This window comes from Spodoptera frugiperda, chromosome 29, assembly GCF_023101765.2.
Source record: "Spodoptera frugiperda isolate SF20-4 chromosome 29, AGI-APGP_CSIRO_Sfru_2.0, whole genome shotgun sequence".
In the NCBI taxonomy this organism is placed as follows: Eukaryota; Metazoa; Arthropoda; class Insecta; order Lepidoptera; family Noctuidae; genus Spodoptera; species Spodoptera frugiperda.
This window is the reverse complement of record NC_064240.1, coordinates 5,601,812-5,745,990: the sequence shown is the minus strand read 5'-3', so window position 1 is coordinate 5,745,990 and position 144,179 is coordinate 5,601,812. Positions and strand designations below refer to the sequence as shown.

The following is a 144,179-nucleotide window of genomic DNA, read 5'->3' as shown; positions in this document are numbered from 1 at the left end:
GATATAATTATAGATGATTTCGTGGAATTATTGAAGAAAAAATTAAGTAACGACCCTTTGATTAAAAACTTATTAATTACAACCACATCACCAGCTTTAAGTACTTATTCAGAAAGTACGTTTACTGATATTGGCATGGCAGTATTTGTTAATAAAGTATACAGCAAAAAAACATCTCCAAGTACAAGAAAAATTACTACTAGTGATTGCGTAAATTCCACATTTTTAGTTGATTTAATTGAAGCTGTAATCTTCAGAAATAGTGGTAAAGTGTTTGAAAATGTTAGTGAATATGCTCTAAAAGTATCCATGTTATTCATCATAAGTAATTTGGTTTCTTTCAGAAAGAGTTTCAACGTCTGATGAGTACAATACAAATTCGCAAACTGTGCCTTCAGTTAAAGCAGTTAAGGTCCAAGCTGAATTAGCGGAGGCCAAGCAAAATGCTGATTTTACTGGACATTACTTTTTTCCCGAAGAAGACGAAGATAGTGACATAGAAACTACAGAACCATACTATGATGACGTTAATTTGCCTGTGTCAGACTTGGTATTGGAGGATTTAAAAATGAGTACAATAACGAATGACTTTTTGGACGATATTCTTGAATCCGATATCTCAGTTGAAAGTACGACTACGCTTGTTACATTATCACCGGATAACATAAATCTTTATAAAAGTGGATATGGTGTGATGAAAAAGTTTTTACAAAACATTGTTGATAAGCCTCACACGTCCCGAAATAATGAATAGATCTTTATAAATGGATAAATATTTATTAATACTTCAGTTACAGACGTGAACTTTTGTGACATTTCAGTAAATGAAATCAAAATTGTAAATAATAACAAAATGCACAGAAAAATTATGGCGAAAGGATAGGAACACTAATTTGAGAGATTTGACTTTCGTGAGTGTAGTAAATACACTTGTGAATCTCATGAGCAATATAAAAATCCTAAAAATGTATTATGTTGTTCACTTTAGAAAACTAAGACTTGCTAACGAATTAAATTGTTTGCATGACAACTCAATTGCACTTCTTTCCAAGTGTTTATTACTGATCATTTCAATCATAATTATGTACATTATTTAAGATTTTTTACAAACATTTTGTACATTGTCAATCTACATATTTATGTTATAATTTTGAATACAATTTGGTCTAAAACTAACTGGAAAATAATTATTTTGTAGAACATAGTTGGGGTAGATTTTTTTGCTTCGTTGCACAGACATTCATCACGTAATTTATTTATTTGGTTTGATCTGAAAATCCTATTTAATATTGAATGGTAAATATCGCTGTAAGATACGGACATTCCTGTATTTTTTTCGTCATAGCCTCTTAAATATTGAGCCCCCTCTCTCTTTCTTCTACCGTAATTGTTATTACAATCGCATTCATGTCTTTCCAAAATACTTTCTGTTGTATCACTACCTTTCAAAGATAAGTTGATTTCTGTGTTAATATTCACAAAGGGGATGTTCGTATAAGGAAAGTATCTAACTACATTCGGAATTTGTTTTTTTGTATCAGAATTTCTTCTTTGAACATTTAATGATCGACGCTCACAATAATCTCCATCATCAGGTCTGGCCGCATTTGAATCATCAGTAGTCTCATAAGCATCAGTTATTGGTGATGTTCTTCCTTTGTTACGATCCCAGAATTCACGAGTGCATGTAAAGGTTTGCGTACATCCCTCGACATATCCAGGAAGCGTCCGTTTACCGACATCTACTTGTCCAAAGTTTGTTTCTCCATCAGCTGCAGTTCCAGTAAATGCTGTCCATGTACATGTCAATTTTCGAGTGCAATGTTTTACCTTAACAAACTTAGTGTTCGAAGTAAATACAGTTGGCGTACTCGAGTCAGGCTCGTCGCCTTCACGCCTAAAGTTATTCTGGCTTAATTTTAGGTTAGAGTTATTCCGGCCTAATTTTGGGTTAAGTTTTCTGAGATGCATTAGTTCATCAAAGGATAAATATTTTTCTGTTTTGTTGTGCGTAAGTTGATGAGAAGCGTCATGCTTAAATGAAACTGTTATTGGTTCTGTAGTAGTCATTAGTCTCGCTGGTTTAGTACTTTTTTTTGTCTTAAGATTACTCGGTAATGTTGTAAATCGTAAAAGTTTCGATCCAGGGTTTTCAATTTGCCAAAAAGGTTTCACAGATACATGTTTGTTCAATTGACGTCGTTTTCGCAAACCAAACGAGTGGTAAATGTAGTCGTCACCTTGTAAATTATATTTTGGGAATTCAGTGAAAGTCTTATGTATGAGATCAGAATCTTTGTGTTTCGGTATTTTCTTATTTTTTTCTACCTCATGCGTCTTGGTCTTTGGAGATAAAACTTCTAACGGCATTTTGTGATTTCCGCTCCGCATTACAACATTAGGAATCAAGTCATAATATTGGTATGTACTAGGTGTTTTGATAGCATCAAATTCATCGTTTTGTTTACGTATACCTGGACATATGCTCGTAAGACAGCACGATCTTGCAGTTGTAGAACAGGGAGTACTGCATGGACAATTTGTATGGTAGTTGCAATTAGTAATTGCTGGCGTGGGGCATGTCTGTTGCATCAACGGGCATGGCTCAGGAGATAGAGGAAAATATGGATGTGGACATGGTGGCTCTTCCATGAATTGAGAACACGATACTTCGGTACAGCTCGATGGACACATGGTTTGACAGCATTCATTTGGTGCTTTTGTGCATTGGTGGGATCCACAATTATCCGGATTCAATCTCATTCTGCGGGTACATTGACCGAATTGATTAAATTTTCTATAATTTGTGCTAGAGTATGAGTTTGTAGGTTCAGTTGTATAATCATATCTTCTATAATTTGGGTTGGTATTCATTGGTGTTGTACTCTCATAGTTATGTTGTGGTGCTTCGTGTCCGTGATAAATATGAGAGTGTCCACGATCGTACTGGTAATGATATTCGTTGTTATTTTCTGATATATTCATTAAATTATTATTTCTGAATAGTTGTTTGCGCATGTGTGGTACGCGTTTCATGCCACCTGAAACTAATTTACAACCAGTTTTATATAGTTGATCTGTAGTTTTAAAATATTCTATAAGCTTATGTGTTTAATAAGATTAAATAAATACGCCTACCATTCGTTTTGTTAGCCACGATGTGCCTTGTTTTCTGATTTCTCTGCATGTTGCTAGAATTACTATTTACAATGTTTTGTTTTAGGATATTGCGGATAGGATCTATTTCTTGCTTCACAGAGTCGTTTGATAAGTTGAGGATCCTGAGTAAACTGTTCATCGGGTGATGATTTTGGCTCATTAATTTGGTAACTGTAACCAGGTAAAACGTAGTACAATTAATTAGTTAAGTGTCAATATTCTTGAGGATTAATCAATGATATTGTTTATTTCAGAGACAAAACTTAGTAATAAATGAATATAAATATGTAGGTTTTTTTAAGGGGCAGAAATCATTCAATGACTTTTCCCGCCTTGGATTAGGCGAGAGGGCGTGTCAGACTCTTCGTGACTAAAAAGCCCCCTCGTTCCTACGGTTGCCTATAGTTTAGGTAGTTTATAAATAACACAACTAAACCATAGGAATAAGAAAAAGTAAATATTCATTATAAATAGCACGATATAACATACAATCATTTTTGTGAGCACACAGTCCGTGATAGTTGTCATCGGGTTTCATATTATTTCTGCATTGAGTTCCAGGGTACCCTATAGAATATACCGGCCTTCCATGCGCGTTCCCCTTTGGTGCGAAGTTGCAAACTAACCTTTCTACTATGGTATTTCTTTCATGTACCTGAAACCATTTTAATTGAGGCTTTTAGCGTTCCTACATACTGTGCTGTTGCCGCGCCGCCACCGCGCCGCCTCCGCATTTGTTTCCTCTATTTGATTAATTCCATTACCCGACTGTGCGCACGTTTGTACGCGGCCAGTAATGGAATGGAAACAAGCGCGGTGACAGCGCGGCGACAGCGCGGTGGCAGCGCGCGCGGTGTCGGCATAGCAGCGGTGCGTATACTGTACCGCGCCGGGCGCGGTGGCGGCATCGTGTGCTAAATTAGCCCGCTTATCTGTTGGTTCTTTTATATTTTTTAAATATCTGTTAATGTAGATGATTTAATATTTACATAGAATTTCGATTTTCCACATCCGACATATTCTGTATTAGCCCATAATAGTTGTGTTAAATAATTTGTTTTGTAGTCCTGAGATCTGAAATTGTAAAAAGATTATATTAAAGACAAAAGTACCTAGGTTAAACAAAATAAGTAAATACCATGGTACAGGAGAAAATCTTAGTGTCCACCAGTATCTACAGTAGACACAACACCGGAACACCGGAACAACCATGAAAGCACCGGAACACTGAAGTCCGGTGCGTCTCAGGGACATGAATAACTGTCTTGGACCCCGTAACGTAATAAATCAGAAGATATTATTAGAAAAGAAGCACAAAATGATAGTCTTTACTTCTCTCAGTGAAATTTAATGCAGGAGACAGAATGACCGAAGCGTAAAGGCACAAAAATAACTGCACAACTAGGAGAAACCCAGTCAAGCACCACGGAAATTTGATTTAAAACTAAATGTGATCTATCTGTGAGCTGTTATATTTGCTTCCAGTAATAGGTATGGCAAAAACACCTAAACGCACGGTAATTTATTCTAGATTCCACAAGGTACGTATAATAACTAACCAACTTACTCATTATAAAATGCAACACTTCCAATATACTCTAAGACTTGCATGAACCACATCTCGACGAAACTCTTAACACTGAGTCCTGGAGAGGGACCCAAGATACTGGCAATGTTCTGACCGACTTTCACATTATCTGAAACATTATTAAATTGGTATATTATTATCAATCCAATTGATGTAAACAATTTTTCGCAATTGTATGTTTTTACGGGTTCCCTCTATCTGGCAGAATTTTAATGCTCCGAAATTTGTTTGGCATAACACACTTGGCAGAATCTTCTTTAAACGAATATACATATGGCATAAAAATCATTTAATATAATTATTGTTTTGTCGAATGTTTATATGTCCGAATTTACATAGGCATACTTTTAAGATGGTAGAATTTTATTGCTGCTTGCTTGCTTGCTTGCTTGCTTGCTTGTTTGCATGCTTGCTTGCATGCTGCATGCTTGCATGCTTGTTTGCTTGCTTGCATGCTGCATGCTTGCTTGTATGCTGCATGCTTGCGTGATAGATGAGTCATTCAATTATTATGGATATTAAAAGTATGCCAAAAGACGATTCTAACTGTGAACATTCTGAGATATGATGGTTCTACTTTTTAATTATTATGGTTATGAAATTTATGCCAAAAGACGATTCTGACAGTGAACATTCTGCAATATGATGGTTCTACCTTTCAATTATTATGCGTATCAATTTATGCCTAAAGATGATTCTGACTTACAAAATTATGCGTTTTTAATGTATTACAAATGATGGTATACCAAATGATTTTCTGCGAAATGAAGTTTCTGCCATGCGTTGTTATGCAAAATATGTAAAATTATGACCAAAAAAATTCTACTAATAAAGGTAGACCCATGTTTTTACACCCTAAGGTGGGTAGGCAGCGGTGTATAAATTCAATGTTAGGATCCTTTATTAATTAATACGATTGACTAAGTGGTGTGCCAAACGTTTCTTCCAAAACACAAATGAGCACTTTCGGTTTTCTAAAATTCTTAGCATTACCTAACATTGACTCTGGAACTGGAAAACTGGAAATTCATAATTCTATAAGGGATCACATAACACTTTGTGAAAAATAGGAGAACCGTCTTCAGAAGTTAAAATGCGATCATCCAGTTTTTAAGTCGGGTTATACATTTAATACCTTCTCCTAAGTTTTAAAACTACTATACTGAAAATTGCATGAAAAGCACTCGCGCGTATTGTTCCAAAATATCTACTAGTATTTCATTAACGTGGGCGGGGGTGCCTTGCTGCTAACATCTGATCATGCGAAATTTTGTTGTTTTGTTATTGTGATAAAAGTAAAACTAATGAGTATACAAAAAAAAAAATCTTTGAGAAAGTTGTTTGTAATCATGAGTACAATCACATGTTTAAATATCGTTCACTAATTACCAGTCACCCTATATAGGGTACTTAGATGGTATGGTATGTCGCCATTGTTTACCTAAATCTCGACACTGATCTTCTTTGTCCGGGTACAGAGATGGATCGCATTGGTCAGCCCAGCGTTGGGCTGCAGTCGCCAGTTCATTTGACCAGTACTGCGAATATTAGAACAATATTTATTTGATGCCCGCGAGGTTGCCATCAAGATGCAATTTTATACCTTCACTGTTGCAAGCGCCGTGATCACGGATGAATCATGGCGCTTGCAAGAGTGCGTACAAAATACAATGCGTAACTTACGATCGACATAAATAAACATGGTAAATATCCCGTCTCAAGCGTTCTTACGGCGCGTCGCCCGCGAGGTACAAGCTTGCATACGACAAAAGATTTAAAGTTCAATTTTAAATGACAAATTAATTGCTGGGTTATGTGCTTTATGCTTTAATTTTAATGTCATGTGATTTTTACTTACAATTTTCTTCATATTGGCAGCGAGTGGAAGTATTTTTGAGTGTCCCATAGCAACGAAGTTTCTCTTTTCATTTATATTGTTAATTAATTCAAATTTATCTTGATTTGTTAGTAGTGCCGACTGGTCGTAAGCCGTACACGACGGACCAGGTCCAGGTGTCTGTAAAGCAATAAATAATCCAATTAAATACGCCTGTTAATATAAAACATGTCACAAACAAATCGTACCTTGAATTTGCAAAGCGTATGATTGAGACATATTTCACAGTAGTCGGTAGGAATCGCACTAAAACCATTGAAACAACAAACGAATACAATTAATTTAACAATTATCATAATAAATTAAAATAACGACAATACATAAATATATTTTTCCAACGTTTAAACATGGCTGTCGTGGCCATATAGATGTCGAGAGCTGTTAAAACAATCCTGTCAGACGTCATTAATTAAGATGGTCTATTTTGTAATAACTGGTTATGTTTTTTGTGTTTCAAATTTTATTGCTAACTATTTATTTTTCAGAAACAAATAATTACGTCCTAAAAAGGGACAGCTTGGGTGGTTCCTATAATGTTTACCATAGAAAAAATCGAAATTTCCAAGGTAATAAATTGATCTATTTTCTTAATACTTAGGGTTCCTTTTAATAGTCGTGAAGTGGCTGTGTACAGATAAATAAATTTAACGTACTTCATATTGCAGATGATAGAAACATTCTATCGAGTTTACCAACACCGAAATTAATAATTCCCAAAACACGTGAGTTTATAAATAGAATAAAATCAAAGCCTGCACTGAACAAGTTTGTCAAAAAGGAACCTGAAGAAGTTATAAGAAAGCGACATATTAAAGATGTATATACGTTTCCCCTTTTCAAAAGCACCAAAAGCATTTCAACTTCTACACCAGGAAGAAAAGAACTGAAAAGGAAATTGCCAGAAGAATTTACTTCAGATTCAGACAATCTAAATGAATATTTACATTATTTTGACGAAATAGAAAAAAAACCGTTTCCATTTTTCAATGATATTGAGAATGCTCCTAAAAGCTCAACAACTCAAAATTTGGATAAATGGTATTTATACCAACAAAATAACCAATCAAAGCATTCAAAGGATAAGATTTTTGATTTGAGAAGCTTACCATCTAAAAATTGTCAAAATTGTGATAAATGTGTTTGCCCGAGTATGAAGAAGGCGGGAAAGGTTCCGCAAGTAGACAACGTCCATGATTGTACAAGAAGGCCTGATTCGATCACTACGATGAACTTCTTTCCACCTTATGATATATTTAATATCCGAACGAATACTCCTCCAAGCCAACTACCGACAATCAGACAAGATGGAAGTATGAATTTTCCGATGGGAATTGGCGTCCCAATGGGAATTCCGTTCGGTATGCCAGCTGGTTTCGGAGGCATGCCGGTAGGTGTTCCAGCAAATGTTCCCGTTGCTTATGCGCCAGGTGTACTGCCAACCTGTTGCCAAGAAAACCATTTTAAAGAAGTAACAGCACACAATAAGCCTTGTCGACACCGCAGCGATCATTTATATTACAACGATGACGATGATACTGGGAAAATTTATAGAGACAACACTGAAGACTATCACAAGAAGAAATGCAGAAATAACGGAGAAGTTTTTGTTAATATAGATTACGATGTCGAGGAAAATAAAAAACCAAATAATCCGAACTTATTAACGACGAACACGTTTAAAGACTTCAACCAATCATATGGCGATACAGTTATCAAAAGATGTTTCTGTTGCTCATCGTCTATTTCTATTATCAATAACTCTCCCTTGTCATTATCGGTTATTATTTTGTTGTCAAATACACTAATGCTACATTGATTAAATATATGATTAAGAATGAGATTTTCTTTTGAAACTGGCTTCGTTTTAATTTTAGTACAGGCTTATATGTATACTTAGATATTATGTCGCTGCTATAATTAAATAATTGTTAGGTACTTTTTAAAGTTTTAATTTAATCCCGTAATTTGTCAAGTAACTTTCAATATTTTTTGATTTTGTGGCTAAGTTTTTGATGTTTTTTACAAAATGATTTATCATATTAGTAAGAAGGTAATATGACCAAGTAGGCATAAGCATCTACTTCTAGTCTAACTTCATAGAATATACCTTTATAAATCTGGCAGGTTTATTTTAACTATAACATTTTTAAATAAATGAGATTTTGATGACTTTACAGATTTTTTTATTTATTTTATGTAATATTATTCCATTTATTTAGGGAATGGTTCCATCAAATGAAATTATATTATGAAAAGCGCTTAGTCGAACGAAGCACTCCTCAACAGAAGCATCGTAGCGTGTAATGGAATGGGTTGTTCTGAACAAAATGTTTTGTATCTGACCTATTTCATTAAATAATACATACCTACATTACCTACGAATGATTTCTTGTAAAGTGCTACTCACTTAGTAGAAATGGTTGATAATCCCGATTAAGCTCTTCGTTAAATATAGTTTTTTTAGGACAATGTTCCTTACTACGATACGGTTATAGGTTTATTTATAATTCAATGAAATGCTGGTTTATTCTTGTTATTACTTGCAATAATATATTCCATAGAATAAATGATACGGATGAAGAGAATGTTATTGTATTATTAGCTTATGCCAGCGGCTTCGCTCGCGGGCCCCTGGGATAAAAAGCATTATATGTCATTCCAATCATTTTCCACTGTTCCAAATTTCATCCCCATCTCTTCAGCCAATTTGACGTGTTTGAGTAACAAACGTACACACAAACACAAACTTAGTATGATCCCCAGAGTAATAATTACTTATCTAGCAATTAACAATCCAAATACGTGCATCGTACCTATCTTTTAAACTATTTGATATGAAATGTTTATTCTAAAGTACATATTTACATAGACTTGTAAATATTTTTCAAAGAAAATTCACATACCTAAAGGTACTATTACATTAATATTTAAAGTTCGTTCACCTGCGCAAAAACTCTACGTTCAGATAAAATTAGGGATGTGTTTTTCTAAAATGCCATTTATGAAAAAATGTGGTATACATACTCGTAGGTATAATGTTGCTAGAAGTTATTCGAATTTTGTATACATATAGCCTATTGTGAATGTCTTAGTAGGAAATACAAATCACTGACATTCATTGTTATTTATGCGCTTGACAGCAGAAACGAGCTTTTACACCAGCTGCGATCGCGCATTTCTTGGAAAAAGTATCATCGAGACTTGTTTTTTTAAATGGAATAAGCCGGTAAACGAGCATACGGGTCACCTGACGGTAAGCAATCGCCGCCGCCCATGGACACTTATCGGATATTGGGTAATTGGCCCTCCAGTAACCTTACTCACAGAACGCAACCGTTGTTTCACGACGGTTTTCTGTAAGGCTGTGGTATCACTCTGGTTGAGCTGGCCCATTCGTGGCGAAACATAGCTCACCCACACTTACATAGACTCTACTTGGTGTTCAATATAAAATTAAGTCATCACAAGGACACAGCTAGTGCAATCAAGAAGCTCGTTTAGCCATCAAACCGAAATCGATACATATGACCTGTGTTGACCTTTTTGAAGTAAGTTTGTACGGTATACCTATCATTTGCTTATCATTCGAAGCAGAGAATCGACGACCAAAACAAATGACACTAGACAGCATAAGGACCCTAAAAATAGAAATTCATTAGTCATTTCGATGATGATTAATGGACATTGAAGTGATGTGATGTAGATTTTTGATGCTTTTTATTTTTGTCTGATCCGAGCTAGACAGTTCAACAGATTAAACAATTTGTCGGATTCAAACAACGGATTCGCTCATTCATTTATTCTTTAGGGTATTTATAGAAAACTCCAGTTCATTCATGTATAAATTGTATACGATTGTTTTCTAGCTGATTCCAATTTTGAATTTTAAGATATGTGGTATATGACAGTCCTTAATAAGACTAATATTTTCGTTCCCTATCTCCAGCCTGCCTTAATTAATCTTAGTAAAAGATATACCATTATAATTTATAGAGAAAAGTGTAAGAGATATCTATTGAATTTGGAAAAGTATCTATAAATCGAAGGAAAAGGAATGTAGAAATCGCGAAAAAATGTTAAACCATAATCATTACACTAACATTGTTGGTAGACAGTCGGCGTGTCAGTAGACACAAGTTAACCGGTACATTAAACAAACCGTTCAATGACTTCAAGAATTACTTTGAAAATGATGCAGCAACAATGCCATTGATTTTCTAATTCAGATGACGTCATTAAATCGTGAGTAGCAGATTCATAAACGTTTTTGATTTACGTAGTATGTCTAGTTTGACGGTTTGTTTGCGAACACTGGAGGTCGACGGCGTCAGTCGTCGCGCCCCAAGCCGACGCTCTCTCTGGTCGTTACATCCATTTATGATAGAGCACCACTCACCTCACCTTTGCTTCTTTTCATATTTTTTAAATAACGAATGTTTATTCAAAATTTTTATGTATTCAAATCAAACAATTTTGTTTAAAGTTTCTATTGTACTTCATCAAATTCTATTTTACGTAGGTAAATCTCGAGACGCTTAGAGAATTTATTGAACTTTTGATATTGGCTGAAAGTAATAAAATAATGTTTTTTTTTCTTGAAAAGACTTTTACTGATAGCCTTTTGTCTCAATAAAAATCTGGTCATTCACAAAATCTTTGGTATATTCGGAATGTCTTAATAGATTTACTAGATTATTTCGCTGAGTAACTGAAGCTCATTCTATGAGTATATATTGGTTTCATATTAAATAACTAATGTATTTTATTTGTTTAAGTTATTGAATTTAGTGCAATTTATATGATAAGTAGTGTAGACACTATTTTATTCCATTCTGGAACTGATCTACTACGTATTTGGTCTACTCAATATCACATATTTAAGTTATTTGCAGACCATAGATTGCGAAAACTAATGACTAAGAGTACCGACATGTTCAATAGTTGCCGTTGCGATCAAAAAGTCGAGGAAGCATCCAAATTGTGAACGCCTTTCGATTGTAGGTACCTATAATATAGTGTAACCATACATACAGTAATGTAGGCGAAAGGTCTGTTACGCCATAACTGTCGTTGAGATAAAGGTAATAAAGCAGCTAGTCCTGTAGCTGAGCTGAGAGTTTAGAGGTACTAAAAAACCCTCATGATATCATACCTCTCTTTTGTATTTATGATAAGGCACCTTGCGGTATTAAAAGTCCTAGTGTATCGTTTCACAATTGCGTAGTTCACGACTAGTTAATGTTTCTACTACCCATGAGAGAGCTTTGCTTCAAACTTCATTAAAAGTTTTACTGTTATATTCTAACATGGAGGATGTCAGCGATTGCAAATTTAATAGTTTTAGTGTCGTTTCAGTTATCTACTGTTATTAATAATAAATCATTGCCTGTGCTATGGACTTTAAGCAAGTTTTTCTATTAATACTGTCATCCATTCAATATGTATTTGAATTCTCATATTATCGAAAGAGACATGTTTTTGGAAAACTTCCTGCACTATGTGCTATAAGTGTGTGGTCAACCTTTGTAGGGTGTGTCAAAATCTGCCTTAAGTTTCTATTCTACGCAGACGAAGTCACGGGTAGAAACAAGTAAGTTAGATAATAAAATACCTGGCGAAAACGAGGTAACGTAACGTAAATATCTGACTACTAACAGGTGGTATTGTATTCGGAAAATCTCTGAACGTGTGCGGAAAAGTGAGCCATTCAAGTCGTTTCTATTTATATAACGTATCATAATAATAAATTGTCGATTCGTCCTCGCAAAGGGCAGATATACACATATTTGTATAGACTACATGCAGCCCGTTCCGACTTGACATGGGTTCTTTTTCCAATATACTCGACGAATTTGCCAATATTTCTTTTATTCAAACCTTGCCAAAATCAGTGCTGATATCGATTACAAATTATGGGCGTTCACTAAGTTCATTAATTGTAGTTTTGTTATTAGATTTATGCAAACCAATGGCAGCGAACTCAATCTCGTTGATTACATGTATTTCTAGAGCTACCACAGATGGGGCGTAGTAAGGCTGATGCCTGATCTGGAGCTGTGGATTACCTAGCGGGTTTACCGGGGCTCCACCTCGAAAAGCAGGAGTAGGAACGGGGTGGTTTTTAGTCAGTAAAAGTCTGACAGTCCCCCTCGCCTTGCCTAAGGTGGGAGAAGTCATTGGTTGATTTCCCCCCTTAAAAAGCAAGCTAATTAGCAATTGTGCAATCGAATATCGAATGCCTCTGCTATCGTACATCAAGGAAGGCGTGATTTTACGTTACGTAATAATCTTCGTTGAGTTCAGAACCTGATATTTCAGTAATAAGCCGCAGTGATTTGGTAATGAATAGGAGCTCCATGCTAACAGCTGTCTTCTATGATGTAGATTAATGAGTTGTGAGTACCGGGATGGAGACTAAAGTATATATTTACAGTAATCTGATTCCGAGATTAAACCAAGCGTTGTAATGTTACGTGACGCGTGAGTAACGTTTTTGCGAAAGGTAATTTAAATTGAAAATGTTTGTGACATTTTATTTCTTTACATGAATCCCGATTATTATCGATCACGTATTCGTATTTTCGGCTTCAAGGAATTTTGTCCAAATATTATATGTACATATGAAACGCTAAACGGACACATTCGAAGAAGTATTTTTGTGTACGTCGATTATAATATTTTATTTTAATTTTGTGTTGAATATTTTTCTCGTACGTCGTATTTTTTTTCTATTTATTCATTTTGGGGTTTTTATCCTCATGGATACGCCAACTCTATAGTACGCTCTTAGTTTTAATTATACTAACTTAGGTAATAACCAAACTAATCTAAATGAGAGAAAATCATCAATTAGATATTTATGATAACATACTTAATCTTACGGCTAACTGAGATTTAGGATTTACCAAAATTGTGTGTATTAACGCAACATCTAGAAGATTCAGTTTAAATTCTTCGAATACTTTGGAATTAATAACAAGAAATAAAAATAAATACACGTGGGTGTAAACAGGCCTACTTTGCAATTTACTTTGAAGTAAGTATGTTAAGAATTCTCCTTAAATTATTCACAGCAACAAATATCGAAATATAAGTTCGGAAGAGTGCGAAATATAACAAATCAATTGACATTTTGTTGCTATAAAAATAAATCCTGACTTATATATTATGTATATACGTGTCGCGGTGTGAATAAAGTTTTGATTAGTCGGCCGTCGCATCGTGTTTATGACACATCATATCAGCAACCTTGTCAACATAATAGTGAGTCCACTATCCCTTCAGTGACCTAACCGAATTATTCACTCAAGGATATTATATCATAGTCATCATTACTTATGAAAACTAAACACAGGTTTTGTATCTAACACGCTTTACTTTCATATTTAATTTTAAAATTATTTAAAACAATTATGTATTTGCAACTATTTGTAACGAGATACTGGAATTTGTCCAACGCTGTGCTCAATATTTCGCGCCACGCCACAGTGTTACCAACACAATCATAATAAAAAAGTATAAAGAAACATAAACCATAACCCATAGACAATTATTAGTAACTATTTAAATCTCAATTTTAGAAAAAAATAAAAATATCAGTATTAGGGTTGACTATAATTATTATGTGAACATTTTATATGTTTACATAAATATGATTAGCTTACACTCATAACCACAGCCGGAATAAATGGCAGTGCATCGTACTTAGGAACAATAGCAATCCTCCACATACATACGCTTGTTAAATAAAATAGCAAAGCTCAAAATATGCTTTGAAAGATCAGCGGTATATTTTGAGTTGACGACAGACGAAATTATGTATAATTAACAATGTCTGAGAAGCTTAACTAAATACGATTGTAATGAAAAGTCAACGCCACAGAGCGTTTCATAAGCAATGTCACAAAATTGTCGTTGGAATAGGGTGGGGATTACGTTCAGACTTAACTAAGGCGACTCGAACGTAAGAACAAGCTAACAAGATATTTCAAAATATGCGCCATATTTTGTAACGAGATACTGGAATTTGTCCAACGCTGTGCATTTTTTATTTACATATAACGTTGTTGAAAAAAACTAAAATCTTTTAATCATAATGTCTTCGTCATCAGGAGAAATGGCTGTATCTAATGAGCCCAGTCTCGATGTTTAATCAACCACCTTCCGATTGCATCATGAAACCAGATCAACGGTACCGTAATATTGTATAGTCATCTCGTCCTTATTATAATGCTATACCGTACCTATGCATAGCTATGCCATTTACCTTTAACTAAATAAATAAATTAATCAATAATTATAAGTAATTGCTAAGTTTAATGGTTATTTAGATTTTAAGATTTTATTACATACTTCGTTTAGCTACAGCTCGACTTTAGAAGAGTGTTAATAAAAACATAATTATCTTAAGATAGAATTAGACAGTATGTCTTTTATTTTGCTAATAGTTAGACAAGGGTGTAATATTGTAAAGATGTTACAAGTTATACTTTAAAGAATCTAATCCTTATTAACAACTAAGTAGGTCTCTGTTTTACTCAGAAAAAGAAGATACTTATTATTAATGTATATTAAAATATCTTGGTTCTAAAAATGCAAATATTGTAAACCGTAGCCTGCTTAATGCTAGCGTTTAACGTAATATGAGGATTTAATGCGTACATGGGAGGACGCTCCGATGTTTCATGATAATAATCCTTAAGATTAATTATTCCAACCTTCCGAAACATGTCACAAAAATATTTATCGAATAAACTCGGCGTAGGGTTATTTGTAAGACAGAAAATGAGTTCTATTTCATGGCATAGGTCGGTAAATGAGCAGACGGATCACCTGATGAAATTTGCGCCGCCTATTCGAACATTAATGGAGTTACAAGTGTGATACTGGTCTTTTAGAGCTTCTAGGAATGTATTTTACTCGTTCGGTAACGGAGTATTTTCAACTCCAGAAGCCTGTAAACAAAACATCGTCTTTATGAAAATTAAAACAGCCATTAGAATGGAAATTACTGAATAATTATAGTAGGCTGAAGGTCAGGGAATATCGTTACATTTTCAGTAGACTTTTCGAGTAACGTGATATTCTTACCCAAGATTTAATTAGGCACTAAAATGTAGGTACGTTAGGTCTCCAAAATTAGAGATTTTAAGACATGTTTTTACAACGTTGCCGTTGAGTTCGTCTACAGCTAAAACATGCTTTAATCTAGAGTTATGATAATATAGGTGTGGACACATTGACAAGTGACAGATGACAGATGACAGAAGTCGCACATAGACTATCGACGAGCAAATCAATGGATGACGTCACAAATATCCTGCATCGCACATACGAAGTTTACATGCGAATTAACACGGATAGAAAATCCCAACGAACAACAGTAGGGCAGAAAGCCCGCCAGGCACGATCACCTCGCCTGGTCGGAGGATCCTCCTTTTCTTAGGGAACTTTACTCGCTGTTCCCTAAAGTGGTGACCCCGACGTGATTGAAACCAACCTTCACGGAGCAGATCAGCACCGTCATCCTTATCGCCATCTCCCTCACCCATCACTTCTCCGCTGAGCGGTAATCAAGTCGCAGCCAACCAGCATCCTCGGCCTCATCAGGGACCACCACACGCTACATCGAAGATATGCAGCCTGGTTCTTCCCTACGGCCTCATCAGCGTCTAGGCACAGCACTCTGCACACGGTCTGAGGACGTCTTCCTCCCGTCAACGCAGACGCCAGCTACTACGCACCTACCCTCGCAGCATCAATTCCCCGACTCACCGTGGGACACTGCGAGCCTCACTACTCCGACTCACTGGAGTATCACCCTGCACCGCGCACCCGACTCACTGGGCATTCAGCGGCACAGTTCCGACTCACTGGAACTAGGGACATTCTACACTGGCTCTGGCACCGCTCATCTCAAGCATCGACAGCCGTCTCAACAGGATCGACCTCCGGTCTTGGGGGGGAGTGATGTGGCGACATTGACAAGTGACAGATGACAGATGACAGAAGTCGCACATAGACTATCGACGAGCAAATCAACGGATGACGTCACAAATATCCTGCATCGCACATACGAAGTTTACATGCGAATTAAGACGGATAGAAAATCCCAACGAACAACAGTTGGGCAGAAAGCCCGCCAGGCACGATCACCTCGCCTGGTCGGAGGATCCTCCTTTTCTTAGGGAACTTTACTCGCTGTTCCCTAAATAGGAAATAAAGTTACAAAAAAGCAGGCAATTTCAGAAGGAAAAATAGATTTGTTTTTGATAGAATCTTGTTAATGCGAAGGGAAGAAAACACAGTGAAATCAGTAGAGCTATTCTAAAGTGATGCTCAGAGTCATATATGTAGCAATTGATTTTAAGGCCCGTCGCACATGCCCACACTCGCACATGTATAAGATACTGCGCCAATGTCACTTTGACAGTGGACTCGTCGACACGTGAGAGCAAATGCGGAGTTTGGTACTGTGGCATAGGTATTGCCACTAACACTGTCACTCGTTTCACGACTGTGCCAATGTTGCGTTGACATTGCTTGTCACTCGCGTCCATCTTGCTTTGTTTTCTTCTACGAATGGTAGAAACAATACATAGCTGATGTACGACTCGGCGGACACACATGTGCTACCAATTTTAAAGCGACATTGGCGCAGGGTCGTGAACGAGTGCGAGTGTGCGGCGTGCGTTATAGATTGTGTACTTGAGTGGGTTAGCCAATTTGGAATAACTGTATCGAAGTAAAGAAGTGTTTTTTTAAATGCGTTTTGAGTATTTGGATTTTAACAGTAATATCTGTTAAAAGAAGTATTAGTCATTTTGTTATACTTACTATGATGCAAAGTGTTGCACCATAGCGTTTGTATGTATTCTGTACTGCTTGTCTATTGTACACTGTAGTGAAGTGTTTACACTTCTCGTACAAGTCACTATTTTAATGTTATTAAAAAAAATAACTTTCATTTCGGGCGTCATTCAAGTAATTGTTTAGTGCTGGCAACTAAGGATTGCTTCACAAAGTCTGGATAACTGCTAGTTATCAGATAACTTTGAATTAAGAACGAAAGTATGAAGTATCTGTCACATAAGTTTATCAGGTATTTATACATATGAAGGTGGTGAAACAGGCGCTAAGTTGAAGAAAATAGTTTCCTATATTTTCTAGTAAAATGTTGTTAAAATTCATAAAATATTTGTTGTATTGATAAACTGAAAAATAAATCTACAGCTTTAACAAATAAAAAAACATTGTCGCCATTAAGAAACTTTCACACTTTTAAAAGATAAAACATTGCAAACTTTGCCCTTTTAAGATTGAAATAGTTGCTAATGGTTTTTTAAGTTTCTTGTTTTATCACTTATAAACTGGTTGCCTTAATTGCTAACAATTTTCGAATTCAATTAGCGGTGTAGGGGTAAAAGCATTGTGCTGAATAGAGTTAAAAATGTCGTTGATTAAAAACAGTTATGGAAATGAAATGTAAACATTTGTTTTGTGTTGGGATATTTAAAGATTGTAAGAGAGTTCTTCTCTCCGCATGAATATGTACAGTGCAAACATGTTTTCTTTCGCGTCATCTATACATATAATAAAATCGTAGAAAAGTGCTGTCTGTACATTGAAAATAAAAATAAAAAAAATAGCAGGGGTTATTGTTATGTCGATGTCGAACCCAAAAATGTAATTAACTTTTTTTTTGTCTGTTTGTCTGTTTGTCTGTTTGTCTGTTTGTCTGTTTGTCTGTTCGTCTGTGCGCGCTAATCTCAGAAACGGCTGATCCGAGTTGGATGCGGTTTTCACGAATATATTGTGGGATGCTTAAATTTACATTTAGTGTTTGTTTCATGTCAATCGGTTCATAAATAAAAAAGTTATGTCAAATTAAAGAATCACGTCGAACATTCTATGCTTATACCATTAATCTCCGCAACTATTTGACGGATTTGGTTGAAATTTGGTACAGATATAGTTTAGAACCTTAGAAAGGACATAGATATATTTTTATTTCAAAAATCAAAAAATACAATAAAAATAAAATAAAAATAAAATAAAAATAAAATAAAAATAAAATAAAAATAAAAATAAAAATAAAAATAAAAATAAAATAAAAATAAAAATAAAATAAAAATAAAATAAAAATAAAATAAAATAAAATAAAAATAAAAATAAAATAAAATAAAATAAAATAAAAATAAAAATAAAATAAAAATAAAATAAAAATAAAATAAAAATAAAAATAAAATAAAAATAAAATAAAAATAAAATAAAAATAAAATAAAAATAAAATAAAAATAAAATAAAAATAAAATAAAAATAAAATAAAAATAAAATAAAAATAAAATAAAAATAAAATAAAAATAAAATAAAAATAAAATAAAAATAAAATAAAAAATAAATTTATTCCGGACATACAGCGCCATCTATTGTTCAATTTCGTACTTATAGTACGGAATTGAAATGTCGGGCTGTTCCTATACTCCGTAGATAGATGGCGTTGATCGCGCAATGGTGTAATTACAATTGTTCAGTTCATGTTATTGTTTTAATTCATTGGAAATTTGTTTTTACAAAATAGTAAAAAGCAATGAAAAATATAACATAATACAACTTTTAGTACAAAGAAAACGCTCTAACGGAGTATAGATAATTCTATGTCGATCGTTACACGACTTCGGTTCATGTTATTGTTTTAATTCATCGAAAAAAGTTAACAAATAGTAAAAAGGTATGAAAAAAATTATATCAATATAATTAAACTTTTAGTACAAAGAAAATGCCCGAACGGAGTATAAATAAATAATCCAAGTTGTCTTTATCCTCGATAGATGGCGTTGGGATCGAAATAGATTGCGCTATGGTTTTGTTACAATTATTTGGTTGGGTATCGGCCGAGCGCTTCGGTACTATTGTAGAAAATGTGTATTATCAGTCGTATGATTATTTGTCTGTAGTGGTCCTGCTGTTTCGTATATTCTAAATTGGTTTCGTTGTATTTGTCAATTAATAAGTTTATTTGTTGGGTTTTCCTGGTTTTCTGGTTAAACTTTTAAACGTAGGTTTAGTTTGATATCGATTATTAGTAGTTACTGTAGTTAGTTTTTTTAATAAAATTGTAAGTCTAATTTATAAATTAATTAGATTAGATTTAAGTCGTTCCTTTTAAATTATTTAGTTTAAGCTTGGTTATTATAGCATAAAGGATAGGTTCTAATATAATTTCTTTTTTAATTGTTATAAATTCGTAATTCGTAGCTTTCTTTAGTTTTAAGTTAGTTTTCATCTTAAGTTCGGAAAGATTATAATATTTCTTTAGTTAAAGTCCGTTTTTAAACTATTTTTTCAATGCCCTAAGTGAGTATACATCTATTAAAATCAAACGCAGAGCTGATTATGTTGACTTTTGAAGAGTTCCCTGGAATATCTTCCACATCTCATTTTTGAAAAGATCCCGCGAGATCGGGAACTCATCATCATCATCATCATCATCAGCCTATAGCTATGGGAACTATGTGGTTAAAACCAAAAATTTGCCGGAAGTCACTATTCCACGCGAACGAAGTCGCGGGCAAAAGCTAGTATATAATATATCGCATCGCATATTAAAAATAATAGTATCCAGACCTAATATAAAAATGAAATACCTATATATTTTTTAAAAAACGTTGCAACACGTTCGGATTTTCTCCTGTTTTCACATACGCATCACACCCAGACCCAAAACACGTTTTGTGGATCACACAAAGAGTAGTGTCGTGCGGGAATCGAACCCGCTATGCGCGGCAGTCGGGTGTCCAGCCAGTGCGCCAACCGTGCAGTCAATTAATAAATAAAAAAATAAATGATTGAATGGATTTTATATGATTATCAATGTGTGCCCCTAACATGACTTGTTACTAGTTGAGTTTCCTCGTGAAACAGGCGAAATATCGCGTGACGTCACTTATAGGTACATTTTATTCGTAGAAATAACTTGTTTACTCGCACTCCTAAACTTTGATTCGTCGTATCTACGGATGGTTATTTTATGTGACAAAATAAAAAAAATACGTGTCTAATATTTTTTCATTACCTGACGGACTAAATAGATTTTTAATTTTCGTACCCCATCATCATCCCTGTTGCCTTTTTATTGATCTGATGATATTTGAAAGGTTTACGTAGGAGATTCAGGTATACCCTCGGAATGGGCTCATTTATTTGAAAGGGTTTCGTGTCGATGTTAGAGGTTGTGACCGCCGAAGCCACAGTTTCAAATGAAACAGTACTATTTATATCTGAGGACCGATTTCTTCTCACTTGTTTTGGTATTTTTTTTATATTACGTAAACAGCAGACGATCATCTGATAGTTAGCAATTTTATTGCTGCCCCCCTTGGACAAGTTCGCCGGTCTTTTGGGGGTTAGGAATTTAAGGGTTGTTGGGGAATCGGGAATTGGGAAGATTGGGAATTAATTTTGGTGGATTTTGGATTGGTAATTGGGCCTTCGGTAACCTCACTCACACAATGAAACATAACGCAAGCGTTGTTTCACGTCGATTTTCTATAAATACATAACAAAAATACAGGAATAACAAGTATTCCTGTATTTCTGTCAAAGGGTTATTTTAGCTAAAAGCGCAGAAATACACACGACACTATTCTTTCTTGAGTGGCGCTTTTACAAGGTAGGAATGTTGCTTTGCAGTTAAAATGTCAACCTGTCTACAATGGAGAGGAATACTGTCTTCTTCTTCTTTAAAATATTGTTTGCTTGTTTACACATTTAATGTAGTGTATATAACTGTTTATATTATACGTAATATAATATAACATTACGCCTTTTCCATGGCTAACCTCTTAGTCCCACCACATTCCGCATGCGGCGCGTCGCATTCCGCGTGCGCTTCAAAGAGCCATCAGTACACAGATGCAGTCCGCCATTAGGGCTGATGCCAACCCGGAGCTGCGGACTGCCTAACGGGTTACTGGGGCTTAGGCTCAAAAAGCAGGAGTAGGAACGGAGTGGTTTTTAGTCAGTAAGAGTCTGACACTCCCTCTCGCCTCGCCCAAGGCGGGAAAAGTTATTTGATGATTCTCCCTTCTCAGAAAAAAGTTTCCATCACATTAAGAAGTTGATCATTTTTTTATTTACTAGCTTCTGCCCGCGGTTTCGCCCGCGTTCCCGTGAGATAAAAGTAGCCTATGTGTTATTCCAGACCATAATCTACTCCTGTTCCAAATTTTATCCCGATCCCTTCAGCTATTTTGACGTGGTTGAGTGTCAAACATACACATAAACTTACAAACATTCGCATTTATAATATTAATAAGATAATACGAGTAATAAGAAATAAGATAATAAGATGTATTTGCCTAGTAAACAGCCTTTCTCAAATAACGTAGGAAGACTGCTACCGAAGTATTTAATTAGGTAATAGAGACAGACATTTTTAGAATTATTAACTAAAAAGTAAGTATCCCGGATTCTATGGAATATTATACAAACTCTACTGTAAGAGAATGAAAAAGGAATAAGTTGTGAAATATTTCTTCAAGCGACTGTAACAGTTCACAGCACTATGAAATTATTTTATCTAAAACTTTATAAAATTATGCTAAAGCCCAATTATTTTTATCTGTGATATTTTAATTGTGTTTTCATTCTATAAAGCAGAATTACTAGGTATTACATAATTACTCTTACGTATACCTACTTACCTAAAAAATATGTTTTTTTTTTAAGCAAATTATCAATTAAATTTAGCATTTGTACCACCTTCATAAGTCCTTGATAAACTTTTGTGGCAGATAATTGATACTAATTACGTTCTTAATTCTTTATTTTACATAATGGCTATCAAGACATTGTGAAATCCTTTCTTGTTTAAAAGGTAGAAGGAATATCAGGGAATCAGATACTTGGTTTGAATAAAACCAAAAACATTTTAGAGTTGTAATATAAACTGTCAACATTTGTTACCCGACTGGTAACTATTGTTAGCGTTGTTTTTGTTGTTCGTGACCTTTTCCCGAAAAGGTTGAGGTCGACTGAGTTATCCATCGGTTTTCACTGAGTGTCTGGTTAGAATTGTATGCGAACGGACAATCGTTAACTATCTGCCAATAATCAGCTTAAATTTGAATTCAATATTACATTGCGATGTATTTCGTTGTGTGAGTGAGGTTACCGGAGGCCCAATTCCCTCCTTCCCAATTTTCCCGATCCCCGATTCCCCAACAACCCTTAAATTCCTAACCCCCAAAAGGCCGGCAATGCACTTGTAATGCCTCTGGTGTTTCAAGTGTCCATGGGCGGCGGCGATTGCTTACCATCATGTGATACGTCTGCTCGTTTAATTTTCTCGTTTTAAAAAAATTCTTTTCGGAAAATAAACTTTTCAATGTCGAAATATTTTTTTAATCGGTTCAGTAATTTCGCAGAATATCCAATATAAACTAACATGGTTATGTTTCCTCTTTATAATATTAGTACATATACAGTTTTCATAATAAATGGGTTTTATGTTTAGCCGTTCAGCTATATAATACAGAGTAGTATTCGAAAGGGTATCTTGAGATGTATTGTTCAGTATAAAACATGTTTTGGTCGGAAGTTATACTCGACTGCATGAACAAATCTACGAGGTTATGAATAGAACCGTCGACATCGCGAGCGAAAGATAAAATTCAATCCAATTTCATGGTTGGCTATGTAATATTTGGGAGATATTTCTTTGCTATAGTACGCCATTTTGTTATTAAAAATACATATTATACCATCACACTTATATTTTCTTTAAGGGTTAGGTAAGAGTACACGTTTTAAAAATGTTTTTTTTTTGCAACGTAACGCCTTTTAACCCCGGAGGGGTAGGCAGAGGTGGACATTACAGCACGAAATGCTGCTATACAATGTACACCCACTTTTCACCATTTATGTTATAAGTCCCATGTAATAGGGGATGAGCCTATTGCCATATACTGGGCACAATTCCAAACTTCGAGCTACTGCGAAATTTTCGAAAAACCGAAAAAAAAAACATTACTTATTCACCGGTTGTGTTATAAAGGCTTTTGTATTTGTAATAGGGCAAGTCTATGTGTCCATAGATTTGCAGTCAGCTAGTATTATAAGCATAGACAAGCAGTGAATGAGAACGAGGTGCTGGTGATGTAGCATTCCAAATTCAAAACATATTATCTTGTGAAAATTATTAGTTTCTGTTATGTTAAACTAAGAAAAATGTTCTTGAGCATAGTGAATCTTGTGTGGCATGTAAAGTTATAATTATACAAGTAGGTATGTATAATAATGTGGACATACGGTGCGTGGTTATGAATATGCAATCCTCATGTAATCTAATGAGAATACCGTGTAATTGAAGTCTCGAAAATTTTCACGTCGCGTCGAGCATAAAAAATCTTTTTGAGGTTTTCGCACCTTAATCAGATTTTCTTGCAGTAACTAGGAATGATTTAGATATTGTAGGATAATATTATATGATTATTATATGAATAGGAATGATGACAGGGTATGAAAATTAAAAACGTATTTAGTCCTTCAGTTAGGTAATGAAAAAATATTTAGACAACAATACTTAGATAAAAAGAATCAAAGTTTAGGAATCAGAGCATTTACTTATACGTTATTTCTATGTATAACACATAAATAGAAATGACGCCACGCGACATTTCAAATCGATATATCTCCGAAAGTATTTGTTTCCGTAAGAAAATAAAAGATACGTGTGTAATAATGACATTAAAAGAAAATTAGTCATCTACCCTTTTCAACTGAAACATTATTTATATATGTTACCGTTTAATACATTAGTAAGTTACACGTGTTACTACTTCCAGATAGATATCAATTTAACCCTTTTGAAACAATGGAAACAAATCATACAAAATGTCCGCCTACCTGAATTAGAGCTAACGATCTATGAATTGCAGATTGAAGCCATTAACACGGGCCAATAGCCATCGTTCATAATAATGTATTGCGCAAAAAAGTTCGAATTCTTAGAATATGAAGAAAAAGGCAAGTTTACAACTGAAGTTTTTCATGACTCGTGAAAGTCAAGTGATGCCTCGTACCAAGTTTGAAAACAAATTAATATTAATATGTTCTTTAAAGCAAAATAAATGCTACTTTACTTGTTTCTTCTTTGTTAAATTCTATTTTGAATTATTTCTATGCTGTTGGTATCAGTTAGAGTTTAGGTTTTGTATTCAATTTCTTTATTTACATTCAAATAATTGTCGATGATTAAGGACTTGTTTCACAATGTCTGTATCAGATAACTTTGAATTAAGAACGTAATTTGTATGCACTATCTGTCACATAAGTTTATGGGGCACATTTATGAAGGTGGTAAAACAGGGGGCTTACTCCGGTTCTCGAATCCGAAGTTTCGTTTAATCTTCGGCCGTAGGTTTTATTGATTTACTTACTAATAGAATTACTTAAAGTAACGTTTAATTTTTAATTTCATATCAAAACCTAATTATTTATCTTCATTTCATTCGTTCATTTTTGTTCACGAAAGTTCGCAATAAATAGACTTGTAGTATGCAATTTGTGAATTTCGTTCGTTGAATTAGAGTAGGCCCCCAGGCGTTTAATTAGGTTACAGATGTGGTAATATTCTTTGGTTAATACTTTCATTATTTACCGAGGTGGCATAACCATTTAAATGGTTTGGGCACGTTGCCACCTTGTTTCTGCATGTAATATTTTTTTAGTTTTACTTTTATATTATTTTATTTATATTGTGCAGTCTTTTTTGTTTCCCCTGACTTTTATAAAAAAAAATGTAATATTGTTTGTACTGTTTTACTTTTAATATTGGTGCATCGTGTCCGGTGCTAAATAAATATTCTTTTCTTTCTTTCTGATTACTATTATAATTAATATTAAATGACTTAGGTCTACTGCTGATTCTTCGGTACTATTATTCTTTAGGAATACCAATCTCATTTGACTGAATCTCTGCCTGCGGTAATTATTCTGCCGTCTTCAATTTTCTAATCGACTCACTGCTTCGAGATCGAATCTAAATGTCGATAGACAGACTCAATGCCCCAAGGCTCAAGTCAGTCAGGAGTCAGGACCAAAGTTTTTTTAATAATTTTATTTTAGTATTACATGATGTGTGAAACTCAATCTAATTATAAATTCTTAGGTTTATGATTTGTAAGTACTTTGGAAAATTAAATTGGTTACACAGACTAGAAAATTAGGTAAACTTTATTTCATCTGTTTAATGAAAAGGCAAACATTTTTTTTTCGGTTCAACAATCGAATAGTCTGAAGATCACGGAGTTAACGTAACTTGGCTATCATACCAATTAATTTATTTAAATATTTCAGTGATTTGGAAAAAGTTACTGACATTGAAAACTTAAGATATAGAAGGATGTACATAAGAGATTGATTGGAAAATAAATATCGGAAAATGGTTTTTTTTCCAACGACTTTAATTTCTTTGAGTGTCCAAAACTAATATTCTGATTCTCTCTTCTACTATTATCTGATTACAATAACTAAATCAAAGATAGAAAATTATTTATTAAATAGTAATGACGAAACTGACTTTTTCGAGTTATATATATTTACTTATCTATATGAACTTAACAGTGCATATATGTACTTTCTAAGGTTATTTAGACACCACAGACAAACGGTGAAGGAAAAACCTTGTGTAGAAGAGGCCTAGAGTTGTGATCTATAGGCTATTGTGTGATGTAATCATGAGAGAGCAAGATGTTTCTTGTTCGCTCTCTTTCATACGAATTTACACCGCAGAGTAGTTTCACAAAGTGACTGATTGATACGTCTGTCAATTCAGTTCTATTTGCACTATTCAAAGGAAAGTGTATAAGGTTTATTTGTGACAAATGCTTTGACTTTAAGTGGGTCATGGTGTTTTGGAAGGTTGTAGGGGTTATTGTAAGTAAGGGTATTTTGAAATGGGGTCATTAAGAATTAACAATACGAAGCCCTTCTGGTTCTTACTGGAATACAAAGAGAAACCCTTTTGTGTTATTTTACGACAATCGTGACTTATTGGGGCAGACATACTTAAACAGTATGTTCATGTTTATTAAATTTTAATTCATTAATTTGTTTGAAACCTTTTAAAGAATGTCGTACCTTAGTTTAACTTATTTACTTCCTAGTCTGACTTACATAAAGTATCTAATAAATAATAGTTACAGTGAAATGTAATTCTGATAACCTTAAACTACTCAAATTCCTTTATAACAGACTGCCTTCTGCCAGCAGTTTCGATCGTGTTCCCGTGGGATAAAAAGTAACCTATATATAATTCCAGACCCATAATCTTACCGTGTTTAAAATTTCATCTCGTTCCTTTCAGCCGTTTTGACGTAAAAAAGTAACAAACAAACATACAAACTTTTTATAATATCAGCATTTATAATATAAGTAGGATTAAAACAACCAAATCAATGGCGTGTAAGCATTTTTTGTCTATAAATAATACTTTTTGACGTTTTAATTGCCATAAAACAATTTAACGTTGTAAAAGTTTGTTGTAATAAAAATGATTATGTACCAACATACAACATGTTTCGCGTTCATAAAAATGATTTAAACTTACTAAATATGTTTTTGGAACATTTATGTGAGGGATTGAATGAAATATTGTTTCAAGGTAAACAAAGTTTCCTGTATTTATATGTGTAACTACGTAGTAAGTAGTGCTTCCTCTATTCTGATATAATTTAATTTTACTTATCATTTGAAGAACTATTGGCTACAAGCTAGAAGGGATTCTATCGATACATTGCATACTCGAGATGCGCACACTTACTTTGCGGCGGCGCATCTTCATAGCACATCTTACTCGCACAGCTACTAAGCTTAGTATCAGTGGAAACGGTCACATAGTTTCACAGCTTAGCTATTACATCTTCATAGCATAGCGACATAGCACATATCGGGTGGAAAAGTACTCTTAGATCGACTGTAGGTACATATTTAGGCACGTGTTAACATAGGTTGGGTAAAAGTCATCGACTATACTTAGTTTCCTCATTCCCCTACATCTCAAACTTTCTACAATTTCCTAAGTGACGTTATCGACGAGTAGTGAGAGGTATCGACTTTCTAAGGATTCCAAGCTCCCTTGACAATACTTCCACATAATACTAAACTATTTGATAGAATTGGTTACGGGTGACTTCGAGAGACTTCGCATTCCACGAAATTGTACTAAACGCATATCTACAATACGAAAATAGAGCTATGGAAATCGTGGAGCGGTTTCACTCAACAAGATTTATTGTTATTGCAGATTTATTATTGAAATTTTTGCTATAAATATATTTTGGTAACATCAATCTTTATTCTCGGTGTAAAGTGGTAGTGCCATATGATTTGACTTCTTTAAAAAGAACTGTTGTGAAAATGTGCAAGATATACCATTTGTAAAAATTATATTTAATGTACCTAACTAATGATTAATAAATGCATGTTTGGCGTAGTGGTTGGGTGACTCCCGAATGATAATACCTATGCTTCTGTGCAATGTGTCGCGAGTCCGATTACCGCTCCGGCCAAAAAGTGATAATGGCATTTTCTGAGTAAAATTACCATTATTAGCCCCGAGTCTGGAACTTCGGCAGTGTTTCACCCCACTTATCACCACTTACCTTTGTATCTAATTCCGTAAGTTAGTTTGTAATTTAGTTCCGGAGTTTAGAAAGAAAGAGTAAACGACGTACTATCACTTTATTAAAAGGATATATTACAATAAACATACAAACATGATTACAACGTTATTATTACGTATAAGTAATGATGTCTGCAATGCATTCATGTTTCAAATTAGTTTCAGAGCTGTGGTTATTAGGTATTATGATAGAATTAACCGATTTAAGTGTATCGGGTTAAAACATTTTCGGTGATCAAACTAGATTATTTCGATTAATTGAATATTAAACGAGTAACAGGCTTTTATGGTTTTTAATTGAGTTGGCACTCGAGTGAGTGGGACTCAAATTATTATTCATTATACGGAATAACCTCATCATTTAATTTTCACCAATTTCATTGTTAGTTACTATAAAGATTATGTTCCGTTCCGATTATGTTTAGTTACTTTTTGTGGTTAACCCTATTGCTATACCTATAATAGTACAATTCTAGATCTTTTATAGCTATTATTTTTTTTTAAACTACGAAATATCCGGAAGCCCGTTTACCCCCAACAAACTTTAAATTCCTAACCCCAAAAGGCCGATAACGCACTTGTAGCGTTTCTGGTGTTTTGGGTGTCCATTGGCGGTGGCGATTGCTTACTATCAGGTGATCCGTCTACTTGTTTACCGGCTTATACCATAAAAAATTAGATGATAGGTATTCGAAATTTTAATGGCAACAATATAGAATTTACGTAAACGTTAACGGACAAGTCAAACATTTCAATCGGACCTTAGATGTTGAAAGACATAACTACAAAACCTTTATTTCCTCTTCCTTGTAAAAACGTAATATGTTTTCTTGTAACGGGCCCATTAAAAAACGTATAAACGCTATAAGGAAAAAGCGCATAACCCTTAAATACGGTTGTCTTATCTTCAATGGCACAAATCCTCACTCATGAGGCACATCTGAAGCAGCTTAACACTTGATGTATTGATGCTCGTGTAACGCGACAAATGCTATTCTCCTGTACATTTGGACTTACGTATGTATTTTGCTATTGTAAAACATGTTATATTTTGTTGCTAGTATTTATAAAAGCTGAAGAATTGCTTTGTTTGTTTGAACGCGCTAATCTTCGCAACTACTGGTCCGGCTTGAATAATTGTTTTTGTGTACAATAGTCCATTTATCAAGAAAACTTTAAAAATTTCTCTACAACTACAAGGAGCCGAGCAGAGCGGGTGAAACCACGTGGTGGTTGGTTATTTAGATTTTTAAGAAAAAAGGGTGGTTAAAGAGAGTTACTAGGAAATATCTTGTTTAATTATATCTACATGAACTTTTAGAAAAAAAAACCTGCGATTTTTTGTCTTTTTTTCGAATAAAATACTTGTCCGTGTTACATATTAAGATTTAACGACACGCATTAAGTTTTAACGACACGACATTTCATATTATACTCCAAATTATAACCTTAACCTTTTATACAGAAATAAAATGAAAAGTAAATTGTTAGGGCGAGTATAATTTTAGCCTGGAATTGAGTATAATTATAAATCCTATCTAAATTAACTTCATTATCTGAGATAAGATTAGTCTGCACTCACTGATGTTCGCAATAAGGTAAAATTGTTATAAAAGGCTTCACAAAATACAATTCTGTATGCTAATCTTGATTAGTTTTTGTACTTATAGCTAGTTCTGTTTATAAAGTGAAATTCTCTTCGAAATTGAAAATGTTAGGTATATATACTTATCTAAGTTGTTACTAGTATTGCTTATTGCTGTTACTTATTTGACGATCAGAATTCAAATATATCTGTTAATGTTATACATATTATTATGTTTAACTAGCTTCTGCCAGCTGCTTCGCCCGCGTTTTCGGGGGTTAAAAAAAGTACCTATCCTATTACTCAATTTCTGACTTTGGTGATAGGATACTTTACTGGAGGACAGTCAGGGTGTACCTATAGTTGAATATTCTTCTGTAAAGTTAATAATACATACATATTACTGCTGTAAAATTACGACAGAAGGTATATAGTCTTCATCGTAGACGAAAATATCAGTTTACTTTAATTAATTAAGTTTTGTGTGTCCGGCCTCTTGGCTCTAATGCGAGAGTCAACAGGCAGACTTTCATTATAAGTATGAGTACTGACTTAACTAACTACTAATTATATCCGACTACCTTGAAACTTGACTTGAGTTTGATTTTCGAGTCTAGCAAAATATTGTTGCAATTTAGATCAGTTTAGGATGGTGACACGCAAATGTTCCGTGCTTGACAATTATGGCGATAAAACCACTATTTTGTTGATCCTTGTACCTTTTTTTTTTTGATGGGGAAAACCTTCAAAACGCGCCTAGCTTTTTGCGGAAAAAACTAGGGAGTGTGGGATTTTTACCGCACTTAAACGTCCTATATACCTAATGACTCATTAATTCCCACAACATAAGCGGTGAAGATGACATACATCCCCAAAAATCTTAATAAGATATTTCTTAAAACAAAACAATACAAACTGAGAATGCTTTGAAACTGAGACGATTCCTAATGACTGCTACATATAAATTATTATTATGTCAGAAAAACAAAACACAACGCGAGGGCAAGATCACTTTTCAATATGCTTTATCTTGTTGGGGAGAGAAATCTCGGCGTCATCGAGGCTAGACACGTGTAATTGTATCAGATAACATTGTAGAATACTCGTATAAAATGTTTTCTTCACTCCTCGTGCTGTTCAGAAGATAAGTCGCAAGCAATATTTTATTTTCGATCGCAATTTGAGAGAACTTAGAGCTGGTTCGTTTTGTCGGTGTTTCCTTGAAATAATTGTTTAATTGTTTGTCTGCTATCTGTCTGTTAATTGGGTAGCATCCCCTTCGACTTTTCAATACAATAAAATATTAAAAACTAATCACACTTTCATTCATAGATTTAATGATCTACTTAATTTTCGATTTTTCTAGAAATAAGTCTGATATTTGACATAAAAATCTGATGACATCATAACACACTATTTCATACAAAATTCGTTTCGAAACATTTCGAAAAAAGTATTGAATTTAACTAGTAGTAAACTAGCCTATGATTTATCTAGACGATACCCCTATGCGTTGTGTAAAAGTGATACGTAAACAATGAGTATTATTTCTCATTTACTATGTTTTTTCTCTATTATTCCATGAGACTTATAACTGGTGGAAAGTAGTTTTTATATTCAATTAAATCATATTCGTTACAAGACAATATTTGGTATACAGATAAGGTTCGTTATCAATTTATTATCGAAATACGTACTTTAGAAAATAACTTGATTGAAAATACTGTTTCGCGCTTTCGGTGTAATTGGGCCTACATCATATACATAGTAATGGTATATTATCCGATTCATGACATAGCACTCTGGGTAATTAAGTAGTATATGGTGATAGGTACACGTACAGGCGTATGTATGTATATCTAAGTTATTTACTTCTTGACATAGGTCTCATAAGAACAGTACCAATTTTTTTTATTTCTAAAACATTAACATTTTTATTTACATTACAGTGTAACTACACAATGAAAACCTCTAAGGGTAAGTTCACTTCACTAATTTCTTAACTCTTATTAAATATATCATCGTTGGTGAATTTTTTGTTGTTGCTAACATTTTTGTTATTAACTAATGCCTAAAGTGATTCTTATCCAATTTAAAATGATTATTCTATAGATTGGGCGTGGGAGACATGGGTGTGATAACGCCTACGGTTCCTGAAGGAGTATTTTATAATATGTACTAACATTCCGTACTGGGATTTTTAACATTAGAATACCCAATATTTACCTACTACACATTTATGATATTACACAACTAACGACACAATTCGATCTTTCAGCTGATAATACTTAAGTCAATAAAAAATCCGATTTAATAGCCAATAAAAATATTTATCTTTCTCTCTTTATCTATAGACTTTCATAAATATTTGGATGAGTACTGGGATCGATTGCTAACATGTTCTCTGAAGCATTATCTAAGTAGACTTGAAATGTTTTGAAAGTCAAACTGACCGCATAGTGCATCAACTGTAACCAGGGGCGTAGCTAGCGCCGTATCTGCTGTATCAATTATACGGGCCCCCCAGGCTACGGGGGCCCCCAATGTACGTAAGAGGAAAAAAAATAAAAGCTTCCGATGTTTTTATTTAATTTCATTAATTACAAAAAATGAAATAATCAGTGACATCTTTTCACGCGTAAATTTTGCGTTTAAAACTTGGCAGTAACTTAAGGAAAAACATTAACGCCATCATAAGGGCCCTCAAACATGGACTCGCTTATAAGTGATTTATCTTTGAGGTCTGAAAGAAAGGACAGGAAAAGTCATTGGATGATTTTTACCCCCCTCGAAACACAACCAAAGGGCCCAAAACTAATTTTTATACGGGGCCACCAAGACACGCTATGGCTATAACTGTAACTCAAAGTTATAAACCGTTGAACTGTATAACTGAAATTAAACCTCAAACTTCTTAACGAGTCTACACAAATTTAATATCTCACTTCTTATTCCCTGGAGAGTTACTGCCAAGCTAAACTGTCCTGAAAGGACACTTTTCAATTTGTCACAAATGTTTTTACTTAAGTTCTTATCTAATAAGTTTACTAATCGTTTTAAATTCCATATTTATTGACAAAAGACTGCCTCATTGGTCGAGTGGTTGCAAATGCGACTGTCCCCTGCGGCAAGGGGTCTCGGGTACTGCGCTTATTTCGGTTTTTAAAAAATTTCTCATTCTCTCACACGGAGTCTGGAATATTGGGCTCATCCCTTATTACATGGGACTTATAACACAGATGGTGAAAAGTGGGTGTACATCATATAGCGATATTACGTGCAGTAATGTGTATCTCTGCCTATGCCATTTGGCTCATAACAGTGTTTCTTACAGTAACACACAATACAATGCTTTTATCACAGAGCAAATGTGATTGATATTTCTGCCACCAAAATTGCCACAAATAACAGCTTGTATTTTTGTATCTATTCACTGTATTCACACGTCTTTGACGTGACGACGTGAATGGAATCTGCCATCCATTGCTTTATGGAGTTCGGAAATAGGAGAGCTCGGAATGATACCTTCGGGCAAATTTGTATGGTGAATACCAATGTATCGAGGACCTACCCAAACAACTTGTGTGGGTTAAAATAGGTCAATTTTGAGCCACAATTAACCTGTACGTGAAAAGAAATCTTTAGTACCTTTTCCTTGAAGTTATAAGAATCGTAGGACCACCTAAAACGTGATTTCGGTACCTAAGTAATGTATAATATAAAAATAAGTCGGGTTTTCCTTCCTGACGCTATAACTCATGAACCCACGAACCGATTTCCATAGTTTTGCAATCATTGGAAAGGTCCCAGGCTGCAAAGAAAATTCAGAAAAAAATTCAAGAGAAAAGCAGGAACACAGGGAAAATTATTGGTTGTTATTAAACTGCAAAAATATCGCACAAAGTCTAACACCCGAATACTCAAACGCTACTCAATTTTAAGTTGCACTTAAATATCGTGCTATCTCTGTCATTTTATAAAGAATTGATAGTGACAGAACTACATTTGAGAGCGTCTTAAAATTGAGTAGCGTTTGAGTATTCGGGCATAAGTTTGCCTCTTTTAATTCTTCTTTGTCACATTATTCGAGACAAGAATGTACAATTAGGACAACCAACCAGTATACAGTGGTACTTAAGAGTACCTGCTGCCAAGATTTCCAGGAACTTTTCCAAAAGAAGTAATATAAATACGAGATTTTATTTACAATGTAAGTACACTTACAGTCCGGTGTTCCTAAATGACGCTTTTTGTTACGGTAAAGCGTTTCACTCGTGAAAATGCGACGTTGAAAATTAAAACTACCATCATATTTTATTCTTATGTAAGTATACGGTTTATTTGGAAGTGAACTCGCTTTGTTAACAGAGTAATAATTGTAAGAAATGAATCGTTTTTTAATCAATTAAAATGATTTTTATGTACCCTGTGTTAATAGTAAGTTAATACAGTAAAATACTATCTATGCCTTGCTCCTTGTTTCTTCCGCTTTATTGGAATTTTAAAACGTACACTAGGATTTTCTTCTGTGACATAGTGGTTGCGGTAACAACATAATTTCAGATAGATCATCTGTAGATAAGACGGTATCGAAATAAAAACATTGCGCATTAGCCCGTTGCTCAACCATTGCGCCAACCGTACAATCAATCAAAGAAAAAAAGATTTCAAACAGTTTGTTACAACGAATAACGCTTCAAATATTTTCCAACTCAATCAATCACACCAAACTGTCGAATTCATACGGTCACTTTACATAAAATGCAAATTGCCCACAACTTTTTCACTTTTTCGTGAAAATATAAAACAGTGAGGTCATACTCATAATTTTACTGTTAAGAAGCTTTATTAACCTTTAACTACCGACGTGGTTTTTTTGTCACACTAGTACCGACGTAGGGCCTGAGAGACCGCATAAATAACACTGAGTTTTGTAAAAAATATGTATAAAAATACATCAAATTATAGGTCAAACTGTTAATTTGGGATTTATAAATAAAAGAAATGTCATTTTTAGTAATCATTTTTAATAAACTTTGAAATTATAACACTTTCAATCTTTGGTGCCATTTTTAACTAAAAAATTACACGCCTACAAAAAAAATCTAAAACAACAATATATGAATTCTTAGGAACCGTAAATTATATTTTTCTTAAATTTATGGGTTATTAGATACATAAAAAAAACAAAAAGTATTTGGTATTCCAGAAATAAAAAAAATGTCCAATATCAAAGTTACAATCAGGACGCACTTGTTTGGCGCACTGTAAACAAACATGTTTCTTGCATGAGTAACATTGATATGTGGATTTTTTATTTCGTTTAGGTGAACAAGATGTGCATCTTGTTCACCTAAACGAAATAAAAAATCTAACGAAATAATAAAAGATTTTTTTCGTTTAGGTGATGCATGTGCATGCATCACCTAAACGAAAAAAATCTCAAAAATCGAAATAGAAAAGTATGTTCGCCTCATATTGAACTAAATCTGGCATATCTGAACCGAGTATCTATTTATTTGAATTTATATGAAAACGAGGTCTTTTGGAATAGTGTTGTATATCTGTAGGTAAACTATGTTTACCCCTCGATGTCCCAGGTACATCCATTATTCTTATTAGCAGTTTGATTTCTGAAATTAATCATTATATTTTGATCATAGCTTAAACAAAAAACTAACGTTAGTACCGACGTTGGGCCTGTGAGGCCGCGTCGTTATTTTAAATCGACATAACTTACCAAAACAGTTTTTGGCGGTACTTCTACCACACTTGACGACGTCGGTGCAACTAAACTCGCAGCTACTGATGAGCACGGGTCTCTCCTGCACTAGGAAGGGGTAAAACTAACAACTTGTCTATCCGCCACGGCCTCTCAGGCCCCACGTCGGTACTTAAAGGTTAAAAAATATATATTGTTACGAATTGCGGTTACGAAATAAAACAGCGTGATTAAAATTTAAATCAAAACGATGAATGAAATTACGAATGTATTTATACGATTATTACCTCCATTAAATTAAAGCAATTTATATTTGACCCTGGTAACATCCTTTACGAGTCTGTATTTTATTTAAATTATTTATATTTGGAACTCATTTAGTATGCTCTGGCTTTCTGCTTCTAATATTACAAATGTCACCGATCTGTCGTTGTCAAATTGTTTCCGAAATAAAAGACGTTGCTTTGTGGTCTGATTTCAAAATTCAAGTTTGGAATGTTTGTAGCTGTTCTTCATTAGCAAAGAATTAGGTATCTTGATCGAATTTAGTTCATTATTCGAAGCATTTTAAATTTAAATACATTTCTTGGAACGTGTTAAATATTTAAAGGAGGCAGGCAATTTAGTTATTCTGTTATTTAGGACATTATTGTGAAAGTATTTCAGTTAATGTTGTTTTATTAGACCAAAGTAGCTCAATTGGAATTTTGGTGGAAACGTTACGGCATCAAATATTTGTTATTTACGATGGCAGTAATCACATTACTTCTAACTTTTCATACATACATATGAGCACCAGCCCCATAATATTATTATAGAAAATGTTTAAGGATAAATTCTCTTTATTGTCCCATTAACATTTTCCTTCAGCCTTCTTTTGTGAATAGATAAATGTATTTTTTCTCACACATTACATCTAATTGTGTATACAATGTAATCTTGAAATTGTCATTATAATTTCACATCGTCATCATCAGCCTATAAGTGGTGACAAAAAGCCTCTTCTCGCACGGAGATGGTTTGAGCATTAGTCAACACTTCGTCAATGTGCGTTGGCAATTTGAAACTTATGATTAGCCAGTTTCCTCAAAAAGTTTTCCTTCACTGTGTCTATCTTAGAAAGTCAAAGAAATATCTTAGAAATATACATATAAAACGGAAATGTCACATTGGTACTTGCCGTTAGTAGGTTTCGAAATCGCACTCTCATGCATGAGAAACGATCGTGCGGTCCATGGCCCTCTACGGCGCCCCAGTGTGGGCGCCGAACTTGATGCGGCGGCCAACTCGGACGCTGCTCACGTCCCAGAGGGTCATGGCCATCCGGGTGATCCGTGGATATCGCACGATCTCCGGGGAGGCGGCGAACCTCCTTGCCGGATTACCGCCATGGGATTTGGAGGCGAAAGTGCTCGCGCGCGTCTATAGTCTGCGCGCTGACGCGCGTCGCCGGGGCGAAACTCCGCTGCCGCGCCAGATTAGTGCGTGGCGGGACGAGCTCCGGCGCGATCTCATGGCGGATTGGCAGCAACGACTGTCGCAACCTAGGGCTGGGCTCGCTGTCATTGCAGCGGTAAGTCCCCTCTTTGAGGAGTGGCTAGAGAGGCGCCATGGCGTCCTCACCTACCGCCTGACGCAGGTGCTTACGGGACATGGGAGTTTCGGTAGGTTCCTGTTTTTGATTGGGCGGGAGGAAACGCCCGGGTGTCATCACTGCGAAGACCGCCCGGAGGACACGGTGGAACACACGGTTGCGGTCTGCCCTGCGTGGGCTGAACACCGCCGTGCCCTCAGGGATGTGGTCGGCGACGGCGCCCTCTCGCGTCCGGCACTGATACAAGCCATGGTGCTGAGCGAGGGGGACTGGGATGCCGTCTCCTCCTTCTGCGAAGCAGTTATGCTAGTTAAGGAGGAGGCGGGACGCGTGAGGGAACGAACTTCCTCACGCCCCAGCCGACGCGAAAGACACTCCGGGCGTCGGGGATCGCGTGACGATCTCCGGCCACCGTAAGTGCGGGTCTGCGGACGGCGAGCAAGGGTAGCTCGCCGCCCGACCAGAACCAGACCCATGCGTACGGCGTGTTGCGTTCCGCGCGCGCCTCAAAGAGCCATCAGACCACCACAGATGGGGCCCAGTAGGGCTGATGCTTAATCCGGAGCTGCGGACAACCTAGCGGGTTTACCGGGGCTCCGGCTCGACAAGCAGGAGTAGGAACGGGGTGGTTTTTAGTCAGTAAGAGTCTGACACTCCCTCTCGCTTTGCCCTGGCGAGAGAAGTCATTGGATGATTTTCCCCCTGAAAAAAAAAAAAAAAAAAAATGCATGAGAAGCGGGCGTCTTAAATCCCCGGGTCACCAGGACACATTATAATTTAGAGAAGCGGAATATGTATAGAGACTGTCTAATAGAAATTTCTGTTCATCTAGAATGAATAGTGCATTCATTTTCTCTGAGTCATGTTGTAAGTTTCATTACTCTATATATTTGGAGGCCACTGGGCGAGTCTATTGTTATAGCAAGTATTGTTAAGCTTGTTGTTATACTCCATTTTACTAAGGAAAATGTTTGATACAGATTTAACTGACCAGAAATGTATAATTTTGTGTTAAAATGGTAATGAATTAATAATAAACATAATAGAAAGAGTCTGACACTCCCTCCCGTCTGAAGAAGAAGTCATTAGACGATTTTCCTCCCTCAAAAAAAAATGAATGAAACAATGTGCCGGCTTCGATTTTTACTGAGAAATACGAACCGGGTCTTTTCAAGGTCAGAGTGAATAGGTACTTTCTAAGTCTGTGTGCTCCATCTTCGGCCACATCTTCGCTTCGCCATCCTGACAGTAAGCGGGTTGGTGGCCAAACGCAGACTTATAACGCTAAAAAAAGAAATGAAAATATCTATTGAACTAATAATAGGTGTAGTAACTAACTACATAATTGAGCCAATGCATGGGCGAAAAAGATATTGGACCAAAAGTCTCTGTTAATGATATATTTTCCAGGAAATAAAGGGAGCTGTAACAGGGCCTAGCATGACAAATTTGTCCAATCATTTAGAGAACATTGAGGCCGTAGTATCGCTCAGTATTTTTTCCTCTAAGTGGCTATTTTCCGTAGCCTGACTCCCTCGTTATCTAGAAGTTTATGTTAATACTAGGCTTGCCTCGTGGTCGTATAAAGTTTTTCATTTTAAGTCTTGATATGACCTTCTTAAGGTCGATTCTTCAATCAACAAATAATAAACTTGTTAGAAAAGTGTAGAGTACAATTGACATTTGAGAGTTTTAAGTATGTAAATTTTATCAAAAATTTAAAACATTCAAATTATTTCTCAGATAAAATTATCTGGCTCTGGGAAATCGACCTTAACTGCTTTACTCAGAGTAATTTAATGGCTACTTAAGCCAGTTCTTAGAAATTATTTTCGATACAAAATCGTTAGGAATAGTTTAAATAATCATTATGTACTATAAATGTCTCTAAGTGCGGCACTTAGTTTTATAATAAATACTACGGTACCGTAATGTATTTTCAATAATACAAGAAACGTAAATGACAGTTTTTATCAAATCGAATTGTCAAATAGAAGGTTTGATAACAAACTTTAGCTACGTTTGAAGCCTTCGGTGCATCTATTAACTGCTCACATAAACCATTTTAAAATGACAGTCTTAAAGCAAAATCCTTGTTTCACTAATGCACATTATTATTCGCGAGGTTAAAACACATTTTGATGACGTTTAATGATATATTGCACACGTCACGCGACATGACTCGGTAAACTTTTTAAGAGAGTGTGCTCCTGCATTTATGATATATGCAGGAAGTTTGCTTATACAAATTTAAACAAGGTACCTACACCGTTCTAACTTTAGAAGTTAAGTACGAAAATGTACTAGCAAACTATTAACAACTCTTGTAACTCTGCTAACATTACAAACAGCTCTATGTTTGTCCCGAATACACTGAAGCCCGTTTTTACCAACTCCTCCTAAATTTAAAGGAAGGTTATGAGGTACTGCACGGTTGGCGCGGTGGTTGGGCAACAGGCTGTCGTACAAAGTGTAGCAGGTTCTAGAAAGTTTGTCTTTCGTTTTAAGGTAAGGTTTATTGACGACCTAAATATAGCTTAGAAGATGGGGCCTAGTAGGGCTAATACCTGATTCAGAGCTGCGGACTACCTAACGGGTTTACCGGGGCTCCGGCTCAAAAAGCAGGAGTAGGAACAGGGTGGTTTTTAGTCAGTAAGAGTCTGACACTCCGTCTCGCCATGCCCAAGGCGGGAGAAGCCATGGGAAGATTTTCCCCTCAAAAAAGGGTTGATCTGTGAAAACGGCCGTAAGTCTTCTCTATAGAATCAAACGTCTCGTTAGATTATTTACTGAAACTTTAGACATGGTTGTACGAAAATAGGTAGAAAAGTTATCAGTTCCATCACTAAGGGGAGACAGGTTTATGGCTGTAAATAAACGAGATAGATATCAATCTACATCAAATTACGGGCTTCCACAAAATTCAGAAATAGTTTGTTCAATCCGGAAACCGTTGGGAAAACCTATATACCATATTTTATATTTACCGTGGTGAAGCGAGTAAACATATAGATTCTTTGTAGGTATATTTACATAATATGTGGTGTGATACCTTATTGGTCAATAGGTCACAAGAGTAATTATCGAGTACGGAATCGATTTTTAAAAACTTTGAATTACTTTTTTTTCAGGAGGCAACACCATCCATTCACTTCGATAGCCTTGGGCGAGGCGAGATTCCTCTCGCCTTCTCCCGCCTTGGATTAGGCGTCTCTCGTCTAATCTTCTTGTGTGTCAGATTCTTAGTGACTAAACACCACCCCGTACGTACTACTGCTTTTCGAGCCGGAGCCCCGGTAGCCTGCTAGGCAGTCCGCAACTACGGGAACTCTGAATTACATAACATATTTTTTAAGATTTTAAAAATTTTCAGTACTTGATAGTTTTATAGCATGTTAGAAATGGGCACTGTGTGTAATTTGTAAAATAAGGTATGTCTAACAGTAGACGTCAACACGCTAATGATGATGATGATCTATGAAAAATGGCTTGTACCATATTATATGGGAGTCATAAAGTATACAAATGAATAGTGAATGATATAATAATTAATGTGCCATTTTTTACCACAGAAACTGAAACACATTATGTTTATACGCACTTTTTACATAACAATTTGACCGTTGACAGTGCCGACAGCCATATATCTAAGTGTTATTTATCTTATGAACGTTGTAATAAATATTTCTAAGTCTGATACTATATGTCTTACAACATCTCAGAATCTTCAGGCTCTGAACACGAGATAATATATTGCTTCAGCTGAACAAAATGAGGTGCTTTATATATGAAAGGAGGTAAACGTTGGCAGGTACTTATTTCTTGTTTGTTATTTCACTTTTTTGTATAACCAGTTTAAGCGTATCATTATATTTAAAACTGCGATTAACCAGCCATTATAGTCGAGCAATATTCTCGTAGAGCGAAGACTGATTTTTTTGAATGCGGTCCCCAAATTGTTTGCCGATCGTGGAGATAACGACAAGCCCTTAAGGCATCCTTCTTAAGGGGGCGGATGATGACAATGCAATGGCACAATAACTGCTATTGTGTATGAGTGCTGTACAAGCTTATTATAGAAAAACTCTAGTAGGTATTAGGTACGTGCTACGAATATTTTGTTGGATCCACCAAACGATGTCTTCTGTACAAACATGAGCTTTTATGATATAACAAAGAAAAAAATGCTGATTTTAAAAATTTTCTTTTGACTTTTTAGTTGTGTTGAGTTGGATATTTGGTATTATGTGTATACTACTACTTTTATGTTTCTAAGAAATTGTCTGAATAGAACGGATCAGTAAAATTATATTGTAAAGGTTCATTTAGGTATAATGTCAAGGTACGAGTCTTTGAACTTCACTTCAATTCTAAGCACGTAGCTATCAGTAGCGACCTAAGTTCCTTTACTCGATTACCTAATGGCCGTAGGCTGGGCTTATCGTAGGCTTCTTATGAGGAACTTAACTGACGAAATGTCAGTGTATCTGACCACTCCTTTAGAGATTAATGGCGTCGATATGGGAAATGGACTTCCATGGTGTCATTACTTTTTACTGCTACAATTAAAACAAAATATATTTGACGGCGCGGTACCAACGTGATGGAACCACACCGGGTGACCGGACATTATTCTTGCTACCTCACCGTGAATACAAACGACCAATCTCCTACTTTAAGCCCACTTTTTGTGAGATAGAGATAGAGTTATACGGGAAATATAGTCCCATCCTTTTTCCTTAACGCTCCATTTTCCCTTCATAGCAGTGACGGCTTAAAAACTTTTTAGTCCAAACTGACTAATGTGCAATACTTACGCAGCAATGTTATTCATTGGAAGTACTTACAGAAATAATGGAATATCTTATGTTCTTTAGACTGCAGCTGTGTGGACTAAGTATAGATTGATTAATAGTCCTGTAGTCCGCTCTTGTTATAAAATCAATAAATTTTAATGGTAGTACTAAAGGGCTTAGTATCATCACACTTATTATTCTTTAAAGGCAAAAGGCAGTGTAGAAAAACACCTTTATTTACCTAATGGAACTCTAAGTTTTTGTCAGTTATTATTTCGACGTTCTTGAATTTTATATATGTATATGGGTTTTTGAAGGGACTCATATCTGTTCTTCGGTTAAAGGTTTAGCCTTGGGCTAAAAGTAATGGGATGTTCTGCATTTTCCTTCTGGAAATAATAGGCGTGCACTTAACGATACAAGTGTATCGAAACAAGAAACGGGATATTGTGTTTTCTGTTATAATGACTGCAAGTCGGTGTAGAGGCTGTTGTAGGTTTTTCAGCAAGCCGTGCGATGCGTATCCTTTAAATTTTCGATGATGAAGTCTTCTGCCACTGATGGAGATTATAACAAACTGCTTCTAAAGACGGAGGCCTTTACTCAGCAGTGGATTCCTTCCCAATCCACAACACTTAAATTCCTAACCCCCAAAAGGCCGGCAACGCATTTGTAACGTCACTGGGGTTTCAGATGTCCATGGGCGGTAGCGATTGTTTACCATCAGGTGATCCGTCTGCTCGTTTACCGGCTTATACCATAAAAAATGGACGTATTCTGGCTTGTGATGAAAATACCTATAGGAGAATCCTAGTACACCAGGAAACTGAGATTTAAAATATGCGAGGATGGTCCTTGAATATTCATGACTTATATTTGGTGGACAATAGTTGTCGATGGAACCCTTTATTGTGTTGGAAAGCCAACGAGATTAGGAAGTGAAGGTTTCATTCTTATCAGAATTGACAAGCGTTACTTATGAATATTAATAAGAAAATTTCACTCTTGATCGCGTTATTGTTGTGTAGTGGTAAACAAGTTAGGTTTTGTTATAATTTCCGGGTTTTATCTTTTATTTGAAATAAATCGACTGCATGGTTGGCGCGGTGGCTGGGCAACTAGCTGCCGCGCAACGTGTAGCGGGTTCGATTCCCGCACGGAGCCACTCTTTGTGTGATCCAGAAATTGTTGTTTTGGATCTCTATATCATGTGCATGTGAAATTGTATGTCTGTAAACCCACACACGACACAGGAGATATGTTTATATGTTGTCTATGTTTAAAGCATTTTTTTTGTGCTATGAGTGATAAGGTAATAGACACGTGTGACACATGATTCCTTGTGATTCATGACTTAATAAATACGTAATTGGACCTCTGGTTACCATTCGGGAAAATGAAACGTAATACTCATTATACGCGCGATGACATCTTGTTTTTCTTCAAAGATGTGGGTGGAAGTGTATATTACAATATTTTTTTGCGCGTATTGCTATTAGTCCCACGTAATAGAAGATGTGTTTTTTTGCACATAAATCAGACTGAAAGCTAGTCTCCCGAGGAAAACTACATTAAAATTTCGAAACGAAAATAGAAAAAAGAAACTATGCCTTTGTAATTTTGTAAACGTACAGTAAACTTTATCGGAACTGGCATTTAGTAAACATTTTGTGTTTTTTTTCAAACGTTGTGTAAAATTAATATTTCATCAATCATGTATGTCCTTTTTTTTGGGGGGCAAATCATGGCTTCTCCCGCCTTGGGCGAGGCGAGAGGGAGTGTCAGACTCTTACTGACTAAAAACCACCCCGTTCCTTCTCTTGCTTTTCGAGCCGGAGCCCCGGTAAACCCGCTAGGTAGTCTGCTGCTCGGGATCAAATCATGTATGTTCTAACAAACACAAACCATAGGTACGTATTTGTTGACCACAATTCGTTCACGACTGGGCTTGAGCCTCATCTACATAAGAGGGTCTGCCATTTGTCATAATCTCTACAGTAGAACACAATAATAGTTTCAACTGCGAGAATCAAATCCTGGGCACGTCCTAGCCGCAACGTGTGGTTTGCTTATAATATCACGCATTTGGTGTCGATATATTGCTTGCTTTAGATCCTAGGTGAATTGGTAATTTTATATGTTCTTTTTTTAAGGGAGGAAATCACGTCTTGGGTGATGCAAGAGGGAGTTTCAGACACTTACTGATTAAAAATCACTCCGTTCCTACTGCTGTTTTTCGAGCCGGAGCCCCGGTAAACCCGCTAGGTAGTCCGCAGCTCCGGAAAAAAACATATATACTGATATTTTTAAATTCCACGTTTCCTCACAATGTTTTCCGTCATCAGCGTATTGGAATATAAACAGAAATCGTATTTATAAAATGAAACATGAACAATCGACACTGTTGTACAGGTAACAATTATTTTCGTCATGTATCGGATGAAAAATTTTCAATTAAATCAGATATTACATATTCATGTTAAATATAAAATTTATATTAAGTGAGATAGCAGTTTGTGTTTAATTGCGTCTTTTATTTCAACGAGTTAAATATTTTCTGGTTGTTACTGTACGTAAAATTTTATTGAACACATTATAAATTGATACAACGTTTTATAAATGAGAGATATTTTATTTTAGGTACTGGAATATAAGAAACGTAAGTGAAGACATTGATTGATTTCAAAACTTTTGGTAATTTTATAAACAGGATCGAATCCGAGACTTTCTACTTAAGTAGGGAGAAAGAAATAATATTAACAGAAATCTCGTAAAAAGCATTTCACGTTAGAAAGGTATAGTCAAAATATATGATTTTCTACGATAACACGTAATGATTTGAAACACGAAATCGCATACTTAGTAGCGATTTTACTTAATTATCCTAACTCATCAGCACTTTAGCATAGGTATTTTTGTAGGCATGGAATATAAAAATTAATTTGAATGTTAAATAGAATCCTGTGTAAGCAAAAAGTATGTAAACAATCAGAGCAGAGGGTTTAATAAAGCTGTTTGGTATAGGGAGCTAGTGAGCGAGTCGGGCGAGAGTTTCATTGGGCAGTTTTCCCGCGGTACGAGAGCCGTGCCGCGTTTGTTCGCCCGCCTTAGTATACTTGTTGTAGGGCAGATTGAGACTCGTGGCGTGCCGAACGCTCGTCTCCAACCTATCTCATAACAACCCAGATTAACTTCTACAAAAAGTTACCGTGAATGTGAATTATAATATTTTCTCTTTTTCCGTTACAGTATTTTTCCGTTATCCAGTGGTGTTTACAAGTGCTTCAGATTTTGTTTAGACTGTTTATGATTGCAAAGTTTTAGTTCGAGAGTTAAATACTAGTAAGTGACTGAATCTTCGAATGCATCGGAACTTTGTACGTATATTTTTAGTATTTTTTTTTAGTAAACTAGTTTGAAGTGTAGTTTGATTTGCTGCACAACGATATACTTTTTAAAAATATGGTGACGGTTTTTTATTGTGTAACGTTTTTTTAATGTATCGGTACCTAATCTATTTATTTCTTTCTTTATTATTTTATGTACACACAATCATACATAGACATATAATGGTACTACATATACCTAGGAATTTCTTTCTAAATACCTGTGGGAATCTAGTTTATTTCTAAAAAAGATGTTGACCTAAAAATCTTTCAGTGTCTGAACTCAATGATTTGCTATGTTGTGGAGTTGTAACTAGATTATTTTTCTACTCGCCAGCAAATCGATTGTCCTTTACTACTTCCCATAGACTCTGTTCTGTTCATTACAGTTTGAGTGCAAGCGTAATGATGTTAGCCGAGCTACACAGTGTTGCTAGTTAGTACGTTGCAAATATAGTTTACCAGAGATTTTTGTTCCTTAAATAGGTAAGGTAAGTACTAGAATAACAGTATAGAAAAATATGATTTATGTTCTGACACATAAGTTAAAATTTTCAATACCTCGTAATTATCTGGTATATAAATAAAGTATACTACATTTAATAAAGTATACTATAAGTTTTAGATCGGGCTTCAAAAATAGGCGTCATGTTAATTTCAGTCTAGTAGTTTCTGTCGAATTTAAAGAATTACAGAAACGAAAATAGTTGTAGAGATAATTATGTTGGAAATTAGTTTTGGAACTAAATTAACTAAATTGGTTGTAGTAATTTACGCGATAATTTTAGTCAATTTGTAGGTATATCAATCACTAAGTAATTGCACAGTGGAGCAGTTTCCTTTGTTAAATTCGATATTTGTTTACTAAAAGGAAATTTATTGTGGCAATAAATTATTCTATGAGAATATAGATTCTTGGTATAGTAGTCGCTAGCACGATTTTCTGGCGTTATGGCTTTATTTGATTCAAACATTGCTAGTAGTTTTATTTTATTTGAAACTTGGAAGTGTGAAGCTGACGGCAGTGACAGCGTTTAGTTCAATTTGCATCACAATATACGTACTCGCTGTATCGAACTTGGTTACAATTCTCAAGTGAAATAAATTAGTTATTGAGTTTCATATTTAGTATTACAAAACTATATTCTGTACTAATATTCGTAATATATAAAAAAAAGCTTTTACGACCTTACCAAGAGGTAAATAGAAAAGAAACATGTTCCACTGCAATTTTTTTTTAATATTTCATTCTGACTTTTCTGTATGATTACCTATCTCAATGCTTATCTATATCTATACATATTTATGTAAACACCAAAAAATACGATTAGGTATACATTTTCAACGCTGATATTAATAACAATATCTAGAAGTATAGATTCGCCAAATGAATTAAACTTTCAATTCAAAGGTTTTCCTAACAAATACTAATGAAAGCAATAATCGACTTTGAGAACTTGAATTTAAGACTTGGTTTAACTTTGAACAATGTTAATCCTGTAACAAATTCTTATGTATAGTTTGGTGGTTTCAAGTGCTTCCTTAAATTGATTTCGTGCTAACATTATTAGATGGATTCATTAATCAAAGTCTGTGGTTTCGCTTTGCGCGGGTGCCATTTTATTTCCTCTTGGGTTTTTTCCCCAACTAGGTTGAAATTAAAATTGAATTGTATGGCTGGCTATGCTATTCTTCAGAATTAGAAAATGTATAATATAGCATTGTTGCAGTTGAATTACATACTCGTAGCATACATAATTATAATTATTATTTTTTATTTAACTGTATGTTACGAGTTCTCCAGAATAAAAAAAAGGTATAGTTGCAGTCGTTTGCTGATAGCAAGTTTGATTGTTGAGTATAAAGGCGTGAGTTCGATTCTAGTTTTGGTATAGTAGCCAAGAAATGGAAATTGTGTTACATAAATGGAAAACAAATGCGTGTTTTAGGAATGAATTTTGCTTAAGGTTATAATGACATGTTTTAAAATAATGACCTTTACTCTTAAGAAAGATTGTTACTCAAAATGTTGTATTAACATTGAGAAACGTACTTTCGTATTGTTTTGCAAGTTAATTGTAGAAACCTTTGAATGAAAAGTAATGAAATATTTCCTTAAATAAAGTTTTTGTATTACGGGAACTTTTCCTCAGTCGTTTGAAGTGGTGGGAGAGAGATGAATTTTACTCTTTTATAAAAGTTGACTTAATTCCACTGTAATTTTGACTCGCCATGATTAGTGATTACAAAGTTTTCACCCAAATTTAAATGAATGGAAGGATTTTTACTTTTGGCTGCAATTGTCTAGCAAGGGTTTTAATTTCGTGGTTGGTTAATACATACATTTTTATTTTATAATACAACGGCATTTGAATTCATTGAGGTATAGACGTAGTTTCTTATCAGCTTGAAACCTATTGATATAAGTATATGTACGTACGTATGTGAATTGTAACTAGCCAAAACAGGGTGGGTCTCTGAAAACATCTGCGCAGAATGTAAGTATGATGGTATGTGAGGATCTGTCACATAATCAAAGTATCAATCGTTTTTGATCTCTCTAGTATATTAAATTACTTAGCAATCATAAAACCTTGTATGAAACTAAACATTCTTTCTCGTTATCTCGTCGTTAAAATGCCAAAGTCTAAATGATTTGAAGCGTGGTTTATTGTAACTTTGCTCACATACCTATCTCGCTGATTGATAGACGTACCAAGCAGACATGTTCAAAGGGTATAAAAATACGTTCATTTAAATAAATATATATCTGTTTGAAGTAAGTTCTTGTCCTTGAGTTGGAATTTGCAAACTAAACTTTTGATTTAGCAGAGATATTTGGGGATTTAATATCAATAAGTAACTTTGTCAATAAGGAATTAGTTTAGAAGGAGATCAATTTACATTCTCCAGACCTCGGGTTGGTCTGTGATCATTATGATATTGACGTTTTTCTCTTGTTTCTTTTCTTTTTTTTTATTATCGCCGTAACACATGGTCACTTGAAACACAGAGGCGTTACAAGTGCGTTGCCGGCATTTTGGGTGTTAGAAATTTAAGGGTTGTTGGGGAATCGGGAATTGGGAAGATTGGGACTCTGGGTCCTCACTCACACAACGAAACACAACGCAAGCGTTGTTTCACGTCGGTTTTCTGTGAGGTCGTGGTATCACTCCGGTCGAGCCGGCCCATTCGTGCCGAAACATGGCTCTCCCACACTTCCGTTTCTTTTGTCCTGACTAATACAATGTAGGCACATATATCAACTTATCACTCATTAGGTAAGTATATGCACTTATATATACAAAATACGTGGCGGAACATCCAAATCCCAGCTTTTACAATACACATACATAAGCGTGTAATAAGTGTATATAGAAAAGGAATGAAATGTAAATTATAAACTCGTGTGCTCCTAATGGGAGCGATTTGTAAACATCTTTCAAGATTTCCAAACTTTTATCATTTCGTTCCGAACGTCTATATAAGTCTACATCTACATACATCGTTGTGGTTTTATACATGGCGTGAACTGAACGCTCCCGAAAAATGCTACAGTTTATTTTGTGTTTATAATAGGGTAGATGACTAATTTATATTTTAAGGTCCGTCTTGTAGATTATTTTAAAATATTATACATGTATTTTTTATTTTCTTACGGAAACAAATACTTTCGAAGATATATCGATTTGAAATATCGTGTGACGTCACTTTAGAGTACGTTTTATACTGAAAAGTGCCGTAGTTAGCTCCTAAACTTTGATTCGATTTATCTAAGTGTTGTTACTTTTTTATGACAAAATAAAAAAAAAATACGTGTCTAATATTTTTTCATTACCTAACTGACGGACTAATTAGTTTTTTTTATTTTCATACCTTTTATTTTCATCATCCCTATTGTAATCGTTTTTGTTTTCATGTTGTTCATGCAACATCAGCTGCAAAAATAAACATTAAATACCTTTTTTTTTAAATTAATCTCATGTTTTACATTTACCTGTTTGCAGTGTTTGGGAGCGTTCCGTTTACACCCTGTATTTGTAGTGCTATGCCACATAGGAGTATTTACATACCATCTTTTAAAGAATAGGGATGTAAACAGGGTATGAAAAGGGCAAATCCTTTTAGTCCTTCAATTAATTACGTATGTATATTTTTGAATAATGTAATGCGTACATTAGAAAGTGAATTAAAATTTAGTAGTGGCTGGCTGGCTACGTTACTTTTATAGAGTATAGTCGTTTTTTTTTTTTTTTTTTAGTAAAATCTGAATAAGGCTAATTTATATCGATATATTTCTTATTAATCTAGCACTTGGTCTTAAAAAATAGTCTGTAGCTCTATTTTACTTTGAAGTAGTTAGCCTCATTTACGTTCATTCATGTTTGATGTTTCACTAATACATTTAATACTCTAATAATTTTTGATATTTAAATAAAATGTTCCAATGAAATAAATATTTAATTAATCTTTACATGTTGTATTCGAGCGGCCTTTTGAATTTTATCCATTTTGCTTTTAAAGAACAATACAATGAAACGAGCTCAATAGAATCGGATACTATGTTAACTGATTCTGTGGGTACAGTGAAAGTAATTAAAATATGCGAAAAAAGGCTTCAATGGCCGCTCGATTTTTTTTTTGGAATATAATTAATAACGATTGTGAGTGCGGTTTTGTTCACTTAAATACGGGTTAAGAAGAACGTTTCTAATTCCCGAGTGAGGCGAAGTATTATTGAGATTTTCGAAATTACTAGAGGTTTGATTTGTGTCTACATAGCACTCAAACTCAAATCATTTATTGCATTAATGTGTACATAGACATGCAACATAGTTGGCTATATGTTGGTACTAAGTAAGGATAATTAAATTTGTATTAGAGAAACTAAAAGCCAAATATCACGTCGAAAGAAATGATAAAACAAAAACATAAATCAGTTCTTTCAAACAGAGGACCTTAAATATTTTAGATGATGGCGCTCGATGTGTGGTAGTCAGAACGCGTCTGGTATTATGGTCGGGCGGTGAGCCACCCTTGCTCGCCGCACTCTTTGGCTCGGACCGCTAGGTCGTATCGCAAGATTTTCAAGCACTATTTTAAGGTAACCTAACCTGTCTACGATCACGACGAGTAGGTCGGCAAGATATTGTGTCTGAGATTTTATAAATAGGTCCATCCCAGACCAAAGTCACTCCAACTTTGCCATTGAACCAGCAAAAATACCCATTCTTTATGGGGGCTTAGGCTTATAAAGAATATTCGATGTGTCCGAAACTGGTCGGTTTGACCAAAAAGCCAAAAATAACATCAATTATTATACCCAAACCGGCGTTGTAGGCGTAATATCAATTTCGAGCAATTTCCCCCATTTCTAGCGTCTTACTCTCGACCTAATTTAGATTATGGGCCAATAATATCGCAGTTCTCTCGGACGATTAAGGAAAGTGATTACAATGAAACACTGTTATATTTTACTCAAATACTTTTATTATTGACAATATAGTTTGTAATTTAAGATTTTAGTTCTGTATAGCTTTTGCCCGCGACTTCGTTCGCGTGGAATAGTGACTTCCGGCAAATTTTTGGTTTTAACCACATAGTTCCCGATCTCGCGGGATCTCTTCAAAAATGAGATGTGGAAGATATTCCAGGGAACTCTTCAAAAATCAACATAATGAGCTCTGCGTTTGAATTTAATAGATGTATACTCACTTAGGGCATTGAAAAAATAGTTTAAAAACGGACTTAAACTAACTTAAAACTAAAGAAAGCTACGAATTACGAATTTATAACAATTAAAAAAGAAACTATATTACAACCTATCCTCTATGCTATAATAACCAAGCTTAAACTAAATAATTTAAAAGAAACGACTTAAATCTAATCTAATTAAAAAAAAAATTAGACTTACAATTTTATTAAAAAAACTAACTACAGTAACTACTAATAATCGATATCAAACTAAACCTACGTTAAATAGTTTAACCAAAAAACCAGGAAAACCCAACAAATAAACTTATTAATTGACAAATACAACGAAACCAATTTAGAATATACGAAACAGCAGGACCACTACAGACAAATAATCATACGACTGATAATACACTTTTTCTACGATAGTACCGAAGCGCTCGGCCGATACCCAACCAAATGAATGTAACGAAACCATAGCGCGATCTATTTCGATCCCAACGCCATCTATCGAGGATAAAGACAACTTGGATTATTTATTTATACTCCGTTCGGGCATTTTCTTTGTACTAAAAGTTTAATTATATTGATATTATTTTTTTCATACCTTTTTACTATTTATTTACTTTTTTTCGATGAATTAAAACAATAACATGAACCGAAGTCGTGTAACGATCGACATAGAATTATCTATACTCCGTTAGAGCATTTTCTTTGTACTAAATGTTTTATTATATTGATATTATTTTTTTCATTTTTCATACCTTTTTACTATTTATTTACTTTTTTTCGATGAATTAAAACAATAACATGAACCGAAGTCGTGTAACGATCGACATAGAATTATTTATAAATAATTTATTTCTTATTTTTTGATTTTTGAAATAAAAATATATCTATGTCCTTTCTAAGGTTCTAAACTATATCTGTACCAAATTTCAACCAAATCCGTCAAATAGTTGCGGAGATTAATGGTATAAGCATAGAATGTTCGACGTGATTCTTTAATTTGACATAACTTTTTTATTTATGAACCGATTGACATGAAACAAACACTAAATGTAAATTTAAGCATCCCACAATATATTCGTGAAAACCGCATCCAACTCGGATCAGCCGTTTCTGAGATTAGCGCGCACAGACGAACAGACAAACAGACAAACAGACAAACAGACAAACAGACAAACAGACAAAAAAAAAGTTAATTACATTTTTGGGTTCGACATCGACATAACAATAACCCCTGCTATTTTTTTTATTTTTATTTTCAATGTACAGACAGCACTTTTCTACGATTTTATTATATGTATAGATTATGTATGCATTATTGTTGATACTTCCTACATTGTATGTTCCCGTGAAACCTTTGAGAGTAATCTACGTTCTCATTTTATTTGATCATGATCGATGTGCCTCACCTTGCTCAAGCCTTCTTCAGACCCTATTGTTACTCTATCATTGTGAATAAATTATTTACCGACATACGTGCGTCTTGACTTTGATTGAATTCCTTTATTTTCAAAATGTATTGTATTTGTTGTCTGATCGAGTGGGTCTTTTTATAAATGGCTTCAAAAAAAGGAGGTTCTCAATTTGACTTATGTGTAGGTATGTTTGTGCGCGATTATCTTGCTTTTTACTGAACCGATTTCGATGCGGTTTTCAGAATAATATTTTTCAGACTTAGGAGAATGTTTCAGGTATACTAACCGACTTAAAAAAAATGAGGTTCGCACTTTAACATGTGTGTCACGAATTGTCCGCGATTAAGTTGTCGGTATTTTAACGTAGTTTTAGAATCTATTTGTGTACAACTTCACTTTCTTACTTAATATACATTCGTGTGTGATTTTCTACAGAATTTATTAACGTTATGCAAAATAGTGTTTGCTTTTGTTCCATATTATTCAAATGAGCGCATATTAAACATATACAAATAAACTCACCCCTTATTACATGGGACTTTTAACGCAAATGGTGAAAAGTTGGTGTACATTGTATAGCGACATTACGTACCGTAATGTGCATCTCTGTCTACATAAATGGCGTGACGTTGCATACAAATAAGGTGTGGGTAAAATATTTACTTTGAATTTATCGGAATGCAACGCGGATAAATGCTGTTCCCTTTAAAAGAAAAATATTTTGCTTAAAAAATACTATCCACAACTTCACACTATTACGTTCACTCACACTCTAGAGTATGAATAATCGTTTACTAATCTACTTGTGGCAGATATCAAAATCTTGCTTAGAATTGTGTGACAGACTGAGACTGAACTAAAAGCATATGTTCTTTCTTGGCACGAGGCACTGAAGTGACACTACCACTAGACGATACACACTCTTGTTGGATTTTCTCGTTGCCGAATTGAAAATATGATACTTTTAATACATTGTTTACATGTACCAACAATTTACACATACCTATTTACTCTTCTATTACTAAGTGATTGACTGACAGACAGCACACAGCCGAAACAACTGGACCTAGGAAACTGATACTTATCATGTTTCTTGGGGAGTGTAGGGGAGCACTAAAAGAGAATTTCCCTAAATTCCTACACGATCGGTAAAACGGGAATCCACTATTTGTGCGTAGTGTTATGTACAGTAATTATTACTGTATGTTATGAACCAATATAATTGCTGTAAATTAATGACATTAGCAATAACCCCCGTCGTATCCGCGCTTAGGCTAATGTTATAAAAGGGCAATTACATGTCGCCCGAACTGTTCAAGCTCATTATTAATTTCATATCACTTTTAATTCAATTATTGTCACACGTGTCATAGTCTGTCTCAGTTTGTCTGTGTAAAAACTTTAATTAAATAAATTAGTCGTAGCAGTAATTAAAGTGTTTTTTAAGGATCAACGGAACGTCATCCTATCTGTAGAAGCTATATCTTTATAATTTTAATAGATAAAATAAGACTGTTATGAAGTGTAAATCGACTAAATACTCGGTCGAAGACCCAGTTCATTTGGCGTGGTAACACGGTTTCTGAGCTTTACAACGAGATCAACCCTTGTGCTAATTCTTAAGGAGTAATCCTTTTAAGTTCTGGATCAGACCTAGCTGTCATATTTTGTTCATTAGGTCAAGGGTTGTTGTATGAATGAAATCATCCCTCTAACTCCCATCAGATAAGTTTGAGGGTCGCGTCGCATTGAAACAGCGAAACGGGGGCACGATATTAGTTGTAAAGAAAGTAAATTAATGTAGACTGTATTTCAAAGTGAAGCTTATAATCTTGTCCTTAAAATCTAGAATTCATTAACTCGGTGAGAGTTCTAGGGTATTAAGTTTTACAAAATTTTATACACATGTTGCTACGCGGTTGAGATAAAAATAGTTATAACTTTGCGTAGTTGCTTTACCAAAAGATCTTGAAATAAGTAGATAAAATATTTCCGTGAATTAAAAGCTTATTTTAATTAATTTTGAATTTGAATTTCTTATCAGTTGATAATAATTTATGCCAGGCTTCACCCTTCAAAGGATGCTTTAGGAATATTTACTTGCGGTTGCCTAGAAGTGTCGTGGTGGCCCGGAGGTTTAAGTCCCGCTTCTCATGCACAAGGGTGCGACTTCGAAACTTACCAACCGCAAATACCAATGTGACGTTTTCCGAGTTATATGTACTTTCTAAGATTATTTAGACACCACTGACAGACGGTGAAGGAAAACATTGTTAGTGTGTGATTTCTAATTATAAGTTTGGAATTGCCAACCCGCATTGTGTAAACGCGGTGATTAATGCTCAAACCTTCTTCGTGCAAGAAGAGTCCTTTGGGCAGCAGTGGTCACTTATAGGCGTTTGTTGTGCCTGGAAGATACACGTGTAATAAACACTGTTGTCTATTTGCGTGTTAATATAATTCAAATATCTCTACAAACAGTATAGGTATTATATGTTACGGTTTGATAGTAATTAGTTCGTAGATAGTTTCAGTAGTAGGCGTAGAACACCACGGAACGGTTCTGTAGACTACATAATTACGTAGAAACAATAATAATAGGTCTCAAAGGTACAATGTCAAATTTTCATGCAAATATTTGTAAACAACACTGACTCATGTTGATTACAGGGTGAAAAATGCCAAAAGAAAATTGTATATTTTGATACAGTCATTAAGTCGTTACATTCATAGCCAAACAGTACTAAAAATATAAAAGAATATCAAAACGTCGCGGTACGTTAAACACAAGTTGAAAGGAATTTTTCGTCGTCCGATAAAACGATAAAGAATGCTCGTAAAATAGGGTAGTTATTAAACTTATTAATACGACGCCCAAACGGTCAGTAGCTAGCACGCTTTTCTTAGTGAAACTGCCAATAAGAGACGCTATTAAAACAATTCTATCAAAAAGTATATTGGTCATAAAATTATACCGGTCGTAAACTGAACATCAGTAAGTTGTGTTTATTGACAAATTGTATTTTGAAAGGACCTATCTCCACAATGAATAATTCTTCGATACATCTACTACGACAGCTTACTTGACGTCCTTGTCACTTAAAACCTTCGGCATAAAGAAATAAGATTGCTTATCCATTTCGACAGCAGTAGAGTGTTGTTTCAGAAAATTTCGAATGTTTATGTGCCATCCTTTGGCAAAATAATCTCGACTATAGAACTGTGATTTTTAGTTTGAGGAAATCAAGGGAAAACGGGAAAGATTTACGTCAAAAGCTTATAGATCTTTTTACACAGAGCAAATTCCGACGGACGGCGCTACGTCAAAAGCTTATAGATCTTTTTACACAGAGCAAATCTCTTTATAAGAAACATTTTCAGTTGAAAAGCATTTTTATACGAGTCCGGGGTTATTTACACGTGTTTGTACGGTTGCTGTACGAAACCACATTGCGAAATACGAAATAACTGAGAATTACGAGGAAAGTAGCGCAGTATGGGTCTTGTAAACGTACGTCCGAATATTTTTACGATGCTGTCGTTGGGAATACATAGAGCAGTTTCTGTTTTCATTTTAAATAACAATGGTACAAAAAGTACTCCGCAGAAATGAGATTGGGGGCTGAACAAAGTTTTGGACAGATTAACTAATTGACAGAGTGCGTCCTTACGCGAACACGACAACTTTGTATTAACAGATTAGATTCTGGGGTTTAATCTGTGTTTGCAGGAAAATCCTTAATGGAACTTCGACGCTACTCGATACTTATTTTATCAAAGTGAGAGGTGCATGAGTACGTTACTTTGGGCATTGTATTAAGTGCACAGAAATGTATGTCATGTAAGCTCAATGAAACAAGCCGATTTACTTTATACAAGTATATGAATATTACAATTTCTCAGTAGTAGTAGCACAAAGTCTGGAATTATGTACATTGTATAGCGGCATTGCCGTAATGTGAACCTCTGCCTACCGCACCAGGAATAAAAGGTGTGACGTTGCATTGAGTGTATGAAAATTACATAACACCGAGACGGATGATTGCTTTTTGTATATTTTTAGTTTTGTGTATTTGCATTTTTTCAATGTGCCAGGCATGTGTCAAATAAATAATAAAAAAGAGGAATGGTTAAATACAATAACACAGTGTATAGGAAGCGTATTGGTAAACAGCTTCACATGTGTATTTGCAATCGCTTTTAATTAAACTACTAGCAAAAATGACGTCGGAATTATTCACATGTACTATATGTACATAGATTATTTATTTAACACTGCTATTTAAAATAGCATTTTATTTTAACAAGAGCACAGCAAATATAGCTCTTATTATTATTTCTTTATGATTGCTTTTCCCAGATTGCCACTGCCATAATTTATCTTCACAAGGCCCTCTTTTGAAATACCCTTTTTAGGAAATCACAAAGACCCTTACAAGTTTTATTGTGGATGTGTAATTACTGGAAAATAACTACTATTTACGCTTGTACCACAAGAGCTATTAAAACCTACGTACCTTTTCTTGGCAGGGCAGGAATGTTCATATAATATTTTTTACATGGAAGCCGATATGCATAATTAACAATAATAACTTTATTATGGCATAAGTAGGGGGCAAACTTACGTACCATTTATATTAATACAATTATTTTGAATACAGGTTTCTCTAATATAAAATTAATAAACTAAAATTAATGTTTAATAATAGAAGCTTCTATTATAAGTAATGGACATTTGGGTCTCGATTTCAAGTTTAAAGTACTTTAAGCCTCAGGCACTAAACAGTGAAACCTCGATATGACCAAGTTGGAAGGACTAAGGAGACACCATGCATTGTTATATCAAGGAAAAAAAGCAAGCGCAGACATTTTAGAGCTAGCATTTGCCAGGTGCTAATAGTGCATGAACATCGTTATTACACTGTATTTATTATACTAAGTTTGTTTCGTATGTCAAAACCATATTTACCATTTGAACATGCATTTCGAATATCAACAGCGACTTTCCATTTGGTCAATCAATTTAATTAAAATATCGTATTACGTACAATTACATATCTACAATCAAATTAATTTCGAATCTATTTTTGTTAAAATTCAATTGTGTAGTTGACGTTCGTAGATCACGTTGTTTGTTCCCGGATATTTATTAAATTGTTACTCGTACAAGTTAAATAAGATCGACGACCCACGCATTCTCTACGCAAATATCCGTTTTACATAATCCGACATTTAGTAACTTCTTCGTTGAAGTAAATATGAACGGTGAAGTGGAAACAAACTTGTTAAGGAAAGTTCCAGGGCAGTATTAACTTCTCTTTTGGGGAAATTGAAAACGTATGACCAAACTGGACATTGAGTATTGTTAATAGGGTAGATGACTATTTTTTTATTTAAATGTCCGTCTTGTAGATTTTTTTTTAATATTAGACATGTATTTTTTATTTTCTTAAGAAAACAAATACTTTCAACTACTTATCAATTTGAAATATCGCGATGTCACTTCTAGGAACAATTTATACGTGGAAATACGTCATGTTTTGCTCCCACTCCTAAATTTTAATTTCTTTTATTTAAGTATTGTTATCTGTTATGACAAAATAAAAAAGTGACCAAAATTTTTCGTTACCTAACAAACGGACTAAATAGATTTTTATTTTTTATACCCCATCAGCCCATCCCTATTGTTATTGTTTTGAACGAAACCGTCATTTTTTATTATATGCAAACAACCGTTTGTCCTAACGACTTCGCAGTAAGAAACGCTTAAAATTAGGCCTAAGGGCGCCATTATAATCGAAACCGGTCGAGTAAAACCGAAGTGGAGAGCAATAGAAACAATTATAAACACGAGTGCCCCTCCAGAGTTGGATCTAAACAAATTTAACATTGTATAAAAACATTTTTGAATATGATTCAAAGAATAATCTCCGTCAATGAAGGATTCTCTGAGAAATTTAGAACATCTCTTTATTTATAGAAATACGTAAACATTCTTGATAGATGTTCGACGTTTGTGTTTGCGAATGAAATTGTTCTAATTGCGCGTGCGTACTGTAACGCGGAAAATTCATGAATTTTACGGAATAATAAATTGTGTAACAGTTATTAATACATACATCTCTCTAAGAGAATATTCTGAGAGTATGTGATTGGGTTACGTACGTACATTACCTTAATTCACGTAGCAAGAAGGCTCATCATCTCAATCATAACTGCTTGTCTTATTAAATTCATTAATGTTTATTAATTGAGTTAATTTATAACATTTTACCTCTCGTCTTTACATTATCTGCCTCTGTAGGTACGTTTTTGTTCATGTAAGTTTATTTATGGAACGCATACATACATTACATATAGGTAACTGTAATGAAAAATTATATAAATAATCTTTTTCAAGATAAAAAGGTGTGAATGGAAATAAATCGCGCGCTGACTGCACGGGTTCGATTCTCGCACGGAACAACTCTTAATCTGATCCACAAATCGTTATTTCTGGTCTGGATGTCATGTGTATGTGAACTTGTATGTTAGTAAAAGTACCTACAAACGACAGAGGAGGAAATCCCAGTATGGGGCAAATTAAAAAAAAAAATTGTAAGGTAAAAAAAAAATATAATCCGATCAAAATTAGAGTAGGCAGAGGTGTATAAATAGAAACTTGAAAAGCCTAAAAATAGTTTATCTGAGACAGAAATAGAACTGAAAGAGGTACTTACCTCATTGCAGTATTAGAGATCACTCAACCACGGACGAATAGTAAAATTTCTCAGAATGATTGAATCAAATTAAGATACTTAATTTGAATTGACATATAATACCCTATTGACATAATATATAACGCTTTTATGTACTTGCGGTTGGAAGGGGGAACTCAAGTTTGAGGTTCAGGGATACAATCACAAGTTGGGCAAAGTTCTCAAATTTGAGATTCTCTAAGCAGCATGGAGTCTTGAAACATGGTCGGTGTAACTCGTAACGGGTTAGTCTTACACATGGGACTAATAACCTGCAGGATCCCATGAATGAGGATATATTAGAGTATATTATGTAAAGCTAAACAGATATACATGAGGCATATACATACAACGCGTAGACAATTATTCATTTCTGACGTAGACAAATAGTATAGCTGGTCGAATAGAATAGAAGGACAAAGTAACTAAAAATCACGGTTTACTCACTTAAATTAATGGAAAAAAATTCTTCTAGTTTCGAGTCACGGAGGGACTCTTCATCATAAGCAGCGTGCGCAGACGCGGCGACGTCGCGCAGCCTAATACACGTCGCCGCGTGATTTTAGTTAATTTAGTATGTAGCACGAAAGTTATTATAGAAAGAAGGACCAATGTATGAGATTAACGTAAGTTTGTAAGTTGTCATAAGCTTATTAGCCGATCTTAAGCCCAACTTACTGACTACACAACTTAAAGGAAAGTCTTGAAAACATAATTATTAGGAATCATTATATTAAAGTTTATTTGGTTTGTTATGTGAAAGTCAAAAATGTTGAAGTAAAGAAATTTTGGTAAAGAGAAGGAGGTTCAAGAAAACCTTTAAGGTTAAGTACCTACGATACTTGTTTTGCTTTTTATTAAACTAAAAGATGGACTCGTAAATGAAAAAGAATGCCACTTAAATGACGATATTAATACGTAAGTAAACCTGGGATTAATAAGCTAGTACAATGTACAAGTACCAGAGGAAATGTTATATAACATGATGAGTAAGGGACATGCTCCATATATTATACATCCCAGGATTTTAATTAGTACAAACACGGTATATGGCTCCCTACACGTATAACACATTATGTAGTTCATTACTTAGTATGTACGTTACTAATATTGTCACGGACTGACTAAAACAACGCCTATAATAAATTCTCTTTACTTAGGTAATTTTTATTCGCGTTACGTCTACAATATATTATCAATTTGATCCTAATTTACAACAAAGATAGTATTTCTTCGTGAAAATATATAATGATAATGATAAAATGTTTCATAAAATGATCTAAGGCTTGTTAATAAAATTTCCTGGACTATTCTTGTAGGTACTTCTTGTCTTGAACATTATTAATTTACGGAATAACTACTCTATAAATATCATAACTTGAAATCTATTGTATCTACCAAATATTTTATTTAGGGAAAATATTTAGCTACCTAATGTAAAAATAACTTAAATTAATGTTCGAGATTTTAGTTAAGTAATAATGAATGTAATAAATACCTTCTAGGTTAGTTATTTCGTAATGGAAGGCGTAGAAAAATCTCATTAGGACGCTTCAGTTTAATAAATAGGCGCTAAGAGCATGACTTAGGTATATTAAAAGCATGGAGATCGATGTTCGTTCCTTTATTATTAAGATTTTGACCTAATTATGTTATATCGTGGTAGTCCGGACGATTTAAGACGCCCGTTTCTCTCTATGTAAGATTTATAGCAATAGGCGTTCCATTGTCTTTACCTACACTTATGGGAGACAGGCGTGAGGTTATGTTTGTATGTATGTTGTAAATTGGGAAATTACTCGTACTCGCATTCAGTGTAAGATCATTTTAATTCCTCAAGTTTCCGCTGTTTTACACTCAATGTATGTCATCAAACGGGCCCATCTCCAGTTTCTTTGAGAATATAATGTGCTTTATTACCAGTACGCACATAGATAATGATTTATTCTTTACATTTAAAGGTACTCGCTCTTGGAGCAATTTGACTCTCATTCCTCGAAATGAAAACATTTTTTGAAGATGTTCCTTTTTGATAAATCTCAGTTTTCAAGAGAATCAAATTCATTAAAACCTACCTACCAGGAAAAATGTCAAGGAAACGTTTTTGTGTGAATCAAAATTAAATGTTGCTTAATTTGCCGTTATTATTTAATATTCGACAACCGAGATAAAAATTATACGTTTTGTAAAGTGACACTTGTAAATGTGTGAGGACCTGGTAGTAGGTGGTTGTAATAAATCGAGCATTTTATCTTATGGGGGAGAAGTGATCAAAAATCGCTTCCATTTTTTATTAGAGAAAGAAAGATGTTTTCCTTCCTTATCGAGTGTCTTTGTGGTCGACGTGGAGAATAAAACGGGTTTATGGTCTCTTTTAGCGAAAGTACAACTTATGTTTTGTCGGTCACTTCTTTTTATGGGCGCAGTTTGCTGAAGGAACCCTATTAAATGCCGGAATCGGTATAAATCCGCGTTATTCTAAAGAAACATAGAAGAAAACGATTCGCAATGACACTTATATACAACATATTTTAATATGTCTATGTCTGATTTCATTAAACTCTTTAGGTTCGTTTTTAACTTATCGTGAATCTATTCTAAGTATTTGGTTAATGTATCGAATCATATGACTTATTTTTTTAAATAACGTTATTGCTAAAGCGTATTTCTTCACTTCAGAGGATGGGCAAACAAGGCGTGAATTTATATGTAAGGGTTTTTTACACGTGCGTATTAAGCCAATTAGGAATTACGGCCTACTGTTATGACTCATATAAATTCATGAACATTATTATCATTGCCATTTCATGTTTTAAAGCCATTTCATGTACTGCTTGGGATATTATATGACCACCTCCACCTACAATGAGACTGAAATTTTTATTACGTCATTTTTTAATTATATTTCTTCTTAGAATTCATATACCTTTACTGTACACCGAGGAGTTTTCAAAGTTTAATAATTTAAAATTTTTATTCATTCTCATAATAAACCTTTTTCATATTTAGTTAGTAATTTCAAATTTTGCTAAAATCAGAAATGATGTTCCAAGCGAAGGGAGGGTTGAACTTGGCAACTAAGCCATAGAGCCTTATTAATTAGCATTAAAATTATTCTAACATTGTAGTTTTATCAAAAATGCTAATTATATTACGGAATATTAATTTTGAAGACTAGGCTTTTAAACTTTTTATAAAACCATGACGATCACAGATATCATTGCTGAGATAAAAAAAATTAAAACTGATTACGTCATCAAAATAATGAACGAAAATATATTTTTGTGACATACATTGTATGATATTGTGGCGACACTTGACAAGTGACAGATGCCGCTCATAGACGATCGACGAATAAATCAACGGATGACGTCATAATCCTACATCGCACATACGAAGTTAAAATGCGAATAATTAATATGGATAGAAAATCCCAACGAACAACTGTTGGACAGAAAGCCCGCTAGGCACAATCACTAAGCCAGGTCAAAGGACTCGCCTTTCTTAGGGAAGTTTACTTTCTGTTCCCTAAAATATTGCATGTCTGAAATCTACAACATACCAATAATATTGTCTTAGTTTTATAATAGACAAACAACTGTAGGTATACTATGTGGGTATACTTTCTTTCCTCTCACATTTTGGTTCACATCTTTGAAGAAAAAACAGGGCTAATATTACTGCTTTATGTAATAAAAAGTCCATAAAGAATTTTCCTGTTAGTAAGACTTTGGTTCCCCTCTTGCGGTCCGTTCGTTGTAAACGGGAGCGTACGTAATCTCTTCCGTAAACCCGATGGAAATTGGTATTTTAAGAATTTCGTCTGTTTTTGTCCGTTGTTTTTAGAAGACTGTTCAAACATATGCTATTATTGTACCTATGTCTATATGTATTAAGAGCAAATTGAAATGGCACACTATTTTAGATACGGTACCCTTATTTTTATTATTTTTTAGTTTTATTTATAAACCATTCAATAACGAACTGTACAACAATGACATAAAACCCAATATCAATTTATCAGCATTAGATACTGGACTTTAACGGGTCCCGTAGGAATGGCGGGGTACAGATGCATTTGGGCTACAAACTTAATTATAGAATTCGATCCTTTGACCTTTCGAATGAACAGACGAAAGGTATCTTTGTGTGGACAAGAGTTATTCAATTAACTGCCTTTGGTGTTTGCGCCGAAGGGAAAAACAGTTTCCAGAGCTATTTGTGTTACGTTGTAGGCTTATTCCCAGAAAAAAAAAAGTTGATGAAAGTGAAACATCATCCATGATAGATAAAGTATGTATACATATACTTACGTGTTAATTTATGAATTTCTTAGCTATAAGCGACGATGTAGGAAGTTCCAATTCATAATTGTTCCGTATAATTAATTACGGGTAATCTCGAAATTGAAACTCCCAATTATGATAATGTTCCACCCGAGTTTCCCACATCGATTTATGGACCTCATGTTTGCACTAAGCCTCTCTAAAAGGCACTCACCAAGAGACTAAGTGCGACCGAGAAGTCAGTGTATTGAATTTTGAGAAGTCAAGAACTGCAATCATGGTCGTTATTATGTTATTTAGAATAGCTATTTATGAAAACGGTTAGTTATTGCTAGATATTTATTTGTATTGTTTGTATTCAATCACTTTTGTGAAGAATTGCGGTAAAGTAACCACTTGATACCAGCGATTTTAAATATCCAGTTAAATTCCCGTTATTGTACCGAACCATGACCGCTCATAAATTATATTAAAATTCTGTGCAGAACCACCCCAGTAGAAAACTAGATATAATTCAATATCCCGAGAAATTATTTGACTTGTAAACTGATATTTAATTATAACGGTTCACGGTCCAGAAGAGCAGCACTAGAAAATAAATAATTTATTGAATCGTTGAAGTTGTTGAGTAACTCGAACGTTCCATCTAAGTAAAGGAAAAGTTTAATTAGCTATCAGTTCAATTAACCCGCTAAGTAGTGTAGTTAGCAACCCATGTAGAGATGAGAGGATGACTCAAGTGTTTTAGTGACAGAGACTGCCTTTGTCTACACGTGTAAGTGGGAACATACTTATTGTATGTGAAGATGTGTTAGGTAAGGATACGGTGTAGAAACAATAGGAGGTGTATGTTCAGTATTTGCATACCATATTAATATATAATTTAAACGGAAAATATTACACTTTGGAATGAACATCTAGCTTTATTTGTCAGTGATCAGTGACAGATTGATGTTTTAAAAGTACCTATTAATTAAGGATTTGTTGAAATAATTTATAATATAAAAATACGCTAATAACTTCCTGACGCTATAACTCTAGAACGCACGAACTGATTTCCACGGTTTTGCATTCGTTGGAAAGGTCTCGGGCTCCGTGAAGTTAATAGCGTTCAGGAAAAATTCAAGAGAAATTCACGAAAACAAAACCAATCATTGGTGGCGAAACGAAGTTCGCCGGGTTTGCTAGTATGATATAAAATAATGAAAAAGGCGTTGACTTTGACTTTGTTTATGAGAACAATACATAAATCATAGAAAGATCAAAAAAGTAACAGATATGACTAAAATTATCTAAAAAATACTTCGTTGGTATACAAATTGTCTAGGTGTTTTCACAGGTCATTTAATGCGCAATCATAATTACATTGAAGGCATTCTGGGCGGTGGAAAAAATGTGATTCCACTGATCTCCGCCGTCAGTTTGGAGGCACGTTAAGCCCCAGCTTCATTTAACATCATTAAAAAAACTGGCCAAGTGCGAGTCGGATTCGTGTTTTCCTAACATTAATTTTATTAACGAAAAATTTCAAAGTCACGATTATCGACCTTGATCACTCCTAAATTGTATATTTTAATGTAATTTTAAAATGAAATAAAGTATTACAGGTAAATGTATGAACATTTCATGCGTTAACCCTAATGCCATTATAACAACTATGAAAAAAAAAAACATGAGATACAGCCTGCGAAATCTTAGTGATAAAGTTTCGTTTTTACATCTAGCATAGAAAGTTAAAAACGTTGCCTACATTATTTATTAGTTGTGTATCGGCAATCGCAATGAAACAGTTTTTAGACGAGTCGGTCAAACAGAAGGGGAAATCGGTTGATATGCAACATTCAACAAAACACTCTTGTTTTGGTCTCCGAGCAAACAACTGCTTACCGAGAAGTCGATTAATGATTGCAATCACAACACCTTCATATTCTCGTTCTGAAATCACTTGAATTTCGGTACTCATGACCCTTTCCACAGGCTTATAAAATCATTGATATGGAGTATGTTAGCTATAAATTGAGACCACTCTCTAGTTTCTTGAGTTGTACTGAGAGAATTCCCGCATTCGTTTCCTGATAGGGAGAAAATATTCTCGGTATGTCGCTTTCGAAATTCTAAGCACGTAGTTGGAATTGTGCTTTGGTGTTTGGCTATAAATTCGATCCCTTTATTCTAAAAGAGGGTGAACTCTGTGCACCGAAGCCTATCCATTCAAAAAATAAAACGCGTCATGAAAGCAATAATTATATCGTGAAATATAAATCAAAATTAAGTCCACACACAGTTTAAATATGAACGTTTTGCTTTTGAATGAGATACAAGTTTATAAAAAAAAATTTTTTGCTCTCTGCTTTTGCCTCGGCAAAGGGGGGGCAAAGGATTGCTTGCTGGAAATTTTCTGGAAAATTACTCAGTAGTAGCATGGAGTCTGGAATTGTGCCCAGTATATGGCAATAGGCTTACCCCTTATTACATGGGACTTATAAAACAAACGGTGAAAAGTATAGCGGCATTACGAGCTCATTAAGTGATCTCTGATTGACCCTTCTGGGATTAAAGGCGTGACGTTGCTTTTTTTATTTTTTGAATGCTGAAATAAACTCTTTCAATATTTCAGCAAAGCAGTGCTGGTGTCGTATTTAATTTGTCTTCAACGTAAAATATTATTTCTGTTAATTGGTCTGTAATGATTGAGCTCGTTTATGTTATTATTTTCGTTTTAATGTGGTTACCTGTAGTTAATGTAGGGCTTAATATTCATTGTCAGTACTTAAAATAAACAAAGGCCAAGTTAAATTTATACTTATACCCTTTTCTGACCTTTAAAGGTGACCGTTTGAGTCTTTTTTCTTGTGTTGTAAGACATTTAGGTTGGTTTCTAGATTTTGGCATACCAGAATACTTATTACAATTTATTTGTAAGTTAAATACAGAATACGGTTTACTTAGGTACGTAATTATTTGGAGAAAAACCCTATTAGTTTCATGTCTTCTTCATCATGACCAGCGTTACATGAGGAAACCGTGTTTTGTAATTAATTTAATTTGTCTCACGATAGTTATTATAAAAATTATCTATATGCTATTTGTATATTTTTCTTTGTGGTACCTCATCAATATCTTAAAAATGTCCAGTACAATAGGTATATTGTACTAGACGCATTGGGTATTACTTATAACGAAATATATTTTTACCTTTCTCATTCACCAGACCTCTAAACTGTAAAGGTCAATCCAAGCGCCACCCAAGTTTTAAATCAAATATATTAATAGCGTGAAAGGTTCCCACAATTGGAATTTAGTCTTTCTCAATGCGAGAGGGAGTGGGTCGAGTCCCAACAATCGAGCCCGTTGTGGGTGGATGTCATTCCCGACCGCTGTACTCTAATAAGCCGGTTGACTCAAGGTCACTTCGAAATTGTTGCGAACTTAATTCACAGACAAACACATTGTCTGATTATTAGAATAGCTTCAGAAATTTTAGGCTAATGACAGAAGTGATTGACGGACACCATTAATCAACTTTGAATTATTCCTCCTACCTACAGTTCTTCAAAGAACTTCATAAACTACTTTGATTATTCACAAGTTGCATTCAAACAGAAGTGCTGAGCAACGCCTTTGATAGACAGTCTAAAGAGCTCAGTCAACAGTTTTGTACAAATGGAGAATCGCGTTAAACCTTTAATCTTTTCATCTATGTAATATTTTAGATACGTTTTTTGAGACAAAAATCTTTAAATTGCAATTTTAAAGTGATTACATAGTTTATTGAGCAGATAACTTTTCCATTAAATTAAATTACCCAGTAGAATTAAATCTCATCAAATTAATATTAAAAGGCGTATTAGATTTTAATAAGTATTTTAGAATCGCAATTGAATAATGAATTACATGTTGGAAAAGCAATTTTATATTTTTTGTTCGTAGTTGAGTGGTCAGAAAATGTTGTTTCATCATTGTAATGAAGTATCGATGAAAGGATAAAAGAAAAGCTCGATACTTTTTGTCTGGACGGTTTCTTTGCCCTCTATCAAACACGAGATGACATGTCAAACCTTGATAAGTAACTCACGCTTACTCAAAGCGTTGAAAAAAATATTTTATTAATATATAGCAAAGGCATATTATTGTGTGTAATTTAGTGTAATATCACGCTTGTTTATTTGCGTACGTGGTGTTCGCTATTTGCCGTTTCATTATCAGTTCTATATGATAAGAGGGATTACTATACACCAGACATGATCCCATGTCTGTGTTAACTATTGGCATTTCCGGAACAGCTATATTTAGTTGGCAACTTTGTTTACAGAACCTACTTCGTTGATTTTTGCACGAAATTAAATTACGTCTCTTTGATGTCTACAAAGTAATTAAAAAGTAAGGCTAAAGTAATTTTTGTTCAAACATTCTAAATATACAAAATATTTTACTGTCACCAGGCTCTTTTTAATTTTGTAATTAGATCTCGACACTTTAGTAAAAATTGTTGGCACTCTCGACTGAGAGCGATTGCTAATTTTGATGCTCGTTTTTGAAACCCAATATTGGAGTGGGAGGGAACTTTTACTAGTCTTTTGAGAGTACACAAAAACGATTTGTTTGAAAGAAAATTTTGGACATTGTCTTGTCAACAACCCATCGTTCATCTATTGTAAAACTTTCTTATTTGTGTCGGTCATAAATATTTTCTTATTTACAAAGTAATCATTCATTGAAACGCCGCGGCGTAGGCTAATTCATAAGCGCGTTTGCGTCATGAAAATGTTATTTTTATTTTTGTTCAGTACGTATTTTTGATTTTTGAGTCAGCAACCTAGATTTGCGAATTTGTACGTCGAGCTCCGCGTGCGCCCCAAAAAGCCATCAGATCATGACCCGGAGCTGCGGTCTGCCTAGCGGGTTACCGGGGCTCCGGCTCGAAAAGCAGAAGTAGGAACATGGTGATTTTTGGTCAATAAGAGTCTGACACTACCTCTCGCCACTTCCAAGGTAGAAGAAGTCAGTGGATAATTGATGACCCCTGACAAAAAAAACATTCGCATTTGGTTTAAGAAACTTTACGTACTGTTGATTGACATTTTGTTACGAGTATGACCTTTTTTCTGGCGGATCGTTTTCATATAAGTTTCATAGGTAACTTTTATTAACTTTTATACCTAATAGGCTTAGAAAATCTAGTTGTGTAATGTTTAGTTTTCTTTTAATAATGAATATTACTTACTATTTAGTTAGTAACTATTTGTTTGTATTGTAAGTTGTACAGATAAACATCTATGGCCTGGGACTGTTGCTAAGCAATGTAAACTTTATAACTGGACCATTCAATTTCGAGGAATAGTTTCTGTATTGATATATTCCAAGTCAAATTATCCTTTGGCAAGTTTCTTGGCCGCTTATGGGAATGTGTCAGCATATTATCAACTTGAAACTTTGACTTAATGAACTCGTAGGTTATGTTGCCTCTCAAATACGACTGTTGAGTTAGAAGTCTGTACTAATCTATTATCTATTATATCTAAATCTATATATACAACTAAAGTGTTTGGTTGTTTGAACGCGCTAATCTCCGGAACTATTGGTCCGATTTGAATAATTGTTTTTGTGTTGGATAGTCCATTCTATCGAGGAAGGTTATAAAATTAGGTTATATAGCAGTGCGGGTGAAATAACACGTAAGTAACTAGATAGGTATAAAAAGGATCCATATCCAGTATTATTTTACTTTTTTTTGAGGGGGTAGAATCATCCTATGCCTTCTCCCGTCCCGTCCATGAGAATAGAATAACATGAGCCTTATAATAGAATAACATGAAATTTAAAACAATATTTCTCAAAACGGTTTTTGTACCTACCATCTTACGGAAATAATAAATTAAACGTAAAAATCTAACATCTACAAGCACAAACAATGAAACCTCGATTTCTGAAAGCATGCACTACACATTGAAACTGGTAAATCCAAGAGACAGGATTACTGTAAGCCTATAGCTATGATAGACTAGGGACTATACCCACACATTGAGTACAATTCTGGACTGATATCTTATAGGGGAAGCAATATTCCTTGGGATATAGTATAGAGAATACAGATATAGTTTAAAAGTCGTTTTCGGCAGCGCTATTCTCACCATTCATTATTTTCTTTTCTCTTTACGAAAGCAATGCTTTGGTAGGTGAGTGCATTTATACAATTTTACAAGCACTTGTAATCCACCTTAATCAAACTAAAAGTCCTTTTTTGGTAGCGCTATTCTAATAATATTTTTTTCTATTACTTTAAAAAACCTTGCCACACTAGGAATTTGTTCTGTATCATGCGTGCGTTTATAAACTTACAATTTCGCACGCACGTTACACCCATATCCGAAACAACTATTTGTGGATCACACAAACCTACTCCGTGCAGGGATCGAACTTGCTACACGTTGCACGGCAGCCATTCTAGTAATTAGGTTCTGTTTTTGCTCAGAACAGGTAAACAGATTACTCCTTCGATGAAAGAAAATATATTTGTAATACTCATAAGAATAAAATAATTACGTTGTTAGAAAAACTCAGCTTTACGTAGAAGTGTCTTTTTACGCCGTTGTCTACGTTCATTGATAGTTATTGTAGATAATGAACCATTCATTGATATTTATTTCTATTCAAATGTTTTCTAATAATATGATTATATTATGACGTAAGAGATAAATCAGTAGAATCTAGTGCGTCTGTGTATCGTAAAAATAAAACAAAATTACGCCTTATATTTATATACGCCATTATATTTGAGACTAAATAAATAAGAAGTGGGTCTAGGATCTAATTGAAGGATCTGATTGACTCTGAAACGCTGTAATTGAGGTATTGTGGTACTTTACAATTAAATAGAAAAAATAATATAACTTACGTGAGACATACTAAATTAATTATTATGTTATTGGCTTACTCACGTAAATTGTTTGACGGGAAGCTCGACTAGTTTCAAGCCTTGCTAAAGGGCAGTATTCATGAGCAGCATACCGTCGAACAGTTACGTACACAAGAAAAAAAAAATTGGTTGATTGTTAGAATTATTTGATTGCATTGTTTTTGGTATGTGCATTATCCATATTTCGGACATCGAACGTAATTAAAAGATATATTAATTTTAAACAGATAAAGTCACGAGTTTTGTTAGTTATTCAATGAAGAAATATCTCTTCACTGTTCATAATAATATAATAAGAAATAGCTGGGATTCCAATTACATGTTGATCGCATATTTTGTCCTTATTGTCTTGCCTTCTACTCGTATTATGTAAAATATCTCATATTGATTTTGTACTCAATTAATTTTATTCATATATCTTCATTATTTTAGCTTTCTAATAAGGATATAATTTAAATACATTTAATTGATAAAAACATACATAGGTAATATATAACAGTATCTCTTTCACTTCCACTGCCTCGTTAGCCGAGTGGTCACAAGTGCTACTATCGGGCAAGAGCTCTCGTGTCTCGATTTCCGTGCTGATTATTCATCAGTTTGTGTACTTGGTACACAAACTGAGAAATTGTACAATGTACTTGGTATATGGCAATAGGCCCGCCCTATAGACTCAGGTATAACATAAATTGTTAGTGTACATTGCACAGCGAACTAACACTTCTAATAAGGTGTTTAGAACACCTTATATAATAAAAATATCTAATATGTTAAGTTCATCTCTTCTTAATTTTAGAACACATATGCATAGGTTTTTACTAATGTAAAAAGAGCTGTAAAGAGTGCATGATAACACAGATTTTAAAATGAAAAGAGCTATGAAGTTTATAACTTCAGCACTGTTTACTTAGAATTAAAACTTTCGCTGGCTTTATCAAAGAGGCACTTAATATGTTGGGATTAAGTAATATATTATGCCTTTATGTATATTATAGTTCCGCGCAGGAAAGTTTGTGAAGGTTTTTTTTTATTTGAAACGAGACAGACAGGCCGCGACATGAGGAAATTATCATGTTCATTTTTTCGAAGTCAGTTAAAAACGTCGTGGCGTGCTTATTTGATCAGACTGATGATTGAATGTGATGGAAGCTAAAAAAGTATGCACCTATCATAGTCCATTGTTGTTTCTATTTTGTACCAATGAGATAAAAATATAAAATTATTTAAGACAATTCACAGTTTCACCAAAAAAGGTAGTACATACCAAAATATTATATTTTCACAAAGCGTGGGAGAGATTCCAGATGCCGATATGACCATTCATCCAACAGTACCCACTATTATAACGAATGGATTCCATTTGTCTCATCTCAACGTCTTTATGTACTAACAAATGTTTGTGTTTTGGGAACTTGTCTAGTAGTAAATATCGTTGAACTGGCCATATTTCTTAAATATTTAATTTAGTTCAAAAATATAGTTGCAAAATGGTTTGCAAATGGAACGCAAAAACATATTATATTTGAAAAGTTTTATAAATATGTAATGAAGAATTAAAAGCAATTCTTTTCATTATAATTCATGAATAGTCCATTTTTATGGAAAGTCTAACAATTAGACGTAATTTACCTTTCACGCGTAATTTAAGTACTGTATAGTTTCTTAGAACTTATAGTTTCTAAACTTTGTAATCTCCACGTAAACCGACTGAGTTTCGATTTTGAGCCATTGGCGTGACTGCTAAAGTGTTAAACAAGTAAATCGATAGCTAACTAATAAATTCAGTTACTGGGACCAACAGTGACCCTGTAGTCAGCTACCTGCTTTGGATAATCCATTTGTGGGTTTCCTAGGCATGATTGTAAACAATCACAACACTGAAACAATACAGGTATTTCGATAACACAAAACGTCATTGAATTTGATACTGTGAAGGTAAATATTTGAAGGATAAAGGGTGTGTATGATTACTTGTTAAATTATTAGTATGTATCATGTTAATGTTATAGGTATGTACCTACAACATATACATACTAATAATGTTATAACATTAACATTATATGTATAAGGTGTTCTAAAATTATCTGCCACGGCTTTAATGAGAGGTAGTGTTGTGTTTGAAGATTACAATAGTGAAGAAATTTCGTACCCCGGATCAGTTAATTCAATTTGAGAACATAAAGAAGTTAAATAAACATTGACTGTACTGTATAAAGTGGTTCATAAAAACGTACGATGCGACGCTTCATCAATGAATACAATTGCTATCAATTTTATTCATGTTGACGAAGCGACAGAGACACTGAAAGAGATAGCTCTTTCATAAAAAAACATACACGTATATTTCTTTAATTGAAAAAAGTACTCATAGTCATTTATATTTACTATTGTAATCTTGAAACACAACACTACCTCCCATTAAAGCCGCGACAGATACTTTCAGAGCTCCTTATACATATATCTAATGTTGTTTTACTAAAGAACACGTTTGGGTTCAGTCCCTATTTATTTACTGTTGGTAAGGTTCGCATTAGTGACTAATTCAATGAAAACAAAACGTAATCTATTCTATTCTAGAAACTTAATAATGTAGAAGAATCTGGCAATGTTAACAATGGCTACCCGTCTACAAAATTGATTGTTCTAAATGTATTTTTTCAATGTTAATTCAACCTGAAATTTCGTATTAAATCATTCTTTTATTACAATAGAGTAGGTACTATATTTTTATAATAACTATCGTGAGACATAACTAAATTAACTAAAAATCACGGTGTACATTAATGGAGAAAAGCTCTACTAGTTTCGGGTCTGCACATGCTGCTCATGATGAAGAATCCCTTAGTGACTTGAACCTAATAGAGCTTTTATCCATTAATGTATGAAAGTATATCTCACGATAGTTATGATAAATAAAGTTAATAGAGTAGGTACTGTTATTGGCTTGTTCTTTTAGGGGATACAAGGCAAAATAGTAACAAAAAATAGTTCATTACCATAATTTTGTGCGAAAGCTAAAGTTTAGGCAGCGCGTCACTGTCTGTGACGTCGAATGAGATTAAAAATCTTGTGTGAGACATTTCATCTTTGATGTAATTTGTCAAAGCATGTTAAACATAGTTGCGAAATTATGTTTTAAGGGTTTGTTATTAAGTACATTTAGGGTCGTATATAAATACTTATGAGGTTGATACCAATAACATTTTCCACGAAAATTCGACCGCAAAATATTTATACCTATTTCTATTTACAAAATAAACCGTGTAAGAAATACTCGTTGAAAATGTTGAACATTTTTAACGATTCGAATAAAATCTCGTAAACTAACAGCGATCAAATTTATAGAACTTGTTTCCGAACAATTGAGCCAGCTCTCGAACTTGTATAAAAGAGGTCTGGAATACGGTCTGGTAAAGACCAGTTTTACGACTTCTTTCGACTCAAATTTTCAAGTGATTTCTTAAAAACTTTATTGAGTCCGAAATACTCTATCTTGAAAGGTAAACAAACTCTGCGGTCGCCGTGGCAGCGTTGATGAAACACTTGATTGCAACAATTTGCCTTTAAAATTAAAGACAAACTCAATCAGTCTGATGGTCGTTGTTCAGACAAATTTCCAGCTCAGTTATGTAGCTTGTAGCAATTTGAAATGGTCCATAGTTGTTAAGTAAATGCAACTGAATGTTTGATATTGTGAATTTGCATCTTCAAGGTGCTTTTCCACCTGAGATGTGCTATCTGGCTATGCTGTGAGGATAGCTAGGGTAGTTGCGAGGAGCTAACCTGTGAAACTATGTGACCGTTTCCACTGATACTAAGCTATGTAGCTATGCGAGTAAGATATAAAACATATCTTAATTGATCCTATTTGCACCAGTGGTAGGCTATGTGGACTGGACCATTGAATGTGATTGTTGGCTGCGAAATGCATCTACAGCAACGTAGCATAGCACATCACTGGTGGAAAAGGCAACGCGAATAGCAATTGTATGTTTTGTATTCTCATGTTTGGTAAGCATGCTGTTGATTGAATTTTTCATAGGCCCAGAGAACCTTTTTTTAAATACATACATTTTTAAAATTTTATTCTTCAAAATATTGCAATGAAATAAAATGAAACGGGACGGATATAAAACTTTATTTATAGTTATAGTTTAATAAAGAAACTGTAAGGCCGTGTTTAATATTTGCACATAACATTTCGACGCGATTTTAGCTGACAAACGGTTAAAAGTCAACAGATTTAGTGAATCGCCAATTAAGTAAAGTATAAGATGTAAAATAAACAACAATTTGTCGATAAGTTTGCAACTAGAAACTATGTACCTATATCGGAAACTCCGGGAAATTACAATTTTGACGAGTTTGTCGAGCAGGGGACGGGTCAGACACTTGAGTCAAACTTGTCGACTCTTCTTATTTGTTTTGATTAATATGTTTGTGTTTATCGACTTAGGCACACAATATCAGAATAGATATCGTTCCCAATAGGGTAGATACATAAATCAAATGACCCATTTTACACAATCAATATTCGATCAGGATGTAATGTGTCTAATAGAACGCTTACTGGTGATATTATCATGATGTATGATCGTCGATAGCGATTGTTGTCACATTCATGGCTAGATGTCACAGTTTAATTTTGATTCTGGTTGTTCCAATGAGCTTTGTATCCCGTAATTAGTAAGAGTAATTAGAAAGTATCTTTAAATTTATAGTTTCATTTAGTACTGTTTAATATCATGATTTTAATTAATTACATGTATCAAATTAATCTTTTCGCAAGACAATAGCTACATTTGCTTTGTAGGGATCAAGTATTACTTACTGTTGTTTTGAATAAATGAGTTTTAAAAACGTTGCTTATACAGTGCGTACTAGGTTGACCGTAAGAGGACAAAAGTAATGAGCGGTATTCGAAGAAATGGCCATGAACAAATCGCTAAAACCGAAAGATACTTATGAACGACTTCAATCTTCACAGTTAAATAGATATGTTTACCTTACCTTCAACAAATTGAAGGTCTAATATATGCAATGAACCTAGATCTAGAAAGACATTGTTTTAAAAGATGCTATTTGTCCTCTTTGTAAGTATGTCAAACAAGTTACAAAAGGAGTTCACTCAGTGGAAAGATTTGCGTTCAAAGTTTTCAAAAGTTATAAAAGTAAAGGCCACGCCAGATGGAAAATAGGAGTAAAGAGGAATATTGTAAGTGCGTAACTATCTAAGTAGTACAGGAATAATAAATGGCCCTATACCGTGGGTGGTAAACTTATCCTACTAATATTATAAATGTGAAAGTTTGTAAATTTATTTGTTTGTGTTTGTTACTCCTTCGCGTCAAAACGGCTAAAGGGATCGAAATTAAATTTGGAACAGTGGAAGATTATGATCTGGAATAATACATAGACCATATTATGTTTATCCCACGGGAATGCAAAACCTGCTAGTATAAGCTAATTTGTTTGTAAACGTTAACGTTAAACCTTATTAAAATGTCACAAAGCATATGATAAGTATCTTGTTAGGTGTTATTTAGATGTTGCTTGCTGTTAGCGTGTCTCGTCGTCTATTTTATTTGCAGAAAGTACGTAAAGGAAGATGGGTATTGGTGACTTATGTTGGTGTACAGAAGTTTGGAAACGTTAAATCTAACTCTCATGTTAAATTTTATAATTTTAGTCGTATTTGAATTGGATTTGAACAGAAACAAGTGTGTTTTACGTTGAACGAAAACGAAACTAAAACTAAAACGTTTTTATAAAGCAAACTCGTTAAGGGTTCTAAAAATAACAACAACTGTGAATAAAAAACCTAAAAGTTTACTCAGTAAGCTGTAAAAACCAAGAAAAAATAGCAAATAAAATCATGCGTTTGTTTTAAAATAAACAGTTTTTATTCTATAAATCAACTGCGACTAGGTAATAAAAACGTACGGAATGGAAGATTGAAAAATAACATACAAAATTAAATGTCCCATCAATAATTTGGAAGTATGTGGTGAAATATACAATGTGGGGGAAATGTGAATAGCTGTAAATATAGACGTTTATAAGTAATAAAAATAATAAAATCATAGTTAACTGCACTATTAGAATATGTTGTTGAAATATCGATCTTTTTATATTTACTTTTTATGATGATAGTTGAATATTTTATTTTATTGTTTTGATAACATTAATTATGTTGTAAATACGAGTAGTCTTTCTTCGCCGAGGTGTCCTGTCCAGGAGTACTTTTCTGGATCGTTATTTGAGTCTTGATCGAGGTGATAATTTCTTTCTGATCCGTAATTTGTGCTCATATGAACGTGTAGTATTTGGAGGTCTGATACGTAGATTTTAACCGAAGAATTTTGGTTTTGTCAACCGTTTCTATACTCAACCAGATTTGAAGATATGATTAGTAGTATGATATGAGTAGTGTATTCGTATATCAATACGGGTTTTAAGCTGATATTAGAAATAATATCTGAATATCAATAAACCAAGTATAAACAGATTATATTTGTTTGTTTAGGTTAGGTTAAATCGTGTTCCGGAGCTTCAGTATAGATGAACTCTTGTATAAAATTAGTTATACAGACAGTTTTTCTAGAAGTGCATCAGTAAATAGCACAGATTTACAAATAGCATTAACCTTGAGCGGCAAATCATCGGCGAAAGCTGGAGTTATAAATAAATTTTAGTACATATATCAATTTGATCAAGGTGCGGTCACACGCCTGCTCAAGCATATACACACACCACACCAGCTTTTTTTTGATGGGGGAAAATCATCCAATAACTTCTCCCGCCCTGGGCAAGGCGAGAGGAAGTGTCTGATTCTTACTGGCTAAAAACCACCCCGTTCCTTCTCCTGCTTTTCGACCCGGAGCCCCAGTAAACCCGCTAGGTAGTCCGCAGCTCCAGATCAGGCATCAGCCCTACTGGGCCCCATCTGTGGTGGTATAGCATACCAGCTACCAATACATTCCAGGCTAATTTCATTAATCTATTTCAAGGCGGTCACTATAATTCATAACAGTGTAAAAATATATGAAGCAACATAAAAATAAATCAGTACGAACGCGTTGTTATTCATAGAAATTGTTGTTTACATTGTTCAATGGCGTTTGATTATATCTACAGTAATGTATATAGATTTATTGTAATGCGTATGTATAATAATATTATGATTATAATATTATGGTAACTATTGCGCTTTTTAATAAATGTTTTCGATTTATTAGTCTAGACAGGTAGACCGGTACTTACTCGGGAAGATATATTTTGCTAAAGATTCTATGAAGTGGCAATATATTAAAGAAGGGCCAAATTAAAAGTCCCTTAACCGACGAGCATGCATGAAAAGACTGATGACTGTTGATAAAGTGAAAGGGGCATGTAATATTCGTAGCAATTGGCCTACCTCATGTGAGTCAGGCGTGAGTTTATGTATGTATGTATGTATGTACCTATGACGATGTTACATAGCCAACACTGCCAAAAAGTATTTATTTTTTGTAATTTAAATATTCTGCTCTCGTTAGGTAGGTATATAGAAATATATGTATGTTAATCCCATGCATCGATTTTTCTGTTCATTTGATCAGACTAGACATTTGGCTCATAGCACTGATCTGTTAAACCTTGCAACTTCACATGTCTGTTTTAAACTAATATTTATTTAGTGACGTGACTCGTATTATGAAAAATAAATTTTAACGTTTTATAATTATTTTATAACATATTTAATGACTTGTACGAGTATTTTGAATGTTTATTACGCATAAATAAAATTTTATTCGATAATAAAACGAACAGTCCGTATGCTAGGGCATTATTTAGATATACAGCTATACAGTTTTCAATTACCTACGTGATGATTTAATACTGGGCGTATAAATAAACAAAACGGTTAAATTGAGAATGAAAAATGTCAATTTCAACATTGATTTACTTGATCGACGTGAAACAACGCTTGCGTTGTGTTTCATGGTGAGTGAGGTTACCGGAGAGTAATAACTCTAAACATTTAACTTCCCAATCCCCGGTTTCAAAACAGCCCTTAAATTTCTTACCCCGAAAAAGCCGGCAGCGTACTTGCAACGCTTGTGGTGTTTCGGGTGTCCATGAGTGACAGCGATTGCTTACCATCAGGAAATGTGTCTGGTCGTTTACCGGCTAATACCATAAAAAATTCTAATCCTCAACAGTTGTTTTAGCGAAAGTTGCCACTAAAGCAGTCGAAACCATATTTAGGTGTGCTTCAAATAGTGTTCGATATTTTTTTATTAATCCGAAACCAACCTGAGGACTTGTTGCATAAAAGTTATTCGCCTGTCGTAAAATAATTATGATCTTTGAACTTGTCGCCAATTTCGACATCTTTTCATGACGTGAGAAGCAATTAAGGTCAAGACAATAGAGTATTTATTTCGTCAATAAAGTTGATTTCAATTAACAGGGATTAGGTAGTATTGTGTCTGACGTCTGACGACTGACGACTGACGACTGTCACTTGATGACTGAACTTCATGACTGATGACGGCCTTAATTGAACCATCTGTGATAACAAGCCGTCAGGCCCGACTGTTGTTTCTACAGTTGTAATTTGAGCTTTTGATCAATGAATGTTGTGTGTTCGAAATTGTTATTACCTAAATAGGAAATTAATACATCTATATGAATAAATATAAAATGAAGTAGTAGTAATAATAAAACACTTGGTTTATTATACAATTGTGTGTACATGTACATAATATAATTCCACCAAATGACGTAATATATACCTCCAGTTATGCATGCATATGCATGTATAATTTTTTACAATATTTAACACTATCTAATTTTAGATCATCTTTTTTCAACAAGGTCAAGTCTGACTGACTATTTTTCTCATTTTGCTGTTGCCAGCGAAATCGATATCTTTGTGAAACATGTTTCACACAGTCGACTTAAAAAATACTACACGAGATTTCATTCATTCGTTCATTCATTAGTAAAAGCGTGTTGGCAATTTACTAGGAAAATAAAGTTGGGTTGCAACTAGAATATCTCACAGCTCGTGTTATTCCGTTTAGCGACTGTAATGTAAGCAATGGTGTGAGCAATCTCAGATACACTGTTATTTTTAATTAAAGGAACAATTATCAATATATTATAATTTCTTCTAAATAGCGTGCCAGAATAATATCTCGTAATATCTATCTACCCAAGTCAAAGCAAAATAATAAATGAAATTAAAGTGATAAAGTTATCTTGACGGAAAGGCGAACCTTGTTTTATTGCTAATAGTAATTGAAATGGAATTGCACTCGTGCGCAACAATTTACAACACCCACGAGAAGGGTAAAAGGTAATATTAGACGCGGATGAAAAGGTCGGGGTGCCATTTTAAGATGGCATTTACAATGGGACCCTCAGCTTCCTCCTGTAATTACGTTCAAACCACAATAATTTGAACCCTCGTTAAACATTAATTTATTCGCTTAACCTTTTTCCTTATATGAAATTGCAATATATTTATTATTATTTATACATATTTTTACTGGGGGGAAATCATCCAATGACTTCTCTCGCCTTGGGCGAGGCGAGAAGGAGTGTCAGACTCTTACTGACTGAAAACCAGTTCCCCCGTTTCTACTCCTGCTTTTCGAGCCGGAGCCCCGGTAACTCGGTAGGTAATCCGCAGCTCCGGATAAATTGCAATACTTATAGTCATTTCGCATTTTCGACTACTTGTTGGGTTAAAAAAATTCCAAGTGCGAAAGTTTCGGTTTTCCTCGTTGTGCTGTTAAAATTTTGAGATTATTTTAAGTGCTTGCCTAATTGCAGCTCCATTTTCCTCATCTGCACTTAATGATTATTGTTGAAAATTAATCATGGTTTATTAATTACACGAAAAGGGCATAGCATAGAACAGTTCAATTTCAAAAATTCTGTTTATTTTGTTATTTTACGTTTATACGATTTCAAGTGTGGGAGAGCCATGCTTCGGCACGAATGGGCCGGCTCGACCGGAGTGATGCCACGGCCACTCTAAACCGACGTGAAACAACGTTCCCCGGCAACGCACTTGTAACGCCTCTGGTGTTTCAAGTATCCATAGGCGGCGGCGATTGCTTACCATCAGGTTACTACTACAAAATTTAAAAATTGATTTGAAGTCAGATTCTGATTTTAAAATTAAATAACCCGAACATGAGATTTTTCCTTAAGTACGTAATATTTGCGAGACGTGATTTATATGAAAATCCCACCTTCGTGATTCAGCTGAAAGTACATTGTAATTTAAAACGTTATCGATCGAAGCTTCAAGAGGCGCTGATACTTCGGAAACTCCAGGAATATATTAGAAATTTTGGAAATAACTCTTGGAATATTTTACATAATACCATACTTAAATACAAAGAGGAAAGGTGAAGGGTATTTCAAGTTCTTGCATTACCATTTGTTTAGTTATCTACCTACATAAAAAAATACATAAGTCACTTTTATCAGTAAATAAACTGGAAGGCCAAAATTCACAATTTTCTTTCAATTTTATATTTGACCTTTCACTTGTACTGGTGACGTATACATAGGTTATTAAATGTTCTAGACGGGGAAAATAATTTTCAAAAAGTCAATGATAACAATAATTTTACATTTTCATTACAATTATAACTTCAATATATTATTAAAAAGTTTAAAATCAAGGTTTAGTCGGACCATTATTTTGGTTAGAACTTAAAAAGCATGATTCTGTTCACCTATTGTTTAACAAAATGTTTGAAAACTCTACGAATATTTTAATTAACGTTATAACTTTCGTAGTTCAAAACATACCTTTGACGGTATTTCGTATTCGTTCACTGAACACAATTCTAGTTTAGTCTAGAACAGGCCTGTTAAACAATATCTATTTTCGTAATGAATCAGCTGGTGAAAATGAAATATTTACATTCATTCAATATATATACAAACTTAGGTAACTATTAATTAGAAATTACCACTACAAAAGGACAAAAATAAATTAATTTTAAAGTCGTCTTTTGTGTTTTATCTTGGTATTCTATGTTAAAATTAGATACACTATATAAATAATATATTGTATGCTTTACGCTTATTTATAGAGGCCAAGCTCATTGCCATAATAGCGCAGTGATCTAGGTAATGATGTTATAGTCTATTTAGTTCATTATTAAAAAGAATTGACACGTATTTTTATAATAAATATCGTGAGACATACTAAATTAACTAAAAATCATGGTTTACGATCCGCGTCTGCACACGCTGCTCATGATGAAGAGTCCCTCTGCGATTCGAAATTAGTAGAGCTTTTCTCCATTAATTTCCGTGAGTAAACCGTGATTTTTAGTTAATGGACGCTTATCTATTCGTTCCTTCTGGTTTCTGGAATAAAAACGGCGATATATTGCTTTAAAATAACGCATGATGTCTCTCCTGGGTACCTAATGTACGTAGAAGTAATGAAATGACTTTGCCAGGCCCCATTACCTTCAAAACTTAAATTCGACTTTAACAAAGTAAGTAGTTAAAGAAGTCGATTAAATACTAAAGGACCAACTTTATAATGTCTGATTAAGTTTATCTTAGCTTAACGGGAATATTTTAGCCACATTTAGTATGATTGTGAGAAAACTACGTTGAATTATCCGCCAATTAGGTTAAGAGAAACTTAATCGAACCTTTTAAAACAAACCCTAAGAGGGGACAAAGTAACAAATTTAGAATTAAAATTGAGTTTTCGTTTAAAACACTCCTTATGTTCATTAGAAATTGTTTGTAAGGAGAAGTAGGAACGTTGAAAGTTTCATCATTTTAAATACGAACAATGGTTTATATCTTAACGTAAAGAAAGTCACATTTATTAATCTTAGAAAAGTAGGTTGATATACACTATATGAAATATCTCCTACTACCGACTTTTGCTTAGGTATGAGTTATATACAGAGTGTAAACGGAACGCTTCCAAAAACACTAAATTGTTTTTGTTTCGCATTAGTTTTCGTGTTATTCATGCAACATCAGCCTCAAGCAGCTGATTACAACTATTATCTACATAAAATAAACATTGTATTCCGTATTTTTTTTAAATAAAAGTAGTTTTTCCCTACTGCGCCAGAAGGAGGGTTATGTTTACCATCACCCTTTTTGTGGCGTTTGGGAGTGTTCCGTATACATTCTGTATAAATAAGCGTTGTCCTTACTGTCATTTATAGAACATTATGTAGATACCTATATCCAGACTCCCAATAAGCGAGGTATCTTACCCAAAAATACTTATCTTATCATAGGAATCGGATTCTAAATATCTTGCTAGGTAGGCTCTAGAATCGTGACCACTTGACAAGCCAGTCTCGAATCTTAAATGAAAGGAGCCAAATTAAATTGTGTCATTGACCTCGTTACCCAAAGGGTTGTCCTTACAAAGCACGTATTTCAGATTTATAGTGTTAATCGTTTTCGGAATGCCAATTAGCAACATGGAGTCTGAATGCGTAGTGGGGTTGAAGCGTTGTTATCTAAAATCTACCCTTTGATGACTTGTACATTCACCTATGTATCTGTTACCTATACATATGTGTATTCTATTCTATATATATCTACACATATGTATTGCCATCATGGATTGGTCTTTGTATTAATTATTTTGCATAGTAAAGAAATGTTGGACTTACTTAATTGACCTGGAAAATGCAATCGTGTCTGACAAAAATACTTTTTTAATTAGTGATCAGTAACATGTACATATATAGGAATTAGAGGTCAAAGAAAAATTGGTAAAGTAACGTAAAATGTTGCGCTATTTTAAGGGTGCCTCTTCAACAACGATGTGCTATGTAGCTATATTAAGAGGATGTGATAGTTAAGTGGTGAAACTATGTGACCGTTTCCACTGATACTAAGCTATGTACCTATGCGAGGAAGATGCGCAGGTCGAGCATGCGATATATCGATAGCAGGGAAGCCATCCATAGCACGCATCTTTCTATATAAAAACATATCTTAGTTGACTCCGTTTCCACCAGCGCTAAGCTATATTTTACCAATGAATATTATTGATGAAAGCCAAACGCATCCACAGCAACGTAGCATAGCACATCTCTGGTGGAAAAAGCAACATTATAGTAACGTAACTATTCACCAGTTACCAGTTACGTTATTTAGTTATTATTTTGTTCGCCTGTGGATGTAAGCCAGAGGTACCTTACCGGGCAGACGAAGTAGCGTCTAAGGAAAATATAAAGAAGTGGTCGACAGTTTCCTATTATTTGGTATTGAATTTCAAAGAAACACATTTTCTTTTCTTTGAAGCGGCGAACAGACGCAGTAGATCGTTGTTGTTGATATTCAGTATAGCTTCGCAAGTTATTCACATAAAGTCGGAATTCTTCTACAGGCAATAGGCTCACCCCATATTACATGGGACTTTAACACAAAATGATGAAAAGTGGGTGTACATTGTATAGCGGCATTACGTGCCGTAATGTGCACCTCTGCCTACCCCTTCGGGGATAAAAGGCGTGACGTTGTGTGTGTGTGTGTGTCTTCTACAGGCTCCCGTTGGTCAAGCAGCTCGAATCAGTGAATGTACTTGAATATACTTTATCAAAAAGAAATAAGATTGAAAATTTATTAACACGCTTGTAATTCACATAAAATAAATATATAGCAAATACATATAGTAAATAAAATAAATAAAAAGTCACCTAAGGTAAAAATTAAAATTTTCAGTACCTATACCTTTTTTACCCTTAAATTCCAACAGTACAAATATTTTAAAGGACAATGTAGGGTTAAAATGTCTGTTTACATATTATTTATGGGTAATTTTTTAACCTTCAGCTTGTACTGTAATATGTTTTAGGTATTCGAACACGAAATTAAATTGTGGTGAAACTGTCCCTATTGTGGTCACCACACAGCTGCAGATATCTAATTTTATTGTAGCTTTCGTGAGACATACTAAATTAATGATTATGTTATCGGCTTACTCACGTATTTGTTTGACGAGGAACTCGACTAGTTTCAAGCCATGCTAGAGGCTCATATTCATGACGACAATCGCTGCATCGTGTGTCGCGGAATGCTGCTCATGAATATGAGCCTCTAGCATGGCCTGAAACTATTCGAGTTCCTCGTTAAATAGTTACATGAGGAAGCTGATAACATAATAATTAATTTAGTATATCTCACTAAAGTAAAAATAAAGTTAATTAATTTATAATTTTATTTCTGCTACAATTGAGTTGCATTAAAATGGAATTTCTTTCAAACTTTGGGTCACTGGATTAGTCAGAGTGACCACTACTCTAGATTAAATATGCTTTTCTTACTATCCAATACTGATTTCATTAATAGCTTTCAGCCTGATAGTATTCACTAGCACATCCATTTACGAGCAATGAAAAAGATATAAAACTTTTTAATTATAAGAGATGAGTTTTATTTTAGTAAAAGAGCGATACAACATTAATTGATTTTTATGTCGCGTCGTTTTCCTTGCAGTGGTAACAACAGAACATAATTATTTATATTTAGGATTAAATAGTGCTGCTAAAGCGAAAAACCTCTTATGTTCTGTAATTATGCGTCCGTGAAGAACAGATGTGATATTGTGTTATTCAGCTAAACAACATGCAAGGTAAAACATTGACTTCAACTCCATCTACTTGATTGCTTTTGGCTCAGCTAAGGTTTACTTTTGTATCTCAGTGGAGTTGATAGAACAATCATAGTAATAGAACACAAAGTATATACTATACAGTGTTCTATGTACATAGTGTGTTTATATACCTTGTGTGTTCAAGTTTGTGCTAGAATAAATCCAAAGGCAAAATCATAAATTCGATGTAGGTACTAAGCTACAGAAATAATCTCAAATCTGGGTCGAAAAGAGCATTAAGTATTAAGAGTGTTTCAGATTGAGTGCTAAAAATAACGTTTTTCATTCAGGGCTATTGACTTTTAGCCCTGTGAAGTACACGTATCACTTCGAAGCGACCACGACGTCTAATGAAATTATTTTGACGGTCTCCAAGAGCATTTACAATTTTATATTTACAACTCAGTGACAGCGTTTGGGGACATCCCTAGTGACGTGCGAAACTGCGAACTTCGGTTAAGGACGTCGCCTGGGAGGGCAACTAGGGACTGTTGGATCAAATTATTTAAAGAAGGTTTGCTGTAACAAGCCTAGCCCGGGCTGACGTGACAAATGACCTATATATATGTTTACTTCTCTAACTCAATACATATTTACTTTCCTTTTGAAATTCGGGTTTCGTTGAAATCGCCTAGACCACGGATTATCTTGTTTATAGTTAGTTGTCGACATCCATTTTTATTTAAGCTTACGACTTTTACAACTTTATACGACTTTCGTTAAATATGTTTTTATACATCGTTTTAGTAATATACTTTTACAATGGGTTTAAAACGACGAGTTTAGATGCTTTCCAACTGACCGCTTTATGAAATAAAGTGTGTTAATAAAATAAAGTGTCAGAAGGTTCTTATTGAATTTCAAGCACGAGCGAGTTATCTGAAATAGACAGCCAACGGGGACATCGGCAACAGGACATGACAAATACTTGTGGCTTTATTTAGAACTAGTACTTCCTTGCGGTTTCACTTCTATGCTTGAAATATTCTTTTTTTATTTGATGGGTCGACGTTTGGCCACTATGTCGCCTAATGGTAAATGATAATGCGGCCTGTGAGGTGCACGTCTGCCCATAAGCAACCTACTCACTCTATATGGGTATATCTATGCCCTATTTTAACCGACTTAATTTCATTCTTATATTATGTTTTCTCCTTGTTGTCTTGTTTCGTCCGGAAGAACACGATATTCACAGAAACATTATACCTGGACCCAGTCAAACATTTTTTGGCCACATTGTGTACACACATTTTTTGAAACTGGCAGAGATTGTGGAACGTATCTAGAGAAATGGGACACTGGACACTGAACGCCCACTCTTAAAGTTAACTCGTTACGTCACGTAACCCAATAAAATGGAATAAATCGTGACGCAAGTACAAGACAGATATTTAAAAAAATAAAATACCATATTAAGCGCACCGTATACTAATAGATTCAACCCTTATTAGGTATAGAGAAAAGGTAGGGTACGTTTAAAAAAATCATGTAAATCATGTTTAACGCATTTTGCAACCATTAATGGCTATGAAATGTGAATATAATGTAATTCCAATAGGGTAAGTATCTAGCAGGTAAAGTAGTTTTCTTTTTAAGTCGTGGCTATTACAGACAAGGGCTGCCGACACTAGACTCTAGAATAAGGACGGAAATTACTCTGTTAGTACAGTGCTCCTTTATTGAGGACTTTCACAATTTGTACCTTTTTAAATTACTGCTAAGCGCAGTGAAAAAGAAGAGGTTATGTTAAGAAAAGGGATGAGTCCATCAGTTCGGTAATGAAAAATATTAGACACGTATTTTTATTTTGTCATATAAGATAACAATACTTAGATAAAACGAATCAAAGTTTAGGAGTGGGAGCAAATACGTCATTTCTAGAAGTGCCGCTATACAATGCACACCAACTTTTAACCATTTGTGTTATAAGTAAATGACTTAACATGTTATGGAAAATACAGTACAGATACCTAAAGACTTAAGCTAGAAAAATATTCTTCGGATTAACTCGACGCAGATTTATGCTAATCTTTATGAAACACATTAATTTCCATGTTGTCTTATTATTTATTCATAAGTGTGGATTCTAAATAAGGTTTATAAGAGAGCATGCAGTTTATTCATCGAGGTAGCTGAGAATGCATTTATTCATTCCCATTTATTCCACAATGTCGAGGTGAGCGAGCCAGGAGATAGATTGGCGTCGCTGTATAAATATCTCGTATAAATATTCAACAAAAGTTATTAATACTGATTGCAGTAGTTTGTTTGTTCTGGTTTTATTATGCTTTGTGACATTTTAATATGGAATCGTTTATAAGTATACTTGTTCGGGGTCCCGTCAGATAAAAAGAGGTCTATAATATGTTATTCCAGACCATAATCTACTGCATCGCATCGCATCGCATCGATCGCATTTGAACTCTGGGGTAAAACAAATGTGATATTATATTACGTTTAGATACGTTAATAGACTATCAAATGTATCTGCAATTGGAAAATGACAAGAGTAACCACATTATTTAGTGTGAATTAATATGTAATGTGAGTGCACCGATATATCTCCACCGAATATACGCATCTTTGTTCAGCTGGTACTCATTTATCTTCAGTGTTTAGCTTCTATTCTATTAACGTCACAGCTACTAGCTACTGCTTTACATTAGGAATTTATTGCACTTTGTATTGTAAAATATGCTAATGTCACTTCACCATGATATGTGTTAGTACGAAACTAAGCGATAGTTCTTGTTTATCTCAAACTTTGAGTTATAAACGCTTTTAATGCTACTACGCTCTTTGATAAACCTGCGCTTTTTAAATCTGCAAATTAAAAGATTATGATTAATTGATTCTCTTATGTAGCTACCAGCTTCGGCCAGCGGCTTCGCTCTCAGTCCCGTGGGATAAAAAATATCCTATGTGTTATTCCAGACTATAATCTACCTCTGTTCTTAATTTCAACCCGGACCCTTCAGAAATTTTGACGTGATTGTTTAACAAACATACTAACAAACTTTCGCCTTTATAATATTAGCAAGATACGTAAGTATTTATTTTTAAAAGGCCAGCGACACACGTGTGATTTTTCTGGTGTTGCGCGTGTCTATGGGCGGCGCTGATCGCTTACCATCAGGTGACCTGTCTGCTCGTTTGACCTCTATTCCATAAAAAAACAATGTTGATCAGTGTGTTCATAGTTTAGCGATAACAGAAGACAGACAACCTCTTTGTTGTTGAGTTATGCGGTTTTCCATTCTAAAAATTTCATTAGTAAAAGTCAATTGAAACGAAAAGTCTGTGGTCTACATTTACAAACATCTTACGATGTTTCCAATCCATAAACAAAGCAGGTCGTAAAAGACAAGAAAAGACATCGTATTCTCTTTCTAAATGCATATTATGTGTTCTTGCTGCTACGTTGCCAGTGTAAAAACAATCAATGACATCACACCCGAAATGAAAAGGACGGAAACATATAGTGTTCTTTTTCTAAAACACTATTATGTTTCTGTACTTTTTTTTCTTCTTTTTCTAATACATATCCGACTACGTACAAACATGGTCACGGCGAGATTGACCAGGAAAAATTGACAACATTTTTACAACAAAAGAACATAAAGCATTGACATCTATATCTGTCCACCTTCTGATTCAGCACAAATGGATTTTCTCTGTAGCATTGTAGCGTAGGAAGATATTTCTTATTTCAGTTGCAAAAATGGTATTCTAAGGATGTTACCACACCTGTCGATCGATAGTCCATCGATAGCATCAGTCGACATCGGTGGAAATTCATCGATCGGTGTGGTAGCTTTAATCAATCGACTTAGATTCATTATATTCTGGCCGGAAACTATCGATCGACATCGACCAATCCATTCCACCATCGACAGATAGCCAATAGATACAATCTGTCGATGGTGGAATGGATTGGTCGATCGATCGATTGGTAGAAACTAACGATTGACATCGACTAATCCATTCTACCATCGATCGACGATCGCTCGATTGGTGTGGTAACACCCTAAAACTGTTCGTGTATATATGTGGTATCTTATACTCAGTTCTCATAAACGAACGTGAGCTTCGTACATCGTAAAACTGGTTTGCGATGATCGCTATGTATTTTCACCGGTCAGTAGTAAAGGATCGTAATTTTGAATTTTATGTCTGTTTACATCCAGATGAACGTGTTAGCTAAACATATCTTCGTTACCTGCACTTCACCTTGTACTTGTACACACTGAAATATTAGATACATATGACTTTAAATAAATATCGGTATTGTTTTACGAAAGAGAAATATTTTTAGCCAGCGCCAGCGGCTTCACCCGCTTTCCCTTAGGATAAAAAGTATAAATATCTATAAAGTATCTTATCACCCACGTCAGCTCATCATACTCTATCTGTATGCATTTTTTCAAATTTCATCGTTCAGTATTTTAGCGTGATTGACGGACAAACATCCAAACAAATAAACTTTTTTATTTATCATATTATTGTGATCATATTGCGTATATATAGCGTATTGTTAAGAAAATGTACATAGACTATAAATAAAAAATCTGAAGAAACAATATTTTACAATCTTTAATTTTTTATTGATAAAAGTGACTGAAATAATAACCCCGTTTTAATTACAACGTTTAATCTACCATGAAAGGATCGGCAGTATTTAAAAATTGGTAATTTAAGCTTTTATAGGGTTGCTTTTGTAGGTGGTAACTTTAGGGTAGCTAGGTATCTTTTTACACATTATATTTATAGTGTAAATAAGAAGTAAAACTTCACATCAACAACCCATAAGTGGCCACTACTGACCAAAGATCTTTTCTCGCACGGTGAAGGTTTGAGCATTAATCACCACCCTTACTCAATGCGGGTTATTGATTTCAAATTCATAATTTGAAATAATTGTAAGTCCAGGTTTCTTCACGATGTTCCTTCACAGTTTGTTAGTGGTGTCTAACTAACCTTAAAAAATATATATCACTCGGAAAGTCACATTGGTATTTGTCGTTAGTAAGTTTCGAACCAGCACCCTAATAAATGAGAAGCGGGCGTCTTAAATCTCGGGAACTATACTATACAGTATAATACAACACCTACACGATTACATTGGTATAAAAATCTACAGGGAAGAAACCTCTCTGATTAGATAATTACGTCATTATTATATGAAGATACAGCGAAGCAATCTGCGAGGTTTTTCCTGGTTGAGCGCCAACTAAACATAAGTGAAAAGTTGTTCCGTAAGACATAATCAGATTAGATTAGGTTAATGTACGTAGTTTGTACTAATATGTAAGTCTAAGAAAGAAGGAAGTTTGTTTTTCGTTAGCTTAGAAGATGGGGCCCATTAGGACTGATGCTAACCCGAAGCTGTGGATTGCCTAGCGGGTTACCGTGGCTCGGGCTCGAAAAGCAGGAGTAGGAACGAACACTCTCACACTGACACTCCCTCACGCCTCGCCCGTGGCGAAAGATGTCATTGGGTTATTTTCCACCCTCAAAAAAATAAGTAATAGAGCCTTAAAATGTGTAGGACTAAATATGAGGTATAGCTTTTAACGACCTATGGCATCAATATCATGTGGGCCGCATGAAAAAATGGAAAATGCTACTTTTAATAATAATGTATGTCAACCTGTCGCTTCGTGTGTGAAAGGCTTTATATTACAAAGTATTTTATCTAGACACAATATCCGTAAACGATGATGTACTAACAAGCTCATAGTCTCTGTTTAATGGGGTTAAGGACCGACTTTTTAAAAATATCTAGCCTGAAATATGTACATCGGTCTTTCACCCCGAGCACCGGAGATCACATAAACCATCGTCGACACGGGTGTTTCGTCAAAAATCTTTAACTTTTACTTAACAAATCATTATTCTCCCACATTATTAAGCATCATGGCAGTTTATTATCATCCTTATTTTTATTGGATTGGTTAAGAGTTCAATTTATTTAAATCAAATTTTCGTGATTCAATCGGCAGAATTGTTAAGTTTTGGTTGACGATAATGACGCCGTCAACTTTTTGTGTTTTTTTTGAAGAATCATTCTCATACTCATATAAAACTTAGTGAAAATCTAATCAGAAATGGGAGGGAAAGTACTTATACGTACTTCGACCCGGAAATTGAACCAGAATCCCTATAATCTTGTGTTGTGAGTAATCAATTGTTTCTTGGATTTACTTTACTAGCATGATCAAGTTCTTATTCCTAGAAAGGAAACCGTGGGATTAATAAAATACATAAAAAGGGGGAAGTGAGGTAAAACAATTGATTAAATACAAATTTTTGTGCTAGTACTAAAATAAACCACTTTATTTTCCTTTGCATCGCACAGTCAGCTTGAAAGTCCAATAAGATTTTTTCGGACCTTCGAATTAAACGCAATGAGGTCCCTTGTTCACCAATTACATGATTACCTCAATTAACTCCCTTTTAATTACTTTCATAACACATTTAAGTGAGTTCCTTATCCTCAATAGAAAACAAAACAATTTTAAATATGAAAGAGAAGTTTCCAATAAACAAGATCGGAGTTATGGCGTAAGTTAAATTGTATTAGGAAGTTGTTCGTCCTTAATTTATTTATGTAATCACGGAATTTAATGGTTATCGTGGCTTCCAAATATTTTCTTTGCGTCTCTGGCTTATTTTAAAGCCAATCTTGGACTCCCTCACGTGGAGGATTATCCTCAAACTCTTTGAGAACAGCCCCTATGTCCGAGTATTTGGAACATTTTTATCGTTCTTTTGTTGATTTTATACCACGGATTTTGGCTTTACGATAAATAAAAAAATGATTGAAGAGGAATTTGAACTAGACAATGTTACGGGCTCTTGACCTTAATAAGATGTGAGGGGCTTGTCAAATTTAAGCTCATTGAAGCATGAAATGACTGATGAGTATGTCCTTTATTTTACAAAGATGGTTTTGGAGTCAACTAAACTATAAAATGTCTGAAAGAGATCAGCAGATGTGATTAAGAGTGGGAGAGCCATGCTTTGGCACGAATGGGCCGGCCGGACCGAAGTAATACCATGGCCTCACTGAAAACCGACGTGAAACAACGCTTGCATTTTGTTTCGTTGTTTGAGTGGAGTTACCGGAGGCCAAATTACCCTACTTTTCAATCTTCCCAATGCCCGATTCCCCAACAACCCTTAAACCCTACAATCTGAGCACTTTTTCCACTGTGCTAGTTAAGAAGTTAATTAAGGACCAAATTATTAGGTCCTTGTAAAGTTCAGTCTATCGCTAAACACTTCGCATAATTACCAGTTCCGTGTAGTGCTGAGAAATAACTTTGCCCTTATTTTGGTCTAACTTTGCACTCTCACTCGCGACACAGTTTTAACTAAATTGTGTTGTGTTTGTACGTCTCATTCGTTCCCGCCACGATTAAACTGTCGTGTAGGTGCTTGTACTACATCTTGATACGATTTTATTTTCTCATTTGTTTTCTGTCTTCGCAGCCCAGAGGGCATAAAATATAACAGATAAAAACCATCTCCGTATCTCAAGGAATCATAAAAACCAGTACACTTGTTTTAACGTTATTTTATTTCCACATAGCCTTTGAAGTAGGTTTAAAGTTGAAGCGCTGTTTTGTTTGCTTGAACAAAGTGAAACTTTACTTTACTTAACGTTTGAGTCCTAAGCCTGGAGTTTGTAAATTCTATTTGTTTATTCAAGCAGAATATGTATGGTATTAAGTTGTATAGTTTAATGTGTAGACAAATGTGCTGGGTGCCAACGAAATTGGCGTAAATGATACGTAAATACCGTTGAAATTTAAGGTGTTTTGCTTAATTTGTGCTTTAGTGAATCAACTGTTTTATTACTTAAAATTAGCTACTCTATATAAAATCTTTTTAATATAGAAAGGATTTCAATTTTTGGCTCTTTAGTAGCGAAAATTTGATCTCGGATCGAGCAAACTTCGTACGATTTTTCAGTTTTCGAAAGTTTCGGTAACAATAAGGACCTATATCATGTATCATGCACTGAAATAGCATTGGCTCCGTTTACAGACTCCATTTTCTTTTTGTACATTGGCGAAAGCATAGTTTTTTTTCATTTCTAATCTTGGTCAGAAGCATTTTAATTGAACAAAGTTACGCGTTGAACGAACTCATGAAGTACCGTACATTAAATTCCTCATATAAAACTTAACTTTATACTTAACTTGAATAGTTCACTTAAGTGAGATACGATACTGATCAAAGTTTATTTTAACAGTTATTTAACTTAGCACTGATGTTTCTCTTAGGTTGCCGATTGGCTTTTTCTTGTAACTTAAGTAACATTAGTCTACTAGTAGACCATTAGTTTACTTCTAACCTAAGTACTACTCGTTTACTTTTTAAACTTATCATATAAAAAAAAAACCAATTCGGACTATCTCTAGTCGTAATTAAGACACGAAACTTAAATACTAATCTAATAAAAAAGTTTCAAGTGGACGATTTAGGGTGCTTTTCCATTAGAGATGCGCTACGTAGCTATGCTTCCAAGATTAATAGCTAAGCTGTGAAAATATGTGATCGTTTCCACTGGCACTAAGCTAAGTTGCTGTGCTTGTAACATGCGCAGCTCGAGAATTCGATGTAAGCAGAGTTTGGAAGCCATCCATAACATGAAGACATTGTACGCATCTTTTAATATAAAAAACATATGTAGTTTAGCTGCTTCCGTTTCCACCAGTACTAATCTACCAATGAATATGTTTAGTGTATGCCAAACGGATCGACAGTAACATAGCACATCTCTGGTGGGAATATAGCCTTTATTAGGTTATTCGAGACATTTTTATTAGCAGATTTATGACGTCATTCTTTATTGTGACAGCTTAGGAAGGCCTTGAAATTAAGACGAGAAGTGAGTCTTATTTCGTATTTTAATAAGGACCGTCGTTTCATGACTTAATTTAGACATTGTTTGCAATACCAAGAATATTTGATTCGAAGATTATTTTGTTTATCGCACTAAGAAGGTTATTTTATTTTATAAGAGTGGGAGAGCCATGCTTCGGCACGAATGAGCCGGCTCGACGGGAGTGATACCACGGCCTCACCGAAAACCGACGTGAAACAACGCTTGCTTTGTGTTTCGTTGTGTGAGTGTGGTTACCGGAGGCCCAATTCCCCCCTTCCCAATCTTCCTAGTCTATTCCCCAAAAACCCTTAAATTCCTAACCCCCAAAAGGCCGGCAATGCACTTGTAGCGGCGGCGATTGCTTACCATCATGGTGATACGTTTGCTCGTTTCGTGTTCCATAAAAAAAAATAGGCAAGGTATGCATCTTTTATTAGCATTATTAAATTTTCCTATACTATTTACATTACATGTTTTATAGAAATAGCTAAGTTCTGAATAAAAGAAATGGTATAATAATAATATATGTAATACACTCGAATTTTTCTTTTATATTCCATTGTTGGTCCCTAGACCGTAAAGTAATTTTGCTTGCGGCCAAAGTAGCCTGTTCTTTTGTGGTTGCTCAAAGGCCTGAAATATATGTTTTTTCAAGCACTAAGTAAATATAACGTGTAACTTTATACGGTAAAAGAAAATAGGTCTCGAAGGAAAGCGCGCTCCATCGTTGCTCACATCTTTGCTTCTCACCAGCTTAACCGAACTAGTGATCAAATAGCCAACTAGTCTGAATACAGTTATCCAATTGTGTAACATGTTTTATAATAAACCGCCCCAGCTTCGCATGGGTGCAATGGTGATATATATGCATATTCTTCCTCTTGAATCACTCTATCTATTAAAAAAACTGCATCAAAATCCGTTGCGTAGTTTTAAACATTTAAACATACAAAGGGACATAGGGACAGAGAAAGCGAAGCGAGCTTTATTTCATACTTTGTAGTGATATTAGTATTTGATTGTATAACTAACTGAGAATTTAACAGTGTAACAGTACAATATATGTATGGTTATAACTTGCCAAAGAGATGCCTGTTGTTGTACAACCGCTGGAGGAAGGGGGGCTGTCGCTACAACACTTACTTCTAAGTTCCCCATCCCATGAGACTAATGGTATCATTGACGAAAAGTGGTTGTACGTCACACTCACTTAAATCCAAGTGTTTGTATGTAATGAAAGAAATGTTTAGAGGTTTTTCTGTGGCTAGCATGACTTCTCATCTAACCTACCATAAACATGTCCGTTATATTGCCCCAACCCTCCTCCATGACATGAGGTCAAAGTGATTTATCTGTCCAGTATTTCACTTTTTGTAGCGTTTCGTGTTTTTACTTTTTATTTCCAGCATAAATTATGACTTTGATTTTCCACCAATTAATTTGATTTAGTTCGTGAAGATTTTAATTGGATTGGCCTAAATCAGTGGTTCCCAACTGGTGATCCGTGGTCCACAGAATACAATATGGTCAGCGAAATGAAAGAAAAATACATAAGACAACAACTCTTCCACAGTTAAAGCTTGAAATTTAAAGAATGTCAAATAAGACAACTGAAAAGAACAACTTATTTTTATATCCAAAAGTTACTATTTTTACGAGAACGAACGCCACGACATTGGAGAAAATCTTAGTGTGAAAATAAATGAAAAAAAAAGTACTAGCGGTCCCTACCGTAACTAGAACGATATAAAAGTGGTCCTAAACCAAGAAAACGCAGGAAACAACTGGTCTAAATATAAAGATGTGTGTTGTTGTCTGTGTTTTTTTAAACTTTCAATTTATTTACTGGGGCTCATTGCCTTACCAGATACCCACCTAACAACAATCTATCGATCAGTACTGTCAGATTTAAGTACTTATCAATGAGATTTTCGCACAGATTTCCTCACAAATCTAAGAATTAATTAATCACCAATTTAGATATAATTAATTAGTGTAGTGATTGCTCTAATATAGTAACTTACACGTAAACAAATGTCAATCACGTGTATACCTACTTGATTTCATTGGAAACCTTTATTCGCTCTCTGAGATTTTATAGAGGGTATAAGTACTAAGTTAGGTACAGATATAAGTACTAGCAATGGATGTGAGTGAATCTAGTGGTTTAGTCTGTCTCTATCGATCAAGGCATTCACCGTTTATCACTGTCCCTCGTGAATAGAATAGGTAAAGTGTCACTCTGACCCAAAAAGGGAGGTTTGCAATTAACGTGAAAATCGCAGACTTTATTCGATACTAGCTTCTGCCAACGGCTTTGCCCGCGTGGAATAAAAATATCTTAACACCCAAGTCTTTCAAAATCTGTTCAGTAGTTTCAGCGTGATTAAGGGACAAACATACAAACTCATACATTTATAATATTAGTATGATCTAATTGGCTTACTATATTTAGTTTTGTTTAAATAAAAAACTGGTATGTAAGTAAGAAAACGTTTTTGAAACACATACATTTATTTAATACGCTCAGGTGATGATTTAAAAACGAACATTTTTTTTTTTCAAAATAAAAATATCTTTTTGCTGTACTCGTTCCATTTTTATTTTAACATGTGCTAAGAGAATAAAATGGAGTCATCTTTTTATATTATTACGAGCAAAAGTCGGCTACAATGAAAAATAAAACATAAGTTTACAACTACACAGCGAGTAGCTCATTTATCTGGCTGTCTGGGCATAAATTGCGGTAAGAATTTTACTTAATTAATCCTTTACTGCTGTAGGTATGCTCAATACTCTGTACTGCTGCGTTGTGTTATTTAGAAGAACTTTTTAGTTGTGTATAGAAATCAAAAGTAGACGTGTTTTGGAGTGTATATAAAAGTTAGGTAAGTAGCTTAATAAATACATTATCGGCTTACTCACGTAACTGTTTGACAAGGAATTCGACTAGTTTCAAGCCGTCCTAGAGGCTAATATTCACATACGACGCGGCGCAGTCGCTCTAGCTCTATGAGCCTATAACATGGCTTAAAACTAGTCGATTTCATCGTCAAACAACGTGAGCAAGCTGATAGCGTAATAATTAATTGAGTATGTCCCACAAAAGTTATAATAAAACTATCTAGATTAGTAACCGAACACAAGAATGGTGGAGTGACGATATCCACAGATGACAGACAGGTCAAGCTCAATGTCAGATTATTCAGGACAATGTGAGAACTATACCTAGTCTTGAAAAGATTTGGTAGTGGCTAGAAACAGCTAAATAAATAAATAAAGTTATTCTTAGTTACTGTATATAAAACTCTGTTTTAGTACAAATCGCAAGAGAACACGGATTTTTTAATATTCTAATAGTGATCACTAGGGAAGTCTTAATGAGGGACAAATCTCGCAGTTCTGAGACGTTGACCCCCGAGAGTAGGGCCTTTTGACGGTTGCCTTCGAAAACAAAAGAAAGTTAATTATCCGTAGGGATCATAATCCCCTCGGAACGGTAATGAGAATATATGTGTTCCTCAAGGAAATAATTATGCTCGTACAAGTTTTTTTCTAAGTGATTCTTTTTAGTGAACAATTACACCAATTAGTCTTTATTAGGTTTTTTTATTGGAGTTTGTAACAAAAATTTTATATGTCGTACGAAATTCTTATAGCAAGTATCTAGTTAGATGACCTAAATGTCACGTCTTTTAATAGCCCCGATGAAGTAGATAAAGCTGTCTAAATGTCATGTTTATAGAAATAGAGGGTGAGCTTATATTATACAGGGTACTATAGTTCGTGTTCTTACATACTTGCATACTTCTATAAAATATTTCGTCTAGGGTATCAAACCTGAGCGCACTTGTTCGACAGTCGCACTTTGCAATTCCTAGACCAACTAGGGAGACCGTTATAAAATTCAACGATGAATAAAAACAATGAATGAAAAGTATATTCATAGAACAGGATTATAAATCATACTATACCTCTATTAATCCGTGGAAAATGTATGTTTTCCGCGAGATGATTTTGTCTTTTATTTCCCTTGCATAGTTGTGGGTAACAGCTATCCAATACTCAATTCCAAGAAACAATAGAAGGCTGCGTATTACAATCCTGGTTGTCGCATTTCCATGAATACCGATGCATGTAATTGAAGCGCGAAATGCAATGCCTTTGTACCTTATTTTATATACCTAGAGTTCGTTCGCTGAAGGGAATTATTCCGTAAATTATGTCATCGATAAAGTGAATACGTATATTCCAAATATATTGATTTAAGAACTATTTTTCTTTGTTTCTGTTATTTAAGTCGAAGTCTATACTTTATGCAAAGCTCTAGTCAAGTGTAGCCTTTGATTTCGAAACAGCGTAATGCAAGTTTGTTTGTATATCGATTTATTTCTTCGTAGAGGTATATCGCTCACCTAGTAATATATTGGCACATCTGCAAAAAATGCGAAATTGACTTTTTATGGTATACGTGTTTAAAAGTACATATTAATCTATTTATTTCCATATACATCGAGAGAGGTCGTAAGTGTCATTATACCATTATTGTAGTTTTCCCCCTCACGCACGTAAAACAACGGTTCATTGGTCAGTAAACTAAAAACTAAACAAGTCAGGTAAACTATGAAAACCGTAAATGTGCCAATATATTACTAGGTGTGCGATATTTACGTACATTATTGTTCGACATTTGATTAGTGAAAGTCCATACCATGTAAAGGTATACTTACATTTGTTCAATCTCTTGGGCAATTCGAAGCGAGAATTTATGTCTGTATGTTAATTTATTCACGTCTATTTTTGGCACAGTAATGAGCATTCGAGATCCATCGTTGGAATTGTGATGCGGGCTTTGTATTATTCGATTTCGAATGGTCTTGTGGAATTGTCATCAGGCTATCAGAGTTCCGGAGCTGCGGACAACGTAAAAGGTTACCGGGGCTCCGGCTCGAAGCAGGAGAAGGAACGGGGTGGTTTTTAGTCAGTAAGAGTCTGACGCTCCCTCCCGCCTCACCTAAGGCGGGAGAAGTCATTGGATGATTTACCCCTCCCCCAAAAAAAAACACGCTATCAGAGTTAAGGAGCTGAGTTTAACAGCCTAAGCTAATGTTATGTTATAACTTTCGTGACACATACTAAATTAATTATGATTATTAATTAACCGACGTACTCACTAATCAATTTCCTCGTCACACAGTTACGTGAGTAAACCGTAAATAATAATTAAGCCTTAGTTAAATTAACTATATAAACGTGAAAAGTAAAATGGGGTGACTAATGTAGGTATGAGTATGAGTATTTTATTACCATCTATTAGTTATGTGACTCAATAAACCTCATAATTATGTTTATTTTGTTATCTTTTTGATTTATATATTGTAAACTTAGCCTCTTAAGACTTTAAGGGTGCTTTTTCACCAGAGATGCATCAGAAAATGCTACGTTGCTGTGGATGCGTTTGACTTCCACCAATCATATTCATTGGTACACATAGCATAGCACTGGTGGAAACGGACTCAGCTAAGCTATGTTTTTATATAGAAAGACGCGTGCTATGGATGTGTGCTATGGATGGCTTCCCTAGTACCGATACATCGTATATTCGAGCTGCTACTCCTAAATAGCTTAGTATTAGTAGAAACGGTCACATACAGTTGTAGCATAGCTACATAGCACATCTCTGGTGGAATAGTATTCAAAGGCTGTGGTAATTTTAGTTATTTTACATTTTCTGACAGTTATCAGTAATGTGAGCATTTTGTACTTATACTTAGCTGAGTTTAACCTAAAACTATGAACCACGAAGTTTCGTTTTAATGTCAATATTTTACAGAAATTAAAGAAGATTAAGTCTTTAATTTAATTACGTTGCTAGAAGCCTCATTTTAATTATTATTCAGTAAATTTAGTCGTGTCTTTACACTTAGCAACACTTTGGGCTAGCCAGTTAACTGTAGCCATAATAATTAATAGAGCGGAGTAATTTTTAAGTTAATACTTATATTTTAACAGTAACTAGCCGATATAATTAAGAGGGTCGTATGAGGAACTGATGAAGGCAAAATCTCGGGTGTGAAATATTTGACTGATGTTACCATAATTATAAGTTGAAGGTTTATAATTAGTTACAGGTGTTGGTTCAGCGCGGTTTCAGGGTAACTACGTAATAGATGTAATTTTTATATATAGGTATTTTTGCGTGAATTTACCTGAGTTAAGGTCATATGTCCAAAATGGGGCATAGCATCCGCTTTGCGTTAAGAACCTGTTTATTAATATAATTCTTTATTGTTGGGACTCTATCCACTTATGAGTAAAACTCTTTTCGCTTATATATATGTACAGATATGTTTTCAATATAAAAAACCTGAATGGAGAAATTCATTTGCTATTATTTATAAAATATGAAAAAAATTGAGGTATTTTCTACCGTGTCTGCTTTTTACATGTGTGTGTATATTATGCCAATCATTGAAAATTATCTTTATACGTACAAAATATAAAGTACAATTTCGATGAAAACCCTCTGCTTTCAAGCTTTTAAAGTAAGAGTGACATGGGGACGCGTCACTTATTTTACTTATCACTTTATATCAAAAGGACAAAATGTAAGTCCGTATATTGTTTGCGACAATCACTTTGGTGACCTTTTTGAATACGAACCCTTTTAAGTACTGAAGTACTGAAGGTAGGTCTAAACACAAAAAGGCTGGTCTAGGTATAATTCTAAACAGATGAAAACCTTTGTTTTGTATTAAACTGACATATAACTGAAAGTGATTTTCTATGTCGCTTTGAAAAGTTTAAAAACTCCTTTGTGATTCCACCTACTCCATTTGATATGACTCCATTTGACTGCATAGTTGGCGCGGTGGCTGGGCAACTGGCTGCCGTGCAACGTGTCGCGGGTTCGATTCCCGCACGGAACAACTCTTTGTGTGATCCACAGATTGTTGTTCCGGGTCTGGGTGTCATGTGTATGTGAACTTGTATGTTTGTAAACGCACCCACGACACAGGACAAAATCCTAATGTGCGGCAACGTTTTTTTTTTTTAAAAAAAGAAAAAAAAAGAAAAGATATGTTAGTAGAAGAAACTACATTTTTGTATTAACAAATACTTAAAACTATTCTATGATGTAGGTAATAAGTACCAATTAATTATTGCAATTTCACTTCTGAAAAAGTTGAGTGTACAAAGTTGATAGATTATTAAGATATACATCACATAAAATGCTACCTCTTACTGTGACTCGTTACGGTAGCTACCTACACCACTCCAAAAATCGTAAGACGCATAAATTACTCGGTTCGAATAGACACGTGACAACCGCAAACCGCGCCGTGACGTGAAACGTAAATAAAACATCACGAAATTGTTGGTATGAAGACACACTATTATTAAAACCAGACACGTATCGAAAATTCACGTAGAAATCGAACTCTAAAAATTCCAATAATATCCAACATTCGTACTCGTATTCTCTTTGAAGGAGGCAGTGGTAATCTAAAGCAAAAATACAGTTACTTATTCATTTTTAATCTAAAAACATTAAAACTTAATAAGAAAACTGAACTACCTGGGTAAGATTTCACCACTCAAGTTACGTGATAACATTTTTTTAACATAAACATCCAAGTTGGATGTAATCTGTAAGTTAACTCGTAATAAGTGGCTGGAATTAAGATAGGGCACGTTTTACTGTCAAGCTCATGGATAAACAGGGTGTAATGGCAGCACCGTAATAAAAAGACAAATAAGTGCTTTTAGGATGCTGGCAGAGTTGACCTTGGGATGGCGTGGGTAGCAAAGACATAAGACAGACATTACGTACGCATAATGTTGTTTTCTTATGTTATTGCAACAGCTACACAGCCGCCTGGTTTCTTTAATGACCGTAAAATATTATACTTCTACTGCGGGAATGAATCGCATTCAAGGATTATGATTTCCGATTATTACAATACATGTTTTCGGTTCCGAAATAATATTCGGTTTGCTTTTTTAATATTTTATATTTAATGGACTTATTTTCGAGAATGTTTTCTTGTTTAATGTTCAAGCTTATTACACTTAGGAACAGATGCCTAGAATAATAATAGAATAATACTGAATAACTAAAAGGTCATAAAATGCAGTGTCTTCTTCTCAAGAATTGTAAATGTGATATTATAATACTGTATATTTTGATGTTTATCCTGGATGCTACGAATATTTTTAGAAAATATTATTTAACGACCGACACGTACCTATCTTGAATTTTCAGAGAAATATGTTATCGCTTGCATCAATATTCTCTTGCCTTGATTTACAAAAAGAAAATACGAGTTAATCGTGAGTTCTGATTTGTTTATGTCTTCAAGGATATAAATGATAACTTTATCCGAGATGAAACTATTATACATTGTGACGCTACGGTAATGCGATATGATAATAGACTATTATATATATCTTATTACAAAATATCACCTCAGTAATACATATAATATGTAAGTGAACATTGACGTTTGCACGGTTGGCGCCTCGGCGAGGTGGCTGGTTCGATTCCCGCACGGAACAACTATTTATGTGTTCCATAAATTGTTCTTTCGGGTGTGGGTGTCATGTGTATGTGAATTTGTAGGTTTTTAAACGCACCCTCGACACAGGAGAATAACCTAATGTGTAGCAATGTTTAAAAAAAAAGAATTAATAAGTACAAACCTACGTAAGCTAAGAAGAACAATTTTATAAACTGCAAGAGATTTAAAATATGTCTTCAGAGCAGTCGAGTCCTTGGTTCCCGAACTTGGCACACGTCAGTCCAAGCTGAGCGGGTGATCTTAAGACAAGGGTCTTACAAAATTAAAGATCGGAGTCAACTTTCCTATAGTGACATAGTGACATAGTATGTATTCCACAAGGGGTGTTAAAAGAACGCAGAACGCAAGTCATCAGATTTAACAGGCTGTATAACAAGACCAGCCTGTATAACTGTGAAGGTGCCTATTATAATAAGACTTTAGTCTGAACCAATAAATCAAATTAGGCCAAATTTAAGAACGAGGTTCATTATAATTTATTTTCCACTTCCCCCCAGAACAACAGGTAAACAACCTAAAACAAATCATTATTGAAAGCTTTAAATGAACAAGTTTGTTGATAATTAATTTTTATGACTTCCGATTCAATGGTTCATTGAGTTTATTCATTAGCTAAGACGTCAAGAGTTATCGTCAGTTAAAATTTTATTACGAAGATATAAAGTTAGCAACGTCACGCCTTTTATCCCAGAAGGGGTAGGCAGAGGTGCACATTACGGCACGTCATGCCACTATACAGCGACACCCAATTTTCACCATTTATGTTATAAGTCCCATGTAATAGGGGGTGAGGCTATTGCCATATACTAGGCACCATTCCGTGCTACGACTGAGAAATTTTCGTTTATATATATATTAGCCCTTATATAAATAATCGAACCCGAGACTGAGAGATATAAAGCTGTTTTTAGAAAAACCTCCTGTATTTCTACACAAAGACGACCGTTTGTAAGTATGTCTGCAAGTCAGTCGTTGGTTCCCTAATCACACAACACGTGGTCCGTTGGTAATAAATAGATTTCTACCTGCGCACGTTAGCTTCGCAAATTTACAACGGAGGGTCGGCTCTTTCAACACTTAATGTTTAGGTTACTTTCCGAATATAAATCTTCATTAGGAAGCGAGAAAAATAGACTTCGTAGGTACATCAAAATACACAGTTGTTGAAATCAAGATGGGATTCGTAAACAAGATATCCGCTTACAAACATTAAATGAAGATGATTTGCACGTAAACACATGTATTTAGATTCATACCAGCGTTTGTGGGTTTTAATTTTCAGTGTTTTTCGCTCGCTTTTCGACGGATATGTCCGGTATTCGTCTTAGTATTTTTAATTACTAAATTGCATAACGAGCGAAATGAGCGGTGGGCAAAACTCACTACTGAGTGGAGCTCAACGTCCACAGACTTCGCGGCCCAAAAGTAGATGGCGGGACGAACTCGACATCTATGACAAGGATTGGCCGCTAAAAGCTTTAAACAGAGAGGAGTGGCAGGAGGGTAGGGAGGCCTTTGCCCTGCAGTGGAACGATTATGGCTTAAATCTAAATCTCAATCAAAATTTTAAGTGTGGGAGAGCTATGCTTCGGCACGAATGGGCCGGCTCGACCGGAGTGATACCACGGCCTCACAGAAAACCGACGTGAAACAACGCTTGCGTTGTATTTCGTTGTGTGAGTGAGGTTACCGGAGGCCCAATTCCCCCCTTCCCAATCTTCCCCATCTCCATTCCCGAACAACAACCCTTAAATTCCTAACTCCCAAAAAACCGGTAACGCACTTGTAGAGCCTCTGGTGTTTCAAGTGTCCATGGGCGGCGGCGATTGCTTACCATCAGGTAATACGTCAGCTCGATTACCGGCATGTCTCATAGAAAAAATCCTAATTATATGTATAACGATCTATAAAATCACGCAACCTGTTAGGTATATCACGAAATACAGACGAATATACTCTTTACTTCAACGTCATTAGTCTCACATGGGTAATTATAGATTGGACTCATTCATTAGCTACTATTCATTCGAGTAGGAGTAACTTCCTTCTCATTACTACAAATTAGAAACACGTATCTGAGTTGGAAAATAAACTACGGTTTTCAAGAAATCAAGTTCAGTATTTACAAATTTCGATCGAGATGTACGTAGATTAGATTACTCAAATACTTTTTATGACCTGTATGAAGGTATATTATGTATTTAGTAGTTGTGAAGTCGAATCTACTTAAAGATGAAATGATATTTTATTTGCTTCAACAGATAATATTTTGATGTTCCAGGAAACGTGGCTCTAATACGTACTTTTGAGCTTTATTTTCTTTAAATTTCAATTTTATTCGAAGCTACAAAGCTATAGAGGTTTCAAGGAATAGTGGTAACTTTTTATTACTGTGTAGTATTTTGTAAATAATCAGATTACACGTTATATAATATATCAAGAGGTATGAAATGTACATATTGTTTTAGCTAAGTACTAGGACAACAGATATTCTAAGTACGTGAAGATATCCCAATACATTTGATGTGCTCTTTGTTCTATGCCATAATATATTATAATGATACCTATATAAAATATGCAGAAAACTGTGCATACGTATATGTATTTCACAGTTGATTGAATACATTATGTAAATAAAAAGAAAGTATTCTACTGTGTTAGCGAAAATTAATTTAGGTTTCGTAATGTTCGCTCATGTGAACCGTTTCTTTCATCAAAAAACAAATTTGTATGATGTCCATCATTGCTACTATGTAGTATGGCCATTAAGGAATTTAATATATTTTTTATTGCAAATTCTTACTTGCTTGCAAATATTGGCTACTGAATGTGTTATATGCCATTATTTTTTTGGGAAAAATAAGTATGAACGGGACTGAAACTCACGACTGTGGGATTACTGTCTCGACGCAGCGCTGTCACCAATGTACTATCGAAAATGTAACAGCAGAATTCTCGAAACTGTTCTTTACGTAAATAAATTAAATATTATTCCTTGTTAATTGTTACTATATTTTATAACATTGTGAAAATAATAATGTAAGAATAAAATCGCATGTAAAAAGGATTTCTTGTAAGCATAAGTACGCCTTAAACTTAACTTAAGTGCTAAAACTTAAGCGCTTACCTAGAAAACTACTAAAGGCACATCTGCGTCGATATTCGATCTATCATAGCTCTCGCATAATAAATGAACTTAGTTTCTGAAAACAATATACGAGTACCTAGAAGAAAAAAGTATTTCAGTACTTATAACAAACAGTATAATTTCTAAGAACAAATTAATCTGTTCTGATAAAAGATTAATATTTTGTAGACTTAACTTTGTTATATTATTTTTTCGAATATAAACGTTATAACACATTAGGATTTTCTAGTGAATCGTGGGTGCATTTACAAATATACAATTCTACATACACATGAGACACAGACCCGGAACAATAATATGAGGATCACTCAAAAAGTTGTTCCAAGCCGGAATGAATTTCAATAATACTCTTAAGGGAATATGAGGATTTCGAATTCTGTATGTACAATGTACATAGGTAATTATTTAAAATTGTATTTTAAATGTTAGGGAACGAGTGATTGAGGTTTAGGGAACAGAGAGTAAAGTTCCCTAAGAAAATGAAGATGCTCCGATCAGGCGAGATGATCGTGGCAGACGGCTTTCTACCCGACTGTTGTTTGTTGGGATTTTCTATCCATGTTTATTCGTATTTAATCTTCATATGAGCGACGTAGGATTTATGACGTCATCCGTTGTTTTGTTCGTCGATCGTCAATGTGCGACCTCTGTCACATGTCACTTGTCATGTGTCACCACAGAGGTGTATTCTTGGTATGACATCGATAGTACATACGACATTTACTGATAACTCCCTGTATTTCACCGTATTCATTTAAAAGCCGATTCAGCACAAGTCGGTATCGCTTTTCCGAACTTTGTATCGATACTAGGATGAACAGATAAACTGAATACTGCATACCTAATGCTACTCTTTCTTATTTGTTTTTCCAAGAAAATTTGGGTCAACTCTGGGTAACCAAATTCCGTTCAAAGTCAATATTTTACGTGGAGCGACTGCCGCTAACTCGCAATGAATGACGCGACATTCTTGTGAACTCATTGTTGTTAGATTTTCAAATGTATCGAAACACAATGAGTGCTTGCGAGGAAAATAGAAAAGGATTGTTGTCCTTGTTATTTTACATTTGAAGTAAGTGTAGGTTAGATGTAGGTAGATGTGGGTGCTTTTTGGATCGCTCAGAAACATGATTTAGATTTACATTGTATACTGCCACACACCTAAGATTTAGATATGCATTAGCATATTATAATTTAGTCCAAGACACGTTATTATTTAACCATCGTCTTCCCCAGACGCTGTTTTCCATGAGAAAATTATTCCATAGTTAATGATCACACAACGCTTTACATAGAGAGGAGTGTAAGGAGGGTAGGGAGGTCTTTACCCTTTATTTTAAGTGGGGAAAATCATCTAATGATTTCTCCTGCCCTGGGCGAGACGAGAGGGAGTGTCAGACTATTACTGACTAAAACCACCCTGTTCTTACTCTTTTTTGTCGAGCTGGAGCTCCGTTTAACCCGCTAGGTAGTCCGCAGCTCCGGATCAGGCATTAGCCCTACTGGGCCCCATCTGTGGTGGTCTGATGGCTCCTCGAGGTCTTTACCCTGCAGTGAGACAATAATGGCTGAAATCTAAATCTAATAATCACACAAAGTTACAATCCTATCAAATTAATACTTTGCATAGTAAATCCCTAAATCTTTGAAATGCTATTGGAGCGACCTCAAATTCCAATCGTCTTCAAAATGGTCCAATGTAACCACAACTAACGCGATGTTTTCTCGACCGGACCCTGTGGTGTGTGCCGTGGTTACACGAAGGGCATGGAAGATTAATTCGTGTGTTACATCACACGCTATATGTGTGGTGTGAACACACGTGATATATGGGAATACGTATCTGTGTATATACGAGATAGTAATCTTGTCTGTATGTATAATAGAATAACATATCATTTTTGGGGAAAATGTGTATATATGCAACGTCACGCCTTTTTTCCCCGAAGGGATAGGCAGAGGTGCATTTTACGGCACGTAATGCCGCTGTACAATGTAAACCAACTTTTCACGATTTGTATTATAAGTCCCATGTAATAGGGGGTGAGCCTATTGCCTTATACAGGACATAATTCCAGACTCCGTGCTACCACTCAGAATTTTTCGAAAAAAGCTCAGTAACATTTTGCCCGACCCAGGAAACGAACCCGAGACCCCGTGTCCACCAGTCGCACTTGCAAATACTTGACCAACGAGACAGTCAGTTGTGTTTTATTTTTAAAAATAGTCACAACAAAAGTAAATGTAAATAGATTTCATTTAAAATGTCTTCTTGGTAACTGTCGGAGACTGAGTAGGGTGTACGGTTCTAACAAAGGGATATTAGGTGGCTCCTCTTCGAAATTTGAAGTAGACGCACGTAGTTTGCATTTGCGGCCGGTGTATCATTAGGCTTGCCTTATTTTAAGGGACTAATAAAATCAACTGGGAAATGTACTTAGGTAAATATGTAGGAATATATGTTGTGTTTCGTTGTGTGAAGAAGGTTACCGGAGGCCCAATTCCCCCCTTCCCAATCTTCCCAATCTCCGATTCCCCAACAACCCTAGAATTCCTAAAAGGCAAGCAACGCATTTGTAACGCGTCTGGTGTTTCAAGTGTCCATGGGCGGCGGCGATTGCTTACCATCAGGTGATAGGTCGGAAACAATATTGGCCCTTTAAATATCTATCAAGCTTTGTTTAAAGTTCTACTAGTTGTCTTAAAGCATTAATAGCTATACTTAGAGTTATTTAATGATAAACTATTTCTTAGTAACGATTTTGGTTCCGAAAACAATTGCTAAGGACTGGGTTTAGTAACCATTAAATGACTACGTTAAGTACAGCGGTTAAGGCATTAAGACCGCTTTATGTACATTAATGACCTCTCAGTTTGTTTCGGCATTTCTTCTTAAAGGTCCCTATCTAGATTTCTTTTAAATATTGACGCGTAAAAGTGCTCTCTTGAAGCAGTTTTGCAAAAAAATCATTCATTATTTCACTCGTTGGTCGAGTGGTTACAACTGCGACCGCCATACAAGGGGTCTCGGGTTAGATTCCCGGGTCGGGCAAAGTATAACTGGGCTTTTTTTGATTTTTTGAAAATTTCTCAGTCATCTCAGACCACTTTTTTATATGGCAATAGACTCACCCTCTATTACATGGGACTTTTAACAAAAATGGTGAAAAATGGGTGTACATTGTACAGCGATATTACATGCCGTAATGCGCACCACTGCCTACCCCTTCGGGGATAAAAAGCGTAACGTTGCAAACGTTGTGTCACTGTTTCATTAATTATCATTTTATGTGCTTTCAAATTTAGATGAATAAATTATAGCAATTAAACAATTTACCCACCTAATACCGAACTACGAATAACTATCAACCAAATTAATTATCATCATGACATTTGTTTGTCTTCATTATCAAATAATGTTTGTCATTTGAGGACGATAGACATTAGTATTGAATATCTAATTAATTACTAACAGTTAGTTACTTAATGACTATCAAACGATGTCTCAGATGTTCTACGGTATAATAGTATTTCTATAGGTGTACTTGTATAGGTAATACATTATTGAAATGTATTATGATTGATGTACAAACCACGAGACGTAAGGCTTAAGACTTTAGCTATTAGCTTCGTTTAAGATTTATTTCGTTTCTATTAGATATATCTCCATAATTTTATAGTCTGTTCTTATTTTATACATCTACACTTGGGAGCAAATAAACGGAGACACTAGCGTAAGAATTTTATTAATTGGTAACGTATGTCGTATGAAAGGCAATTTAATTACCTTTAAAATGAGAGTATTTTTTGTAAAACGAATATTTTTTAGTTAAGTTGCTTAAAAAGAAAATAAAACAATAGGCTCCGTTTCTTTGCTCTCAAGTGTACATCTCAAAGTTTTACTGAAAGGGCCATACAGGGTGTAAGCGGAACGCTCTCAAACGTCGCAAACAGGTGATGGTAAAAAACGTGTATTATTTAAAAAAATAAAATAAAGAATTCAATGTTTATTTTAAGTAATAATAGTTGTAATCTAATGCTGAATTTTAATATAGCATGAATAATACAAACACAAAAACGATTAAAATTATAAAAACATAAACAAATTGTGGCGTTTTTCGGGAGCGTTCCGCTTACACCCTGTATGTTATTTTCAGTTCCAATTTATCAAAATGAAGTGATCATTTCAATAGCTATTAGTACTAATTGAATAATACTTAGCTAAATTTGCTGTCTATTGTAGTAGTATGGCAATTGGTAATTAAACAATTATGACTAAACAAATAGCTATTCTGAAACAAAATGTACGTGACTTTATTGTGTGAAGGTCATACACAAAAAGTAGGTATTGTTATGTAGTCAGTCGTAAACTACACAAAATTACGACTGCTCTGTCTCGCATATTTTACGCTGAAGTCAACATTCGCCCGCAAAATATGTTTTCACACCGTTTTGCACGTTCATAAACTTTTTTCGTTTAAGAGTAAACAAAACAGTGTTTTTTTCTTAAAAACGTTGTTATAATACACATTACGTCGTTACGTTTTTAAACTATTGTGACGTGCTGTTATAAAACAAACTTTTATGAGCAGAAATTTTATTCTATTTTCAGGTAATCTGCATAGATGAAGTTTAACGCAACGGGAGACTAAACAACAACTGGATGATGTGGAGATAGATGTTTTTAACACATTATGTTAAATACGAACAACTTTGATTATGAAACCACGACTTTGTATGACGCACTTGAGGCCTACACGAGGAGTTCTGAAAGTCAGGATGATAACGTGACCAACTCCACAAATGCAACATGGCCAAGTTACGACGTCTGCGATCCGTCTTCTTACCCGCAGGACTTCCTGACATCTTCACTGTTCCACGGCTGCATTTACCTAATGTATTCAATAGTGTTTCTAGTAGCGCTACTTGGAAACGGACTAGTGTGTTTCGTAGTGCAAACTTCACCTCGTATGAAGACAGTGACGAACTACTTTATAGTGAACTTGGCTGTGGGTGATATACTAATGACACTGTTCTGTGTGCCGTTTACTTTTGTGCCTATGTTGATACTCCGGTACTGGCCGTTCGGTTTTGTAATGTGTAAAGTAGTGAACTATACTCAAGCTGTGTCTGTGCTTGTGAGTGCATATACGTTGCTAGCAATTTCAATTGATAGGTATATGGCTATAATGCGACCATTAAGACCTAGGTTAGGGAAAGCAGCAGCTAAGATGGTAGTGGCTGCGGTATGGCTTGGTGCTCTTACGACAGCAGCTCCCATCGCAGTTGTCACACAACTACAGAGGCCGACACCTTGGCATGAGGTGTGTCAAGCGTAAGTGTGAAAAGTTTCTTTGTACTTGAAGAAAATTACTTTAAAACTATTTTAGTAAACTAATTATTATACGTTGTTGTATGTTCACAGTGATATTTGCTTTGAACAGTGGGAGCATGCGGGTCAAAGTGGCCAGTACACGTGTGCGCTGCTAATACTGCAATTTGCACTGCCACTGGCCGCGCTTGTGTGCACGTATGCGCGCATCGCTCACGCTGTGTGGGGAGGTCGGCCGCCCGGGGAGGCTCAGGACGCAAGAGACTCCCGATTGCAACATTCTAAACGTAAGGTTGGTATGACATAGAACGCACTAATTCGCAGTAGAAGTCACTTATTTTTCCGAAAAGATTGTATGTATAGAAATTACAGACTCCTGAGGTATCAGGGAATGGAACACTCATAAGTCAAGACTACTTATCCGTTTTTTTGATGTAAGAATCAGTTTTAGCCGAGTCCTTGTTGAAATTGCTGTGAATCTTGTGGATGGTTTTGCATTTGTCTTGCGATAACTTCTTGCTCTTGAAGAAATCACTGAAGGTAGTTCGTTGCTTTTACGAATTTTCCAAAGTGAAGTTGTTTTTCCAAACACGGTCGTGGTTCAGTGTCACTTAAAGGAGAATGTATTTTCTTTCTTGTCAGTGATAGTTTTCTAATGGGTTTGCACTTCATACACAATCACGTTTGTATCACCTTAACTGTTCATTATGGTCCCTATAAGCTGACACGTTATGTATAATATAAAATACAGAACACTACTGCAGTAACCTTGAAGGACCAAAATTTTGCTGTTTGCTCTCGTACATATATTGCTATGTGTAGTTAGTGTATGTTGTCTAGAAAACAGTGAAAATGTTATAAAATAATGTTATGTACAAAAGTCTTCATAGCACTGCAGAAGTGTGTCGTAATATCAGCAATACCTACAACATTGCACAATTAGTTACAATAATAAAATATTTCGTAAAGAATGTACGATGACTCGTACATTCTATTTCCGATACAAAAGATTATTTTGTCACTAGCCGAGTCTAATTCAAATATAACTAGACTTGTAAGAGAATCTTGGATCCTGTGCTTAACAGTTAAGCTTCCGATCAATAGACTTGATCGAGGCAGTAAGAAAGCCTTCAGACGAATTCTTAATTAATTTCTGAAGCAGATAAGAAGTCGGCCTTGTTTCGATAGATCAAAACTCAAGGACTCGTGTAACAAAGCGCGTGACTACATTAATTAGATGTTGCCTAAACAATGATCACGGAGTCCGTTAAGCTTTAAGTAATCTGGTCCTTTTTATCTTCTCCTTAAGTAGTAGGTAAGATTGGTAGTAATAGTAAATGCGTACTTTTGTTAGTTCCAACTAATGATAAATGGCAATATTTTGATTGATAATACATCAAGTGTGGGAGATCCATGCTTCAGCACGAATAGGCCGGTTCGACCGGAGTGATACCTACAACGGCGTCACAGAGAACCGACGTGAAACAACGCTTGCGTTATGTGTCGTTGTGTAAGTGAGGTTACTGGAGGCCCAATTACCCTCCTTTTCAATCCCCGATTCCCCAACAACCCCAACCCATTGTGTTAAATTTTTGGGTTATTGCAGTCTTCGAAACAATATTTTTTCAATTCAACATTTTTCTTTTTGTAATCCTCATCCATATTCACACATAATCACGCACCCGAATTTGAGTTCAACGCGCGACTTTAAATTCAATAAACCAATAACATGATTGTCAGAAAGTACATACGCCGCGCGCCTCCTGAAATTGAAAAGACATAACGTTACATACGTACGTAATGTTTCTTATTAGAAAATGCTTGAGCAAGTCATTTCAACATTTAACTCGACATTCAGATTTATAATAATTATTTCTTCGTCTCAGGTAAATATTTCTTTGGCACGTATCGCCTCGTTGAGAATATTCTCTCGATTAATGAACCCCTTTTGAAGATTTGTACAGAAGCAGCCATTTCCGCGCCTCTTATTGAATTTGGAGCTTTGATGATAGCTTGATTAATAACTTATCATTTTGTTCTGTTACAAGCAGATTTTCGAACATCATTTGTTTCGTTTATCAGAGAACAAATAGATTCTGTAGTCCGATAATGATAATAATGCTCTTTGAACTCAATTTGTAATCAATATTTACATAAAATTGTATAAATTATTCTCAAGATTCTGTTATAGTCTCGCAACCCTTTTACAATACAACTAACGACTTAATTGGTGAACATTGAGAGTACAAACTCCTCTGCTTATTAAATGGAAAAATGAAAGGTTGTTATTATGTTGCCAATAAATAATAACCGTCTCTTTATAATTGGTTAGATGCATTTTAATTAAGGGATTGTTTTAACACGATCTGTAATGTTTAATGCAGTTACCAAACCAAATTATTATAAATAATACATTCTATTATTGCAGTAATGTAACTACGTATCAGTGAATATGATGTGATAATGTTTCCGAACCAATACGACGTTCAAAACTTCAAGAAAAGAGCGTATTCCTTTTTAAAAAACCGGCAAGGCACCTGAGCCTCCTCTGTTGATCGCTTACCATCAGGTGACCCGACTGCTCGTTTGCCATCAATTCCATAAAAAAGATGAAATTACAGTGAAACGGTTTCCCTATGAAAATACCCTCTTTGTGTTCTTCTAGAATAGTGATTAGTAGTAGTAATTCTTCTAAAATAATGATTTATCTTTAAAATCTATCTAATTGTCTGTTTTAAAATTATAATGTTGTAGTATAGCGTCTCTTATGTAAACCCTATAATAAACTCACACAATATAAACCCAGACATTGATATATGGAAAATAACTTATATAATATATTATTATGAAATATGAGGTAGGACTAAAAACTGATTTTTACCATATTTTTCGCCAAAACCAGCATGATTGAATCGGATCCTGAATTTCCTCTGGCAAATGAGATCCCGTTGCCATGCATGAAATATATTTGGAGTTAAATAATGCTGATTTATGCGCAAGACTATAAGTGTTGACAGAGGCTGTGCATCGTTTGATCACTTATGAGCTTTTTTAATACTGTATCAAAGGGTTTATTTGCAATTCAAGCTTAATTACTGGAACGTGGCAAGCAATAATGAGCCTAGCTGTGATTTTTCCTTTGAAGCGCCTGGACATATACCTATATATATGTTTTTTTCTCAGTAGCACATTGCTTGTATATTGTTGATATTTTTTTCAACTTAAAACTTAAATAATGACAACTTAAAACAAAGTTCCATCAATTGTAATTTTGAATTTGCATTCAATAAGGAAAGTATATAATTATAGGTTCATATTATTACATAGTCGTAATTTACATAGTCGTAATTTGGTTTATAGGTTCATATTATTACATATGATTATTACATATGAACCTATAATTATATACTTTCCTTATTGAATGCAAATTCAAAATTACAAGTGCTAAGCTATGTGTACCAATAAATATGATTGGTGGAAGCCAAAGCCGCCCACAGTAACGTAGTATAATACATTTCTGGTGGAAAAACACCCTTATTGAGTAGCCAGTAATTGAATAAATGATTATTTTTCTAAGTGGTTTTTCTTATTTCAGATGATCAAGATGATGGTGATCGTGGTGACTGTGTTTACAATATGTTGGCTGCCCCTCAATATGTTCATTGCAAGTATCCTTGTTTATAGTATATGTATATAGTAATATATTTTTGCATACATGAAAATTGTATTTACTAATATTCAGAAGAAAATAAAAGTTGTAACAAACATCAAAATATCAAATACACTCTTTGTAGCACAATCGGTTTTGGTAATAAATATTACATATAAAACACACTGAATTTAATAAATTAAATAACATGAGAACAAATTTTAATTAATACTAAAAGAGCCTAGTATGTTAAATATCAAACTTATTAGCCTTTACCCCGCTACGTCGGTTACATAGTCGTAATTTGGTAATTAAATATCATTAACAATGTTTAAACAAGTGCTGTGGATACTGTTATGTTGCGGTTTATATTTTAAACAAGTTCTAGCTATTGTATCTGCTACTAACTTTACTATTTAACATTAATTAATTATTAAATATGGAGAGACCGTCTGCACTCTACACACCCATGTATGATAGTGCCGCCATTATCTTAAACTGTTGGGACACAACCAACTTACTATTATAATGATATACCTAACACAAAACAAATATGTAAAAAATAGAATAAATAAACTTCAATTAATTCTTTCTGGGGCCGTCTACGTTGCCTACGCCGTAGCAAGCTACGAAATACTACGTCGTAGCAACAAGCCTTTGTGTTACGAAATAACGTAGCACATAGGTTTTGTTGTATGAAAATAATATTAATATTACATTACCTTTCTACAGGTATTGTGGACTGTTCATGAAGAAGACGAGAGGTGGGCTACATGGCCAGGGATGCCGTACATGTGGTTCGCTTGCCACTGGCTAGCGATGTCACATTCGTGCTACAACCCTATAATATATTGCTACATGAATAATCGATATAGGCGAGGGTTTAAACAGGTAATTAATTAACAAGTTCTTTACAATAATCATGCAATCGATGTATTAATTCAAAATATTTTTTATTGATTCTTCTACACAGAAATCTTGTAGTAATGACCTTGACAGTGTTTTTTTTATATTATTGGCTGTAGTTTTATTTATTTATGCCATGAAGCGTATGAATTGTTTATTAAAATGAGGAATCGTAATATATTTCTCGGAAATCTACTGTCTGTTGCGGGAACGTATAATTCTATCGTTGGTTAAATATATTGGATTCCAGAGTGAATGTTTGCCTTGGAAATTGCCGTTAGGGTGTCATAGATATTTTCTAATAAAAATGTCCTATAGCGCAGTTTTTTCTTTAATAGTGTTAGCCTAAATTCAGAACTGCTTGTATGCATGTGTATACCCTGGCTATGAAGTCGCATCCAATCATTTAGTATTTAAGTGTACAACTCAGTATAATATAGTTAATTAATTAACTTTAATTTTTTCCTGAACTTTAGCATATTTGTTTAACTTTTCCATAACATAATTAAAATCATTAATTTAATTAAAGTCTTAACGTTTTAACCAAGCTGTAGTATTTCGTAGAACACTTTATAATTTTTATTATGATGTACATAATTTTGTATGATTTTAGGCATTTGGGTGCATATTTAGAAAACGACTGGAGACGTCATCACGACATCGAACCAGTATGTGTGAAGGTGTACAAATGTCCGGTATGTATACAAAGAACTTTATATTTTTTATTATAACTTTCGTGAGACATACTAAATTAATTATTATGTTATCGGCTTACACACGATGCGGCAATTAGGAGCAGCGCGACAATCGCCCGTCGTGTGTCGCATTCCGCGACTCATCGCTGCTCATGAGTGAATATGAGCCTCTAGAATGACCTACTCGTACCATGCACCTACTCGTACCACGTCCTGCCTCTATACTACTCAAAGGTAGACTGGGAGAGAATGCCAAAGACATTAAGTCCACCTTGTGCTATTTTATGTGCAAACGTATATAAATCATTTATACTTTTTTCAAAATATCTGATCTTGTCAAATATTTTTTTTAAATGACAACCAAATTTATCATTTAACAAGTTACTTTCACTCCATTTTGTAGATAAATGGGATTTTCAAAAGGATTTCCTGATTGAAATCGATTTGTCGTCCCCCGTTCATGATTCATCTTTTCGACATATTTATTATGAATCTGTCTTTGCGATTTAGCTTTGTAAATCGCAAATTTCCAACTACAATTCTCTGCTGTCAACTACAGGAAGGGTTTTGAATGAACCTGTACAGAGACCCGTATTGGGCTATTGTCTAAATATTGTAGTGATCTGCTATTTTGTACTGTTAAGTATCAAAAGGCAATTTGAATGATCTAAACAGCCAGTCACAATTTGAATGGCTGTTCAATAAAAAAAATACGTTTATTTCTAGCTTCAAATGTTTATATAGAGTGGCAATACGAGTAGTCTGTACATCATATAGGTACTTACTTTGGGAATGTGATATTTAGCAAAATTAACGTAACACTATGTTAGATAATTTATCTAATTATTTCATCAAGTGTGGTTTATAGGTAATTGAAGAATTGCAATGTTAGTTAAAGTGCAATGTATTCATAACATGGAATTGTATATGAAAAAATGTATACTGCTTGATTGCGTTAGGTAAAATCCTATATCAGTAATATTTAGCAAACAAACAATTTCAATTAAAAATTAGGGCGAATTATTTATAGACCCATGTCACGTGTTTATACTCTCAAAGAGTATTCACGCATCGTATTACAACCGTCGGACGCCAAATTAATTATAGTTATTGATGGAAGCATTATATAAGTGCTTGCGTTTTGATGACGTCATCGTTACGTGAGTAAGCAATAAAATTATAACGAAGCATGCGGCTACATCCTCGTGATCTATGTTCGTGAGTTCATTTTGTTAACGATTATCCAAGTAATTTATTAGCTATTAACGAAATATAAGCAGCCTCATTATACCCTGGTACTTTGGATTTCTGAACCCCTCGTTTGTCGAGTAATCATTAAACAATACAAGTTCTTTGTATTAATTACTGAGGTTCTAGTTGTTATCTGAATTTTCAATTGTCAATTTCTCAGTAAGAATGAAAGAGTTCAGAGTTTTTCAATTAGTTCATCGTAATACGTCCATAACTAGCTCCGGCCTCTATTTATCTCTTTAAGGAACAAAAGTGAGTGTTTGTTTATACAAACACTCACTTCTCTCTTCGCTCATTTAAAGAGACTTAAATCGACAAAAATACTTAAAACGACAGATCAATAGTCATGTCGACCCTTTACCGATATACCATACATAAAAGTTTATAATAATAAGACAATAAAAAAGGGTAAAATATGAAATAATTTAAGTAGCTGAGTTTGACATAGAGGGGCTGTGTCAAATTCAGCACATGAATTCATTTTACTCCAACTGCTCATATAAGCTAATAGCCGCCCAGATTATAATGGATTATGTTTATTGAGAACTAGCTTTCCGTCCCCAGCTTAGCTCACGTGGAATATGACATTATAGAGAGACTGTATACATATATCTTCCTTTTTTACCCAGTTCACTCTAGGTAGAGAGGTACCGAAATTAACATACCTTTTGGCCCACTTTACGTTTTATTACATAATATTTCTCTTGTGTATAAAGTGTGTAGTTGTTTTGTGACTAGTAAAAAGTGGACTTGTTAATCGAGGATAACGGGCTCTATGGAAGTTGATTTATGTAGTTAATTCATAGATTTTGTATTGATGTACTGCCTCGTTGGCCCACTGTTCGTAAGTGCGACTACCGGACAAAGGGTATCGGGCTAAAGTATTACTGGGTTTTTTCGGATCTTCGAAAATTTCTCAGTAGTAGCACGGAGCCTGGAATAGTGTAGAGTATATGGCAATAGGCTCGCCCCCTATTACATGGGACTTATAAAATAAATGGTGAAAAGTGGGTGTACATTACAATGTACACCCACTTTTCGTACACGTAATGCCTGTACACTGTGTTGACTGTACACAGTGGCATTACGTGCCGTAATGTGCACTATGCACCTTTGCCTACCCCTTCAAGGATAAAAGGCGTGACGTTGATTATTTTATAATAGTATTCATTTATACAACGGCTAACCTTACGCACTATATTAATTAAGATATTTAAGCTAAGAACCTTACCTATTCAAAGCAAATGGCTTCACATTAAAATAAAATCGTCCCACACATGTTTCAGAAGTGTTCAGGCATATAACAACATTTTATTTTTTATTCACGTCACGGTGAACGGAAACGCAGTCAAGCCATGTAACATCACAAAGGCGAAACACATGTTGTCAAACCTTGACAATTAACTTTGCTATTCAAAATCCTTTGTGAACATTTTCTGGCCAATCTTAAATGTTAATTTTGACGTGAAATGTATACCGAGGTAGCGTGTAATATATGTATGTATAATAACAAGAAAACTTATTATATCACCAAACGACGTCATGTTTAATCCTTTAATGGGAGGCAGAGTTGCTTATTAATGCTTTTCGCAATATTTTTTGATTTTTCACATCAGAGTAGCTACCTACTTAGTTTCGACCAACTACGATACGTATCATAGCATCCCAAATCAGAATTAAACTTAATTACGGCTGGTATAACTAGCTCTAGCTATCAATTACCGATCATGGAATTTGCCACATTTTTACTATAGATTATTTGCCAGTTTTTATTATGGGCGTGGTGAAACTGGTCTTTAATCTTTTGTTGTTTTTTTATTACAGAGATAGTGGGGGTGAATGGAATGACTCGACGCGGGACGACAAGCAGTTGCCTCAGTCGGTTGCATCGTGTGCCCACGTGTTCATCATGCACGTCTGTGAGGCGGGGGTTGACCACAATCCCTCGGACTTGCGCATCATCAGCCCCAGTTCGCGCCTTATCAGTTCGAACCCACCTAAACTGACCTCAAGACTCGCTGAAACGCAATTAAATGAATATTATTTACTATTTCAATGTGGTATCTTTTATTTATTACAATATATTATACACATATATTTAATGGAATACCCAATTTATGCTAATAAGGTAGATGATTTTTTTTTCTATTTTAATGTCCGTCTTGTAGATAATTTTAAAATATTAGACTCGTATTTTTTATTTACTTACGGAAACCAATACCCTTTCGAAGATAATTATATTAATTTAAAATATCGCGTGACGTCACTTCTAGTTTTATACATAGAAATGACATATTTGCTCCCCCTCCTAAACTTTGATCCGTTTTTTATAAGTATTTTTATCTCATATGATAATATAAAAAATACGTGTCTAATATTTTTTCATTATCTAACTGACGGACGAAATAGATTTTAAATTTTCATACCCCGTCATCATTCCTATTATTTTATAGGTTTCATGTAGGAAGGATGATGGTATTACAACACACATATCACTATTCTAGAATCCGTACTAATAATACTGAGAATTTTCGAAATTTTTGAACGAAAAATACCTTGTACTTCTTGACTGACGCAACTGTTACTTCATTGTTCACATTTATTTCTGAGATAAAACTTTATATACGCACTGTACACCTAGTAAAGACTCAGAGCTTAAGTTTACAGTAGGAAATGAGAATTTTCCATCGTAAAGAGTAAAATTAGGTATAGGAGCTAATAAACTTGAGGATATGTAGGTTAAACCTTTATTGACACATAAAAAATAGCTTAGTTGTGAGGAATATCTTTTGAGTACTTTTTAACAAAAATACTTATTTAATTTATACATATGTACATACATATCGTCACGCGTTCAATCCCCGAAGTGGTAGGCAAAGGTGCACATTATGGCACGTAATGCCACTGTACAATGTACACCCACTTTTCACAATTTATGTTGTAAGTGCCATATAATAGGTATTGCCATACCGGGCACATTTCCAAACTCCGTGCTACTACTGAGAATTATTCGAAAATCCGAAAAACCTCAGTAATGTTTTTGCCTGGCCCGTTAATCGAACCCGAGATCCCTTGTCCGGCAGTCGCACTAGCGACCACTCGACCAACGAGGCAGTTTATTTAATTTAGCTTTTAATTTATCTTTCGTAAAAAATAAATCATTCTCGAATACTTACGTAAATTTCTAAATTGTTGTTTTGCTTTAGCTCGTTAATCATGTTTACCATTCATGTGGAACAGTTTGTTTTTATTTTTGCTAATGGTTTGACGCTCAAACCCGTTTCAAAAGTTATTAAAAAAGTTTAACGCATCCCCCTACGAGTCTACGTAAATACTTGTAATTTCCATGTTTCGAAATACCAATGAGTTACTGTAAACTGGTTAAAACTAGAACGAAAACAAGGTTTAATAGGTTATAGTAATGACCGTCGACTACCTCGTTGGTCGAGTGGTCGCATGTGCGACTCGGGTTCGATTCCCGGCTAGGGCAAAGTACTACTGGGTATTTTTCACAAAGCACACAGTCTGGAATAGTGTCCAGTATATGGCAATAGGCTCACCCCCTATTACATGGGACTTATAATACAAATGGTGAAAAGTGGGTGTACATTGTGTGTAGTATTGAGCATCTCTGCCTACCTCTTCGCTGATAAGGCGTGACGTTGCGTTTTACGTTGCTTTAGTAATGATCGTCACATTTTCTGTTGATAACATAACGTTAAGGAGTATATGCCAAAAAAACAGCAAGACCCATTTTATATGTAACAGCCATTTTTATCGTGTCATTCGAGTTTCATGTACCATACAGGATAAGGGCTGAGACTATTACCATACATTAGATACAATCCCACATTCAATGCTATTTCTGTAACAAAGAAAATATATACCTACTTTACATAATAGTCGCGCTAGGTAACTTGATAACCGAAACTGCAAACTACCTAGCAGGTTCCCGGTAAACCCGCCAGGTAGTTTGCAGCTCCGGCTCGAAAAGCAGGAGTAGGAAAAGGGTGGTTTTTAGTCAGTAAGAGTCTGACACTCCTTCTCGCCTCGGCCTAGGATGGAGAAGCAATTAGATAATTTTCTCCCATCAAAAAAAAGGGAACTTAATAAACCACGTTGGTTGGTTAAATTCTTCTAAAATATTTTGAATAACTTTACATAATCGGTCCAGAAAGAAACCAACAGCAATACTTTATCGACTCACTTTTAAAACAAGAAAGCAAGTAAAGGTAAACACATTAATTCATTTCTCAAAGAAAAAGGCGTAGGAACGAACGGAGAATAAATCAATCCTTACTAACAAGGAGGTTTAATAAATTAACGCCAGATAATCTTTTAGGATACAAAAGGAGTCTCCGAAAATATGCATCAGCTGTTCAGTTCCCATCGTATCGCTTTCTATAGGAAATAGAACACATATGAAAGTGGAACGCTGACAAATCTGTGTGCACATTAATGGATTCGCCTTTCAAATTCATCTTCATAAATTTAAGCGATGTGACCGTGCACACTGGGTGCGTATTTACAATGATGCATGCGTATTTTCGATGAAATCCAAACTGATTTGGATTGTGTTATGTACACGTGCGCGTAAATAATAATGATTCTCCGAACAGATACGCAGAATTGCGTTAATACAGGTGTTATATTTGACCATGTACTCGAGCTTAATGTCATTTAAATGGGGACATTAAAACTTCATGCTGTTACTGAAATTTTCAAACACCTATATAGAAAATCATAAGGGTTCCGGGTAATCTAAGTAGCATTGAACTATCTAATATCTTATAATAGCTGCTGTCTAATAAGTGCTAAAGAAGAATGGTGCTCCATAGTATCAGTTCCCTTATTTAAAAAAAAAACCTTGACCCACTTTAGGATTTCCTCCTGTGTCGTGGGTGTGTTTACAAACATATATTTTACACATGACACAAAGAGTTTTTCCGTGCGGGAATCGAACCCGCGACACGTTGCACGGCATCCAGTTGCCCAGCCACCGCGCCAGCTGTGCAGTCAATCAGAATGAGTAAAGATACTCTCTTTGGTTGAGTTATCCTTAAAATGTTAGCATCTGGTTTGTTTATGTTCACAGTAACTGCTCAGAATCTCGGAAACCTCGGGTTTCTGAGATTAAAAGTTTCGTATTACAAACATTTAGTTTGCAACCGAAGACGAGGTAAAGACAAACAAAAATAAATGGAAGTTGTTGTCAACAATCTTAAAGAACATATTTACTTTAATTGCATTTGCTGTAGTCACTATTTGTACCCATATCAAATGAATAGTACAGATAGATTCTTTGATTATTATGGTCATTGTAAAATGACGTGTGATAGGGGCAAATAAAGGACGAACTATTTGGAGTCTTCCTCGCGTCGGTAGATGTGGTTATGCATAAAAGTACCTGAAACAAAATGCTGTAGGTATTAATTACTAACAGCAAACTTCACAATCGTTTTAATTGTCGCTATTTACACAAAAAGGCAAAAGTAACTCGTTTTTCACAATACAACACTGTTTCATTGTAAACAAGAATCGATTTAACATACAAAAAATAAACATGGTTCTGGAAAGAATCAAACCTAAAGTTTGATTGAAATTCTTACAGAGTGATGCGAGATGAAAACCAGATATTTCATTCACTATTTCCGTGGCTCATGTCATTCATTCTGTTATTTAGATTTCTTTGAAAGACATAGCTCATTCGCAATGGCGCGATGTTATAAATAGATACCGTACCTACAATAAGAAAGACTCATTTCTCATTTGTTTCCAAAAGAATAAATCAGAAGTGTTATTACCGAAAATACAGACTATTGACAGTTTTATCATTAACTTCATAATCGTGGAATTGATTCTGAACAAGTAATAGACATTACAATAACCTGATAAATGCTTTGAATCCACGAACAAACTCTAGGTCACAATCTCATAACTCGACTGACTAACAAAACGAGATGGTTTACTCACATGTACCAAGATAACAATATTATTTCTTTAGCCTAAAATAAACACCACCACACAATAGAAAGTAAATAACTACATATTGCCACAATGTATCGTTGGATCGTCATACCTTATCTAGTTATTACAATATTTATACAAACAAAAAAACAATATCCAAAAGATTTAGCAATCACGTTTGCCAAACCAGAGCGTGTCTCCATTGTAAATCGAATGGATATAATGTGTAAATCGGAGATTCGTTACAAATCTTTTTATTGATCAAATGTATTGTATATAAGTACACCGTACACCCAATCCTGAGGCACAAAAGCATTCCTATTAAGACAGGGTTTACGATAATCTCCACGGTTTAGCAGGTGATTTAGGGATTGGATGTACTTAAGAATTACCGGGGTTTATTCGGTTTTCCGAAAATTTCTTAGTGGTAGCACAGTCGGGAAATATGCCCAGTATATGGCAATAGGCTCACGCCCTATTACATGGGACTTAAAAAGTTATAACTGAAGTGGTGAAAAGTGTGTTTACATTGTACAGTGACATTACATGACGTAATGTACACTTTTGTCTACCCCTTCGGGGATAAAAGGAATGTCCTCAAAATCATATCATCGTCATGATGCAAAAAATGTACTTAAGTCATCAATTTTGAGGAAATGTTATTGTCTATATATACTCACCTTAACATACTCTCTGACTTCATATAACAACGAACATATGTACAACTATTATTGTTGAATTCCAAACATTATACCAACCCTGTATTAGTTTCACAGAGGTAAGTGAAGCGAAACGTGCAATTCCAGTAGGACTTGAGGCTCAATGTTCGGTTGAATCTAAGATAAACTTGCACCTGCCATAATGACTAATGCACAGATCTCAGAATACAATTGGTGTCTGTAAGCTAAGTTTCTGTTCCTAGAACTATATAGGTTGACCCTTTTAACCTAGGTGCTAAATACAATTCTATAGTTTTAGTTCGTTTAAAGTAACTGTAGAAGGACTAGCAAACTTAGTACGACATGAAGCCTTAATCACATTTCTATGAAACAAAGTCAAAGTTACAAAGTCATTTATTCCAAATTTCAACAAATAAAGGTATAAATAATAGTCTGTGTGTCTGTCCATCAGTGAAACTATGTGCTCGTTCCAAAGTGTTGTGTGTAGCTTCGGATGTTCAAATGACGAAGACAGAGCAAGAAACTCCATTCGTTAATCTTTAAAAAAATATATGTTTACAATTTTTCTGATACATTTTTCCAATCAATAATAGCACATATATGTAAGAACAATGCAGAGATAATATTGTAACGCGCAACACAAAACGTAGAATTTACTAAGTTAATATACTGATCTAATATGGTCCTCACATATACATACTGAAAATCTGAAACAGTGCTTCAATATAAAAAAAAATCTCCTTGTTTCAATAATAATGAAATATTAAAAACATAATGTATACGCGTAAGTATTTGAGTAGTTAAGTTTTATTTCTATTAAATCAAAAAAGAATATTATATGAAATCTCCACTAACGATAATGGTTTACGTTTAGTTCAAATGGATGTAAAGAGCTTTAAATAATTAACGTTTTCAAACGAAAAATCCATTCATTTTCAAATAAAATAACATATTTCATATATAAAAAATATCGTATTATTTGCTTACATTTGAGTATAGAATCAATCCCGTTGTACATAAAATTTGTAATTCTTTTAAAAAATAAAAAAAAGGTAATTTAAAAAACTAAAAAACCCGACTGCATTTCTTTATAATATTAAAATGAAAAAACCCTAAAACAAGAAAGTCATCGTAAAATTGAAGCAGTCGGGACCCATTCTAAATATGGGTACATGCGGCTGGCTTTGTAGAATGGGTCCCGACTGCTTAAATTTTACGATGACTTTCTTGTTTTAGGTTTTTTGATTTTAATATTATAAAGAAACGCAGTCGATATGTTTTTTAGTTTTTTAAATTACCTTTTTTTATTTAATTTTTTTAGTTTTATCATTTTTGTATTTTGATATATCTAGTGTCACTCTCACAGTCAATACGAATCAAACGACCCCTATCAAGCGGAAATCCATCCAGGCTAGAGAGTGAGAAATATTCGAATTTGGCGCCAAACATCCGCCATTTTGTTTTTTTTTATTATTTTGATATATTCAGTGTCACTCTCACAGTAAATACGAATCTAACGACACCTCTCAAGTTAAAATCCATCAAGTCGTTTAGGCTAGAGAGTGAGAAATATTCGAATTTGGCGCCAAAAATCCGCCATTTTGTTTTTTTCTATTATTTTGATATACCCAGTGTCACTCTCACAGTAAATACGAATCTAACGACACCTCTCAAGTCAAAATCCATCAAGCCGTTTTGGCTGTAGAGCGTGCCAAACAATTATACATACATACATACATACATACATACATACATACATACACTCGAAAAACGAAACCCTCCTTCTGGCGCAGTCGGGTAATAACAGTTGCTTTGAATAATTCCTTCAGATTACGGTATTTGCTTTGAGCAAAATATTTCCTAAGAAACAGAAGTTATTTTCCAAAGTAAATTATATTATTGAGACCTAAGAGAAGTAAATGGGTTACAGGTTGTATGCCAGGCAGGCGCACACTTTGATTTACTTGTTTCATAACTTTGGGAAGAGGAAAAGTATCGGGAGTTTGAGAATACGTGACATCCATCAATTGGAACTGGGCCTTCGTGTTCTTCCTAAAGAAGCTACGTTTGTTCTCCTAACAATAGAAATGTTAAAGGCTCATATTATGTGATAACAGATTACTAATACAATTATGAAATTACTACAATATTTTGAAGAAAAACCGCGAATGCATCTGTTACCGACACAATGAATACACTCACATCAATGAGTTATATTTTTAAGTTAATATAAACTTATATATCAGTACAGAGTAAACGTATACAAAACGACGTAATGTGAGTATAGACTACAATAGTTACTTGTAACAGAACAATGCGCCCCTCTATATGTTCTAGTGTATCATCCTTTTACGAACTAAAATGCTTTGAAAACTAAGCTCTTGCCTGTATTGTACCATTCTTAAGAACGTTACATTACGCAGAAAATGCTCCAGAAAATGTTTTAGTCTTTACTCACCTAAAGATTAAATCTTTTGTGAAATGGATAACAAAGATAAGGTCATTGTTAGTGAAACTAGCGGCGATGTACTCAACTTCAGGGACACGAGGTAAATAGTGATCTTTAACAACACCTAGATAAATACAAACAAAGTGTGACTATCGACGAAAAACACAGTTCATTTCCAATTGTCACGGGAGACGGATCAAATTTTCTTGGTACCGACAACAATCCATCCAGTTTCTTTTGTAACGTCCTATATACAGTTGAATTGTTAAAACTGAAACTCTTAGGTATAAACTTCATTAATTTTCATAACGATAATAAACTTCAATATATACATATACCTATATAATTTTTCGTAATACACGTTGTATAAAATGTGACACGCATTTTTTGTAAGTGAAGTTAAGAATATTCCTTATCAAAAAGCATGCATTTTCACCCGAGCAAGGAATGCAATGCAACAGTCTAAGATTCCGTTCACTTACTTTTTGGAATGCAAATAGTACCATTTGCATGCAGAATTGGGATCACTTCAACACTGGGAAAGTTATATTGAATTTGGATCGAGTATCAAATCACAAATAATGCCGATATGTAGGTATGAATATTAATTTTGCCTTTTCCAAACTATTTATTCATTTATTATATTAAGGCATTGACTGTCCGGAGCTGTGGACTACCTAGCGGACTTACCGGGGCTCCGGCTCAAAAAGCAGGAGAAGGAACGGGGTGGTTTTTAGTCAGTAAGAGTCTGACACTCCCTCTCGCCTCGCCTAAAGCGGGAGAAGTCATTTATGTTTTTCCCCCTCAAAAAAAAAACGGCATTGACTACAGAGTTGGTGCCATTGACTGGACAACTGTCTGTCGTAGAACATGTAGTGGTCTCGATTCCCGCACGGAGCAACTCTGTGTGACGTACAAATTGTTGTTTCGGGGCTGAGTGCTTGTGAACTTGTATATTCGTAATTGTACCCACGACACAGGAGAAAACACTAGTGCAGGGCAACGTTTAAAAAATGTGTCAATAATGGAAACACATACATTGAAAGTAAAAAAATCACAGAGATACAGATTAGTGTTTACATCAATTATAGACATGCGCATTCTAGTTTAATGTGTTTGTTAGTTAGCACAGTTATAGTAACGTCCATACTTACATGAATAAACAACAACTACTTACATGAATAATGACGTAATGTCTGACAACTTAATACCTAATGCGAAATGTTTATTCAAACATGTTAGACGGAAATACAAAATATATCAAAGTACATTTTGAGTAACGCAGCATTGTGTGGGGTAGCCACTTTCATAAATTGAACCAAATGTTACTGAATGTATCTATATTCTTTTTGTTAAACTATGGGCCACACTAGGATTTTCTTCTGTGTCATTTACAAATATACAATTTCACATACACAAGACACCCAGACCCGAAACAACAATTAGTGGTAAATTTTAGAAATTGGCTAATCAATATAAAACGCTAATTTTGGAATGGGTTAATACAAAGTTAGGTACCAAAATTGAACTAAAATTATTACTTTGTCTTAAGAATTTCTCAATACACAAGACATCAGATAAAGACGATGTATGAAAGTTATGAGTTTGTATCGCAATATGATCACTATGCTACAAAATTTCGGTACAATTGGAGAAAAATTCGCTTAAAATATATTGATAAAGTAGTAATAAGTTGTAAAAGTTCGACGTTTACTTACCGTGGATGTAATATAACACATTTTTGGCAGACATCTGGCTTTTATTGCTAAAGGAATCAAATGATCCGAAACTTTTATGGAATGTTACAATAGAACAAAAATATTTTTGCTAGCATATTATATAGCATAGCAGTTTGAATCGCATCGCTTAAGATTTTGTTAACAAAATAAATCTTTCATTTCCCTTGAGTTACCCTTGAGTCCCTTGAGTTAAGCTAAACTGAATTTGTCCATCAACTTTTAGCTTGAAGCCTATCAAAATTAATATGACACTGAATGAATCGACACCATTTTTATTCGATAATGGAACCATGATGATCAGATAATGAGTGGATAATGGAGTTTGGAGATGGAATTAAAAGCCATGACGTTATTTTCTGTATCCCACATCTTCTTTCAAAAATAACAGAGAAATAGAACCAGATCATTGTTATTGTGTAGCTTAAGGCGGGTCCAGACATGTATCATTTGCCCGATCCGATCACCGTATCCGATCACCGTATCCGTATCTGCGTTTGTATCAAGCCCCGTATCAAGTTTTGGACGCCTCCGATTTGCTCCGTATCCGTATCTTCACAATAGTCATGATCGCGTATCAAATTGCTTAGTTCAGTTCTGCTCTCGATCAAACATGTCGTCGCAGTTGGTTGAAGTGTACGAGAATTTAGCAATTTCATGTGCCTGTTTTATTGTCATTCACAATATTCTAACTTCAAAACCAAAACAGAGACGATGGTGGCAAACGGAATTATTTAGAAACAGATACAGACTTGGAGGAAGAGCTTTGATGAGAGACCTAATGACGCGTCCAGACTGACCCACGTCCGTATCTGTATCACCTTTGATGATCGGACAAAAACCGACATGACATGGGACGGGCCGTATCATAACAGCGTATCGAGATCGCGTATCATGATACGCGTATCATTCCCCGTCCACATATGCGATCATGATACGCGTCGACGATACGGATACGGTGATCGGATCGGGCAAATGATACATGTCTGGACCCGCCTTTACGAGAATTCACAAAAACAAAAACAAAAGAAACAACAACAAATTACCAGTATCCAATGTACAAGCAACAAGCAGGAATTCTGGCGATGTTTAAAAAGTCTCTTTTTCAAACAGTAGTCGAGTCCATGTAAATCGAACACGATTTCGACCCCTGCGCTCTGTTTCAATTTTCAGTAAAAACGCTGAACCATTGAAAAAGTGACGAAATACCTCGAACCGAAAACAAAGGGTTGGTGGTGAATATGTTTTGTGAAAACCAATGGAAGATTCATTGACTCTACGAGAACAAAAGAAAATTGTACACATGCTCTAAAATAGTACGCTAAAAAGTGTTCTTTTGAGTATGGTATGCTCAATACGAGCTTGCCTGCACGCTTGGCGCGATCGGTGGCTAGGCAACTGGCTACCGCGCAACGTGTTCGGATGCACGCAGCGGATTCGATTCCCGCACGGAGCAACTCTTTGTGTGATCCACAAATTGTTATTTCGGGTCTGGGTGTCATGTGCATGTGAAATATGTTTGCAAAGGAGAAAATCCTATGTGGGGCAACGTTTAAAAAAATGCTTATGAGCATACTACAAAAGTGCTCATGAAGCACTTTTAAAGAATGTTTTCCTGCTTGAGATTAGCATGTGTGTACTGACACCTTAAGACTAAGCCGTAAGTTTTTTGGTTTCATATTTAATCATTGTTAAAATGCGTTACCTAAAATGTATGAAATATAGTTTCAATTAATGTTTGCGTTAATGAATATTCATGGTATCATAACACACTAGTAAATGAATAATGATTCATTTCATTTATTAGTAAAATAAACAAATGCAATGAAGGCAAAAGTAATCAATCTTATATCTTATACATAGGGGATGTATTCCCGTGCCCTTCAGATTTCCAATGCAACTCCCAAGGTTCTGAGAATATATCCAATGAATATTGCATGAACATAACATATATATTATTTTATTTTCGTTATGGCGTAATATGTTTTATGTTACTTAACGTCACACCTTTTGTGGATTAGACAGAGAATCACAATTATACAATTATAATAGTCCACTTATCGTTAATTTAAAATTCGAGGGACTCTTAAAATATTTCGAATTACCGTTCGAAATATCAAATCAAATAATATACATAGGCAAGAGATTTAAATAAAAGGGTGATAGTTTTATTTATTTAAATTTACACCAACAATATATTCACTAGATTTGACAAATTAAATTTTTACAACAACAACTAAAGAAACAAAAAGTTCAAAATAAATATGTTTGAGTCTGAACGAAGACCTGAGAGTCGACGTTCTCATAGATCAATACAATAATGCAACGGTAAAGGTTAAAGTGATATAAAGTATGAACTTTAAGATAAGCATAATGCTATGATTTACGCGTTAAAATATGAAGATTCTGCTCTAAGCACTTTATACGCAGGCCGCCGAGAATTTTACAACGCGATTAAAGTTTTATGTGTAAAATACGATGGATACCGTGTTGCGCTGTGGTTATTTTACACTACTTTGACCAGTGGGAGTGACAGTTAACACCTACGTTTAGTGTTAAATAGGTTCTTACAATTTAGATTTAAAGAAATATTTCATTGTAATATTAGCCCCAACATGAATTTTTATTTACACCAAAATGATAACTAAAGACGAGGCTTAGACAACTAAACCGAGACTAAAATTATGATGAAAGTATCCAGAATCATATCTTTTGTGTAAGACTAAGTAACATGTTATCTTGATATTATATTCAACATTATTCACTGACTAACAATACAATATTTTTTTAGTTAGTCAGCACACCGCATGCTGAAAATACATCTACCAGCGGAATAAAAACAAAAAGAAAATGTATTGTTAGTGTAGCATGGATTTTCGCAAAGCGCCTGACTATTCTATATACTATTCATTCATTCTTTATTTATTTGGCAAACCATTATGGAAGTTAAATGAAAGATAGATAACTGACGGCCGACCTCGTTCATCATACAAACAAACTGCTTACTGTCAGGTGAAATGCTTTTAGATAAACATAAAGGAGTGTACATTACCCAGCAATGAATTTTGCACATCGGAGTTTAAAAATTAGCGTTTTTAATCGAGGTATGAGAGAGCCATGCTTCGGTACGAATGGGCCGGCTCGACACGAGTGATACAACGGCCTCACCGAAAACCGACGTGAAACAACGCTTGCGTTGGGTTTCGTTGTGTGGGTGGGGTTACCGGAGGCCCAATTCCCGATTCCCCAACAACCCTTAAATTCCTTACCCCAAAAGGCCGGTAACGCACTTGTAACGCCTCTGGTGTTTCAAGTGTCCATGGGCGGCGGTGATTGCTTACCATCAGGTCGTCTGCTGGATTACGGGCGTGTTCCATAAAAAAGGTAGTATATTTGCTTGAGAATCCTAATTCTCAGTGTGTATTTTTGTCTGCACATTTGGTATGCAGGTAAGAAAATAAGTAATGAGTCAGTACAGAGTACACACACAGTACAGTATACAGACAGTAGCTATTGTTACACTAAATTATATGTTTTTATGAAGATTAAATATTTGCATCTGTTTTTAGTTTATTTTTATACCTCCAAATTAAATAAATGCGCAGACGATGATGCTTTTCCATTAAAAGTTTTCAATTTATCTTCTAGTTTAGTGAACCGAAATCCCATCTCATAAAGTATTTTACTCAATGTGTTTTTTACGCGTTCATCCATACTATTTTTCAGAGGTTTTGCAAATAAATGTGCTGATGTGCAGTATTTATCGCTTGGTACTGTACGGTATGTGAGCTGTTGATATGAATTGCTGATTGAGGGAGATGAATTAAACAATTCAAGGGTAACAAGTTACCAAGAAAAGTGAGTCTTCGCGTCTCAACCAAAGTTTGAGATAAGTACCTAGATGTATTTTTATTAAGAAATATCCTTATGAACTGAAATCTATTATTTAAAAGATTCTGTGTTAGTTACACTATTTATTACTCAAGAACGGCTAAATCGTATCTATTGGCTGAAAATTTGGGGGGAGGTAGCATAGAACCAAGAGACGGACTTTATATCCAAGGACTTTCCGTAAATCCTACGGGAACAAGAACAAACAGGATTGCGTGTACGATGTCGCGAGCAGAAGTTTTTGTACAAAAAACTTTGCTTGTACATAAAAAAATATTTTCTTAGTTATTTTATAGCTTTTTTTTTGTTTAATGGGCCAACGTTTTTGGCCGCTATCTCGCCTGATGGTAAGTGATGATGCGGCCTACGATGAAGCACGTCTGCCCATAGGCAACCTATTTACTCGGGTTTTGAAGACACCCAGTTTGTACCCATCAGGAAACTCAGACATATAGTGATGGTAATACTTCAAAAAAGTCAGCAAATACATTTAGTACCTTATATACCTAGACTCAAAAATAATTATACTTGTGATTACAATGAACAAGCGTAGCAGTCAAAGATACGACAAATATACTTTCAGATTTATATTTACTCACAATATTATTAAGATCACTTTCCGTTAATGACGCGACATTAGCGCCAGTTTTAGAGAGGCATATTGACAAAAAACCAATATACGAGTACTTCGATAGCTCTTGACTGAGAACACTTGATAGTACTCGACCACACACATATTCGAGAGCAACATTTCTACCATATAGAATTCCAGAACCAACGATATTGTACCAAATTATTTGTTCTATCTTTATATATATAATTCTTCTGTACGTGTGTATGTCACTGAACTCCTCTTAGACGAGTGGACCGATTTTGATTAATTTTTTTGTGTGTGTTCAAGGGGATCTGAGAATGGTTTAGATTCACAATTTTGTCCGCTGGACAATGTTTTTTTTATTAATTTTTAATTTATTAGTAGTTGTTGATTTTGGAATGTTTTACATTGGATCCGGCAGACGGCGCTACCATCGCAGTGTCAAATATAAATGACGTTAGATATTGTCATAACAATTGAATAATAATTTTCATCAAAATGGTCAAGAAGGTTTTAGCTTATTAAAAAAAGATTAAAATTTTCAAATTAAAGACGTGTAGACAGGACAACGTCTGTCGGGTCCGCTAGTCTTTATATATATAATTCTTCTGTAAGTGTGTATGTCACTGAACTTCTCTTTAACGACTGGACCGATTTTGATGAATTTTTTTATGTATGTTCAAGAGGATCTGAGAATGGTTTAGATTCACAATTTTGTCCGCCGGACAATGTTTTTTTTAATTAACTTTTAATTTATTAGTAGTTGTTGATTTTGGAATGTTTTACATTGGATCCAACAGACGGAGCTACCATCGCAGTGTCAAATATTAATGACGTTAGATATTGTCATAACATTTCAATGATAATTTTCATGAAAATGGTTCAGAATGTTTTAGTTTATTAAAAAAAGTTTAAAATTTTCAAATTAAAGACGTGTAGACAAGACAACGTCTGTCGGGTCCGCTAGTCTGTAAGTGTGTATGTCACTGAACTTCTCTTAAACGACTGGACCGATTTTGATGATTTTTTTTATGTGTGTTCAAGAGGATCTGAGAATGGTTTAGATTCACAATTTTGTCCGCCGGACAATGTTTTTTTTAATTAACTTTTAATTTATTAGTAGTTGTTGATTTTGGAATGTTTTACATTGGATCCAACAGACGGAGCTACCATCGCAGTGTCAAATATTATGACGTTAGATATTGTCATAACATTTGAATAATAATTTTTATCAAAAAGGTCCAGAAGGTTTTAGCTTATTAAAAAAATATTTTCAAATTAAAGACGTGTAGACAGGACAACGTCTGTCGGGTCCGCTAGTTTCTGTATATAGTTTGAGTGATATAAAAAATTTGAACGGCAATGTAATGTATAAATGATTCATTAAAAGATTTGTGTGTAGTGCATAGTCTACCTATGTAAGGTGTTCTAAAAGTATCAACCACGGCTTTAATGGGAGATAGTGTTGTTTTTGAAGAGTGACGCTAACCAAAAAAGCAATTTTTTGGAAAGTGTCTCTCTTCTTATCAATGTGCAAATTATTTTTGTGTTGGATGGTGCGTGTATTGAAAAAGATTATATATCATCACGCTATGATCAATAGGAGCCGAGCAGTGCGGGTGAAACCGCGCGGAAGTACCTATAAAAATATAAAGAAAGATACTTTCTATTAAAACCAAAATATCATCTTGACACATTACCAGAACATTAGCTTTGTAAGAAATTAGGCGTACTTAGAACAACTTAGTAAGATCAACAAGTAAAATCTACGACGCACTTACTTATCTGTAAGTAGTTACGCAATAAAGTATCCTGAAATCAAAGCATAAATCAAGGGCGAGTAATAAAGACGGCTATTCACTCGACTTCTTTTTTCCGCTTCAAGATAAAGGTCGTGGAGTAAACATCTAAATGGCTACTTTTATAACCAGTGGCAACAGATCTCAGTGTTATACGGTTTATCGTTTTTCTAAGCTAACGTTACTTGAGCTTATTGAGGGTAGACAACATAAGTACCTTTACCTATTTACCAAACCTTACTTCGTTCAACCTTTTTCGTGTAACTCTCTCTCTCGGGGAAGGGGGAGAGGGAGTGTCAGATTTTTACTGACTAAAAACCATCCCGTTGCTAGTCCTGCTTTTCGAGCCGGAGCCCCGGTAAACCCGCTAGGTAGTCCGCAGCTCCGGATATTTCATCTCGCTTTATGTCACTATAAAAGGATAGATGACTAATTTTTATTTTAATGTCCGTCTTGTAAATTATTTTGAAATATTAGACACGTATGTTTTATTTTCTTACGGAAATAAATAGTTTCGAAGATAAATCGATTTGAGATATTGCGTGACGTGACTTCTAGGTACATTTTATACGTAGAAATCACGTATTTTCTCACACTCCTAAACTTTGATTCGTTTTATCTAGAATTGTTATCTTATATGACAAAATAAAAATACGTGTCTAATATTTTTTCATTGCCTAACTGACGGACTAAATATGTAGATATTTAATTTTTATACTTAGGTACGAGTATATTTTGGAATTGTTAGTATTATGACGTGGTATGTTAAATTAAAGACTAAAAAAGATTTAAAACTTCCATAATTACGCTATTTATTTTATATTTAGTTAAATAATAAAATCAACGTGCAAACTGAGTTGCCACTGCTGTTTACGCTAATTACTTACAGCATACATCGCTGCCTCTAGATTGCAACTGTGCAATTCAAAATAGTTCTTAATAAAATTCGTGCAAAGTTGAATGTCCAGTGAGTATTCTGAGATTATTTGACCAAATAAATACTGAACGCTTGGTATTTTTCATTACTGAAAACTTTACATTTTGCTTGCCAAAGCAAATTATCTGCACAAACTATTTAAAAGGATGTAAATAAGGATCATAAAACGTAGCATCAGGTTTAAGGTTTTCGTCGTTTATAGCAATGAAGGTGCGCCTTTCATATCAGTGTTATAGCGGTATGATAAAACCAAATGTGATTCGCTCATAAATCCCTCCATTCAAATAGAGTAGGTGCCTTATACGTTAATACCGTCGTGGGTCTCTGATGGCCTATGTTAGTGAAGGCAATCAATAATTTTCTGCCAACCAACATTTGAAGGGTTAAAATGTCTCAGCCTTGAGTTCAGTTTAAGTATCGACAGTTTGATAGAGCCCTATATTTTTAGGTGCCTTTTCACTACATAGTATAAAACAAAGTCGGTTTTTCTGTCCCAATATACCTTTGTATGCTTAAATCTTTAATACTACGCAACGGATTTTTTTAATAGCTAGAGTCATTCAATATGAAGATTTATTTGTATAATAGATTCATATTATATCACCATTACACCTATGCGTAGCTGGGGCGGTTTGCTAGTTTAAAATAAATATTATATTATGTGGCTTGAAAGAACTATTATGTACGAGTATGTATTGAATGCGATTTCTCACAGACAATCTTTGGATGGAGCCAGTACTCAGGAGTCAGAAAAATGGGGTCGTCAAGTGTACTACAATAATTACGGTACTTGCCCATTATACTCGTACACTTATTGTTTTTCATAATTGTTCATTTTGTTTTATGATGTTTAATAAAGTGTATAATATATAAATAAATAAGTTTACAAGATGTATAAGTTCACAGTGTTAATTCTTCATAGTAAATAATGTTAGAATTTTCTATTTCAAAATGTTCATGAATAGTGCGAAGTCTTGAATTGTGTGAAGCTGTAAAAGTAATTCAACAGCAACATCACCCGCATGTACCTTTGTAGCTTACATTACCTTATAGTAATATTATTTTTAGAGTGAACCTTTTCGACGTGCATTCAATGAGTTCGTTCAAATGTGTAACATTCTACGACTAAAATCGAATTTAATAATATTTTTCAGTGTTCAAATGGGGATAACTTATAGTACATTGATGGTAGATGAAAAAAGTAAATAGAAAAAAATAAACATATTAGCAACACATCAATTTTTTCTTAAGCCAACCTTAGCTTCGTTTCGAGATGTGAAAAACATCCAAATTCTACCGACTTAGCAACAAAATACCAACTGAAAAGATATTACCTACCTACTAATAATAAATACCTACATGTACCTGCTTAAAGAAAAACCTACGTTTCAAATAGGGCTTTGATCTTTCCCTTCGAAAAAAATACTTCGCAGAATAACTATAAGTGGGTAAGGTGAAGTAACATGTGAGGAAAAACATTTTACTTTTCTCTAAATACAAGCTTACCTATTGATAGAACTTTTCGTCGGTTGATTTTACTCACAAATGTTATTGCCACCTTAGGCTCGACTCGATATACGAAATAGCTGTATGTTACATGTCTTCAATATCTGTAAATGTACCTGTCAATTATATAATTTTATACATTAATTGATTGACAATATCACCATTTTACAAATTAGTAGGTACATAATTGCTTGCAAAGCCTTAGCTTATTGCATATTGAACTTAATATGAAAGCGAAGGATCTCCACTCACAAGGTAACCAAATGACCAAATACATAAATCTGGGATATCTGGGAGCTCGCTTGTAACTGGCCTATCTAGAAATCGTAATTAGTGTGGCCTATTTTCAGTAGTGGGCGTCCTATGTCTTGTATAATGATGAAGTTTCATCAAAATCTATTCATTCATTTCGGAGATAACACAGAAAAAACTAAAGGCGCTTTTGGAAGTTTTTGATTGCTCATTTCTAATCCCAACGGAGATTAAAAATGAACTAGAGAAGCTGTATAGAAACAAACATCAAATACATATATGTATGAATTATCTATACATATAATAAAATCGTAGAAAAGTGCTGTCTGTACATTGAAAATAAAAATAAAAAAAATAGCAGGGGTTATTGTTATGTCGATGTCGAACCCAAAAATGTAATTAACTTTTTTTTGTCTGTTTGTCGGTTTGTCTGTTTGTCTGTTTGTCTGTGTGTCTATGCGCGCTAATCTCAGAAACGGCTGATCCGATTTGGATGCGGTTTTCACGAATATATTGTGGTATGCTTCAATTTACATTTAGTGTTTGTTTCATGTCAATCGGTTCATAAATAAAAAAGTTATGTCAAATTAAAGAATCACGTCGAACACTATTCTATGCTTATACCATTAATCTCCGCCACTATTTGACGGATTTGGTTGAAATTTGGTACAGATATAGTTTAGAACCTTAGAAAGGACATATAAGGATAGTTTTTATTTCAAAAATCTATATCTATACATATAATAAAATCGTAGAAAAGTGCTGTCTGTACATTGAAATTCTAAATAAATTGGTTTCGTGGTATTTGTCAATTAATAAGTTTATTTGTTGGGTTTTCCTGGTTTTCTGGTTAAATTATTAAACGTAGGTTTAGTTTGATATCGATTATTAGTAGTTACTGTAGTTAGTTTTTTAATAAAATTGTAAGTCTAATTTCTTAATTAATTAGATAGATTAGATTTAAGTCGTCGTCGTTTCTTTTAAATTATTTAGTTTAAGCTTGGTTATTATAGCATAGAAGATAGGTTGTAATATAATTTCTTTTTTATTTGTTATAAATTCGTAATTCGTAGCTTTCTTTAGTTTTAAGTTAGTTTTCATCTTAAGTTCGGAAAGATTATAATATTTCTTTAGTTAAGTCCGTTTTTAAACTATTTTTTCAATGCCCTAAGTGAGTATACGTCTATTAAATTCAAACGCAGAGCTCATTATGTTGATTTTTGAAGAGTTCCCTGGAATATCTTCTACATCTCATTTTTGAAGAGATTCCGCGAGATCGGGAACTATGTGGTTAAAACCAAAAATTTGCCGGAAGTCACTATTCCACGCGAACGAAGTCGCGGGCAAAAGCTAGTTTTATAATATTATTTTATAATATTATTGTAGTATATACTACCCCTGAATATAATATTATTTTATTGCAATCGTCATACTGTTTACTTAGCTTTCAATAATACTAATATGATTTGCATAAACCTACGATATAAGTATGATATGTCTACCTATGCATTTATATTCAGGTATTTTCTAGTATTATTTTACTTATGTAAATTCACCATATTTTATCCCCGAAAAATAAGACTTTTATCAATACAATGCAAGGGTGAACATACCTTTGAGGACCTTCATAAATACCCTATAAACTCATGTGGTAGTAGATACATACAAATTACGTCGTTCATTCAAATTTATTCACAGGCCCTTAATGTAATACATACTTTTACCTAATCTATATTGCACAGCTCTACATTTTGACCATCACTACAAGGCAGTCCACACACGGAAATCACTTCACAAATCATTATACTTAGTACGACTTTAAACGAAACAAAAGCGCGTTCGGCGCTCTGATTGGTTGGTGCGAAAAAAACCAACCAATTAGAGCGCCGAATGGCATCTCGTTTCGTCTTCGTTCAACATAAAGCAAACACGTACTAAGGGTACTGTCTATTTGTAAATGTCGATTTGCTTAGGACATGTGGATTTGTGGATGTCCTGAACTTGTCAGCTCGTTTTCCTTCACACAAGCTGAGGTAAATTTTCTTATGGAAATGCGTTACGATGTGTGATTGAACCTCATAAGAGTTCGTCAATCAATGAGATAAACCTGTAATCTGAACTCTTCATTTCAATTTATTATTTTATTTGGAATAAGTCTCTTAAAAATGTGGTGACGACAGACTAGATAAGTAAGATCTTTACTTTCACACACATGCCATAATAGCCAACTAAAGGACTGCACATTTGATTAAAAACTGGGCGGCTCTTTAGTAAGCCTGGATCTGTTATCTCTAATCCCTTTCCCAAGCGTAGAGATTGCTGTAAATCTTCACAAGCTGTTCATATAAGTACTTACGCATTTATACAAAATCTCAGAACTAAATTTAAGCTTCTTGAACTCTAAGTAAATTGTAGAAATAATGAATCAATTAATACAACAGTAAGCGGATCATATTCTCCATTTATCTCAGCACGCCAAATAAAGGCCTGGCTCGTATAAAACAGACTTTTATGGCGATTTTTTATAGATGTATCGTCAACCCAATGGATCAGCTATTACCTCCATTCAAATAAGATTATTTGTCGATGAATGTAATAAAATGATGTCTCAAATTGTCTGACACTCGTAAATTTTCTGTGTTATTGATTTATCTTTATCGTTACATATATTTATGAGAGTATTTATACAAGTATTTTTATGAGATTTCATGCCACAAAAGTTACAAACGGTTGCCGTGTGCTAGCATAGGTATACCGACTTCAGTTAGTACCTTTACATTTGTCTCAATCTTATCCTATTTTTCCAGCAGTCCTAAGCCGACTAAGGGACTGCATAAGAAGCTAATCGGATACTGGACAGACAAAATTGAACCTTTAAACTGCGGTATGCCCTTTAAATAGGGCGATAATGGCAAACACCTTTCATTAGTAGGCACGGTTTGGTTTCATCTGTATTCTACAATACTTCCAGTGTAGTATATTATATTTACGACCTTCAAAAGGCTGTGTAGAATCTCAAGTGAACGCCTTTATACCCTTGGTTGTTAACCTCTATATGTTTACTATAATGGTTATGTTTATACTAATAGTAATCCGCAGAACACACGGTGGAAGCGATATATAATTCAGAAGCTTAAATAAACGTTGCTAACAGGTGTGTTTTAGTAGAGTATTTGAGCCACTTTCGTATGTTCTTTTAAAACTCCAATTTGATGGTTTGTGTTTCACAAAGACATTTTTTTGTTCACTTAAAACAAGTTAAGGCAGACAGAAGACTACTAGCAACAAGACATAGTCATTTCGTATGTTCTTTGACAACTACAATTAGATGGTTTGTGTTCACAAAAGCATATTTTTGTTCATCTAAGTCTGGCAGGAGACTGCTAGCAAGCAAGTAAGCATCGTGACAAATATACAAATACTCTTTTTTTATGGAATAGAGGCAAACGAGTAGACCGTCACCTGGTGGTAAGCGATCAGCTCCGCCCATAGACACCATCAACCCCAGAGTCAGGGCCTTCTAAAAAATAATACTCTCTTTTTTTGAAGGTTTCTTAAAGCTCATAATAAAATATCAACACGTCATAAAAACGACGAATAAAAAAAAAACCTCTCCATTCATTTCATTGGACCGAGTATGTACAAATTTTATTGAAAATTTGCAGTCAGCAAAGTTATTTGGCTTCATACCAAATAAAGACTGATTCAGTACAGAAATAGTAGCCATTACCGGACAAAGGGTCTCGGGTTCGATTCCTGGGTACGGCAAAGTACTACTGCACTTTTTTCGTTTCTTCGATAACTTCAGTGGTAGCACGGAGTCTGGAATTGTGCCCAGTATATGGCAATAGGCTCACTCCATATAACATAAGACTTAGAACACAAGTGTTAAAATGTAGGTGTACATTGTATAGCGGCATTACGTGACGTAATGTGCACCTCTGCCTATCCATTCGGGGATAAAAGGCGTGACGTTGAATATATACAATACAAATAAACACCGTTTTTATTACAGCATAATTTATCTCTTTTAATTTATTTATTATTCTTACTTTTATGGAGCGCCTCCTCAACAGTAACCATTGTTTACGATTCATGCACGTACGAATTTCCTGCTTTTACTGTCTTGTATATTACACGGATTAGCGTGAGACAGGCAGATAAAGAAGAAGGGAAAGGAAATTAAATTCAATGCACTGCTATTTAAGGTGCATTTTCATTGTTATGTCTTACTCTTCTCGTCTTATAATATAAGACACCATAGAAACACAGCACATTTTGTTATTATTAAAAAAAAATCAAAAAGCATAAAATTCTCAACGATATTTACTTTACCCCACAATGTAATAAATATAATTTAACTATAAACACCCTCAAGTAATTAACAGAACCGTAAGTTCTAAACTAAAAACGAAACAAATAATACCAATAGTAAAATAATATTACTATTTACAATAACCCCTTACCTATTAATCTTTAATACGCTTAAGCTGGAGAGATTAATTCTCAATAAAGCATAATTAATTAAACAATATGTCGGTTTTACGTCTAATATAACAATAACTAGAGTGCGAAATTAATTAGTGCAAGTTATGAGAGCTTCAAATTCAAATAATGTATTAAGCCAATGTGTTTCTGTGTTATTAAGGAGTAGGAATGGAACATGTTCCTGTTAGTAAACGCTGAACCAATATGTCGGTTTTACGTCTAATATAACAATAACTAGAGTGCGAAATTAATTAGTGCAAGTTATGAGAGCTTCAAATTCAAATAATGTATTAAGCCAATGTGTTTCTGTGTTATTAATGAGTATGAATGGAACATGTTCCTGTTAGTAAACGCTGAACCAAGATAATAATAACAACACAAGAACTCAATTCTTGCTTAGCTCTTTTACTATAAAGGTAAGCGTCCACACACACACACACACACATATGCTTCGCATGTAGGCATTGATGATGCGGTCCTAACGATGCGAATCGGTGGACGCAGTTGTTTATGGGACAAGCCCGCCACAACCTCCCATACCGCTGCAACTCCTGTAGATACAAACATGAAAACACCGGAACACTGAAGTCCGGCGTGTCCCAGGGAAATGAACGCAGTTGTACGAGCTTCTATACAAGACGTACTAAAATCCGTTGCGTACGGTGCGTGCGATGCGTACGATGCGGGCATGTGGACGCTTATCTTAACCACGCTATTTCAAATAACATGCTAATGACGTCACGCCCAAAACGATAGGACACAGGTAAACATACTGTGTAGTCTTTCTAAATGTAAATATTCGACGCGTTTAATATAAAAATAATAGACAGACAATGACGTCATGATCAACGTGACAAGGACAGAAATATAATTATCGTGTCATTTTGTTACTGAAAATGTTCTACGTGTTGAATAAAAAACAAATGAAACGTGATATTAAGGTGAGAAAATAACTGATTACATTTTATCGAACTTTAGTTTTATTAAAAGTAAAACGTCATATACTTACATCACCTGTATAAAACATCATTGTCTTATTATTTCTTTAACTGCCATACTCAGACACATTTAATGATTACTTAAACTAATCCGTAGCAACGATTTTATTCCGATAACAAATACTAAGGACTGGGTTAAGTAAGCATTAAATGACTCTGAGTAAGACTGTACCTGATTGAAAAAGAGTAACCTATGAAGTTTTTTGCTTGCTCTTCTCCATAGAAATCTACACTTTGGAACGAGCAAATAGCTTCACTAGAGGTCTGACCAACTAACAGACATTTTGTTTTCTTTATATTGTAATATTTGCTTTGACGTTCAAAAGTGCCTTCTTGGTCTATTTGAAATAAATAATTTTGACTTTGACTTTGTATTTTAACATCAGCTCTAGTAGTCAAATCAACCCGGGCTAGTTATCAATGTTTTAGTTGCTTACAGTGTCGTAGTTGTCGGAACTAAGTTTAAGTTTTACGTTATTGCGTCAAACTTGATAACGATGAGGGATCGCTTGATGTTCTGAAGAGTATCATAAACTCAACGAAATTAGATTAAAAACCCACCCTAGGAAAATAAATGTTAACTTTTTCAGAATATTCAGTATAGAGATCACTCATATGACTTAAATGAAACTACAAGTAGTACTCGTTCACGGAAGCATAATACAACTAAATATTTCAACAAATATTAGAAAAGAAAAATCCTCAAACAAAATAAATGATTTCATAAATGAAGTATTAAAGTCTGTGTGAACAGCTCCATGTTCCTTGACCACAGAAGAACTGTGATGTTGTAGGTTGTCTATGAATGTTACGGACATGTGGCGCGGCAAAGAGTGTTCAAATCAGCTCAAAGAGAAAAATGCACTTTTAAGCTTACCTACTTGCTCATATTTCGCTTGTTTTTCGTATTTTGTTAGCCAAGATGATAACAAATATGTGATTTAAATTAAATCATAAGAGGTTTCGCCATACGGTTTATTTGATACTGATTAAAATAATGTTATGTTAGTTTTGTTATAATAAGCACATTTGTGTTAAGTTTGTACCTAATTAGTACCAACTGACTTGATGCTTATTGTGTCATTAAGTATGTATATTGCCGTGCCCTAATAAGGTTTCATTTTGAAACTAAATGTGTAGTATATTATCTATAACATGCAATACATTATTTGAGTTAGATAATATGTACTCGAAAGTTTTATATCACTCCCAATACAAAATTGAAATTTCAGTTTTCATATTTTTACCTCTGGTGTGTAATGCAAGTGAAGCCACAGACTATTTTCTAATC

General features: G+C 34.6%; 4 protein-coding genes across 6 annotated transcripts in view; 3 read left to right on the top strand and 1 right to left on the bottom strand.

Moving 5' to 3' along the window:
- The window catches only part of LOC118268386 (uncharacterized), a 5,847-nt gene extending 4,671 nt beyond the window's left edge, over positions 1-1,176 (top strand). The window contains exons 7-8 of the mRNA XM_035582853.2: positions 1-265; positions 345-1,176. The exon at positions 1-265 is cut by the window's left edge and continues 281 nt beyond it. Coding sequence (XP_035438746.2) covers positions 1-265; positions 345-754 — 675 coding nt within the window. The 3' untranslated portion in view covers positions 755-1,176. The remainder of the gene's footprint in view (positions 266-344) is intronic.
- On the bottom strand, positions 1,122-6,980 carry LOC118268592 (uncharacterized). The gene is made up of 8 exons (XM_050706233.1): positions 6,833-6,980; positions 6,606-6,764; positions 6,189-6,285; positions 4,727-4,856; positions 4,149-4,233; positions 3,649-3,814; positions 3,139-3,330; positions 1,122-3,047 (listed from the first exon to the last, which is right to left on the bottom strand). The coding sequence occupies exons 1-8, from the start codon at positions 6,938-6,940 to the stop codon at positions 1,138-1,140; spliced, it is 2,847 nt and encodes a 948-aa protein (XP_050562190.1). The 5' UTR covers positions 6,941-6,980; the 3' UTR covers positions 1,122-1,137.
- Positions 6,749-8,479, top strand: LOC118268385 (uncharacterized). 3 transcript variants are annotated; one of them, XM_035582852.2, is made up of 3 exons: positions 6,749-6,878; positions 7,130-7,210; positions 7,310-8,479. In XM_035582852.2, the coding sequence occupies exons 1-3, from the start codon at positions 6,851-6,853 to the stop codon at positions 8,458-8,460; spliced, it is 1,260 nt and encodes a 419-aa protein (XP_035438745.2). In that variant the 5' UTR covers positions 6,749-6,850; the 3' UTR covers positions 8,461-8,479. The 3 variants fall into 3 exon arrangements, 2 of the variants coding, with proteins under 2 accessions (XP_035438745.2, XP_035438744.2); XR_007707382.1 differs by lacking the exon at positions 6,749-6,878 and adding an exon at positions 7,014-7,061; XM_035582851.2 differs by lacking the exon at positions 6,749-6,878 and having other exon boundaries at positions 7,062-7,210.
- A 36,789-nt stretch (positions 8,480-45,268) lies between these two features.
- On the top strand, positions 45,269-119,646 carry LOC118268644 (RYamide receptor). Its single transcript, XM_035583208.2, has 7 exons — positions 45,269-45,403; positions 110,370-111,092; positions 111,183-111,381; positions 114,685-114,753; positions 115,471-115,629; positions 116,258-116,339; positions 119,415-119,646. The coding sequence occupies exons 2-7, from the start codon at positions 110,452-110,454 to the stop codon at positions 119,594-119,596; spliced, it is 1,332 nt and encodes a 443-aa protein (XP_035439101.2). The 5' UTR covers positions 45,269-45,403; positions 110,370-110,451; the 3' UTR covers positions 119,597-119,646.
- The last annotated feature ends 24,533 nt before the right edge of the window (positions 119,647-144,179 follow it).

Bases quoted from the DNA above. Each gene is read 5' to 3' on its own strand.
- LOC118268385 (XM_035582851.2), top strand. From the start codon at position 7,084: ATGTTTTTTGTGTTTCAAATTTTATTGCTAACTATTTATTTTTCAGAA. The intron at 7,211-7,309 runs GTAATAAATTGA...TTCATATTGCAG, and splicing joins AAAAAATCGAAATTTCCAAG to ATGATAGAAACATTCTATCG.
- LOC118268644 (XM_035583208.2), top strand. From the start codon at position 110,452: ATGTTAAATACGAACAACTTTGATTATGAAACCACGACTTTGTATGAC. The intron at 111,093-111,182 runs GTAAGTGTGAAA...GTATGTTCACAG, and splicing joins TGGCATGAGGTGTGTCAAGC to TGATATTTGCTTTGAACAGT. The intron at 116,340-119,414 runs GTATGTATACAA...TTTTTATTACAG, and splicing joins TGAAGGTGTACAAATGTCCG to AGATAGTGGGGGTGAATGGA.
- LOC118268592 (XM_050706233.1), bottom strand. From the start codon at position 6,940: ATGATAATTGTTAAATTAATTGTATTCGTTTGTTGTTTCAATGGTTTT. The intron at 6,286-6,605 runs GTAAGTAAAAAT...TAATATTCGCAG, and splicing joins CTGCCAATATGAAGAAAATT to TACTGGTCAAATGAACTGGC. The intron at 3,331-3,648 runs GTATGTTATATC...ACCTGGTTACAG, and splicing joins GTGTGCTCACAAAAATGATT to TTACCAAATTAATGAGCCAA.